The sequence below is a fragment of the Alosa sapidissima genome, chromosome 20 (assembly GCF_018492685.1).
Source record: "Alosa sapidissima isolate fAloSap1 chromosome 20, fAloSap1.pri, whole genome shotgun sequence".
NCBI classification, from domain to species: domain Eukaryota; kingdom Metazoa; phylum Chordata; class Actinopteri; order Clupeiformes; family Clupeidae; genus Alosa; species Alosa sapidissima.
The window spans coordinates 4,942,333-5,048,731 of record NC_055976.1 but is presented as its reverse complement, the minus strand read 5'-3'; the positions used below and the strand labels follow the sequence as shown (position 1 = coordinate 5,048,731).

Sequence of the window (106,399 nt, the reverse complement as noted above, 5' to 3'; positions counted from 1 at the left end):
TGTAGTAGGCCTATGTAGACTAGCCCACAATCAACCACCATGTCTGCTACCCATCAAATTGTTTTACAATTGAAAATGAATGATAAATTGTGATAATGTCATATTTTATTTCATTGTGTATTTTAGCGTAGCCTACATCGGCAGTGAAAAGGGTTTTAAGTTTTTTCTTTTATTAAACTAGGCTAGCTTAGGCCTAGGCTACTCTAGTGATGACAAAAATGAAACTGTTTTACAGGCCTACCACGGTAGCCTAGCCTATAATTTAGGCTAAAGAAGCTGGGCTACCACATTAATTGAAAGTAGGGAAAGCCGCCTGGGTCATAAAATGACTCAGACATAGGTGCACGAGACTGCGCTAACATTTTTCGCAGCAGTCTTATAGGCTAGTCTATCCTCTTTTTTAAGACTATCTGAATGTTCCGTTATATGAGCTATTAGCTTACAGGTTCAAAGTTCTTCATGTACTTGTTTTCTTTCTTCAGGAACAATGGGTTCCAGCTGATTATGACAGCTGACAGCTGTCACATCAGGACATTGTTGAAGCACGTTCAAAGCTGGAAACACGTCCACTTCCGTTTAACCATGCCTACATTCTTACCTTCTTAGGCCTGCTCGGTGTTATTTCAAAATATGTTTTATAACCTAGGCTACTAGGCCTATAGCCTAGAGTGTAGACTATGGGCCTGGTTATATTTATACGTCGATGGCAATATCAAGAAAAATATGGCTAATGTCATTTAATTGAAAGATTATGGATTGGTGGATTTGTTTAGTTTAGCCTAACTTTTATTTCGGCTAGACTATAAGCTAATTATTTGCACAATTACAAATAATAATAATAATAATAATAATAATAATAATAATAATAATAATGTGTAGCCTAGCACTTTTCAAAATCAAGTTACAAAGTGTTTTACCAAATCTTTTACAGACGTTGAAATTCTAGCCATTAGATTCCTGCTTTATTTCAGTGTCTACTTTTTCTCATTCTGAAACTTTGTCTCAGCTTAAGGGGAAATCGCTGGGTCACGGTAGCTCTCTAGTATCAACAATCCGAAAGAGAGGGAAACTGAGGACCATGACTCATGCTTATGGAATGCCGAGATGCCACACCCTTTTCGCTCTCTGAGACATGTAGTGACCTGCAGAAATGATTGCGTAGGACTTTCTTTTAATATGGGCTGGGCACGAACATATATCTTGACGTCTCATAGCCTATGTGCAGGTGCAGAACACAGTGGACAGGCACACCTCACCTACTGACACATAAATCACACATCTTCATTACTTCAAGGCCATTTGATTTGAATATTTTAATCATACCACTTCCATTTAACTCGACAAAACCAGTTGTATAATTTGTTGAGTTTGTCAAACCACCCAGTTGGCCTAAGCTATAATCATCGCTGATGATTAAAGTTGTAGACTAAAATAGGCTACCCTAGCCTACTACATGACACATCAAACGTGAACTGTAGGCTATATAGGTCTAGGGCATACCTATAGGTTATGCAAACGAGAATAGGCTTTAGGCCTATAACCTAAATCATCTTGGCTGGAGGAAGTTTGGCTTGTATGGATGTTGCATAATATCGTAGCAGTTCGTTTATATGGGCAATATCCTACCTCACATCCACTAGGCTATACAACTTACTGGTCAAACAAGTTCTTTTTGACCATAGCCTATTGTGTTCGTGGTCAAATTTGTCCGATTGACAATAATTTTCTATCAAAAAAGTTGTCAATTTACTCTGACTATCATGAGGCTCATTGATCATGATGATCATTGTGATCATTTTCATAACAATTTGGGTGTTTTAGCCTATTTAACTTTAGAACACCCATTGTGTTCTCGGTCAAAAATGACCGGCCATGAATGGGTGAGAAAATGGTCAGTGTATAAAATTGAGTCCAGGACTTTTGATCAGATGGACTCTTCTTGGTGCTTCTGTACATTCACACAAACCCATATTGTTTCATCATTTGTGCACACAGATTAGAGTGATTAATACCCATACATCTTTACTTCTAGAGACCCTGCCTCTTTGTGATGCTCTTTTTTCATACCTTTTTTGAAACATGTTGCTGATATCAAATTCAAAATAAACATATATTTGCATTAAATAGTCAAATTTGTCATTTTCAAATTTGATATACTGTGTCCTTTTTGCAACTAATTATGAGTTTAAGAGATTTGCAGATTAATACATTCTGTTTTTATTCACATTTTACACAACGTCCCAACCTTTTCTGTTTTGGAGTTGTATGTGAGTGCTGTCAGAGTCCTTATTAGACATTCTCTGGTGCTCTGTTTGTATACTATGGCTGCTGGAACACTGTTGTTACCTTTTATGGCTCTAGCCTATCTATCTATCTATCTATCTATCTATGAATGTACAATTAATGAATGCTTACAATAGAGCATCACAGTCCCGCCCACAGGAGTTTCCGGAAGTAAGAATTCAATGCAATTTCTCCATTGACAATTCGGGTATAAGCCATAAAAACTTAACTGCACATGGTAGACTCAAAACCAGCTACGGCTGTACTAACCGAATGTATATATAGAGGGCGAAAATTCAAGGGGCACTAACCTTTGAAATAAATCTCTTTTAATCGCGATGTCTTGGATAAGTACTTCATTACCCACAATCCTGAACAATCCCACAATCCCACAGTGATGCCTCTGATTGGTGGAAAGGCCGTTATGATCATAGTTTGAAACTTTATCAGCGAAAATTATTGACAAAGATGGCGGAGTCTTTTACTGCCTATGGCGAAAATCTTAATGTGAAAAAAAACTTTCTAGACAAACATTGGTACTTGTATCAACAAGGATTGTGGTTTATATATCACACGAACTTAGTCAGGGCCAATACACCATCAAATAGAACACTGTAAATGCTAGTTTAAACACTTAACTTTTCAGGTAGCCGATAGGCTAATCATTAGAATTGTCATTATAATGCTGCTAGCATTAGCCTACATGCTGCAACACAGGTATGAAATATAATGTTTTAGTGACCTTGTTGTTTTTATGAACATGAATTGTTGTTTATAGGAAACATCAACTTAGTCGAGGCATAAAAAGCCTTGTATATCCTCATTAAGTACTTAAACTTTTGAACTAGCTAGCTAGCTGATAGCACATGCAAGCTGGATGCTACCACCGGCTAGCAGCTAGACACTGCAGTAAAATGGTTAGCAAACCGTCTTTGCCCCAAATATTTCACTGTTTCAAGGACGAAATCAAGAGTGTCCAAAGGGGTGAAAACCACTTTAAATCGGGTCACATTATTGACTGTTGTGTGTCTGAGGGTTAGCTTGTGGGTTTTGTAAGGGCCAGCATGAGGGACAAGACCTACAAAGTTGTGTGGTGAGTTTTGCAGGGAGGTTGGTAATGCTAGTTAACATTAGCTAGGCTACTGTAGCATTCATACTGTACAAGTCATATCATCAATCATTAACCTAGAAATACTTCTTCGTACATTTAATGAACATTTTGTGTAATAATTCACAGCAAACTGAATATGGTGGTCCAAGAGCAGACCATGTACCAGTCCATGCATCAGGATGGCAGTCAGATACGAAGCACTGCACAATGTTGCTAACGTTAACCGCTTTCACACACACACGATATAAAATACACGATGGTAAATATAACATTCAATACCAAAACACTATTATTTGCACGATTACTCCTGAAATAACTGCTATCAACCGCACATTCACTATATAAAAATCACTGTTTGGAGGAAAAGGTTCACGTGCTGTCGCCGGTTGGAAATGATTTCGCGCTGGTTCGTGCATTGCTTATATATTATTCAGTGAGGCGCGGTGGTTTATGGGATGAGTAGTTCCTTCGCTCGGAAATGAAAATATGTACACAGCCTTGTACCTTTGACTTTTTGTGGACTTTCTCTTCGTTTTTTCACTCGAAATGATATGTTGTATGCTTATGAGTTACTCCGTAGCTGATTAGCCTAAGACATGCTCTAAAACTCTTTAGATACAGATTTTTCCAAAACGTCAATAGGATAAATCAGAGAGGGTTAAAGCGGAGCTAGTAATCAAGGATCTTTGGATAAATGAATGGGAAATTTACTTCCGGAAACTAAGCTCTCTCGGAGGAGGGGCGGGACTGTGATGCTCTATAGACCCTTTCAACAATAACAACAAAAATAATGCTTGAACGTTCTATTTGGGCCCCAATCTACTTCCTCTGCATTAAAATAACATATGGAATGTTAAAAAGGAAGTCTTGTGGGGCCAACTATGATGCTGAGAATGGAACCAGAGAGGGTTAAAGCGGAGCTAGTAATCAAGGATCTTTGATGGAACTCTCTTGAAAGGGGACCCTTATTTTAAATGCAGAGGAAGTAGATTGGGGCCCAAATAGAACGTTCAAGCATTGTTTTTGTTTTTATTGTTGAAAGGGTCTATAATTAGTAAACTTTTGTCTATTGACTGACATTCTGTTTCACCAATTGCTTTGTAGAATTTATCAAAACAAAAAAAATGCTCATTGACCAATAAAGTCATCGGGATTGCAACGCTTGCCACGCAGGCAAAGATTCATGGACCAATGACTGAAAGCTGGAAGGCGGGTCAGTGGAGGCACTGGTAGACACGTAGCTAGTAAGTGTCAGCTAATCGATGTTAGCTTAGAAATGATAAAACTTGTATTCAATTTGTGGTTATAAGTACTATGTCATTGCTTTGAATGACTGATACCGTTTCGCTGAATCAATTTGAGAGAGTTAAAGGCTGCTGTTTGTAAAGTTACAGGGAGCTCTTTGATGTAGATTAGGTAGTTAGTCTAGCTAACATTAGCTATCTAGCTAGCAATTGACGTGGATGCCCAGCTGACGAAGTAACATCTGCTGCCAGCAGTAGGGAGAACACGTTAACCAAACGGTTTGGCAAACACACAAGATATCTAACAAGTAGATTACTTGTCTTTTTTCATTTATTTTTAGGGTCATCCTACGATAGAAAATGGACCTTCCTCACCATGGACATAGAGCGAGTAAGTAACATCATATTACTACCAGTCAACGATAACCGCTAACAGTTTACTACGGCCAACCTGTCCTATATATCGCTAACTTATCTAAACTTTGTAAACTTGCTCAACTTACAGTAAGGCTTGTTATTTTGGACGATAATTGGATGACATTCTTTTGGACAAACTTTTCTAAGTTTGGTGATAGCTGGCTCAGCTTCTGCCATTGTAACCTGGGCAGACCAATTCCTGCAGAGAGAAAAATCCGGTAGTGTTTGTCATAACGTTATTGTGCATGATTCTCAATGTAGTTCTAACATGCAAAATAACATTCTAACTTAAATATGCAGTCATAGTAGAAATTCCACAGTTATAGTTCCTTCAGTTGTGCAATTTTGTGTCTGTAATGAATATCATTTACTTCAAGTAGGACGGGCTAATTGTAGGTTAACGCTTTAGCTGTGCAGGATATATCTGGGGTTTTCCCCCTGATTTTGTATGTTGGATCGACTGTGTTGGGCTGCATGGAATAGTGCTCCCCAGCACAGCCTCATAAACTGACACAAATATATTTTGCTTGGTATTTATACAGCTAAACCAAGAGCTCGCACAGGTCCACCAGCTGGAGACCCCTTGCTTTTTGATGATACCAGCTCCGGAGGGCCTCCAATGTCCAGTCAGGGCTACTACAATTCAGGGTACAACATGAGTGGACCCCCTGGTGGTGGTGGGGGTGGCGCTGGCGTGAACAATTTATTTGCTGATCCGATGGCCAATGCTGCCATGATGTATGGTTCCTCAATTGCCAACCAGGGGAAGGATATTGTCAATAAAGAGGTAAGACTTGGTCTTGAGACATGATGTGGAGTTTCATCTGGAAGGCTGGAGTCGCCGCGGTTAGAACTGTGTGAATATTCTCTTTTCCCCCAAATCACAGATAGGCCGGTTTGTTTCCATGAACAAGTTGAAGCACTTCTTCGCCGTTGACACCAAATATGTAATGAAGAAACTGATGCTCCTCATGTTCCCCTATACGCATCAGGTAAATTACATTCTGATCTAATTATGGTGTTGTGTTAGCTGACCATATTCATACTTTGCAGGCTCCTTCTCAGTTATTCTATTGCCCCCATACTGTGCCTTACGATAGGGATTCTTAAACTAGGGGGCGCAAAATATATGAGGGGTCAAAAAATGATTTTCTGTCTGAATTTAAAAAAAGTTATTTTTAAAAAGTCCAACAGGTTTAGAAATTGGGATACTCATCAGCCCTAGATGTAGACCCACAATTCACAGTGTTTCCATATTGTTTCTCTTTGAGAATGGGTGCTTACATACTGCTTATGTAAGATCTGGATGACTGACAGATACATATACTGTTGCTTATTTGCATTGCACTTCTTGTTGTGGACAATCCAGTGACTCCTTCAAAGAAATTCCATAATCGGGGGCGCTGTGGCGCAACAGGCTACAGTGCCCGTACCATGTACGGGTCCAAGTGCTCACAGGGACCCAGGTTCGAATCCAACCTGCGGTCATGTCCCGATCCCACCCCATCTCTCTCTCTCCCATTCACTTCCTTTCTATCTTGACTGTCCTGTCGGAATAAAAGCAAAAAACCCCAAAAATATACTTAAAAAAAAAAAAGAAAAAAGATATTCCATAATCATAGTTTGTATGAAAAAAGGTTTTGTCCTGTGCCTTATCTGTCCATCGTAAGATGTAGTACACAAACTACTCCATGTCTCGATGAAGACGAGGCAGTGTGTCTAATTTTTGTTTTATTATATTGTGATTTCATAAGGACTGGGAAGTGCGATACCACAGAGATACTCCCCTGCCTCCCCGACATGATGTGAATGCTCCTGACCTCTACATACCCTGTGAGTCAAGGCTAATACTACCAGTGCTGATGACATGGGTGACGAGATGAAAATAACTTTGGTTGTGATCATGTGCAATAATATTCCCTCTTCCAGTAATGTGGAATGCTTGATGTACGCCTACAGTAGTTACAGTCTGAAAACTTCTTCATTATTTGTCTTAAACAGTCACTGTCCTGATCCTGATTCTAATTGAGGTTTCTTTTTGTCATAGCAATGGCTTTCATCACCTACATTTTGCTAGCTGGGATGGCCCTTGGAATCCAGAAAAGGTTAAATATGTGTTTACCTGCGTATCCCCTCCCAGCTTTGTACTTTTAAATAAAGGAGATATGTGGAGTAGTCCTGAATACAGTCACACTGCACTCTTCCATCAACTCACATTTTATAGAATACAGCACCACACATTGTACCTGGGACATAAGACCCGGGCCCAGGCTAGCTGTTTTGTGTGCTAATTTCAGTGGAAATCTGGACAGGCATTTTTGTTTCTTTGCATTCTTTTGGTATTTCTAGGTCATTAAAAAACCCTCCACATAGCACCTTGTGTTGTTTTTATTACATGCTCATAGTGAAAGATTGCCTGGCCCATACAGTGTATTGTCGTATTCGACATGCTTACCCGTTGTTCCCTCTCTTGTTTATGTCTCCTGTGGAACAGGTTCAGTCCAGAGGTGTTGGGGCTGTGTGCCAGCACTGCCCTGGTGTGGATGGTCATTGAGGTGTTGGCCATGTTGTTGAGCTTGTACTTGCTTACCGTGCACTCCGATCTTTCTACCTTTGATCTCATTGCTTACAGTGGATACAAATATGTGGGGTAAGGCTTTTTCTTTTTTTTTCTCCCTCTTTTTCGCATGTCCAAATTTCCGTCAAGGATTCCCGGAACACTGAAAGACCGGGGTACACGAAACTTGGTGGGCATGTAACCCCACATGGATAGCATGGAACCATCGTTTTTCGTTTTGATCTGTAGCCCCCCCGCTGGACTGGACCCCCCGAAAGGAGGGAAGGGCAGACACAGTTTTCTGTGAATATCTCGAGAACCGTAGGGTTTAGAAGGACAATTTTTTTTTTTGTATGTTGCTCTCAAGGGGCCATGTCAACCCATTCCATAACCACTCAGTTCATGTATAGCGCCACCTAGTTAAACACAAAAAAGTAAAAATGAGGTGTTGTAATCGCAGGTATCTGTGACCTAACATGCACGAAATTGGAAGTGTAGGATCATTATGACACCCTCTGAATGCACGCCAAGTTTTGTGGAATTCCGTTCATGGGGGGCCACACAATAAATTAATTTATGTTACTATACACCAACTGGCCTGTAGGTGGCTGGAGACAGTTTTCTGTGAATATCTCGAGAACTGTAGGGCCTAGGAGGTCCACCTTTTTTTTGTATGTTTGCCTCCAGGGGTCATGTTAACCCATTCCATGTGCATAAACAGATACACACGCACACACAAACATTCACAGTAATCATACGTATGACACATACTCACACAGTAGACATATGTACGCATGCATGCACATGCACAAACACACATACGCAGGCAAACACACAAGCACGCACGCACACACACACACACACACACATAAACATAAACGTGTGCATGCACACAATTCAAGAATTTCTCAGAATTATGAACAGGCAAGATGGGGGTGGGGTTGTATAAAATGAATTTTACATGTGAAATCTATGAACTAATCATGTTTTGGTACTTGTTGTCTAGCAGATACCAGTGAGAATTGAGTGTGGATAATGCAATTTAGTGAGACAGTTAGAATCATATAGGCCTTTCAGCGTGATTTATTTTTGTGGAAAAAATGTGCTGGACTGGGCGGCGGTCATATTTTGTACCGCTCTGCGGTACATCTAGTTTTAATGCACATTAACATGTTGCTGTTATGTAAAGGAGCATGGAGACCATTCCTGACCTTAAATGAGTTCAATGAAATAAATCAATGGAGCTAAACTGTTGCCTCTCTCTGGTTTAGGATGATCTTCACTGTCCTGTGTGGACTCCTCTTTGGCAGTGATGGCTACTATGTTGCTTTGGCCTGGAGTTCCTGTGCCCTCATGTTTTTCATAGTGAGTTCACAGTTTTACATAACTCAGTTTATTAATGACCATTGTGATGATGTGAGCAAGGGATAATCACCCTGACGCGCAGCAGAGTCAAAACACAAAACCTGTTGCCATTGACAGCGGTCATTATATACTTTGCAATGGTAATTACATAGATTTAACAGACTTCCGAACGTTGGGAAGGCCCACTCATGTGAATGGAACTTTCTGCAGCACTCTGAAGAGCCGTGTAAAAAAATTTAATAATGTGGTGTACATGTTGTGATCTACAAAATATTGAAGATGTAAATTAATAGTTCAGCTTAGTTCACTTACATGTCCCTTTTACATACACATTTAAATTATATGCTTCATTGTTATGACCCCTTATTTGTAGTTTATGATCATGATAATTTCAGAAACGCCCCAAGCAAATATCCTAACATCTGTCAAATAGTGAAGAAAATAACCAAGCACAAGCAAACAGAATGTCCAAAGAGTCCAAAGGAGTTCTCAAGTAATCCAAAAGTGACTTACTTAATTACCAGAAACTGCCAGGTGTTCAACCATAAACTGTCTTAGGTGCAGGGCATCCTCATGAGTTCTAACACTGGTATAACAGTTTTAGTTTTTGGAAAATGGTTTATTAGCATGTAACATGCTGTACCATGTTATTTTTAGCATGATGATGATGATCGTAATGTAAGACTGCATTTCTTTGCAGAGAGATTAATGATTAAGATGAATGGTTAAATGATTAATGATTAAGATTATTGTGTTTGTTATTAAATTGAAACATGAGATACATTATGAACACTACCAAGTCAGTATGATGGTATATGGTAATATGAGATGAACACATCTATCCTTTCCAGTATATATTCAGTTACATCTCTCTTCTCAGGTCCGCTCACTCAAGATGAAGATTCTTTCCTCGCTGTCCTCCGACTCCATGGGTGCTGGAGCAAGCGTCAAGCCCCGCTTCCGCCTTTACATCACCATGGCAACTGCTGTTTTTCAGCCAATCATCATTTACTGGCTCACCTCTCACCTGGTCAGGTGACCTGGTAGTGCCCATCCATCAGGGTCTGCTAGCATGGAACTTTCAATGACCTTTAACAAACTTCATGGAGTGTCATTACTACACTTGCCTTTGGCCATTGTACCAAAATGGCCTGTAGATATTTGCTTGTTGTAGGTTGTTTGTTTTGGGGACTAAAGTGTTGATAAACTCCTTAAACAAACTCAGACTGAATATGGCATGTAAGGCTATGGATGAATGGATAGCTCATTGAAAAATATCTTCAGAGTTATGGGTTTTCACTTCAACAAAAATGGACCTCTAAGAACCTTTTAAACTCTTTGTCCCTTGGCTGTCTAATAGTCTAAACAGGCAGACAACCAAAATGACCAATGAACGAATATTAGGAGAATGCAAACAGTTTTGGCTTTATAAAATACGTATCTATATTGCAACTCCCTGGATTAACATTCTGTGCTGAAATATTGTGTATGTCGTGAAGCACACACTTGTATAACTCCTTTTGTATTTATCTGTGCTATTGGAAGCATGAACAGCAGTGTTTTTATTTTTGTAGTAAAACAAAAACAAAATGAGTGAATTTTAAACGAAAGCAGTTTATACATGTATGTTTTCATTTCAGTTGATGTGTGTGATGAAGTGAACCTATTGAGTAATCCGATGTTTTGGATGTAAAGTAAAGAAAAACATACAAAAAAACTGGATCATTGTTATGTGTTCCTTGTTATAGCTGTAATTTAATACATTATTATATGCATAACCTGTAAGAATGGAAAGCTTTCAAAACTGATAGTTTGCCATCTGATACAGATTTAATATGGGGCTAATATTTGTGAGTATTTCAGTAAAGCAGAATAGCCCCTTGTTTGGCCTCAATTTGCTAAAAGAAAATGAGTGTCTACTGCTTTAATGCAGACTCGGTCATGAATCAGATGGGCATGTCACTTTAAGGTCGAGCAAGAGGCGCGCCTGCTGCAAAGCGTCCTTTTGGTTACTAAGGAAACCAGGGAAAAGTAAGAACGCGCACACCAGTGATAATTCGTGCGTTCTCTGGTGTTCTAGCCGCTGGATTGTTCAAACGAAATAATTTCTACTGTTAAATGCATCCCCGTTGATGCAAATTTACATCTTATCAACTTTGTATTAGTTTGGCATAAAAGGTAAGTTACTCTTTTTTGCACCCGTCCCTATCTCAGCACCTAGATATGTCCACAAAAGAATGGTTAGCTTGCTAATTGTTGAAAATGTAACTTAATATTCTAGCGCCATTTTCTCAGGTGGAACACCATGCGGCTTCATTTTAGTTTTGTTTGCTAACTGGACGGAAATTTAGGAATTTTGACTGACTTAACAACAATTAACGTAATGTTAACCACCTATCTCTTCTGTGCACCTGTCTGTCCCCGTCGTCCAGAGCTGTAGATTCGCTTGATGGCTTGCTAAATCATTTACACATGAATAGTGGCGCAAAAATAATTTGTTAGGACTTTGAACTGGACGACTCTTTTGTCCACTCTACCTCTGGATCTGTCTTTAACTATGCATTTTAATTTCTTACTTTGATTACAACCTCTTTAATTATAATGTTAGTATAGTTTGATTATTGCATATTTTGTTTATCACTGTACAGACCTTGTTTCAAATGATATCAAACAAATGATTGCTTACTGGTTCTTTGTTGATATTTTACCAGGTTCATGTGAATATCACCTGCACCTGTTTGTAGCAGGGAGAGCGATGGAGAAAGATCATTCACTGCCACCCCTCTCTCCCATCCAGTCCCCCGGCACTCCCTGCAAAAACCTCTCACTGTCCCCCTCTCTGCCTCATTCTTCTGCCACTGTACCCTCCTCTCCTCCTCTCTCCCCCTCCTTTCTCTCCCTCCCTTGCTCACACTCGTCCCCCGCCTGTCCCACACCTTCTCAGCCATTTGATGAGCTCACCTCACACTGCCTCGGGTCACCTCTCCTATCTGACCAAGACGACCTGACCTGTTTAAGCTGGCTTCACCAGAGACGGAACCTTCTGCCCATGCAACCTCTGCTCAAGACCTCCTCACTGGCCTACGTAGAACCTCGGGACCTCGTCCCTCCCCCGCCGGGCCCCCGTGCCCTCGGGAAGCCCCCATACTCATTCAGCAGCCTTATATTCATGGCAATAGAGGATTCACCGGAGAAACAGCTGCCGGTGAAGGATATCTATGAGTGGATCGTCAACTCTTTTCACTACTACAGGGCTGCCCCAGGTGGGTGGAGGAATTCAGTTCGGCACAACCTGTCTCTAAATAAGAGCTTTCGCCGCATCAGCAGAGAGAAGTGTAAGGTAAGGACTCCAGCAAATTTGCCACCAATATCTGTTTACTCCGTCATATATGGTGTCTACTTGGATATTTGTGTGTTATTAGGTATTAGTTATTTTGTGTGATGTCCTTACAGTCTGGTGGAAAAGGCTCACTCTGGTGTGTGTGCCCGGAGTATCGACCTGCTCTTTTAGAGGTGCTGAAGAAAACACACTATTGTCACAGTACCAATGTCAATCTACTTAACAATCCTGTATTGTAAGTATAAACACATGGGAATAAATCATGCATCATAGTGGGCTTCACATTTTCCATATTTTTGATGTTCCTAAAAAAATGAATGCCAGTTGAATGCCTTCCCTAATATGACAGAGTAATTAACATCCACATGTTGTCTTTAATGCTGTGCATTTATAGGCAGGAGGCAGCTGATTATGGGCCACCACTCATATGTGAAACAGTCGAAATGTCAGGTAGGTAGATATTGAAAAATCACAATCAAAACCCATGTGCTATGCTTGTATAGATCTCAAATACCAAATGCACCCTCTCAGGAATAAAGTAAATGGGGGGGAAAAATGGGGAGTTTCCCCATTATTCTACATGACTAGTTAACTTTGTGAAAGTGACTCCCTAAGTCTTCAACTTGTCTAGTCTGACTTTCTCTCAGGATTGCAAAACTGGTGTGTTTGGGTGGCATTGTCATGGGAACAACCTGGCATTGCCCTGGCAACCTATAGCCACAGCAACACCAGGACTGCCCTCTTTATGTGTCTCTTTTAGTGTGTGGTTCTTATGCAAAGTGATTTTTAGCTTGTGTCAATGAGTGGTTGTATTTCTTACACACAGAGCTGAACATCTCTGTGGCAACAGCTGAATTATGTAACTGTGAACTGCTAAGGATACACTAATTGTTCTTAATTCATTGTAGTAGGTGTGTGTCAGTTGTGTAATCACACAAATACATTTTCCAGTCTAGACCTACTACTACAATACATATGACATATCCGTTCCTTGTTTCATGGCTCTTACCCCCCCTCCCCAGATGACCTTTCCTCCAGTGCGCCCTGCTCTATGACCCCTGACCATGAGGAGCTGGTTGCTATAGAGTCTGTGACACTTCATGAGGAGGCAGAAAAAGAGGGAGAGAAAGACCCGCTTGCTGACAGTGGCTACATTGAGCTCCATTATTACCAGTTTAACCAGTATGAGTACCTAGTGCTTCCTGGAAACGCAGAGCTGGATCTGGAGACGGTAGAGATACTACAGCTGGATGCAGAGGCCCAGGAAGCTGCCGGTTCACTCCTTGACCTTGCAGGGGGTGGACACTCTGGGTAATTAGCACACGAGGTCAAGCAACTACAGTTACTTAACACACTCAACAGAGACTGATGCAAACTGGTGTGACTTGACATGTTACATGCTGACATGATGTTGCTACATGCTGACTATTTATGGAATGGTTGTTCAATGTTGACACCATAAAACTGCCTGAGAATTGTTCCTGTCACTAAGTGATGTAGGTGCTGTACCTCACATGGAAATCAGCCAATGCACTTGAACTCTCTGAAATGTTAACAATAACTGAAAGCAACGTTCCTCTAAGATTTTGCTGTTAGAATTCCTTGAATAAAAATGGCTATTTTTGTGTTTTTCACACTGTGGTCATTAAGAATCAATTTATTGTTGTTGTCATTTATAAATTGTGGAATGCTTTAAACACTTGTAAGACTGCCAGTGGTTCCACTTTGTTTCAGGGCACAAATAATGTTTAGTAACTAATCTTGTGCACTTAGTGGATGATTAATATGTTACTTTTGAGACATTTCAGACTTTGTAGACCTCTCTGTTTAACATTATGTGAACTTTTGATTCCTTTCTTTTGTAAATGACTGACTTTTATCTTGCTTCATGGAATAAGACAGTTGGTCGCAATTTCTGATTTCTGTATAATTTGCATGGCAATAAAGAGTTCTTGAAATGCTTATATATGGAGAACGTTTTCTTTTTTATTTAAAACATACTCCAAGGCCGAATGTAACATACTGTATTTGAACGTTGTATTGCAGTGGATGTGGACAGAATGCATTGTACACAACAGTGAAGTGTTACAGTGATATATGAAAATATGTTGTTCTTCAGGTTAAGCATTCTTATTCTTTGTAATGTTCTGGTGTCTTGATGGGTAAATATGGTTGTAATTATGGCCGCATTCATGCTATTTGGTCTACTGACACACCCTCTGTATATGGCAGAAATCATGGAAAAACTGATGGTGCCCACAAAAATACTATTAAAGGAACATGCCATATATTAAATTATTTAAGATTAACTGCAGGTTGAGTATAGCCTAGGCTACATGACGTAGCCTACTGTCAGGTAATCGGTTATAATTTTGTAATGTTTGAAAAGCGGTTCATGGTTTATGGCAGTGTTTAGCTGATTCCGCAATCGTAACCCGTTAAAAGAACTTCATGTCCCATGAGCATAACATTTACTCAACCTAGAAACCGCATTCCAGACTTTGTAGTTCAATTATGTGCCATCATAACTACAAGTCGTTGTGAGTCACTCCCAAAACAAACTACATATCCTGTCTGGCAGTTGGATGTGGGAAGTGTCATATGGATTCGTACTAGTTGGTAAAAGTTTAGCTGGAGCTAGAGTTGAGGCACAGCTACTGCAAAGAAAAAGCTTGGACAAACTAAAAGATACCAAAGGTAAAGAAAGCTGAATTGATTACAAAGTGTTATTACCTGAGCGTGTGCGTGTTATGTGTCTTAGTTGGGTGCGTGTGTGAACACAAATTGTGTTCCGCATCTCTTTCGTTGAACTGCCTCATCAACGTTAAATCACATGTGTTACAACATGAATTACCTGTTTGTTTTAGCAGCAGCATCGAGAGTGTTTGTCTTATTCGGAGAATTAAGCTATGTTGACAATTTGTTTCAGATTATCCTATACTTCGTTACGCTGCCATCAACACGGAGCAAGCCAATTATCCCTAGCTGTTGCTAGTTTAGCTTGCTTGCTAACGTTACCTAGCCCATGGTCTTTTACAAAGTGCGTTCATAGCAGCATAGCTAGCTACCGTTTCGCGTTTCACTAATTAAGCAAAGCCAATGAAACGTCTATTTAGCTACATGTTTATCCAGGTCACTCTGTCAAACAGTTTATGGAGTTTCAAGACGTTATGACGAGCGAAGCCAGCGTTAATGGTCTTATGTTTACAGTGACTAATTTAATTCGGCAGGTTACAACTTAATTTGACATTTGGGAAATTTTCCTTTCGAAATTTGTTGTCTGACATGCTTGAGGTTAGCGACATAAAAAAAACTACATACCAGGTGACGTTATCCCCTTTGTCACAGTTCTACACACTTAGTTACCTGTATGTCTACAGGTGTCGATGACCCGTTGGGTGGAACCACATATTTGACATTCTCTCCTTTCTAGCTAATTTTCGGCACTAGTCTCAATACTCATGTTGGTCTTTTGTGGTAAATTCACCAAGCGTCCTGCGAAAACCTGAAATTTATTTTGCCTACCTATAATATTGATCACTGTTGGGGCCCTTCCTCAACTCTGACATCCTATCTAAAATGTCACATTATTTTCTATCAAGTAACGTTACTGAAGATAACATGTTAGGGCATGGAATTATCCTAGAGTAGATAGATACTTTATTGATCCCCAAGGGGAAATTCAAGAGTAATGGACCCCAACGTCTGTGTGCTTGAACTGTTGCATATCCAAATAGATTAGCAGTAGTTAATTCCTCAGCAATGTTGGTTGTGTTTTCGTGCCGGCGGGTGTGGGTAGTCGCGGCAGTGCAACAAAGCAACTCATTCAAAAGCGGTGGAATCCATGAGTGGTTCTGTTGCACGCGGTTGGCGTTTCGCTGTTACCATTGGCCCATTTTCTGCTTGCGCATCTAGGCGCAGTTTCGTTTCCACAGTGGCTACTAGACATCATAACCAGGAATCTGGTTGCATAGATGTTGAAACTGCCATTTATCATCAGACAAGAAGCAAGTAATGTGTTACATCTTGAATATATAGTTGATGTCATGTTTTAATACTCTGATGAGCGTCTGTTGTGTCGACCATCCATTATCGATAAGAGGTCACATAATAGACTCACGGCCTCTGTGACTCCTCGTTGGTGGTATGGGTTAATGTCCTACGTACCGATAGTTTTGTGACTTTCAAGAAATGTTTTGAAGAATAATTTGTTCACCTTGAACTTAATTAATGCATTGTCTTAGAGTTATGGTTTGTATGTTTGTTTTTTGTTAATATAAAAACTCAGCATTTTAATTGTTTTGGTGTTATTGTTGCTATCTTTATGTAGGCTTTTTGTATATTTACTTGGAACTATTGTAGCGTTTTTATACTGTAAATCGCTTTGGCTAAAGTTACTGCCAAATACCATAAACATATTAAGGCCTTTTCTAGGAGTTGCAAATTGCAACGGCAAACCCTTGTTTGTTACACTTTTTATGACTTTACTTTTTGTCAGGCCTCTGCATCAGGGAAGCAAAATGGGGAGTGAGCCTGGCGCAGTTCAGATAGTCCGGGTAAATAAGAAGGACCACTCCTTTGAGCTGGACACTAAGGCCTTGGAGGAGATTCTTCTTGCCCCAGAGGTGCGAGATAAGCATGTAGTGGTCCTGTCTGTGGCTGGGGCCTTCCGTAAGGGCAAGAGCTTTCTTCTAGACTTCATGCTTCGGTATATGCACAGGAGGGTGAGTGACCACACACACAGAAGCTGTACAAATGAAAACACTTGTGTATGTTTAAGCAAGATGAACTAACATTGAGTAACTGTAAAACCTCATTAATGCTGTCAGTTAGTGGTCCTCTTCCTGTTATGCCACCTACTTGTAGTGTTACTGTTTTGTGTCATTCTCCTGTTCCACAATTTCCACCATTGCTTTTCCACTGGCTTTACTCTTCCTTTTGTTTCTGAACACACTAGAGGCGCCACATAGAGCTGGCCAGGGGGCCTAGAACATGCTAGTGATTATCCATCAGGGAGGCAGGGAGGGGTCAGGGGGACTCGGTGGAACCCCTGGTTATTATATGTATTGTTATTGTATTGGTGTATTAGTTCTGTCGGACAGGAATTTCTGTCTTTGTCAGCTCTTCACTCACTCCACTCTCTCTCTCTCACACTCTCTCTCTCTCACACTCTCTCTCTCTCACACTCTCTCTCTCTCTCTCACACTCTCTCCCCCCTGCTGACATCTCTCCATAGGATGAAGAGGACTGGTTGGGAGTGGAAGATGAGCCCCTTACGGGGTTCTCCTGGAGGGGCGGTTCAGAACCTGAGACCACAGGCATCCAGCTGTGGAACCAGGTGTTCTTGGTGGACAAAAGTGATGGCTCTCAGGTACTGAAGTGAGGTGTTTATGGGAAAACTCTCTATTGACCTCATTGTTTTATGGCCACAGAAGTTTGTACATTAGGCCTGTAGTTCCTTGTGCACCATCTGGGATGTAGAGATGGATGATGCCCTACGGAGACCCATACAATTCTGAATTTCTGATCACAGATAATCTCCTTTGCTTCTAAGACACAATACTGTAAATGTTAGCTGTAATAGTAATAACTTTGCAAGTGCCCTGGGCAGAATATATTTAATTGATTAGGAATAGAAAGTGTCCAAACTACACTAATTCAGATGAGCTGTTTAAGTCTACAGATAAGGGCATTGATATAAGCTTGGAACTGAATTTGCTCTGCTGAGAGATGTCTCATTCATCCCAAAGTATTGTGTATTTACTCTATATTAAGCCACTTATACGTGGTTATAAGCTAATAAGAGCTTTTTCATCTCTAAATTTTAGTTTACACCAATGTAAATGGTTTGTGTTGCATTACTGTCTTTTCCAGGTTGCCGTACTTCTAATGGACACTCAGGGTGCCTTCGATAACCAGTCCACAGTGAAAGACTGTGCTACAATCTTTGCCCTCAGCACAATGACCAGCTCAATGCAGGTATGCCAAAGGCTTCAGCCCTATGTGTCTGCATGCCTGACAGGGGCTCGACCACCTAGGTGTGGCCATGAAGTGTGGGAGATTCCATTTCCAAGACAGTCACAGAAGCTAGTTTGGAATCCCATGTGGTTATATAAAGGGGTCAGTTACCAGTATATGGTAATGCAGCAATCACAGCTTCACAATATTCACAATGATCTGAGAAGAAATGTTCTCCTTTGGGCAAGTTATATGGTTCTCAGCCTATAACAACTAGGATTTGTGCCACAAAGGAAGCATCAACATCAAGCTGCACACATAAGTTAAGAGTCTTGATCGGGTGAATTAAAATCATCCCAGAAAATAAATGCTACTTGATTGTTGGTCGAAACCTGAATCTTCTAGCTACTGAGTGCCTTACTGATGTCACTTGTCTTCTCTCCAGATCTATAACCTCTCACAGAACATCCAGGAAGACGACCTCCAGCAGCTCCAGGTTAGCAGCCTTACCATACTGCCACTGAACCAGCACTTTTTCTCCAAAGTGCTAGCAATGAGCTGCAACTTTAAGTCGCTCTGTGTGTTTTGCAACACTCATTCCTTCTTCAAATAGGTCTCCTTTGGCCTGGTTTTCTCTCTTAGGGAATGAAATGGTCTACTGTTGGATACAGTGGATTCTTGAAGCTGTGGGGGATGGCTTAATGCATTGGGTTTTATGGGTGAAGGCTTTGGTTGTCATTAGCAACTTGAAGTAAAAACCTGGCAGTTCTGTGCAAATGAGTCATGTGATGACTAACATGTGTCCAAAGGCTGAGGCAAAGCCATTAAATGGGATTTATCATTTTAAATGAGTAAATGTCTAGTTTAAGAGTCTCGCATCAACAAAGAAGAAGAGTTAGCATGGCAGTAATAGGGAAAGAAAGAGAGTTGCATCTTGATTGTGTTTTACTATCCTCACAGCTCTTCACAGAGTATGGTCGTCTTGCGATGGATGAAATCTTCCTGAAGCCCTTTCAGGTATGTACCACGGCTGTTTACTTTAGTGCTGACCTGGCCTGGTCACTTAAATAAATACAGTCAAATGCACATAGCGCTCAACTGTGTCACAAGTCTCCTCTTTGGTCAGTAGTGGTCCTATGGTTTCATTTGACGTAAAAAACTGCATCCAGTTAGGTACTAATTTATGAGTGAGTGCTCAAGCATGACTCACAGATATTTGATTTTACATTATTCCTGCATGTGGCCTCTCTTCAATTTCAGTAGCTGAATGATGTCTATTGTATCATACAGTCAATTGATATGGTTATTGTTTGGAACCAGAGCCAGAGTTATGCAAAGCTTTGGATCTTTATAGAACATTGTTTTCTATTCATTAAAAGAACAGGAGTTAAAAGGTCTACCAGTGAAAATGTAGTTGGGAAGAGTTAAGAATTTGTGATGAGACAATGCCATTTAGTCTTAATTAGATCCAGAAATGTCTGGCTTGCTGCCATTTTCATTTAATGTTGCATTTGAGCTGGGGAACTATTTAATATGCATTTCCTGTGTGAAATGAGTGAGTGCTGATGCACTTCTGTAAAAGCACTCCCATACCCGACATCTTTATTAATCAAATTCTGGAGCACTACAGCTCTCTGTGGAGTTTGTTCATGGGTGATTTTCAGAGGTGGTCTAAATGAACTATAAGATTGCAGTAAGATTGTGGTGAGAACACAGTAGGGTCCTGATCAAAACCCAGTTCCAGGAAGAGAAACCATGCTGTTAATGTATTATGGGTTGCTGACCGTCATTTGTTGTTACGTGGACTAACACAATTAGGACCAGGGACAAAGAGTGAGTACTGACTGCTGAGTTGCAGTAATAGAATGTATCTTGGCTGAAGAGCATAGCATGATAAAGTATACAAAACACTGAAAAGTAGTTACAATTACGGTCGTAATGATTATCATCTAAATGAGCTTCAGCACCATGGCACAGTCATGGCATAAGCAGATTTAGCAAGATCTCCATGTTCTCTGTGTTCAGAGAAGGGTTCCGGTCGAATAGTCCATCCTGTCTTCTGTTCCTAACCCCTTTTCCTCTTGAACGGCTGTGTTGAAGCACCTCTCCAAACTATTTAGACAATTTGACCAGTTATCATGGCTGCCACTTTCACACTCAGTTTTTAATTTATTACTTTTTAAAAAGTAATAAAAAGACAACCCAGTCTCCAATGTCTATTTTTGGGCCAATGTGCTATAATAATACATTTATAAATGTGCAATTAGGAACCAAATTGGACCAATTCATTATAAGTATATATTGTTCTAAGTACTACTTTGACCAGGCAAATGTGAGAAAGCAAATGGGTGATTTAGCACTTTATGTAATGCATAGCAATATTTTTTATTTTTGTGAAGCAAAGCTTGGATGACTATTAATGGATGAATTATGTCAAAGCAGTTTGGAAGCACTGGTGTCTCTATTTATTACGTTTGGTATTTGTATTTTCTAACTCGTTTGTTGGCCTCTCCTTGCAGTCTCTCATGTTCTTGATCCGAGACTGGAGCTTCCCCTATGAGTACAAGTATGGCGTAAGGGGAGGGAGGGAGTTTCTGGACAAACGATTGCAGGTATCAGAACTTGTCTTTTTGTACCTACTGCTGTGTTTAATATTTTCATCATTCCCATGCCAAGTATACCAGAATGATAACAAATATGTTAGGAATGCTACCTGTTATGGAGTTTAAGATAAATAAGGCGTGTGTGTGTGTGTGTGTGTGTGTGTGTGTGTGTGTGTGTGTGTGTCACACACAGGTGAAGGAGACTCAGCATGAGGAATTACAGACAGTGAGGGAGCATATTCATTCCTGTTTCACCTCAATTTCCTGCTTCCTCTTACCACATCCTGGGCTAAAAGTGGCCACCAGTCCTGCCTTTAAAGGCCAGCTCAGTGGTATGGAACTCCTTGTTTGTCTATATAAAGTGTCTTAACAGTTGACTCGCAATCTGATAGCAAACTTTCGAGAGCTGCTAGACAGGCCATCTGGGGAAACTTTCCTTAGTTACACAATCATATCATATTGTGGGCTAATATTATGTTACAATTGTGATAAACATATATTGAATATTAACCCTTAAAGGAGTACTGTTGAGAAATGAACATTCTAAAGAATATCTGGGTTCATTGAATTCAACATAGAATTTTAGAACCTTCAATTGTTGCGGAACTTAGAATGTACAAAAACCTACACCTTTAAGGGTTAAATTAAAATATAATATGTTATTGATATAAAACATTGTTAAATATAAGAAAAGAACAACCCCAAGCATGTCCTCGCTCCATCATTGTATACATTGAAGAACCTTTCCATCCATTAATGGACCCTTCACGTAAACTGTAGATGTGGCACCTGAGTTTAAAGAGGAGCTGCGCAACCTAATCTCCACACTGCTGAAGCCTGATGCCCTGGCTGAGAAAGAGATCAATGGCAACAAGGTGACCTGTCGGGGCCTGGTGGAGTTCTTTAAGGTGAGCCTGCCAGTCCTGGCCCATGTCCAATCAACTCTGCTGGCACCTTCCCCTTGCTGGCTGCCTGTCTGTCTGTCTGCCTGCCTGCCTGCCCAGGATGTTTGACTGTATGGCTCAGTGGCCACCCCATGACTCACACCATTTGTAGTGTTCTCTAGTGTTCACAGTGCCATCTCCTTTTGTTTGTTTTCAGGCATACATCAAGATCTACCAGGGCGAAGACCTGCCACACCCAAAATCCATGCTAATGGTAACCTCCCTGTTCTCTGTGTTCTCAGACAAGTGCTCTTGGATTTGAGCCAAGCATGAAAGTATGTGAGGAAAAATCATGTTGTAAGATACTGAGGCAGTAACTTTCCTCTACTCTTCTCCAGGCCACAGCAGAGGCCAATAACCTTGCAGCTGTCGCTGCGGCCAAAGACCAGTATTACAAGAACATGGAGAAGGTGAGTGATGTGGCATTATGACTCTCTAAACACATGGTTTTGAAATGTGTCTCAAGTGATCAGATCACAGTGGATGGCGCTAAATTCAAATGTGAAGGAACACTTGAGTGATTGGCACGCAAGACACATCCACATATCTGATCTATATCTAAAAAATGTAATAATAAAAGTCTTCTAAAACTATTTTTGCGCTCTGTGAACAGAACACTTTAGTTACTCGCCTGGTGTAGCCTGTCTGTGAGTGTAAAAGCATCCCCAACAAGGAGAACTCTAGTGCAGTGTTTCTCAAATTGTGGTCCGGGAACCACAAGCTATCCCAAATGGTCCACGAGCAGACGAGGTAAAATATAATATAGATTACATTTTTAGAGATTATACAGTTGTTTGCAATATTGAACCAACTTGTATGTAAATCCAAACAGTTCTGCAACATTGCCTATGTAAACTACGGCAGATTAAAATAAAATGAATCCTCTGACACAGTAAGCAAGGTGCAAAGACAATAAGCAAGGTGGTTCAGTAAGGTAGACCTATTTTGTAATATACTGTTGAAGTAGGTTTGTCTTGTCATGTAAAATATGTGTAGTGTAGTGCCTTTGGTGCTTCCCTACCTTCTAGCTGCAGTGTATATCCTTAGCGATATGCTAGATATGGCATATTGAGTCTTGAAATATTCACAAGAATCCATAGAAATTGAATATTCATGTAATTTTATCCAATATTAGTTATGCAGATGTATAGTCCACCAATTGAAATAGAAATTGTAAAGATTTATGATGTTTGTAATTATTTCATATTTAGTGTAGTCATTCCATATCAGAACCTCTGAAGTATGATCCAAATGCAAGCATGAAACTTCAGTGTTATCTTTCATTTGAGACCAAGATTATGCTTCTACACAAAGGGGTTCATATGCAGTAGGCATTTGATTGTAAGTATGCCTTTTGGATAACCAAAAGTCCTATTGGGAGTTTCCATAGGGCATTATACAAAACGCATGAGCATACCTTGGCAAATAATGGTCTAAAGTAAGTAGTTTTATATTCATTCTATATTGATCTACCGGTACTTTTGCACAGAACTTCACAAGACCTGATGCTAGGGCTCAGTTGTGTTTCTAAGTCATATCAAGTAACCTAGAGGGCTTAAATGCGGTCAGTTCAGAGATGCTTGTTATCCGGTACATCACACAGTTTTTCTGATTGTTTTCCAAGAAACTACAGTGTCACAGTTTTCCAAACAAGTCAGGCATTTGATTATAGGTGCAATGGAGCAATGACCTCCTAAGTAGATGATGTGCAATGTTGGGCAAAAAACTCAAAATGGGGCATAAGTATAAGAATTTCAGTGGTCCTTGGTCTGAAAAAGTTTGAGAAACACTGCTCTAGTGGAAGTGACTTCAGCAGTAACAAAATCTGGACACTAGTGGTCAGTAGTGGTCTCTCTGGCAGTGTAGTGTGGACACGGGTGTAAACGGCAATGTCTCAGCTGTCAGATCGTGTAGTCAGGGCTAAAAAGCCTTCATTTTTGATCAATGATTGAGATATCCAAAAAAAGAAATTGTGAATATTCATAAATGCAGCTGTTGTGGTCAAATATAAAGGCGGAGCTCTGTGTCTAACCTGTGTCTCCAACCTCTTCTTCTCTTCCTCTGTGTGTCAGGTTTGCGGAGGAGACCTGCCTTATGTCGCCCCCGACTCTCTGGAAGAAAAGCACAAGTTCTGTCTCAGTGATGCACTACATAACTTCACCTCCACTAAGAAGATGGGAGGCCAGGAGTTCTGCGACCGCTACCAGGGCCAGCTGCAGGCCGAACTGGAGGAGCTCTGGACTTCATTCAGCAAACACAATGAGGCAAGTGCCAGAGCCAGGACTACATACAGCTACAGTGTCTACAATCAAACCTCACATTCATATGCATGTGATCTAAACGACCTTCACAAGCATACAAAGCTGGATGTTTGTTAATACTTAGTTTTGTTTCAGTTTTTGTTCATACTTTGAATAGCCTGACTCAGGTTATATGTAGCAAAACCACATTCCATAGCTTTCCCGATGCTGGCTCAAGAAGTTTTCATTCCAGGCATTCCAGGAGAACCTGAAAATGTCAAATTGCGAACATTGTTACATTATTACACTCTTAAAACGAATGTGTTGAAAACAACACAACTTGTGTTGTTTTTAACACACATCTATGTCCAGATAGGGACAACACAGTTTGTGTCCAATACATTGCTTTTGTTATTCGTTTCAAGAGTGTACACAGTATGTGTACACAATGTGTCTTGTTTTTAACACATCTCTATGTCCAGATAGGGACAGCACAGTTTGTGTTGTTTCCAACACATTCGTTTTAAGAGTGGAGTAATGTTAAAAGCCCTTCATATTAGTTGTGTGTGTTTTGTGTTCATTCGCCTATATTAATAATGTATTTTACTTTTTCCAGTCAAAGAATGTCTTCAGTGCATTCCGAACGCCTGCCGTGCTTTTTGTCCTTGTGTGCCTCCTGTACGTGCTGTCTGGTATCCTGCTCTTCATCGGCCTGGCTTCTGTGTCGTTTGCTTGTGACTGTGCCCTGGGTGTGTCCATGCTCGCCATGCTCACCTGGGCATTTATCCGCTACTCGGGTCAATACCACGGAGTGGGCACTGCCATAGACCAAGCAGCAGGAGTCTTACTAGAACAGGTAAGGTCTTAAAAATAACAATGCCACAGTTCCTCAAACTCATGACTAGCTCACCAACGTGTAGTGTGGTTGGTTTAAAATAAATGTGACGATGAAATGTAAATGCACCTTTTATTCATGCTGTTTAATATCTGGAATAGTATTTTTTTGTGCTAAAGGTGGGCTATTTTAGTGTTTTTCATTTAGTGACTACCAAAGGATCATCCACCTTTCTTTCTTAGGCCACAGTTGTGCTGAACAAGTCGAGAGGTACTACCCCTGTCCTTCAGGAAAAGAAGTCAAGCTAGGAGCACCATGCCTGTCAAGAAATCACAAAGTATGACGTATTCTGAACGCAGCCAAGAGGAGTCCCTCATGTGTGCTTCTTGTGTACAAACAAAAACAATGTCGACACTCCATTAAAAGCACATCAGCCTGTATCTACCAAAAAAACAGAACTATGACATCACCAGCCTGCATCTCATTTCAGGTGCTCTGAACTTGCTGGTCTTAATATATGCACAACCTTTTTAAGCTGACTGCATTCCATCACTGCCAATAAACAGCTTAGTATAAATGTTTGATCAAGTCAAATGGCTTGAAGCTAAGAAATAAGCCAATTAGTGAATTTGCACTTTTCTTAAATTTGGTTGACATCATTATAGCTTTTTTCCCTCAGAAGTGGTTGAAATCTTTATGGATCACTGTGATGGTGTATTTGCTGACATATAAACTTTAACCAAATTTCTGTTCTGCTGCCTATTGTTCAAGCTTCTCTCTCATTGTAACCGATGCCTCTTGTGCATTCCAGCTTTGTCCCCTTTAAACTCCTGTTGCTCATATCAGAAGCATGTAAATTGTTTCGCAGGAGAATTCCGATGCAATTCCAGGTCTCGCCTGATCTGCATTCCTGTTTGAACTGACAGCACTGGCTGTGTCGTTTTTGCTCGTAAGGTCCTCCTCACCTGCTCTATGTTGTCAAATCTGATGCTTTTTAGGGGGCAGACAGGCATGTCACATTCCAGACCCAGTGCTCTAGAGCTGAGAACTGTTTACAGTAACGATAAACATCTTATAGATGATGTGGTGCTCCCTTGTTGTCATTTTTACCACAGATCTCTGATGGACCTACGTCTCCAAAGATGTTTTTCATATCCATGTTCTGTGTCCAGTCAAAAGAAAATAACGCAACAACTAACTTTTTTTAGTGCATACCTTCATTTTTGTTTATCATCAGTCATGAGTGAGTTGGTGTCCTTGGTTGGTTGAGGTTTGCCCCCTTTTCATGCTTTAAGAAAAGTAACACTACCAAATACGAAAAGGGACTCCCTGGATTCACAGGCAGCCTGATTATGCTCTTCTATCAGCTGAGGTTACCCATAACCATCTCTGTTTGATATTTCCTCTCATCACATTCCATGTCTGTCAGTCATTCCATGACAGAGTAGTCAGTGTGAAGAGTGTATTAAATGATCCTGCCCTCATTTCCATTGTGATGTTTTTTTTTTGTTTTTTATTCATTCCAGAAATAAAATGTATGCATGGAATTCATTTTCTTGTCAGCTTTTAAAGCTGTTACAGGTCATATTTTTGAACAGATTTAAGCGACAATAACCAAATAAAGAGTATTTTATGCATTATTTTTATGCACTGACTTCTTTTTGTTGTCTATTCCCACTATGATTGATGGGAATTATGACTTTTGCATGAAATATTGTATTTGCATTTCTTCAGCAAGTACTCTCAAAAACTAGTTAAAACTAGCAAGCAATTTTCACACCTAAATTAATTATTAAGTAGGCAACTTTCTAAATACTTAAAATAAATTAAAGTAGGCTACTTTGACAAATAATTATTTCTATGCAGAATAATTTTGCTAGTAGTAGCCCATTCATTAATGACATGCGGATACTATTGTGATATGGTTTCACAGTAAGATATAAGAGGACACCAGGCCTTGACACTTACTATCTTGTCTTCGCACAATGGGAGCAGTGCTGGAGTAGCCCTGAGAGGGCACTGAGGGACAAGCAGCATGATGCTCTTTGTCCCTTGTGTTGCTGCTGCCTAAGTGGAGTCAGCAGGTCTGAGTTAACTGAGATAGGCCTATACGTCTATACTGGTTAGCACTTCGGACCTGTAACTGGAGGGTTGCCGGCTGAACCCTGACCAGTAGGCACGGCTGAAGTGCCCTTGAGCAAGGCACCTAACCTCATTGCTCCCCGAGCGCCGCTGTTGTTGCAGGCAGCTCACTGCGCCAGGATAAGTGTGTGCCTCACCTCACTGTGTGTTCACTGTGTGCTGAGTGTGTTTCACTAATTCACGGATTGGGATAAATGCAGAGACCAAATTTCCCTCACGGGATCAAAAGAGTATATATACTAATACTATATACGTGTTGACAACGGCTGAGGTCTGGTCCATCCATAATTTCTCCTTACCATCCTGTGTGGATCATTGTTAAATCTACCTACTTCATATACTACTTAATTGTTAAATCTACCTACTTCATATACTTCATATGCAGAAATAAATTAACCCTGTTTATCCTTCTTAACTGAGTCCTGTATGATCACATTTTTTTAGCATGAGTGCTTGTACTCACATTTTACCAACCCTCGTTGTACTTTAGGCCCTACAAGGATACAGAATGCATTTTTAACGGTAATGTAGTGGCCACTAGGTGTCAGCAGTCAACAAGAGAAGCGATTTTGTGTTGGTGTTTCTACAATTGTGACCATTTATGAAGTGGGTGTAAAATAATTACTTAGATGCTCTAATCTTTATTGTTCTGTTGTCATTTCCAACACTGCATACTGACATCCTCCCTTCGCCGAATTAAGCGGACAAAGGTCGTAGAATAGAGGAAGCTACAGAGCGCATTGATTGTTATATTTTTTTGTTATTTATTTTATAGGCCTAACCTTTATTTTTTAATGTCTCGGTGTGATAATTTTCAATAGGAATATGCCAGTCTTCCATGAAAATGGTAACCTGCTTTTTCCTCTTACCCGCATTGGCTCATTTTCTCTTTCCTTTTTCACTGTATGATGCACACTGCCTCGTTGTGTGAATTTCGCTGTTGAATAGAAATGCCCTTGTTTCCATATATGGCGATCAGAGTCGCGAGCTGCGTCGTGTGCACGGGATTGGGTGATGCGCGTTCATGGCCGTCACCATTTGCTTCCTTATTTGGAAGTGAGTTAAGCGAACCTTAAAGGGGGCTGAGACAGACAAAGGGTGAGGCACAGCAAATTGTGATGGAAATAGTGTGGGTCCATTGCGACACTTGTTACAAGGATTCTGTAGTGGATTGTATAAGTAGGCTACTGTCAATGTTTACAAAAAAGTGAAAATGATGAAATAGTTGAAGCGGGGCAAATATATGTTACACCTAAACCGAATTTCTGAGGCGGGTAGGGTATGTGATGGGACTCACATTAAATCGCTCTCTCTCTCTTTCATTAAATCGCCTTGATGTTGAACGAAAGGGCACATCAAATTATAGACTTTCGTAGGCTATAGCTTAATGGTAGACCCTCTAATTTTATACAAACAGCATTCGCCTTCAATTCGACAAATTGGCAAGATCAATTGCCATTTTTGTCTTTTTGACAGGATGCTGTCAGTTTCACAGTTGTCTAGCCTGTTATGCAGAAGCACTCACATGTAAGTTAGACTGTAGTAGCCTATACAGTTCTATTCAGCAATTAGCAAATTAAATGACTATCCCATCACAGTGCCACTCATCACACCTAGCATAAATGTTTTCATTAAAATTATATGAAAACATAGAAGCATCCAACTCCAACTCCCATCATACTCCTTGCTTTAACTCGTGATCACTCTCTTCCTGAGATGCTCGCGCCCAACTCAGCATCACCAAGCACGCGTAGGAAGGCGCGCCCGTGAATTGTATAAAGTGTGTGCGAAACCAAAGAACGCGTCACAGCTCATTCAATTCCCAGTCAGACGCCGACTAGCACAGAGACAACCATGGTACGTCTACATTTAACAATTATGCGACCTTTGGTTAATAGCTCTTGAAGCTTCCTTTTTATATTGTGTGATCAGTTTAACGTATTCAGCTATCTTGTTGTATGGCCATGCAGTCACCAGGTTAGCACTTTGACGCCTTTATCAGTTGCGCCGACTGGGTTGAGCAGTGTTTGGTGTAGAATCTGCTTGATTCAAATTGTTTGCATCATGGTTGTTGCAGTCCCATTGTTCTTGGCCATAAGTGATCTAGAGATGTATTTGCCCCCCTTTGACGAACGCTAAGAATTTGGCCTGAAATTTTAAGATGGAGTAGAAGCGACCCAAAAACAACTGGCGCCATTTCCTCTCACGCATTATTTCCGCAAATTAAGGCCGTAGGCCGTTTTTTTCTGCCCAAGCTGCATTACCATCTCAGCAGTCCTCTGCAGACAACATATCTGCTTAGTGTTTTTGTATTTCATTTTGAGTAGGCCTATTGTTTGGGCATTGTTAAACGAGACCCCATCATCGCATTCCAGTGTAGGCATCCTTCTTGCTAGTTAACCCGCAGGCTACAAATGGTGCCGAGCCTGCTAGCTAGTCATTTCGACTCCATCCTTTGTCTCCGAATGGTCGCCTCAAGCATTTTCTACGTACAAATGAATGTTTGAATGCCGGGCACTATAAATCAGGTGGAGGCCTACCGGTGTTTGCTGATCATATTGGTGCAGATTTTGACTCGTCGGTGTGTCTAATCGGAACACTAACGTTTTGCGGCTTAAATTTAGCAGATGTACGAAGACTGCATTTATGACCCCACCCTAATTCCCGGTGCAGTTTCAACTCACTAACTGTTTTGCACGTCTCTCCACCGGCCTTGGAATAGGTCGATATTGTTAATGTAGTAAGTAAAGGCCGTTAACAGCTCCGTTCCCTCGGAGTACATGTAAGGTAGTTTGCTTTTTGGTATTTGCTTTACTGACGGGAAAATGGCCTGTCTGCGTGTCAAGCTGAGTGCACGATGCAAGGCGCTTCCTGGTTTGTAAAATGTTGCGGTGACTCGGAAGCAGCCAAGTTCAATCGAATGATTGGATACATTGTACACTTTTCCAAGTGCGTCTCCGAATTTTATAATTACATTTTGTGGAATAGGCCTACGTTCGTTTTCCCAGACCAAACTGGCCGGACAGTGGACGACTTGGCCCAGTCAGAAAAAAATGCTCCATTCAATCATGAGTGTCTATTTCTCGGTACAGACATCGAATGCAAGCGGAATGTTGACCAGTTATGTCAATCTAGTTTCACATTGAGTCATCCCTCAAATTAGACTGACAGTTAGCGCCAAATTCACTGGCTTACTTTTTGTGTGCAAATTATCCTTCGTGTTAAGCATTTTATAGTAGTTACATCTGACAAATTCCTTCATTTGAATATTAATGAGAACGTCATGGTTTACTATTAAATCTCTTCCAGTGTTGGATCGTGGCTTTCTCTTAAGGGTAGGAGCGCTGTCTTGTACGAAGGAAACGCCGGTTCCGGTTCAACGGCATCCAGCTTTCTTTGCCTTTCTAGGTCGCCTGTTTTCTTGAACTTGTCTTGAAACACAAGGGCCCATAGTTTTCGTGGTTATCTGTATTGTTTCCTGCTCCAGTGCACACGTTGAGTGACACGCTGTCATCGCACTTTCTGGTGTTCAGCGGCATGAGTAGGCTATCCGGTGTAGCCTATTATGTTGGGGTGTTACCTGAACCTTCAGAATTTGCTAACGTCACTTACCCTGAACCTTCAGAATTTGCTAACGTCACTTGGTACTTTATGACTAGAGGTAAGATGGTGGTAGCCCTGAGACCGCATAGCCCATCAGATGGGGTTAGCATTCGCTTTGCTTTCTGAATCTAAGTACATTTCCTGTTTGTCTGATTTTTAGGGGCTGTCCATTTTCATTCATTTTCTGTTAAAGTCCCTGATGGATTACAGCACACCTAACCACCTATGTTGGTCATGGTCAAGGCTGTCAGACAATACTACTTTTAAAATATGAATGTGATTGTGTCATGTGGCTTTTGGTCTGTCTGAGTCAGGCATCAACTGCTGGCATTGCCCATGTATATTGCAGTGAGGTGCCTGAACATGCTCACTTCTACCAGTCCTTGTGCTCACACCCTTTGCAAAGCTTTCCACACCCCTTCACCACACGCACATTCCTTTCAAAGTGGGTCACCCTGCTGCTGATGCCTGGGCCCTATGTAACCTTAGGCCTGTCTGCAGACAAGGAAGTGCTCTTTGAACATTATTTTGAAGCACCAACACACAATGAAGATCAGGTTAAGGCTAGATGTGAGCTGTCTCAACGGCTCTTCCTTTGCACTTCCTCAGTGCTACTGTTTTTTCTTCCCATGATGCCTTGTGGTGTTGGTTGGCCCCCCTCATTCCTTGCTATGGGCAGAACACGGCATTGTGCTGGATTGCGCCCTGTTGGCTGCTAACTTGCCGTTTAATTCCCCGCCTTTGGACTTTGTCACCTGTTGCGTAAACTAATGAAAATCTGAAGACCTGTGTAGATTTTATGGTCTTGTTGATATGACAGACTGTTTCTTAATTGCCACATAAGCTGTATTGTCTGTCTGTATGGCTAGGTGGTTTCTGTCTGAACTTGTTTCTGTCTCTTCCCATCTCTTTCCCTGTATGGTCACAGTGTATGTCTTAGCGTAGTATTTGGTACTTGTAAGCAGACGTGTTTATTTTAACACAAGATGGTCCGCAACTGTAAATCTTTCACTTTGCCATTGGTTGTTTTCATTGCGCTCCCTCTTGCTCAGAGGCAGCCATTTATGCTCAGCTGACGCACACGCTTTCCCTCTATTCTCTAAATCAAGGTTTGGTTGCGTGTTGCAAAACATTTGAGGAAGTGCTTCTCTTCCCGGCTCTAGTCGGTTTCTTATGCCACGCCACCCTGTCGGTGACTGTGTGGGCGTCACGTGATCTCGGATGAATGGTGAGCTTTGTGCTGCACCCAAACCCATCCTTTGGTGTCTGAAAAAAGAATGCTGCTCCGAATCTTGCCCAGGGTCTGTAGGAGATGGTGCCGATGTGTCCTATAGGCTCAAGGAACAAAATGTTTCTCTTACCTTAATACCATTCTCTTCAGAGACATGTGCGGAGTTCCATTTCACTTGTCTGCCTCACACTACCTGCCCTGTAGTTTGACATCCATTGTCAGGGATTTAACCATTCAACTGTCTGCTGCCACCATGTGGTTCTTGTTTGCAAGTGCAGCCTCTAGATAGATGACATTTCCACATTTCCATTGGCCCAACCATATTGGGCAGTCTCCTTTTTAAGTAGTGCATCATATTTGAAAAATGGCATTTGCAAACTGACTGGGCCCCAAAATAACCTGTGATGTATACCCCTGTTGCCACAGCAGACAGCCAAAGCATTCACTTTAAGGCTGCATTTCAGCACTGGAATATTGTTGCCATTCTGAGTCACAGGCGACCTGACTAACCTTGATCTCTGTATTTATGCACCAGGCTTCTGGGGTTAAAGTAGACGAGAATGTGCTCCACCTCTTCAATGACATGAAGGTGCGCAAGGCCAACCTCAGCGAGGACGAGAAGAAGAAGAGGAAGAAGGTGGTTCTCTTCTGTCTGAGCAGCGACGAGAAGAAGATTGTCGTGGAGGAAGGCCGCGAGATCCTGCAGGGCGACGAAGGCGACCCCTACACCAAGCTCATCAACATGCTGCCCAGTGACGACTGCCGCTACGCACTCTATGATGCCACATTTGAGACGAAGGAGACCAAGAAAGAGGACCTGGTCTTTATCTTCTGGTGAGTCATGGTAGCCCTCAGCCAGATGGGATCGGTTGTTGAGAAGTTTATTTCAGGCCACTGGGGTTCCAGAATTAGTGATTGTACTTTCCCAATTACTTTTGTGTGTTCACTGTGTGTTGCACAGCAGGTGCATAGCTCAAGCTAAAGCTTAATTCTGTTTTCAGGGCTCCTGACTCGGCTCCCTTGAAAAGCAAGATGATCTACGCTAGCTCCAAGGATGCCATTAAGAAAAAGTTCACAGGTGAGTCACTGACTTTTTGCATGTACACCATATTCCTGTTTTAACTGGAATAATGGCAATATTCCAATTGCCTATGTAATGTGCATGCATACGTCATGTAAACACATTAAGCCAATTGTTAGGACCAATTATGATCACATTCTGACTCCTTAAAACCCAATCAAGACCTTTGGCATATGTCTGTATTAGCCAGAATATTGAGGCAAGTAAACAGATGAGTTGGAAAATGCCACACTTTATGTGCTCAAACCTGAGCGTTTGAATGTCATGGAATTCATCGATGGGCAAAAGCATCACGATAGTGACTTCTTTAAAAGGGTGTGCAACAAACTCAGAGGCAGGTTTTGCACATGTGGTGGACAGATCTAACCTGATTCCGCCAGATGGAGAACAGTTCTTCTAATGCCTTCGTTTAACATACAATTAAGTTAGGGAACGTGACTAACGTTAAGATGTTAACTTACCATTTGTATGTGACATGAACCTGACATCAACGTCAATTCCCATCAAGTTTTCATGGTAGGCCCTACACTTCTGAAAGTATATTCCTCCATTATGAACTGCAATCAGCCGTAGAGGATGTCTGTGTCGTTCATTCCTCCCAGCTGCATGGCTGAGACTCATAGCTTCACAGCTTACCCAGGAATACTTTCTAATTTGAATAAAACTTGCGCGATAGCTATGCTCATCTCTGTGGATGCCGTCATGTTTTTCGTTGCGTCACACCTCAACCCGCCTCAAAGCCAACGCTGATTGGACGTTCGTTTGGTGAACTGCTCCAAATTCTCTTTAACGGAAAGTATCCAGACTGCTCTGTGAGTGAAACCCTGAAGCTCGCGAGATCGGGATGGTCTCACGAGGCTAGGACGGATCAAAAACCAGTGGAGAACCCTCAAAGCGAATTATTAGAAGGCTAAAAGGCAAAACGGTAGCTGCTGTAATCCAGCCGATTTCACCTAGATCATGGCCATGGATGAAATTCAGGAACTGACACTATTAAGCTGTCCTGACGCAGCCACTACTGCTGTATGTTACATATGCCAATTAGGGCTGTGTATTGGCAAGAATCTGGCGATACGATACCCATCACGATACATGGGTTACGATTCGATACATTGCAATATATTTCAATACTGTGCGAAAGGCGATATATTGCGATTTTCTAGTTCTAACTTTAGAAAAACTTATTATAAGACCCCATCATGCATATAAAATGTAAGTAAATAAGTTTACTTTAGACAAACAATTCAGTACACTGTACAGTACAGTTCTGCCATGTCAATAACAAAATAAAGTGCTTGCATGTAAACTATTAAAAAAAAAAAATCAATATGTAAATCAATTGCTGAATAAAATATTGTGCTTTTTTTGATTTTATTGATATTTTATTACACCCCCTAATGCCAATTAACATAAATGTTCCTGTTGCTCAATATTCTGCCACACATCTAAAATTTCCCTTGGAATAAAGTATCTATCTCTAAATGTCTTATTCTGAATATTGCCTTAACCAGAATATGGACCCTACCCTAATCGAAATATGATGTACATGTTACCATAGTCATTGTAATGGTCATTGTAACAGGTTTCATTGGCGCCATTTTTGATGTCACTTGCTGTTATTTTCCTCTGTGTACTTACATTTGGTTCACTTTGCAGGCATCAAACACGAGTGGCAGTTGAACGGTTTGGACGACATCAAGGACCGGAGGAGTCTGGCTGAGAAGCTAGGTGGCACATCGGTGGTCTCCTTGGAAGGGAAACCCCTCAACGAATGAGGACAACCTCCCTGTGGGGCTTAGCTGTTCATTCCAACAGGGTGGGGCAGCAGGAGAGGCAGGATCATTGGTGGGACTGTAAAGGGGCAATATTTGCGGGTGGGGTGGGTGAGAGGGACTGTTTCCAAACACCACACAATTTTAGGCTGTCATTCCGGTTCATATTCAAGGGACGAAAACACAAAAAAAGGAAAAGGACATTGAAAAGATTTTTAAAAAATGAAGGAGAATGATTATAACTTGAGAAATTAATGTGCTGACAGGTTGGGTTATTTTTTTTGTTTCTCATTTCCATTAGTGCTGGAGAGTCGGACAGGGCAGCAACCGTTGCAATTTACAACAATTGATTCCTGCAAAATTCAGTTCCTTGCCGTTTTTGTTACTTTCCTTTTTTTGCCAAACCTCTTGGTATGTTTTTGTATGTGTGTGCACTTGAGACTATAGGAAGAGTAGAGACGGAAACATTTCACTCCAAAAGAATGATTGCACGTGAACAAAAAGCATTCTGGGATTTTTCTTTTTTTTTTTCTTTTTTTTTTTATCCCCCACCCTGCCCCTTATTTTGTTGGGTTTTTTTTTTTATTTCACAACCATTTCCAAGTTTCAAACCAGGGCATCATTGTGATATTGAACACACTCTTCACTTGTGTTAAAAAAAAAAAAATAAAAAAAAAGGGGGGAAGAAATGGGGGAGGGGGGGGAATGTAGGAACTGGTAGAGTAGGTGACGTCTGTTTGAAATGAGCTGAAGGTTGCTGGGGAGTGATTGTTTGAACAGCCTGTGTACAGATCTTACGAGGGTTATTGGCTTGTGGATGTTTTGTATTGTCTCCTTATCTCTAATAAAAAGGCACTAAATTAGTTCTCGTCTTGGCTTGATTTTCAAATGAATGACCTTCTGTTGGGTAGCATGGTGTGAGGATGTGCTGTGTCATCCATGATGTAATAATTAGTATGATCCTGGGATATTTCAATGCAAGTTTAGTAATGAGTTGTCCGATTGTTGTATTAATCTGAATAATTTAGCCTTTTGTAGTTTTTCGTTGGGTTTGTTTTGCCTCTGAACACTGTATTGGATTATTGTGGCAAAAAGTGAGGTAATGCAAAAAATACCATAAAATATTGTCTACATTGCCCTTCCATGGTCACTAGTTGATTTTGTCCAAGGTCTTGGATTCTAAAGGGCTTTCTAGTCTTGTCCATATCTGCATTATGATCTTCAAGCGGACTACAGTGACCAGTTAGTGGTGGATGTGGATGGTTTCAAAGTCAAATGGGATCATGCTTTTGAACTCATGTGTTCCCATTCCCATTGTAATGCAAATTCATTGGATGCTGTGGTGGTAATGACCTGAATGAAAAATGGATGTAATCTTTGGATAAGTTTGTAGTTACAAATATTTATTTTGTTTCAAGAAAAGTTTTTCTTTTAGTGGCTACAACTGGTAATGAAGCACCATTCCGCCTGCTAATGGGCAGCCGTAGCCTACTGGTTAGCACTTCGGACCTGTAACCGGAGGGTTGCCGGCTGAACCCTGACCAGTAGGCACGGCTGAAGTGCCCTTGAGCAAGGCACCTAACCCCTCACTGCTCCCCGAGCGCCGCTGTTGTTGCAGGCAGCTCACTGCGCCAGGATTAGTGTGTGCTTCACCTCACTGTGTGTACACTGTGTGCTGAGTGTGTTTCACTAATTCACGGATTGTGATAAAGGCCGAGACCAAATTTCCCTCACGGGATCAAAACAGTATATATACTTATACTTAATGAATTAACCATAGGCTTATGATTCTATCAACATGGCTGATATGGATGGGCATTTGATTTTCTGACCAGATCAATGAGTGCATATCACAGTTTTAAATTGGACCTTGATGTCCAAGTAGACCAAGTCCAGTCTTCAACACATTTGGTGGCCTACTTGTGTCATTCTATAAAGTGTGTTTGGCACTCTCAAGCCTTATTGTGAAAATATACAGCATCAACATTTGACCACAAGAGGGCGCCACACACCCATTTGTATGCTGCGCTGTCTATTCACAGTGGGATTTTATTTCCAGGGATGGAACTTACCAAGTGAAACATGCCCTTAGTTTTACAGACTGATATTTTAACAATTGTCATGTGGATAATGATTGCATAATTACATACAAGACAGATATTTCAGATAGACATCTTTAATTAAAATAGAAGCATTTTAAATAATTTTTACCCAACATCAAGTGTCCCCAAAACCAGGCCCTTTGAAGCTATCCATTTTAAGCAGTCACACGTAATATCTCTGCAACTACATTTGCTGAGTTGAATATGAACCATTATAATTTGGAGTAAGAAGTGTCAATGAGTCAGAGTCAGATACAAGAAACAGAATACCACAATTACAGGTGTAGCTCAAAACACAGAATGAGTCAAATCTACATCAAAACGTCATAGATTCTGATTTGTCAGTGGTTTCAGAACGATTTTGTGGGCATATTTAATTAAAATATCAAAATGAGTTTGTTCCATTATGAAATGTAAACAAACCCTTTAGACATTAATCTTATGAATTGCAGCAAAGGCACCTAAAGAGTATAAAGTCCTGATCAGGCACAAGGGTATCGTGGGTCAAATTCTCAGATCCAATTTGGATTAAATAAAGTGTAGAAAAATAGTTTAGGGGATAATAGTGTTCTTCAAAGACTAACATGGACTCCACATTAAACCACATTAAACCTTAAAACTCACTGCAGATGGGCTGAAAATACAAATCACAACAGACACTGCTATTTTTGTCCTTTGTTGTCACCAATCCTGTCTGCCATCAGTCTTTGCTGCAATCCACCTGGTTCCCGTGAACCCAGTAGCAGATCTGCGCAAACTTGAGGGGGGTGAAGCGCACCGCCACGTTATAGTCCCGGTTCTCCCCGTCGATCTCCAGCCACTGGTGTCCAGAGAAGATGCCGATGACCTTCCTCTCCCAGCGCTCCAGGCCGTTGTCCCACACGCGCCCGTACACCCCAGAGCCGCTGGCCCCTGGCCGTGCGTCACAGTGCTGGTAGATCAGGTCGTTGGACTCATCCTCCACCGGGCAGAAGCGATACACCAGCTCGCCCGGCCGGTCGCTGTCGAAGCCCGAGAAGTGGATTCGCTTGCCGGCCAGGTCTTGGGCCGAGGGGGCCACGGCCATGCGCATGAAGGGCCGGCGGTGGGGCCAGCGCAGCTCCAGCAGAGCGTAGTCGTAGTCCATGCTGACCTCAAGGGGCCCCTGGATCCAACCTTTGGGGACGCGCGTTCGCTTCACGCGCACCCAGCGCACCAAGGGCTTCTTTGAAGGAGTGCTGGGCAGGGTGACGTTGACCAGGGAGGAGGGCGGGATCAGGAAACCCACCCGGAGCTTGCGCGCCCCCTTCACGTAATCCTTCCCGTCGTGCACGCAATGGGCGGCGGTGAGCACGTGTCGCTGGGACACCAGGACCCCCGTGCACCCGGTGGAGATGCGCACGGCCGTGGAGAAGGGGTAATCCAACAGGAAGTGGTCGCCGCGGATGTTGAAGCGCCCGTCCGCCCCGTAGATCTGCCGCTTCTGCCGCCGCCGGCGCCCGGTGGAACCCCGGCGCCTCCCAGTGGCCAAGAAGGGGACCGCGGGTTCGGGCCTCCACTCGGCCTCCTCGTCCTCGTCCAGGTCCACGGCGGTGAGGGTGCGCGAGCCGTTGGAGTAGAGCGTCTCGAAGGCCAGCTGCTCGGCCAGCTCCTCCGGCCTGGCCTGCTCGCCCCGGTGGAAGCAGCTGGCGTTGCAGTGTGTGGTGAAGTCCAGCTGGGCCTGGGCACTGAAGCGGGAGCGCACAAGGGGCAGAGGGGTGTGCGCCACCAGGGAGGGGATGTGGAGGGGCGCAGGCTGGTGGGGCAGGACGCAGGACACCCAGGACAGGGGCAGCAGCAGACAGACGAGCAGGAAGGAGCAGCAGGGATGGGAAGACATCGGCGTGTGATCAAGAGCCATGGCTGTTCGCAGGCTGTCCTGAAAGGAGACATTGATCTCTCAAAATTCAAAAACATCACAGCAGTACAAAAGGCCCCTAAAAAGTGTACCCACGCTGCTTCAGGCGCCAGTGAAAGAGCCACCATTCAAGCTTGGCGATCAGCAGACTGCTAAGCTGATTTATGATGCCTTGCGGGCCAATTCAACACATTCAGCAGTCCAACACATACCATGGCAGTCTTTTTCATATCGTCTCCAATTCATACATCTGCCATATTTCAACTACATAGCTGCAGGCCATAACACCTTCATCAACACACACCAGGCCAAACCCCACCTTCTGTCAGTCTGGCTGTCAGCTTTTCAACCACTCCTCAACTAATGTTGAATTATTCAAGCTTTGCTGTGTTTCTTCTGGCAAATACAATGTAATACTTAAGTCAGCCATATTGTAACTTTTATAATGATACTGGCTGGATCTGAGGTGGTGTGTTTGTATGTGTGTCCATGCCTCTGTCCACGGTCGATGCTGTTATGACAACCTAGTATAAACTCTCTAGTTGGTCAATAAAACACCACTGACTGAATGAAAGTGGTTCCTATCTATTTTCTTTACATTTGTAAATTCGATTATGGAAGAGCAACCACAAATGTGATGGGTTTATCAAGTTAACAAGCTTCAAAGCATAAAGGGCCAAAATATGTAGAACTTACCATAAACCCAGTATCCATTAAAGCATAATGCATTATAGTGACATATATGAGCATGTACATACGCCAGATACACAAGCATTATTAATGAAGCTTCTATTGAGTATCATATGGCTCCATAAAGCATAGTTGGTGAATAAACATTTAACATAAATAAATATGTTCATGATTATTGTTATTATTCTGTTCATTCTGTTTAGTCTAATAATAATGTGTATTTATTTTATTTATACCATATGACTAAACTGTTATTTTAATGTTAATGTAATGTTTATTGATGTTATTGTAAGTCGCTTTGGACAAAAGTGTCTGCTAACATAAACATGTCAACAGTTCCATTACCAAGTATTAAGCTTTACTGAGCATGTTGTTTCTTCAGGATGTAAGGGCTTATATTATACATTGTAACACTTAAGTGCAGTCATTACTATGTGTAAATGTACATGTAAAGCATGTAACGCATATGTAATGCATTAGATGCGTGTTTACTACTCTTTGTAAGTATTGGGTTTAAGTAGCCTACAGTGTTACTGGAGAATGCATACAAAGCCTTTGTGGTACCTTTAGTAATTAGTCATGCTCTTAGCAATAAAATCTAATTTGCAGGGAATCCTTTTTTCTATTCATTCAAAGATGGCAAGTGTCACTACATCATGGCAAGTGCAGCTAGTTATATGTGCAAGAGGGAAAGAAACTAGCACTGACAAATATATGATGTAAGAATATGGGCCCTGAGGGTCTTGTGGCGAAAGTGGGCGCAGGTGTCTGAGAGTGAATCACCACAGGTCGAGACACGACTCTGATGAGCTCAACACCAGCAGAGCAGGAGAGGGGTCACCCAGGGCACACACCATAACCCCACAGTACATGGATCTTCCCTTTTTACTGACTTTCTGACATAACTCTTGTCTTCCTGTAGAGTAATAGTAAAACGCTATGATACATGGCATGGATGACAATGGTCCAGGACACACCAATTAGGTCTTCTCTAAAGTGTTTGCCTAGCTACTTACATTTTAACTACTAGAATTTAGACAAAGGTCATTCTCCACTGTTAAAAGATATAGGTACATTGTCACCCCTGAACAATAAATAGCCCATGGGCCTACCTAAAGCTGTAATGACACAGAATCAGGAGTATTCCCAGTTCCCATTTCCAGGCAATAGGACCTTTATCACTAATGATAACAAAGGAATTCTTAATTGTGTGCAACTTTTGCCCTTGCTCTTCACTCCCCTAACAATTTCCACCCACCATGACTAGATACTAAACGTATCTTTGACCCCTTGCGATGCCTCTGGAATTCCCTGAGAGGAACCTGTTTCCCAGACCACTGCTTTGTTCAGAAACCCACCCACCTCGTTGTCTTTTGTTATCTCATAGATCTTGATTGAATACTCAGCAAGCCCGTGTCCACTCCTTGAGTTGTTGGTAAACTCACGGACAACGCGCTCTGTTTGCCCAGTCCTCAATTTCACGCGTCGACAACTCGTTTTGCCGTAAAACCGTGGCTACCGTGGCTACAAACTCGTCAAACTTTGTTCATTGTTCCCATGCATTCCATACAATGCAAAGTTTGCAGACTTTGACACTGCATAAGGTTGACAGAACAGCTAAAAGAACCCTCGGTGTGGGCAAAATTTCATTCCACGCATAGTCATTTCAACAGACTACCGAATTAAATATTTGTGGAAGAGAATTATGAGAAGAGCCATTGTGCATTTGGGCTACTGTTGAATGTAAGGGTGGTACTCTACCTGATAAGAAAATCGACATACGTTCACATTTCAGTCATGCTCCTCTTCCTCGTGAACACCGGGTATGTTAATTCTCAAGTGAAGTCTCATCTCGCCAGAGATTTTGACAGGTCCAGCTGATCTCCCCAAGATTCGACTGAAATGATATTTGGATCGACGACGGTTCGATCACTCTTCAGAGTTATCTGTCCTAGTTCCTCGAGTGGTAGAAAAGTCAAAGGAGCATATTTTCCGAGTATGGGATAGCCTACAGTTCCTCCGTCCCATGAGAGACAGGCAACTAAAAGTATTGTGGGACCGCTGCTGCTGGAGCGGATAGGCAAGACGCTGCGCTTGCTCACACGGTCCTAGTGCCGTTTCTGCTACACCAGCTTCTCTTCTCATAACTTAAGGGATGGGTGGTGGGAGGGTTTTGATTTCTATAAGACTCACCAGCAACTGTAGGTCAAGTTCATTGTGCTTCTTGCATATTCAGGGAATAAAATAACCAATCATTGAAGAGGTTGGGGGGGGGGGGGGGGCATAGGCTATAGCGTCTGTTAGTAATTCCAGTCACTCCCATAAAATAGTGATGTAGGTCTATACAGGATTACCAAATGTCATACGGTATAAACCTTTCAGACAACACAATTAATGTATTTCATGTAATGGTGGAGAAACAATAATTTCTATCACAGGTAAGGAAACTTATTTCACTTGAGTTGAACAGTGGCTTTAAGGGGCAACAGCAGTCCACTGGCTGGCTAAATTCCAGGGATGTCTGGGCATGTTGTGGCCAAGTTGACAGATCCACCAACCCACATAACCTTCTGACCTTGATCTCATTGAAGTCCTCTTCTTCTCACACCTCAAGCAGATATGTGGAATTTGAGACTCTCCTCTTGTCCAGTGGAAAGCCTGACCCTGTGCTCACCACGCCTCTGGAACAGATGTGTTACACAGGAAGTGCTTCAGATAGACCCAAAGCCACAGTGTCCAAAAACCTAATGAACATATCAAATGCTAAAACGTGCATGACTACTCTGTCCTGGTGTCCAAATTACTTTGGAGAGTCACACTACAGGATGCTTATGTTTCACACAGACAGAGATCACACTACGTCTGGGCTGTCCACATATAGGCCATTTCAGGTCAGTCATCTCAGTGATATGAACACTTTGTTGTGGAGACATCGGGAGAGACAATCAAGCTATGAGTCATCAGGAAGTTGTGGGCTCAGTCTTGTGGGGGCAGTAAGAGCACGGGCCCCAAGTCTGGGAAAGGTCCTCTTTGAGCATGTGTGAATTGGTGAGGAACCACAAGAAAGCAAAGCCCCGCGATGCTATCACACTCCGAAGGGGGTGGGTTTCATGGCACGCGAGAGAGAATCCCCTCTGCGCGTGTATGTATTGGCCTGCAACCATCTGCTCCCTTCGTCTGGTGCACTCGCTCTCTTTCATGCTCCCTGAGTCCCGCATCGGCCACCTCCAGTCGCAATGGAAAAGAGTCATAAAAGAGCCAAAAGCAGTCACATGTGGGTACTGCTCTCCTGCTCAGGCTGTCATTAGAACCAAGACCGACGCAGCCTTAAAAAAAAAAAAAAACACGCTGCCATGCAGTCTCCAACCCGACTGGAATCCAGTGTGCTGGACAGTTCCCAGCTCCTTTTACAGTAGGCTTGTTGTTCTTGACCTGTGCTGGCTTCAGGCCTCAGACATAGTGGGGATGGGGGGGGGGGTAGGGGCAGGGGGGCTGTAAATGGTGCACTTGGGAGGGGGCCCTCATGCAACAAGTCCAATCGTCCAGAGTTCCCTTTCTGTCACCTCGGACATCAGAGTCCTGCACTGTGGTCATTCCGGTCTTTATGATTCACTTGCACAAACACAGCAGACGTTCAATTAAATAGGCTCCACGTGACGGGCTATGTTTGGAGCGGCACTCTGCACTCCCAACACCTCACCCCTTAGAAATGTGCAGAGGGCAGCCTAACCAAAACAATCACAGCATCAAATCCAGTCGCACCGCCAGTGCATGAGGCTTTCACTCAACTACAGAAGCTGTCTTAGGAGCTTTACAGAAGCTGAGACAACGCACATCCTCAGGGCGTCTTAAAGTTGGTTTAGGGGAGCTGCTTGGGTGAATCCAATTACTGCCGAGGGTGTTTGGGGTAGGATTGATTCAGCTGAGAGGAAACTGTAAAGATTCCATATGTGTGAGTTTAGCGCAGGGTATGTGTGAACAGGCATACCGACAATATCCATGGAAACGACCGACTTAGAGAGCACAAGTCAATGCCTGTGTGAGAGCAAGCTTCTGTGGCATTCTATTCAATCCCCCGTGTGCAACATTGTGGCCTATTAGAATTGCTAAGGTGCTCAGCCGGAGTGCCACCAAAATGGAGGATTTGTTTGTCGCTGTAAAATGAGAAGGCTATAATGGGATATAGAGTTCTTTTAGGAGTCTATATCTTCCCTCAGGGGAGGACTCCTGCCTCAAGTCTATTCAACAGAGCTCCACTGAGACAGTCCACACAATCAGACATTTCATCCTGGCCATTTCCACACATAAAGAAACCCTCTCATCCACATATACACAAAACAGACATACACACACAAGCATAGACAAACAGCAGGCAAACCTTTTCCAGAGCCATTCTTTTATATTCAATACCACAGTTATACAATACCACAGTAGGCCATATTGCATGCTCCACTCCCACTGCCCTAACACCTTCCCTGGGCCATACCTACACACCTACACACACACACACACACACACACACACACACACACACACACACACACACACACACACACACACACACACACACACACAGCCCGCTACTGGTGGCAAAGCGCATAGCATAGGGCCTTTGCATCGGCAGGCCGTCTGGAGTCCAGTGCATCGCTGGAGTGCAGGTGTGCGGCTCGCACCACTGGTGGGCTGGCAATCTGGGGTAATCTGGCCCTGTTGTGATTGCTCAGCTGACACGGCGGCTGTCTTACAACAGCTCTCAATGTGAGCGGGGATTATTAACGAGATCACAGGGCTTTCTCTGTGTGCTCCTTTAATCCCATAATTGGCCCACAGAAACAAGGCAGTGGTCAGATCTCGCAGCGGCCGACTGAACCTTTCATAACACCGGCCCCCTCGCTCTTGACCCTCCCAGCTTGAGATTGCTGTCCTTCTGAGTTTTAATGTGCTCCTCGGAATGCCGCGGCTCCCAGTGACTCTTCAGCAGGCCCTGGGCGGTGAACACAAACAATGTCCCCTTTCTGCACTCGGCCGCTCGCTCAGTGCTTCTTCACGTCCCGCCCGGCCCTCTTTTATGATCGCCCGGGTGTTTTATTTCTCCCTCCCCGCCGCCGCACCAAAGGCCTCTCTGCGTGAGCAGCAGCCCGAGCGGTCAGGCCCACTTCATCTCCCCCTGTTCCCCTCCTCTCGTGGAGCGTCCCCGCTCTCAACATGTGCTATCAGCCTTTCCAATAACATGCCTGCATGAGAGATTTGGTCTGCGTTCTTTTTCCATTTCAAAACGTTCCTCTTTTGTCTGAAAACAACCAACTGATATGGTCTCTCTGATATAAACAACTCTCTCTCTCTCTCACACATTTTTTTTACCCAGTGGTGCAAGGACTCTGTTCATCTTGTTCATCAGTCCACCAGGCAGTTGCTCTGTCTGCCTTTCCTGAGCTCCCCAGTACTCCTGCCGGGCCAGGAGGGTATGCACAGCGCTACACTTCCCTCGCACGATGAGGTCATCTTCAGTTTGGCAGCGTGGAGACGTGAGTGGAAAACAGGGGAAAACACTGTTAGTGAAAACAAGGGCAGGAATGCTCGATGAATCATTCTTATCACTTTGACGGCGAGAGCGAAGGCTGCCTGAGACAGAGCTGGCATGCTGGCTTGGCTTCAGGGTTGGAGGGGTAGATGGAGACTGTTTCAAGAATCTTCAGCTGAGTTGTTATCACGCCAGTGGGCAGGCAACTTCAAACAGTATCTGCTACAACTCACGACATGCTGTATAACAGAGTCTGCCCTGTGCTTTGGTTGATCTTGTTGTTTGTCCTCTATTTTCGGGCACCTCATATGTCCTGATGTTCTCAAATTGGCAAAGCAAAACTCTTCTGCCCAAATACTTCATCATACCATGAGCTGCTCTTGGACGAGATGGGTGTGAATTTGAATCTGACACCTAGAAAAGCATACCAACTCCACAAGTGGCAACATAGATAAGGTATGGGATTGTACATGCCAGAGACAGTTTGGGAATTTATATCTAATTACAATGTCAGAAAATCATTATGTGTCTGCATTGCACCCGCGGGCAGGAGCAGTAGGCTGACGTGCACATGGGCTCGCGCCGACTTGCACTGAGGGGCGTATACAGTAACACACAGTAAATGTTTATTATTTTTCCTGCACCAGAAGCCAGCTGATAAAACACACATTGCCATGTTCAGGGTATCTGACGCCTGGTATTTTTCACAGGTTCGGTGCTCCGCATACATTGTCACACAAGCTGCAGCCTGCACCTCTGATCATATCCCACCCGCACTTATTCAGCTCTGATTTACAGGACGACCTGAGGAGCGAGCTGCTCTGTAGAAACCAATTCCAGATATGCACAGTCTTGCTGCTGTTCCCTGGCTTTCTAATGTGCATGGGCAAATGCTGCTGATGCCCTCCTAGTGCTAAAGAGACTCTTTAGTATCCAGCGGCTTACAGGAATTGCATTGGTTTGCCAATGAGTGTAGTATCCCAGAAAATGCCTCTTAAATAGTTTTGTGAATAGGATGTCATACTCTCATACAACTCTGAGGAAAATATATGTGATTGGATGTGATGTGCGACACTCTTGGTTCTCACAATAGCTCGGCTCTGTTGACTGTTGCTCTTGCCAAACAATTCATCACGATGCACAACTAAACAAAGCCAAGGTCCTTCATGTCCCCTGAACACAGAACAAACATTCACATAAATTGAAACCAGAGAGGCGGAGAGGTCTGCGTCTCCCAGATTGTCATCGCTGTCGACGACTCGCCCTCTGTTCTCTCTCCGAGAGCTTGTGACATACAGTATCATCCGTCGGCGTGATGGATCCACAGGGGAAGCCAGCTGCGGAGGGGGGGGGGGTTGCTGCGGTCCAGGGCTCCACAACAACAGATGTTCGTCTACTGGGAGCCAGCATGAACTCCAGACACACCAGCACTAATCAATAACTTTGACCCTTGGAGAAGCCGGCAAGTCCTAGTCACACAGCATGAAGCCTTTGCATTTTTTGGACGACTCGGCCTAATGCTTCTGACTCAGTGAGGCCTGTACACCCTGCATGAGAACATTCCACTGAGTTAGGCAGTGGAACTGTACTCCTCTCTCTCTCCCTCCCCTCTTTCTCTCTCATTCTCTTTCCCCCTTATTCTCTCTGTCTCTCAACTGTCTCTTATTCTTTCTCACATCAAACAGAGATGATCTGTGTCCCCAGCGACTCTTGCCTTGACGAATAAGGATGAAAAGTGGATGGGAGTAGAGGTCATTCAGCCTTGCAGCTGAGCACACATAAATTACAGGAAGTTGCAATAGCAGATTAATGAACACCATTTTGGATAATGGCCGATCGGTTAGCAAGTCTTCCGCTGCACCCGACCCTCAGCACCGAGGGGAGCGGGAAAGTCCACGAGCCAGACGTCCGCAGAAGACAAAACGATCCAACTTTCTCGTCAAAAAGAGGTGTCCAATTACTAAGGAACAACATGCCAAAATCCCCGTCTGTCCAGTGCAAGCGTGCAAGAGCACATGAAAACAGAGTCTCTGTTATGTAGCAACATATTGTTTACATCTGAGTCAGGCTTTTCAAAGAAGAAAGTGTACTCACCCAGACTTAGCGTTACATGCCTGTGTGTGCCTGCATGCGATTCACGCTGGTGGGTGATGGTGTAGGTGAGGGGGCCATGCCTGGCCTCGGCTGTGCCACTCAGGCTCACTGACTCAGAACCAGTCAAGAGCAAGATCCTAGATGGGACACATGCCCCTGTTAGTTCCCTCTTATGCATTTGTGTCATGTTAGGGACCACTTCCCATGCAGATTGGGTTTCAAATTTTTAGTGTGTCAACCCACACGTGGGACTTAATTTAGACGGACTCCAGTTATTTCCCGTCATCGACTAGTGGCACTCTCCCAGCCTCCACCCTCTTCTTCAAGCCTCATGCACTGAGTAACAATCAAATACAAAATGATTTAAACACAACAGCGTGTGCAGGGAGGGAGAGAACATTCTCAATTCAGAGGGGAATCAAAGGCCAGGAAAACAACTTCAAGTCATCAGGCGGAGTGGAACAGCTCTCCTATGAGCCCCTGATTAAATGGTCCAAGCTATTTACAGCTGACCTCTGGCTGAACCGTTCCAGAGAGTTGCATTAGATGCAGGTGAGAGTTAAAGCCAGAAGGCCTCTTTTTGCCAACAATAGCCTGATCCCCTGGTAAAGCCCACCATTAAGACTCCACCTGGAGTTCCTTTGGTGATATGATCGGCCTGTGTTTGGCCAGCAGTCCGTGCAAGCAGGCGAGCCGTGCGTGTACAGAGCCGTGTCAGTCGCCCTTGCTTGGACACTCATCTGTCAGTGCAGGCATGCCGGGGGCAGCGGAGCACGACGAGGGCCACCTGAGTCCTCCACGGAATGTTCTGGAATTTTATCAGTCCTGCTGGAGCCACTCCCTGCTGAACAAAGAGCCCTGCCATGGAAACGCAAGGGTGTATGAGCGAAGCATAAACTATAGCAGTAACTGAGACCTCAGTTCTGCCAACAGTGCTTCACAGCTATGTCCAAGCCGCCGCCGCCGCCGCCACCCCCCCCCCCCCCCATGAAAATGTGAGCTCTGTAGGTATCCTCATGCAGAACTAATTAGCAGATGCTGATCAGGAGCAACCCAATCAGCAGACTATGCTCAGTGCCTGCTCCTCTATAATGAGATATTTCCCCACTGGGGCACTGAACTGTGTGAGTGCATCACAAAGAACACAAGCAAACACAGGCCTCCGCCTGTAATAAATCATGCTGCTCCACATGCTAAGTCTTAGCAGATTGCAGCACAGCACCAGACAGCTGCTAGCCAAGGCTAATCTGTGTAGCCAAGGCTAATCTGTGTGGTCCATGCTGGAAGCTGGAAAAATGGAGGATAACATGTATGAAAGGATAAAAGGATAGCACTGTTTTATTATTTTAGTTTTACATTCTTTTATCTCTCCTCATGTGTGTTGCTTTGATAAAGGTAGTTATTTGTCCTAAAGTGTAGGTTTCTTGAGTGTGATCTTTAATCTGATTCTGATTATCAATCAATTCCTAGACTGAAAAATAATGCGGATATGATTATTTTCCAAAAGTAGAAACTATTACAATGTTTTTTCTATTATCACATCTTGACTGGTTCACACAAATTATTTTTACATCAACAAAATGCCATGTGGCATTGTAACTAGGGTCATTGTATTTAACACAACATTTCTGTGTACAACCAATAAAACCATTGCTAAATAGAAAGCAACACTGATTGCACAGATCACCCCCTTAAGGATTCATATGTGGGTTGGGGAGTGTGGGTAAGCCAAAATGAGCACTCCCTAAAGTACAGCAATTAGGTAATCTGAGATGGCAAAGGGCCTTATTCACTCCTCGAGACCGTATTCCCTTAACAGGGCAAAGCAGATGAGTACGAGTAGTGAGCTCGGGGTCAGGGAAATTTTCATGTTTACCGAAAAAAGTACAGAGTGGAGGGAGGGAGGACGTGGCTTCTCTTCCTGCTGCATTCTTTCCCTCATCAGGAATTCAGAGGTTTGGCAGGCATCTTTTATTATTGGATTTCTTCCCTCCTCACTTGGGAAGGACAAGTCGGCCTGTTCTGGTCTCAGTGGATTGTGGAACACTGAATCCATGGCTTGAGCCTAAAACCAGTCTTGTGGTGTCCAGGAAATCTAGGCCCCGGACAAGCCCCTGTAAGCTTTTAAACACCACAAATCTAACTAAAGCAAATGATTCCCTGAGTTTCACTGACAATGCAAGAAAAGTAAGAAATATGAGTCGAAAGGTAGGCTACAGAGTAAAAGAAGCCTACAAGGAATACAAAAAGAGATGGCTTAGATGTAATCCAATTGACATATGGCACAAAAAGTGTATTATCTAATACACATGGACCCTGTTAGAGCTTTGTGTTTTTCAATCACAACAGATGAAAAGATGGGCCTTTGCGTCATGACAATGCTGGAATGTGGCCGTGCAGTTCCCACTGGGCCGCTATTCCCTATTGTTCCCCAGCTGATTCCATTGAAGCTATTGTTTTTTCGCTAGCGCTCTAATCCACAGATGATTGAAGTAATTATATAAATCCATTAACACCAAGCAGACCAAACTCAGTCGGACGTTTGGGGCATGACAAAACAAACTCGCATGACAACTGCTTAATTGAAACCTTGTCTCTGGACATTCCTGGCCAGGCAAGACCTTTTCTGAGGGCATTAGCACCAGCTAGACCAGGCCCAGTGCTAAAGACCCGTTTATGGGTCTCCCTCTCTGGAAAGATCTGTGCGCAATTTGAAATACGCTGTGTCGAGCCAAAGAAAACATGACATGGAAAAGCATCAGCCTCGTCCCTGACAGCAAGAATCTATTTGAGAGCCCCTTAAAACAACAAAAAGCAATAACCATGTTTTTAAAAGAGGGCTTTGACAAAGGCGCCTGTACCAGCAACAAAAAACAACACTCCATACATGTTTTAATCTGTTCCCACATCCCACATGTGACGTGAGCCGTGTGCGGCACTCAGAGAGCTGAGGAGGGAGACACGGGGCCAAATGGAGACGCAGCTGAGGAGAGATGGGGCCGAGGAAGGATGATCTCCATACCTCAGCTACACTGCAGCCAAGGCCTCCCTCAGAGACAGAGGGAGTGAGGGAGAGAGAGAGAGAGAGAGAAGATTTGTGTATGACAGGAAGAGAAAGAGAGAAGAAAGATTTGTGTATGGCATGGAGAGAGAGTGAGAGAGAAAGGAGGGAGAGAGAAGATTTGTGTGTGAGAAGGAGAGAGTGAGCGAGCGAGAAAAACAAGGAGCCTGGAAGTGTCAGCCTGTCCTCAAACAAATGTCGTCACGATTGGAACCCTTCACATGCAATTCTAGTCAGTTTCCTCTCTAGTGAACTTCCCTAGAACATGCCCTTGTTCTTTAGTCCAACATGGCCCCTTTCTTAGCATGTTTGACCCTGCACATTCCATACAACAAACAAGCACTGAGAGTGTAATTAGTGTCTGATGACGACCGGAACACTGCCAAGATGTCCTCAGCAAAGGAGGTCTTGAAGCAATAGAATCATCATGGCCGTTTTAAAGCCAAGTTCTCTGTTGTATCTACTCACTGCTGGACCGACGGGTAAGACTGGTGGGGATATCTTTGACATTTTATGTGAGTTTAAAGTCTCCCAAAACAAATCATATTTTTGACACAGCTCAAAATGATCCCCTGTTTGTTTTCACACTGTAAAGAGTGACAAAAGTGTCAAAGGTCAGTGTTTGAACTTTAACTCAACAGACAGCTGTCCGCGTGAATTAGCTCAACTGGCACGACCAACCAGAGAGGACTGGGTGGGCCAAACCAGACAGCAGGGATCAGAAGCAAAGGCAACACACAGAGGATACTGAGGACATGTTGAGGCCCAGAACAGGGCTCAGAGCGTGAGCAGACAGCGGGGCTGATTTACGGCCCGGGCGCCGCCACACCTTTATGGCTTCCGAACAAAGGTTTGGCGAGACTTAATGAGCACTTTTAAAAGAGGGCTTCACCTGTCTCGGGTTGCAGAGGTGTGCAGATGTGGCCTATACTGACAGGAGCTGCGCCGGAACAACAAAGATGCCAGCTGAACGTTATATGCTTGATCTGCCACCACGCCTGGGCACACATGCCCTCTGTGGCCTGCACCAAACACTCTGGCCCGTGGTGCAAAGGGCCCCTCTCAGTGCTTAAATAAATTCCAACACACTGTGACCGCTAAAACGTCCACCACATGGTTAAAAACAGTTGTCAAAGCTGCTGAAGTTAGAGCAGATTTCTCTCTTTTACGGACCAATTATTTACAAGCCCTAGTAAATCATTCTCAAAATCTCTTCAAATCTCTTCAAAATATGCTATTCTATGCTATGCGCTTTACATGTGTATAAACATCTACTTGGTTACCATTGTGTTACACTGGAAGCTGTAAAGTTTTAACATCATCCCCCTTGTCTTATGAGTAGAGGAAAAGGATGTGAATGTCAGAATGCTTCCTTGAGATGCCTATTCAGAACTACAGTTCCGACACTTTGTAGGAAGTCTAATAAACCCAAGGGGAAATTAAACGCGTTTTTTAGAGAGCCTCAGTCTTTGCCTGCCTTTCCCACCCTTCATTATTCCTCCATCTTAAGATTCTGACATATGCTCTGAGACACACACATGTGCCTCACATTGAGCCAGGCGCAGGGAGTATCCACCTCCTTGTCATCCAGTCGTCCGGGCCAAATAGGTCTCCTCGACTCCTCGGCCGATTCTGAAACAGTCCTTGTTCTGTTCCTCCCTTTTCTTCTCTCCCACTTGCAGTTTTATGATCTTAGTTCCTTCTGCTCGCTTGCCAAATTGCACTTTTTTTCCACAAAACTCCTTTTAGAAACAGTGCAGACCACCTCAGTGGAAACATAAAGTCTTTTTGTGTGCACAAACCCATCGGATCCTTTGGCACCTTTTAATGGAAACCCGAGGCATCAGGTATACGTTAAACAAGCAGACCTCAGGGTGACATTACTCTCCCTGACGCCGCACCAGCATCATGAAGCCAAAAGAGGTCATTTGTTATTTAGCGCAGGGAGTGATGATGGCCCTGACACAGTAGCTGCTGACATACAGATCCTTTGTAGCCCTACAGCTCAGCTCTGCTGAGGTGCATTCTGGGTCCCCTGGTGCTGTCGGCCGTGTTTAACACACAGCAAAACAAAACATAAAGACTTGGAAGGAAGGAAGGAACCATATCTTCAACTGTATTCTGAACATGATAAAGGAAGCATTGTTTAGAGAGAAGACTTCTTTATGGCGGGGCAGAGAGGCGAGACTGATTAAGTAACACGGAGAATCACGCTGGACCGATTCTGTCCACTGGAGCACAGCTAACTGCTCTGATGTGGTTTGGACGACAGGACGTGGCACACTCCAGAATCAAGCCTCCAGCTGCCTGCACTGGCCTGGAATGCCTTACTGTGTTTCACTTACTGGAAAAGCAGCTTAAAGAAAACCCTTAAATGCCTTCTTTTCGACTTAAGGGGTGTGTGTGTGTGTCCCACAAAACCTAATAAGCAAATAAGATGTACAGCAACGTCCAAAACAAGCAGCACACAAAACTCTCTTTGGTTATGAATTAGACAAGTCGTCGCTTGTTTCGAGAACAACTTCATCACACTCTTTCTGAAAAAGATTTCATGACAAGGATGTGATCAGGTGCATTGAGGGTCGCACAGGATCTCAAGGGTGCTGGAGTGGGAGTATAGCAGGGGTGCTCTTCCTGTGTGAGCTCACTCAGCCCGGCACTCGTCACACTCACAAGTGGAGCCACCTGAGAGACAAACAATCAGACTACAGGACAGCCCAATCCCAGCAGTCAGTCCCTGAGTGGTGTGGAAGGGGAAGTTAGCTGACTCATGTGTCGTCATGGAGATTGTGGTCATCTCTGACAGGGGAGGGAGGACAACGGGCGGCATTCAAACCAGATGGCAGCCAGTGATGCTGAGCCCCTCAAGTGATGCAGAATCCCTCTGGATCTGGCAACCTGGGTTCTCAGGTGTTTGAGTTAGGGTGGCTACAAACAGTGGGGATGAGGGAGACAGTACGCCAACAATCTTGATAATAGGACTTGTGTGGCTAATGCTCTTTTATAATGCACTCAAGTGCAGGAAGCCGTCGCATCGTCATTACAGTACAGTATGGGAACGAGTTCTCACCCTCCCTCTGACAGAGACATCAGAGTCGTTGTGTGAAACGTGAGCTTAGAGAGCTCCATTTTTTGCAATATACTGTGCAGTGTGAGTTTGTGGCCTGTCAGATTGTTGCCGGTCATTGTTGACACTGAACAATACTGAGAGCCATTCATGGGGTTTTGGCACGGACTGCACCTCCCTTCTGTGGGCTGTTTTCTCGTTGTATAGTTTCAGACAAGCCCAAGCCACAGGTCCAGCCTCTTTGAGCCCATTCCCCAAAGTGATCGCTTGAACTGTTTTAACAAAATGCGCAATGCCAATCCAAACAACATCTTGCAAAATCTACAGCAATTGGCCCAAAGTTCACACATCATCTGTTAGCTATTTGCATTGAATTGAGAATAGGACACTGGAGCTGTGATCTAAGGTTGCTGCATTTGACCGAAATGCCAGAACGGACCCTCATTGATCTCCTCACATCCTCTTAATATACTCTCTCATTTGGTTTGGAGTTCTCAAACGGATTTGTAGAGACAATTTGCTGTAATGCACTGCTGGGGTCTCCCAAAACCACCCCCAAGGGCCTTACCAAGAGTTTTTATTAAAAATAATGATGTCTTTTACTCATGCAGTTCATGGATCGGGCATATCATATAAACAAAAGTTGAGTGCCCATGTTTAGATGACTGGTTCCACTTTGCCCACAAAAGTAAACTGACTTAACAGAGGCTGTCCAAAGCTACATGATGCAACAACAAGGCTTGTTTGCCAACTGTCATCCTTTTTTAACGAGTGTGATACAATCTGTTACGAAATCAGCAGATTCCACATTTCTGCTGCAAACACCCAGCATTTGAACTTCACCTGATGTGCATAGCATTCCCACCTACCTCACTTGTGCCTGCCTCTCCAGCGGCTACACTACAGGTGCTGGATCCTCCCTTCAGTGGCATGAAGACGACGCGCAGAAGTCTTGCTTTTACATGCTGTGAGCAAACAGGCTGTGGAAAAATCCCCAGGGGTAGTAATAAAGACAAATTTGACCAGTGGCACAGCCTGAACCAAGCGCTTCTTTGTTGATCCAGCTAATCTGGTATTCACTGGAATGGGAGGAGAATTGTTGTCTGAAGACTTAAATTAGATTTTCTTTCAGAATCTTCATCTAACAGGGAAAGATGCTTCTAGAAGTGTAACTTGGGTCAAATCAAAGCTGGAGTTATACATATTCGCATGGCTACAATCAATGCATTTTACAATGTTTTAAATCAGCCAGGGCTGATTTACACATAACACAATAAGTATATGAAGCTGAACGCTTCTACTGATAAAATCCAGACGTTTCATGCCAATAAAAGCAAAGTGACGTCAGTTTTTAAGAGTCATAATAATAACACAGTCAACAGCATCAATACAACATTGTTTATGTGACCTTGGTGAATGGTGAACCAAGCTGCTTTTCCATATCACTTCAAAACATAATGGTAGCTGGGTAGCTGAAGGCTCAGTAATTTGGAAGTAGCAATGAAAAAATTCCTTTGTGTAAAGTAAAATAATTGCACACAATTATAATGTAATACAAATAGTATAACTTGAGGGGCTGTGTGAACCTCTCTGGATTTAATTCCTCAGACTCAAGTTTAAATCATGGCATGATCATTCTTAATTATGACACCTTCCTAAAGTCAACTCACAGCCAAACAAAACACTAAAAACATGGACTTGTACTATGAGGGGATAGTAGTTAAACAGTGTAATAGAGCCAATAATCATATAAATGGCATTCATGTCAAAGTCTTTAGAAGAAATAGGGTGTTTTCAGGAGAGGAAAAGTTAAGACAAGATTGGACATAATGAGGTGACAGAAGGTAAACATTCACCACACTGTCACATATTTCCCTCTCTAAACTGAAAAATTATTCCTTTAATGTTATGCAGAAGGACAGATTCTTTCCAACTGCTCTCCTTTCTCTCTCTGTTTCAGAGGTACAGAGCTCACATTGTTAGGTTGCCTGCTCCTGCCTCCTGGGTCCCTATAGTGCAGTGACAAGTTATTCAACTTCTGGGCCCAACAGCTCACATAAACAGCCCAATAGATATGAAGATGGAGATGTAACTCAATGTTTTCGCCCGCCTGGGATGGCTCCAGTCATATCTCCTCACCACCTCCACACACAGCGACCAGAATAGAGGGACTGTGTTGACTTCGCACATCCCGCCCACAGCTACCGAAACGCAACACCCACCCAACTACTGATACCCCATCTCTCTCCCTCTCTCTCTCCCTCTCCCTCACTCTCTCAGGGCCTCTGACATGGAAACTGGATAGTCATTTTTTCCCCCATTGGGTGGTGAGGGACTGAATGGGAATGGGAAGCTCGCTGAAGCCGACTCTCCCGGTTGTCCTCTGCTCTGAAGCCGTGCTCAGATGAGGCAGCCTGGCGCTCTCACACTCTGCTGGGAGGTGACCTTTGGGAAGTGTGCGGTGAAGCGGAGCGGGGATTCACACGTTCAAGCCATGCGTGCACATTGGCCCACTGAACTCTCTCGTGAGCTCCTGTGGCGCCTGCCCAGACTGCCCGAGAGACCGGAGAGGGTGGACGTAAGTTAGGTGAGCAACAAGATAAGGAATCCTGGCACCCACTGAAAAAAAAAAACACCAATCCGTTTTATTTTACTCACAAATAGGCAGGATTTCTTGAGATGCAATGGGAGACGGCCTTATCAGTGATGTGCCCTCAGTTCCTCCACTCTGGAAGTGCGTATCAGACACACAGCTGGTTTTAATATCAGTGCAACTGACAGAATAAGAGAAGTTGGCCTGAGCTGCGGCAGGAAGGGGAAAAGGCATGGATCTGGCAATTATTCTGTCCAATCCAGAATAGCTAAAGGTTGGGGGAAAAACTTCTGTCATGAGACAGAAAGCCATACCAGCAGTAAGCACCACACTATCCATAACTTTTATTATGTTTACATAGATAGAACATTATATTTTTTCCACTGTCATGTGCGCAGATGACCCCTTCTCTGTAAGGTCTAGGCCGAGGGCTACGGGAGAGAGCAAATGGTAGAGGAGGGGGAGTGCAGCTCCCACAACACAGCTAGATGTATGGGTCTCAGAGGATTTGAGAAATCTGCCCGTGACGGGGTTTCCACATTGCAAAGACCCCCCAAAAAACTTTTGTCTCTCTCCTGGGCTCAGGACAAGAGTCTCCCTCCCCCTCCCCACTTCCATGAAAGGCAAAAATGAAGAAAGACAGGGACATGAAGAAAGATGAGGAAATGGCCTCAAAGCTGAGAGTGTGGGGTCACTACGCTAATGCAGCTAACTCAGCTCATTCTCTGCATTTTAGCAGCTTTCACTCCCCACAGAGAGCCCCAACACACTCAGCACATTTCTACAGCAGTAGAACAGTCAGCCAGACTACCTGCAGGAGAGCCGCTTGACAGGTCGGGTCATCTCCCCAGGTCTGCAGTTTCAACTTTTCACACTCAGGAGTGGCTTGTACTTTGCATGGACACACACTAAATCAAACAAATTGCATAAACACCATCAGGACTCCAGCAATAGAAAAGGTCACATTTTACAGAGAGTTCAACAACACGTAACATTTCTGTCACAAACACCACTTGTTTCTTTCCACTCAAATGTTTTTAGTGTCTGCGGGCGCGAGGACGCTGCCAGAACCGGGGGAGCAGAACAAGTTGAGAGTCGGGAACAGATGCACTAGAGCACAGTGGCTTAAATATGAAATGATTAGGAACAGGAGTCCAGCGCTGGAATAAAAGTGTCTGGACCAGTCGAGTTTTCCTGAAGTCTGCTGCCAGAATCTAGTGGAAAGCTGGACTGTCCTGCATGTCCAGCCCTGCGTCATTAAGCGACCTTTTCAAAAAAACGCTTGAGGAAAAATATATTGAATCAGGAAGGCTCTAGTAAAAATTAAACACTCATTGCAACTCATGAAAGACCAACTTTATAAGGGTACCCCATAGACTTGCTGCAACTGCCACTGCGGAAGCGGAATGGAAAAACTGTGCTTCACTCATCTGGGGGCACGCAGCCTGGCGGAGTATTCCCTGGGCCAACGTAAATATGACGAATATCTGTAACACAGATGTGCTGTGAAGCCTATTTGAGCCATTACTGCATTAGAAATTCCTACCAAAAGATGCTGTGCATTCCTATTATAAGCATCACTGCTGTAGACTCTAACTCTATTTCAAATGACGAGTTTAACAACTCTTTGCTCTTGGGCTCAGTGTGAGTTCAGAGATACGGGAGGTGGACACTGATTCCAGAACAGCCAGTGTACACAGGAAAACACATCACTCACTTAAACAGAGTTAGAAGCAACACTGCCATCTAGAGGCAACCATCCATACCTAGGATAGAAGGCAGCTATTATAATGACTTGGCAAGACCTAAGGGAGATAATATGGAAATATCCATCTACTCCATTCTGTACTCAGAGATTTAGCATTTCATGGGTTTAGCCAGTGGTATTTAAAAGTATTAAACTGATTCAGCAATGCAGAATCTTTCAAACAATGGAGGAGTTGTGTGGTTTTAGAAATCCTTGAACAGGAATAACAGAAAAAGAAAAACAGCCCACATGGCAACTTCTGCTCCAATCTCCACACGGTTATGAATAGGAAGGAGAAAGTTCTGTTTTCCATTTCAGCAATAACAAAGGGGAACTTTTGCAAGAAAAAAGAAATGAAATCAGTGGTGGTCTCAATGCGGCAAAAAAAACACACATACAAAAATAATTATTATCTGGAAAGATGTTTTATTAAATTATAATACAAGCTTTAAGCAGAACTTTAGTTTAATCATTTGAAGCTAAATGCCAGAGTGGTGACTGAGGTTAAGAGACGATCACTGAGGAAGGGTCGCTCAGAGGAGGAACTCAAGCTGTTTCCAAGGAAACCACAGTCACCCATGACTGATTCGCTCTCCTGCTTCATCTGCACCATTCCTACCAAAACATTCAGACACACGCACACGCACGCACACGCACACACACACAAACACACACACACGCACACGCGCACACGCACACGCACACACATACATATATCCCTTGGGACCATGATCTCATTCAAATCAACATCAATAAGCCATTTTTTTGAAAGTGTAGCCATACAATGCAATACCAATATGTATTAAAAGATTTCCTTTTTTTAAAGACCTTCAATCATTAATATTTATTTCAACAATCACAAAAAAGGATAATAATAATAATAATAATAATAATAATAATAATAATAATATAAAGTGAAATCCAACCATCCAGAGCTCCCGTATCCCCTTGGCACATTGGGGTTGAGAGGATGTTAAGTGGGGCTAACCCTTTTCAACAAAAAAGGGGAAAGAAAAATACAGTGGGTACACAAAGCCTGATCATCACTGCCCCCCAAGCCACCCCACCCCCCACGTCCCCTCAGGCTGTCTCCTAATGATGCCCCCGTGCCTGTCTGACTCTCTGACTCCTCATAAGGCTGCCACCGCCCCAAGGGGCCTCTGCTAGCAGACAGACGTCTCGTCTGGGCGCACGAGTCGTAGGCAAGCATCAGACAAAAACCAAGTCTGAGGGTGGATGAGGCCTTTTCCTTTTTTTTTGTCTCTTTTTTTTTTGTTGTCGTTTGTTTTGCACCATGGCCATCCCGGCAGTTGATTCATGCAATCACACATCTTCACTGCACTTCACGAAAGGATATCCTGGGGTTCAAGGCCAGAAATTGCATACAACCACACCCGCGCACACACACACACACACACACCAAAGTGATAAAACACTTATACGACCAGGCCATGCATCGGTGTCGACACTGTCGTATACACCAACACCACCTCTTGATTCACTTAATTCATTTACTAATCTTTTTTTTTTTTTTTTTAAACAAGACCCTCAGAACCTTTTCCTTCTGCACTTGGTCCAGATCCAAGGAAACCACCCCTCACAGATCAGGCATTCAATAATCTTCACTGCAAACAAGTGTCCTTCAGAAGGTTTTAAGTTACACCTAAAGGCAGAGTCCTATTTGGAGGGGGTGCTGTGACACATGGCACTCTCTAACAGGCAAGTCTAGAACGACATACTGGTGTGAGGGGGGGAAAGGGTTATGTTGTGAGATTAAGACCATGAAACACACACACAATAAGTTCAGATGAAGTTCCAAGATAAGTGCAGTCCAAGGTCTCCCACTACAGACCCCACACACACACACACACACACACAAACAAACACATGCTTCTTTACGACCGTTAGAAGCATGATTTGTAGTCCCTATGTGTGTGGGCCATCACAACAGAGAAAGAAAGAAAGAAATTCCTCCATATGGGGGAGGCGCACTCTTGTCCTGAGCAGGGAACGTTTGCATGGCAGACTTCCTGTCGGCGCAGAGCAGCTCCTGCTTGGTCATCTCCTCCTCTCCCCCATCACCTCGTCATGGTTGGGGCTTCTGTTGGCAGCATTCTGTGCATTTTTTTTTCCTCTTCCTCCACACAGTTCAGAGTAAAATCCCAATGCAAATTTTGGCAACGCCACAAAATATCTGATATTAATACTTGGCACAAAAAGAACAAAAAAAAAAAAAGTGTGTAAGAAATATGCAGGATCCAGTCCATTCCACTGAAAGTTCTCAGACAAAAATCACCTCAAAAACACACTATGGTGAACAGACTGACAGACCTACGTGGGGTGAAGGCTGAAATGGACAGGGAAGGGAGTATGGATGTGGTTACAGCTGGGTCCTTTTTGGATAATTTCTTTAATTTTCTTCTGTTTTTTCACAACAATAGACAGCAGCTGCTCTCTGTGGTCTTCTCCCGGTTCCTCTGGCCTGGGGAGAGTGAAGTGAAGAAAGACAGAATCAGTCATGGGCCAGAAAGAACACCATAAAACACACTCAGTAAAGGTTCACACTGTGAGTATACACATAAGCTTTACCCAGCTATTCAAACATTCGTTGAGAAAAGAGTGCATATTTGACTAAGATCCTGTACATGCTGTGTACTAAGCGGCAGGGCTGGAGTGTGTACCCTGTATGGACCCTGTGTAATGTTTTAATCTTGAGCTGGCCGCACAATCAGCTGTGAGCCTCAGATAGCAGAGAGAGTGACGTGCCCCAACACTCTCATTGTATAACAGCCGATGGGGCAACGCTGGTAGTCCACATCCAATCTTGTGTGCATTATCAGAGCAACATAGGATAGATAACAAGGCGTCAAAAAGGAAGCATGCCAATGGCAGTTTACTGCTGACAGTTGACCATTAAGAGAAGAGTTAAAACGTTGAAAGGGATAGAGAGACACGGCACATGCCATGATCTCGGAGCTCATCCAACATCCAGTCAGTAGTGAAGTTCCAAGTAAAGGCTGAGCCATTCCTTAGCAGCAGCCATCCAAGTCCAAGTGCACACACAAGGCACAGTCAAATGAAAGTCTGCTTTAATGAGAACTTGGCCCCCATTTTCAGCCTCGTTTTGCTAACCCATTTCTAACAAAACCTGATCGGGCTCATTACAAAGACAATATGGGGCATACGAAACCATTTACAAGGTGAAAGGGCTGTCAAAGTTTTTTTTAAGGACCGGACATTTAAGACTAACCATCTGAATAGTCATACGCTGCATATTCTTTTGCAGCATATTCTTTTGCGGCATCTAATGTGTTTTGTTAACAGTGCTCTGTGTGAGTATCAAAATGGTGTGGAGTAGGGATCGACCAATTATCGGCCTGGCCGATTATTAGGGCCGATATTTAGCATATTTATAATAATCGGTATCGGTCATTTTTTCCACCGATATTGAAATGGATAAAGAATGAAACGCGCTACTTTGTCTGTAAAGCGTCTCTCACTCCCTGCATTTGCTACTCTGTGGTCAAGAGCATTGTCCCGCCCACTACACCGTCTGATTTGTTAGTTAACACGAATGCAGCCAATCAGGATCGAAGACTGAACACAGACAAAGTTTAGGATTCTTCTCACTGAGGCAGACTGTAGACTGGGCTTCAGCTGTACGGAGCTATTTTTCGAAGGTGAGGAAGGTAGCCTACATTGCTGAAGTTGCAATGAATCACAATCATCTACACTGAAGTTACAAAAACACCACTTTGTAAGCTATTGTCTCTTTGATCCGGATCATTAAGTAAAGCACCCACTTCCTTCATTTATCGAATTCCCGATTGATGCACGTTACTGATGCTTTTTACTAGTTAGCCTACAAACTCGGGTGCTGCGTGTCGGGAGTTCTCTGCCTCCGCCTCGTTCGTTAATTGTGAATAACGGGACACCTCGGCGGACATAGTACAGACAAGTCCTAAATTATGCGATAGCGAACGTCAAAAAGTCTAATTGCTCCTTTTTGAAACGGACTGTCAGAAAAGACAACATGCCCCCAGGGCCAGCCGTAGTTTAATCCGACCTGAACTAAATCGCGTCCTGAGCTTTAGGCTCTCAAAAGTGTAGCTTGTAGCCTACACATGGACACAAGTTGCAGCCTAAAAACTATTTTAAAACTGTTTTGATAAACTATTCAACCGTAACACTTGCTATCACGCATGCACCTCTCCCTCTCTCGTGCACTCACACACACGATGGCAAAGCATCCTCTTTGTGACAGGTCAGGGCTGCCAACTTTTCAAAGAACCTTGGAGTGAGATTTGGTGGGGCCAACCCAAATTTTGCTGCGGAAATTTTTGTTTGGCTCATTCAGCATCATACCGTACAGTAAAAAAAAAAACATACATCAGTGGTTCTCAGGTGTAGGGACCAGGCATGGACGGATTATGAACTTTCGGGCCCCTGGGCCCACATGTATTAAGGGCTCCTCACTAATTGTCGCATATTTGGAAGGGGGGGTTGGGGGTCCTTCCCCAGAATTTTTTTAATTTTTTTGATGTGATTTCCTGTATTCTGGTGCATTTTGGGGATGGCCAAGACTAAATTCAATCAGATTCATAGCCTACATCCTGATGTGTTGATATTGAGGCAATGATTCCATGCAAAGGCTTGGGCTTCAGGGCCCCCTGACACCTTGGGCCCCTGGGTCTGGGCCCGGAAGGCCCATGCAGTAATCCATCCCTGGGTCCCAGAGTTAAATTAATATTGCTATCTAAGGGATCTAGCCTACTACTAGGACCATGGGCGTCGGAGGCATTGTGAAAGTGGGTGGGACATTTTAGCAGGGGGTATGGCGGTCCTGCCCCAGAAAATTTTTTTTGGACTAGATGCAATTTCCTGAATTCTGGTACATTTTAACAGGTTATTTAGATACTTAAATAAAGCCAGCCTACGAAATTAATAAAAAGTAAATCATGCATAATTTAAAAATAACTCAATATATAGGCTACTTGGCTACGCAATAAGGTTTCCATTATAGCACCGCGGACCTTCAATGAACGCATGGAAAGTATGCCGCTCCAAGAAACGCATGTCTCAAAATAAAACTCGCATAAGAAATAAAGGGCTGTCTCGAATACAATCCTGCCCCTAAAGGCCTGTACTTTGTCTTAAGACCTCGGCCGTAAACCTATAGGTTATTATTTATTTGGCATACCTATAAGGCTTTTTACCTTATCAAAAGTGAGGGGGATGACTGATCTCTTCAACATTGCGGGGGATTTGGCGCTTGTCACTGTGTGTGTGACAGAAGAGGAATGGGAGAATGCGTGTAAAAAAAAAAAAAAAAGTTTATGCGCGATTTACGCGCAAATGGGAGAATCCAATGAAAATGACGATGAAGCACTAAACAGATGCTGAAAACAGCACTGGTATTTCGCACGGCAAAAGTGGGGGGGTCCAAACTAACAATTTTAAAAAGTGGGTGGGTGTTTTGTAAGAATTTAAGAAATGTTATCCCATATTTTAACTTTTAAATGCATCAATCAGGTGCACTTTCAAAATAAATTCAGAGGTCAGACTTGCTTATTTTTATGGAAATATTTGTGATGTAGCTATTTTGCACTTCAGAATTATAACCATGCACACACAGTTGGAATAGTTATGGTGATATTGCAATAAGTTCACAACCACAAAAACATATGCTACATTTCACAGTTCAAAAATGTTCAAAAATGTGTGTACATTTCAGCACTCCATAAAATTATGCAGAAGTGGTCACCTGTGTTATTCAGCTAGTTTATTTAAGATAATATATTGGTCATTGTAATGGCCATAGCCTATTCCTTTTTCAGGATGTACCCATATCTGCATGATGTGAATGTTTGCATATGGCTTATGTCAGGCTTTATATCAATATTTGTGTCTCGTTATTTGGTTTTCTTCATATTTTTGCATTAATGTCACTAGGAAGCATGCCAATATAAATATATTCATTTATCTGTAATGGGATTGGCTGGAACCTGACAATATAAGAACCATGATAGTGGGATAATCTATGGCTGAGCAATTTACAAAAATGTATGTAGGCCTACTGACAAATAGTTTATATTAGAATACATTATAATTTCGCCCCAATGAGGCTATGTAGAAATGTATTGCAATTTCAAAACCGGATTACTCAGGAACCACTTATTGCACAGAGGCATGCTTTGTTTATTGTGATATTGGGTTTGCCACGTGTTGTGTGAAGGGTTAGTGAAATATTAAACCGAGAGTAATGGGTGTGCACTGTGTGCAAAATGCAAATATGATTAGCCTGAATTGCACGTTGGTTCAATGTTAATTTTCTCGCGAACCATTTATCACAGAAACTTGGCGCTAATATCATTGGAAAGCTTAGATTCCGCATGTTCACCTGATGTGTGATATCATATGTATAGGTTTAGTTTAGTTGAACCTCATCTGCCAGGTATTTGACCTACCAGGTTGACACTTCAGCGTGAAAAATACTCAATAAATAGTATATAGCAAATAGCATAACTGAAGCTGGGGAAATGCGGGGGGAATGCGCCTGGGATGGCTTCTGAAGTATCATCGCAAATGAGAGAAAATTTAGAAAATTCCACAGACAGGGGGTGCTCTTGAACCCTCTCACCGTCTCTGAAAGCATAACCGTGGCTCAACAGGTAGATCTATAGATAGGCTCATTTTTCAGGCATCTGACCAACCGGATTGACACTTCAGCGTGAGAAATCGGGTGTGTGGCGTGTGAGTGTGTGAAACTAATCAAATGCGTGTCTCACGGCCAATGCGTGACAGTTGGCAGCTATGCAGGTCCCTTAACAAGTGTAGGCCTAGTCTATGAAAATAATTGCTATCACTTAGCTCTTGGATTAACATGATACACAGGATTTACACTTGCAAGTGATGCAAGTTGATAGACAATTGTGTATCAAAAGAAGAAAGAAAAGTTTGCATAATTAAATGCTTTTGAATTAATTTTTTGCAGCATATCGCCTTTACTACCTACTCTCCTTTTTGACAACTGACATATCGGTTTTACATATCGGTTATCGGCCTCCTGTTTTGGTAATAAATAATATCGGTATCAGCCCTGAAAAAAACATATCGGTCGATCCCTAGTGTGGAGAGACTTAAGTCTTATTCAAATGCAAAACACATTTCCCAAATACTGCTGGCCCCATTACTTTTAACTGAGACTACTGGCCTCAGGATTCTTGAAGACACATCTTGACATTACTTGAAGCGTCTCCACGTAAACAGGGTCTTGGAATATTTCAATAAAAGTCTGCTGGTATCCATGAGATAAAGTCCAAGTGCTCCAACTATTCCCAGCACTTGAAGAGAAGGGACTACAAAGAGGGGAATTCAGTGAACTGGCTGTTCTTGCGCTGGAGAAAAGTTGGAACTAATCAGAGTCTGGCAGCCAGCGGACACATCCAAGCTGCTGTGAGAGGAGAGGTGCAGGGAGAGGAAGATGGATGGATGTGAACCCGGCTGAGGGGAGAGCGAGGCGGCTGCCTGGGGGAGCTGCTGGCGGCTTACCATGGGAGTTGGGCTCCGGCAGGGTCTCTCTGGCAACCAAGTGCATGACAGTTGTTCTGCCAGGGGGCAACTTGAGAGCTGTCCAACAGAAATGGGGAACATTTTAATTAGTCATTTTACAGACAACACTTGGATAATTGTGAAAATTTTTACCACAAAGCACAGCTGGACACAAGTCAGTTTGCTTGTCCATTACATTTCTGAGACAAACAAGAATGACAGTATCAGCTTGACTGCACTGGCCAAGTCATGACCTGTTTCTCATTTCGGCACTGACCCTTGGAGATACTAAAGAGTATAACTCATGCTGCGGCCTTTAAGAGGCGCCATCTATAAGCCATGAGAGCACGTGCGAGAGGGTGAATTTACAACGTGCTGAGGAACACAAGTCAGGCGCTGACACTGCAGTTTGTGTAACTGGGATGAGTGGTGTTGTGATGTGATGTCCGCTAAACAGACACTCACCTCCAAGCGTGACGTTCCCATGCAGGAAGCGACCCTGGAAGATGAGGCGCAGGATGTTGGGGCTGCTCACCTGCTCCTCCTCCCAACCTGCGTAGGGACACAGTGGCAATCAGATGGGGAGAGGGGGGGGGGGTTTGCACACTCCTCACACTTAGACATTTAAACAGACACAGAGGGACTCGGACCCGACAGTGGGCCGTGGGAATTGTTAGTACCACCATGTCAAAATACAATGTAATCTTTGATTCTTTGATTGTCTACTTTCAGTTTCACTGGTGTTTAAAATAACTATGCAGGTGTTCAATAGAATCGGTCTCACTGTGTGAGAAATTAAACTCGTCACTTTCACCGTGCGGCCTGTTCTCATGACTCATTCATTTCGCTAGCCATCTGTGCGCTCCTGCCACACCACTGAATGTCCTGTGAATTTATACCATTTATATCACCAGCTTTCTGATACATCTGCCATTTCAGCACATGCATGGATAATAAACACAGATTTGTGTACTTCAGTCACTTGTTTATGCCAGTGCAATCAATATTTGAGCTGTTTGGTTCCTTCAAACTGGCTTTGTGGCCAATGCCGCCAGATGTCCAGAAAAAGAGACAAAGAACTGGAACTCTACAGCACACCAAGCACATAAATCACATGCAAGCACGTCAGTTTTAACTCATCAGCACTGACCGCTACTGAACAAGAGAAGAAAAGTGGAGGGTCAAGCATCAGTAATACGCAACGTCGTCACTCTGTGGTGAGAAACTCAGCACTCACCTGCAGGCCAGTTCTCAAAGACATGGCGGGCGATGTCTGTGGCAGAGTCGTTGGGGGAGAAGGTGAAGTCCTGTGTTTTACCACTGACCAGGATGAGCCGGAGGTTCACCTGCACAGACCAGAGGACACTCGTCAGCCAGACGTGGATAAGCAGGAGCCCAGCCTCTCTCCCATGAACCACGAGGAAAAGGAGCCACAGCACACACAATGCTCCCCCTCTCCTTGCAGGATACTCAATGACCTTTAGATGCTCTGCCTGAATACCACATGCCTTCCTAATTGGATCTCTTTTTCCCCCATTCATGGTCCTGTAACTGGGCTTTCCTCATTCATGGAAGGGTTCTGGTCAAAAGGATCTCCTCAGAGGGGAAAGGAGAGAGGTGGCCAAGGGCTGCCAAACTTAAAACAGGGCTGTTGGTCTAATGCGATAACCCCAGGTGTCCCAGACAGTTCTGGGGCATGTTATTAAATTTGCATGGCCTGTACGTAACCCAGGCAAACAGGGGGCAGGAGCTTCTCTGGGAGGGGGGCTTCTTCAGGGGGATTCTCATCCCGGCTGTACTCAGGGTGTGGTAATCTTTCTGTGAGTTCATTAATAGCAGTATCTATTAGCGATAGCTTGTAAAGCCAGTGTTCTTTGTAGATGCTTTATTATAAGCTGAACACATCACTGCTTCGGTCACAAGATGGAAGATGTGCTAAAGTACTGGCCATCTACGCAGTGCAGACATACATAAACAGAAGTTTTGCTCGGGTCAGTTTATTGAATGCTAGTAACCAGCCCCTAGTCCTACATGTTAACTTTACAGTGCTCACCCCTTTAGCTGCAGGAATTAATAAATGTGTCAAATACATTTTTACCCCTTGTTGTTCCACATAAAAATCATTGGGGGCTAAATTTCTCTCCTTCTAATGAGGTTTAAGTATAAAGTCATATAGAACCTGGGCACGATTGGCATTTGGCTGAGAATAAATGCAAGTCTTCAAAGTCAGATGGAAAGAGCTTGGCAGCTGCTTCTGGCATTACTCAAAGCCCAACACATGCAGGATGAAAAGGGAAATTCGCAGAGGTTGAGCAATCACATGAAACCAGAGAGAACTGCAACATTGCAAGTTAGTGGTTATCCAAATCAATTCTCATCATTCATGAGTAGCAGGTTCTGTTTGATAGAGAATACTATTTTTAAACCATCTATGCTTTGAAGATGTATACAACAATGTGGAAGAATATACATAATAGACTTAACGTTTACATTCCCACACACACATCTTTGTGATGCACTTCCTGTTGGTGGAGCCAGACGCATGCCTGACCAGCAGGGAGTGCAGGCTTGTTCTGCATCCAGCTGGGTTTGGCAGATGAGGTCGCGACCCCCGCACCCCACCCCCGGTGAAAGGGAAAGGGGCTCCCCTGCACGGCCAGCCTGCTCAGAAGCTCCAGAGTGACACCACTCCTGACATTCCCCGACACCATCTTGGCATGGGCCCTCTCCCTCCATGTGGCCTACATTCACAACCTCTTAATACCACTAACAGAGGTTACATAAATATAGCTTTCGCCTGGAGAAGTGTGTCTGTGGGGGGGGGGGGGGGGGGTGGGGGGGGGAGATGCGCGTTCCAGACACATGTCTGTGATGTTCAGAGATGGGACTCCCACAAAAAGAATGGAGAACAAAGAGGCTGCAGCGAGAACTGTGACATCAGGGCAACAGCCTGTTTACAAACACTAAGCCGTTCATCCGCAGCGTTGAGGAGACATGCGTCCCCAGACCATTCCCCTCCCCACCCCACCCTACAACACTCTAAGGCTTGTGTTCGCGCCACTGTGGAGTAATGATCTGTTCTGATCTGTGGATCTGACATCATGACGGTCATCACCCTTTGTTGCCCCCTCCCAACCCACACACTGATAAACAAATTCACAACAACAAAATCTGCCATGTTGCCCCTAGTGACAGGACAATAACAACCCCTCCCCATTTGACTATCCTCTTAACTTCTTAAATTCAGGGCTAAATACATTCTAAGCTCATCAAAAACAAATACACTTTCATAATGAACAGATAGTGATAAATACAATGCACATATTTTGGGCTGTAAATTCGGCTACTGCTTTACCAACGCTGCCTAGTGTCTACATTAATATCAAGTCATTACATTGTGCAAACACCACATTATGCAGAATCTGTACAAAGCAGTCAACACTGAGCTTGAAATAGTACATAAATAATAAACACGTTCAAGTAAACATTTCTTTGTTGTACCCAACTGACAGTGGCCAGCAATGTAACAAGACATTCCAACGGACATTGATTCTCAGATTCCCTGTCATATGTTGCTATTGCTCTTGAAAGAACCCTACATTGTTGCAATATGATGTATTATCTATGAGTGATGCTTACTTCTAAACAAGAGACATGGCCTGTATAATGTTTACTTAGACCCTCCTACCGCTCAGCATATTCACACACACACGCCCCTCACCTCCCTTCTGAAGGCGACCATGAGTCCAATAAAGACAACACACACAGCCTTATCTAGAACATCGGTGTCAAACACATAGAATTCGCAATAATTAACACTGGTTTAAATCAAAAGAGCAGCATACTCACCGTGTCGGGGTCTCTTTGAGTTGTCATGGCTGTGAGCAGAGGTGGAAAGCAGACAGGATGTGGTGATGCGTCGGTGGTGAAGGGGGGCAAACCCTTGGCACAAAGAGCCTGTGTGCGCTTCAATGCTCTTTACCCCCCAACCCTTCTCTCCTGCCCACTGCCTGGCACCAATTCAAGGCTACTACCTCAACACACCAGCCAGTATATCAGGCAAACGCACACAACTTTGATCATATAGAATTTGCTACTGACACTGAGGTGCAACAGCTGACGATTGTGATTTTAAGGCCAGACACACACACACAGAGACATCTTAAGGAATAATATTCGGCAATGTGCTCGTCAGTTAAGGTTAATTTAATTATCAGGTTATAAGAATGTTTACTATTATGTTTATTGTCGCGAGATGAACTATTAGTAAATCAAACCTTTTCAGTTTTAAACAAGTAACCAGGCGGTATGCTAACGTTACTGCTTGTTAGCTATTTGCTTGAAATTGTTGACAGAAGTTCTACGGCTGTTTAGATGCGTGCAAGTTAAGTTAACATTAAGTTAGACAGTGGTTTAACTATTTCAACCGAACGTTAGCATAACACAGTCAGTGAAAACCTATAAGTGCCAGCTCTTGACAACTAACTGTAAAAGCACGCTTACCTGACAGCAAAATTCACGCTCCGGTGCTGATTAGCAAGCTAGCAAAAGCTGAAGGAACAGCTAACTTTAACTACGATAAGCTCGCTAACCAAACAGCTAACGTCATTACCATCAGTGGATCTTAGAGCAACACAGCGCTAATTCATCCCGACACAGGGCATGGTAAAGAAAACACGTCCCTTAACATTAACAAGGATCAGATGCGAAATTAAGGTCAACCTTCAAACCTGCGAATAGGGATAACGTTAGAAAAAATGGCTAAGACCAGCAATCACTAGGCTAGCCAGCTAACGTTGGTTTCGCTGAGACTGCGGCACAAAAAGAGGAACCGAAACGGATAGCTAAATACACACACGACCAATTCATGCAATTGGCGCCTTTCCCCTCAATTAAATAAACAATAGCACATTACCATAACAATCTATCTATTACGATAACACGCTATCGTAAAACTGGGGGTCTACCCATCGTTTGGGTTGATCTTTTCTACTTGAAAAACATCAGACTGATGGCAGCGAATTTAAAGACACCGGAAATCAGCTGGCCATGTACACAGGAAACGCTGCCGTAAGGACTTTGGGAGTTGAAGTTTTCACACAAGACCCCCATTTTGTTAGAATGATGGAAAGTATCAATTTCTTGACAATTTACATTAAGTACACATGCCTAAGTAAGGCAGTTTGACAAGTCTTATAGTTGACTACGTTTATCATTAATTGTTAAAGTGAATTCAACCCAGAAAATACTCAGAAGACAGATGGAATTTGTCAAAACAGCTTTACTAAAGAAAATTACATCTATATACAGCTCATGTTCTAATACTTACACATATTTACAAATAACAGTTGATAGATTTGTACCCAAATGTAACGGTGGTGTATTCTAGCCTAACAACATTGTTAGTGATTCCAGATCAGGAACAAAACTAAAGATTAATAGGCTATTAGATGCTATATACATTTAAAGATATACTGGTTTTAACACTTGAAGTGAAAAGATCTTTGCAAATTGCTTGTGTTCAACACAAAATGACAGCATTGGATGAGGGGTAAAACTAAATAAACTAAACTAATTTAGTAAGAAAAAAACAGACAAAAAAGAAAACGTGTAAACAATTACTGTACAATCAACAAGTATACGGACACTTGCGTATGCAAAAACTGAGACAAATGTAAAACATTGTCAGTTCACAAGTCAGACCTCAAGTATAAGGGTTTAAACATGTATGTTGTAATACTATGGTCCGTAATAATGTTCAAAACTGGACAACCGTAATAGCTACAGTATCTCTATGTAATTGTGCCCAGAGTATCTGATTTCTTAAATATCTTTTAAACAAAGATTATGTGAGAAACAAAACAGTTACAGACCATTCAATACTCAAAACCATACCACAAGGTTTTTACCGATATTTGAAATAATCCCATATATGGTCAACATCGTTGTAACAGACTAAGCTCTGCATTCAAGGTAAAACCATACAAGATATCAGCTGTAAACCAATAAGAAACAGGCACAGTGTGACAAGGCTTGCGGTTACATCTTGGGCAAATGCTGACAAAGCTAAAGCTTTCATTTCATTAGAAAACAAAAGAAAATGCCCAACATAAGGAATGAACAATTAGTAAAAAAGAAGACATACATAACATTTTAAAATTCACAAATACCTTAAAGCTATAGTGTTATACGTTTTAAACACAGGTAGTTCTGTACATACACAAACATATATACAACTATAAAATAGATGAATGATTTTGGATTACAGACAAAAAGCATAGATTTAAAAATATTTCTCTCAATTTTAAATTCACATAGCAAATTAACAAGTTAAAACAGACCAAGGGGCAATTTGAAAAAATAAAAATAAAATGAAATCCTTAATAACCAATTATACCATACATAAATATCAATGCATTTAACAAAAATATACATGCATGTATTGTTATAAATAGTAATAAATTGATTGTTTTGAAACCTTGCCAGAAATAAATATATTCCTCTGTAAGAGAAATTATGACCCATCTGTGGACAGGAAAGTCAAGTTTGTAACTTGCTGGGTTGGTTTCATGAACTGGGATCGCAGATCAAATGTTAAAATCAGATTCAGTCCTTGTCTATGAAATCAGCCTACTATGTTCAAGTATCTTTTGGTGCAGATACTGGGATAATCCCTTCTCCTCTCATTAAGCACAGATCAAATGGAAAAGGTAGATTTCTATTCATGACAATGAGGCTAAAAACATGTATGTAATAGAGATAGCAGTCCTGGGAAAGCAGCATTATTCGTTAACGGGCTATAACAAATCAGCACTGCATAATTCATCAATATAATATAATCCCTAATTAATCAGTGACTAATCATAGATAACTGCAAACCAACAAAATGCTGTGCATTTTGAAACATACTCTAAAACATACCCTGTCACCCCTTAACAATTTGTGCCAATATGTGTGAGATAAGCATGGGATCAAATGGGCTCCACAATTGCTTGAGAAGGCAGAAAAGCAAAAGCTTTGCTGTGGCTGATTACTGGCTAATGGTTTTTGGCTAGTTACAAGCCATTATCATGTAACTTTAGATAACAGATACATATCTTGTCACATGTTCAACAACCCATGCTATGTAGACTCCCATCTTTACAATCATGTGTACCATCTTCAACGTATACTGCAAGTTGTAAAGGCTCCAAATATCTCATATTGAACTGTAAACCAAGGTAACAGACCTCCATACAACAGAACTGATATCTTCAAAAGAATTTTCTCAAACATGGTCAGAAAAAATAGGTTTGATTGGGCCTTTGATTTTTCAGAAACTATCAGACAAATTGACAAATAAAACAAAGATAAAAGGCATAACACAAATATGTATCTAAAGAGACTTGGTAATTGTGTACAGCTATAAAATTTGCTCCTCCAGACACAACAAAATGTAATGTGTACGTTATATGCAACTCCACCAACACTCCTGTCTAAGGAGTCATGCCCTCTACTTCACTCTCCTCATCTACGGAGAAAATGGGGGTCTTCTTCTTAAGGGAGTCATTTGCGCCCTCTGAACTGTTCTTTAAACCATAGCAAAAATAAATTGCGAAACCTGAAACAGAGCAAGTGAATGGTAAAGGGTTATACCATTTCATTCACATCTCCTACATAGTCTTCAACATTGACAAATATCCTTATATAGTATGGTTATGTGGAGAAAAGTGAAGAGCATTACTTACCGATTGCCATCCACACTGTAAAACGAATCCAGGTAGGTCCATCCAACTGCATCATGAGGTAGACATTAACAAAAATACTGATCAGAGGCAAAATGGGGAGAAGGGGTACCTGCAATTCAAAAAGAGAACAACGGGTTAATCACAAAGTCCATTCAAAGAGTTCCTCAAAAAGTCTATTAACAACAGACTATATTGTTATAAAATGAGGTTCAGTTAAATTAAATTAAATGGAAACATGCTCTGACCTTGAAGCTGATGGATTCGATGCTTTGGGGCTGTCTCCAGATGATAACCACACAGACGATAGAGAGGATGGCCAAGATCACTGCTGGGATCATGAACACCAGCTCACCCGCTATAACTTCTTCACCCTTCAGAGCCAACACTGCACACAGTGCCGTGAACAGAGCAGCTGCAGCACAAGAGTGAGAGGGATACAAAAACCATGACCATCTAGGAATCATGCAGCTGAACTGACTGCACCGGACATTTTTTTGTTTTTGTTTTACGTTTACATGCATAACACAAGGGCAACAGGGTCATGGCAAACTCACAGATGGTTGCAGTGGTGCCGTAGACGATCATGCCAGAGGTGTTGGTGGGCTGGTCACACCTAGGGAAGATCAAGAGCCTCATGCTGAAGCGCTCCTTCAGAGGTTTGGTCTCCGTGTCCTGGTTGTACTCATCCCCGCTGTCCCCCTCCGTCGTGTCGGACTTCTCCAGCCGCTCCAGCTCCACCAGTTTCAGGTCACCAGGGTTTGCGCTGAGACTCCCTGGCTGGTAGCTGCAGTCACAACAGTCCCAACATGAGCACACACATCAAAGCACACGCAGTCAAAACACCGCCACGGAAACACAGAACAATGGCACAAGCGTATGTCCACACAAATAACAATGCATAAAAGCCTTCCCCTCATTCACACGAAAACACAGCGGTCATCTTCCGCTCCTACTTTAGCTTGTACTCACCGGAGGATGAGGACACATACAGCCACCAGCGTGTAAGCAAGCAAAGTTCCGATCGACATCAAGTCCACCAGCGCCGCCAAGTCAAAGAGAAAGGCCATCAGAGCTGTGGGGGGGAACCGTTTGATGAGTCAACTTTGTTCAGAACATTCTACAAATGAGAAAATTGTTCCACATCAGGTTGCCTGATTCCTTCCACTTGCGGGTTTACCTGCCACAATCCCAGACACTATGGTGGCGATCATGGGTGTCTTGGTCTTCTCGTGCATGCGCGAGAGGAAGCGGAACAGCAGGCCATCCTCAGCCATGGCGTAGATCACACGGGGCATAGGGAACATGGAGCCCAGCAAACTAGACAGAGGAACACCACAGCCATTCAGTCTAAACGGCTTCAACATCAGTCTCAATATTACGACTCCATATAGGACATTTTGTAATGAGACTTGCACAGAGTGTTAAGATATGGAAACAAACGTTTTGTAATGAGACTTGCACAGAGTGTTAAGATATGGAAACAAACGTTTGGTCCTGACCTTGTGGAGAGTGCACAGAGAGAACCTACGGCTACAATGTAGCGTGCAGGGTCCCAATGCACATATTGGAAGGCCTCGGGCAGAGGACTGTTGGTGTCAAGAAGAAAATATGGCATCATAAGGGTGAGGGCAGCAGACACACCAAAGTAGGCAATGAAGCAGATTAGGAGAGAGGCCACGATTCCGATGGGAATGGAACGCATGGGATTTTTAGCCTCCTCGCCTGAATGGGGCACAAAAAAAACAGAGGGATTAGTTTCAACACACAAACGCGACGCGACACATATTTCTCTTCCCCTTGGAAACCTGGCGATGACCTACTTGTGGTGGCGATGCAGTCGAAGCCCACAAAGGCATAAAAGCAGGTCGCAGCTCCAGAAAGAATTCCTTTGAAGCCAAAAGGAGCGAAACCTCCCGTACCAAATGCCTTTTCAATTTCCCCCCTGAAACAAAAACACCAAAATGCTGATAGTTTCATTTCTGATCTGCAAGAAACTGACAAGAATCAAATATTGACTATGCATTAACTTGTAATAAAGATGTTATATTGATAGGCATCAAGTGCTGCAACTACAAAGATCTACTCCCATTATCAACTATTTTCTAATATTACATTACTACCCCCACTTTGAAGGGTTATGTGAATTCACAGTGCAATTATAGTTACACAGACCAGAAGAACATGGTCTGGCACGGAAACAAGCATTTCCTCCTAATCCACCAAATGAACCACTAATGACAACCATTCTCCTGTAACCCTGGAGACGGGGGTCCCTAGCAAACTCAAGAACTCACTCGGTCATGGTCTTGTTCATGTGGAACAGGTAGTCCTCCTGCGTGAGGTTCCAGTTCTTGATATCCCCCTTGGCCAAGCCAGAGATTATGACGAAGCCAAGCACCACCAGGTTGATCCCGGTGAAGATTTTGTTGACCAGAGCCGACTCATTCACACCAAATGTCAGGAGGCCTGTTCCAGAGAGAACGTTGGAAAATGACAAGTAGCTCATTATCCTCACTGCACTCAGAGGTGAGAAAACATTCTGTGCTGCTGCGTGATTAAGGGTGGTTCTATGCTTTGGATTACTTTACATTAGCCTTCACAGAAACCATAACAAACATCCTAGAGCCAGGCTCGGTTGGAACCACAATCAGACATGTAATACCAATAAAGCTGAAACTAAGCCGTAGTTGTTGTGTAATTGGATTCTGTGTTGATGGCGTACAGGACCAATAACAAGTGGGCCTCACCAGTGAGAAGCATGATTAGGATGAGGGCAAATACATCTGGGTACTTCGCCAGTGCAGGCACGTTCATAGACATTGCCGACTTGAAATACGTAGAGATCTTCTGCTCCACCAAATTATCAAAAGTGGAGCTCCAAGCACGAGCCACACTTGCTGTCCCTGTGAGAGGAGGCAGAGAGTGCAGGGTTGGTCAGACATGAGGGGCTGTCAATAAGACTGTAGAGTTGATGTTTAAGGGTTTACTGGGGATACTCAAGTACTAAGGTGTCAAGTGTAATCATGTCATTATTTTTTTTAAATATCGCTTGAACTTCACTCCAGTATCTACAGCAGTCTCTGCCAAATGCATGCAACACTTCAAACCAGGCACTAGCAAATAATGTGGTTTCAGATGGCAGGTTTACTTCGGATTACACAGATGAATTTATTTTAATATGAAAAGCCATCAGCTGAAGCTGCTGTCATAGTCAGACTTACCGATCACATAGGACAGAATAAGGTTCCATCCGGTGATGAAAGCCCAGATCTCTCCCACGGTCACATAACTGTAGAGGTAGGCAGAGCCGGTCTTGGGCACACGAGCACCGAATTCAGCATAGCACAGACCAGCCAGAACAGAGGACAGAGCAGCAATCAGAAAGCAGAGGACAATAGCAGGTCCAGCCTTCTCCCTGGCAACCTCGCCAGCCAGTACGTACACACCAGCTCCCAACGTGGCTCCTACACCCAGGGCTATGAGGTCCAGAGTGGACAAGCAGCGAGCAAAGCGGGTCTCCTCTTGGTTAAAGTCCATCACCCGCCGACGGACCAATTTCCTTCCAAAAGACACCAACTGCTTCATGGTGATAAGTGCCAACGATGATTTCACAGCAAAAAAAAAAAAAACCTCTGGAATTGAAAGCTGAAAAGAGAAACAAGGGTTAGAACATATGTCCAGGGGTCAAGTCTGATACAAACTGCTACTTTGAAATGTTTTGTTTGTTAAATAACCGGACTAACACACTCAACACGTAAACATCAACATGTAAACTCAACTGGGTGTGTCAAAATATATGTGAATAAACAATAGCACTTTCATTTTCTGCTTTCTACCCGAAATGTCCATGGGGCGATTAAAATGTTTGTTTTTTTTAATAACTGAGTAATATCCTTTATTCACAAACTTTATTTAAAAGGATTTCACTTGCCACCTTTAACCAACAAAGATCACTCCTGTTCCAAACAAATGTCATTCACAAAGTAAACAGAGGCAGCTTTCCATCTTTGCCTCAAGCATACAACACCTACAATGAAATGTAACCCAACAAGATTCTGCTTTTGACATCTGTACATGACCTACAAGGTCATGATCAACACTAATCTACAGTGGAGAGTGATAGTGAGAGTGAAAAAAAAAGCAGTTCTCCTATTAGCAAACATCAGCTTATAATTACAACTTAAGAAGTAATTATGGTCCGAACTCTTTTTATTATTTATAGTTTTGTGAGGATTTTTTTTTTAAAGATAAAATCAGAAATAAATCTGGTTACTTTCAGGACTGCATTTTTTGCACAGAAAGAAAAGAAATCATGGCCTTACTGTACAAAATATGTGAGGTGTATAAATAGTTCACAAGAACAAATGAGAAGTATCAGAAAGCACAGATGAAGGCTACCTGACAATAAGACTTAAACTGATTAAAGATTAATAAAGGGGATAAACGATCCATTTGTGAATACGAAGGAGGAACCTACTTACAGGGTACAAAGAAACCCCTCACCTGATCAAAAGGGTTAACCAGAAACCAGTGAGAGCCAAACTCACAAAAAGAAGTTACTATATGTGGCAATTAACCAACTGTTGACACTTTCCTCCATATGGAGAAACTCGAGCAGTCATGCAAGTTTTATCAGGCACAGTCTGAACTGCCAGCCACCACCCAGAGTTCAAGAACACACAGTCATCCTGACTTTCACAAGAGCGGACATCAATGCAGCGACACTGACTCACAGGACACACAAGAAAGTTTGCAATCCAACATTCTGTTGTCAGAGGAGTGTCCCATAGTGTTTTTAAAAAAGATAGTAAAGTAAATTAGCATAAATCCGTGTTACAACCTTTGAGTCAAGTCAGGCAGCAGTGCCAAATGGGTGATGGCTAAAGGCCATTTCTCTGGCACAAATCCAAACCTCACGCAGCCTTGGACCAAAAATGCACATACGCACTAAGAATCAGCAGGTTTAGATAAGCATAATTCAGTTGATACAGGAATGCCTCACACTCTTATATGACTCCGATAGATATTTTAGCATGGCATGATACACCAACACTGTTGCAATATGTCTCATCATCATCAATCACCTTGATCCAATGCCATTTCCATTTCAGTTCACAATGATATTATTGTTCTCCCACTAAAGTATCAATCTACTCAGCTGACATGGTATGCAAAAGCCAAGCTGGATGTAGCAGAGGGAAGTTGGTTTGGCCCCTCTAAAGCAGTAAGAGGATAATGTGTTGAACATAAACCAAAATCATTCAAGCACTTGGTTTCCACAATGTTATAATATACAACTTCACTTTCTGGTACGAAAACCAGCACCTTCCAATTTTCCTCTTTCTGATGCTGGCTTGAGACTGGAATATTCTTTAATAGAAATATGCTGTGGTTTCGATGAAAAAACTGAGCCAAGGGAATTTTAAACCCCACAAAACCCACAGAGATAACAGTTAACAAGGAACAACAATCAACCCATTTTCTACACTATTTAGGCTTAGACAGATTTTAAACTAGCAGCGCAGTGGAGTACAAGACATCACATTTAAATGGTGGGTTCTCAAAACTTAGAGAATCAATTTAACTTGCCATGACTGCCATTGCTGACTTTCAGCTTACAGAAGCCAGGATGCTGGAATTCTGTACATCAAGCCCCTGGTATGAAATGGGAATTTTCTGCGTTTGCATCCATATCAACCTTGATATTCACAGTTTGGTTATAAGAAAAGTAATGCATTTTGAAATGCATGTTTGGTCATGAGCGTTCAGAAAATGTGTAAAGGGTTTTTTGTGTGTTTGTTTATGCGAGTGTGAGGAGTCACACTGGAGGATGCCATCTGTGACCTCGGGGACAACAAAACATATTGAGACCCTCAGCAGAAACCCATACCTAGCTGTTTCTAGTAAGACCTGGAGTTAAAGGCTTAAGACCTTTCAGAGCAAGGGTATCAATTACTGTCTATATAGCGATGCACCATAAAGTGGGCTCTATGTTGTACATAATCCTCACAATAATGATGCACGTTACCTACAGCGCACACACGCCTAATAGTACGAAGTGATTTACATGGTCAGAACCACCAGCGCTAAGTCGGCTATCAATGGCAATATGAACAGCACTTGCATCATTCACGCCAGGTGCTGTACATTAGGACGGTGTATAAACGTTATTCTAGTAAGACGACCTAACATGTATTCATCCACTGGGTGAATACTGGTTATTTGGCCCTCTTCCGCCAATCATCTTCGCTAGCTACTCTTATTCACTGCTAACCGCCGTCGTTTAGAAGTCTCATCCGCCTGCTAAATCCTGGGTTTTATCGTTATAACATAGTGGCATTGCATCACTCTCACCGGGTAGCATGGGTAGCGAGTTAGCCAGCTAAGTAAATTCTATGAAACCTTCTATAGACGTACTTTACTATTGTGAATTTATCGAAGTAGTGAGTCATTATATTAGGATATCTTACGTGTGCGTCGTGACATTTAGTACTTACCAGCGTTTATTAATCTAGCTAATCAAAGTTCCATAACATTATCTCACTGCGAGACAAAGCACGTGAAAGGCGGATAACATTAAGTGTTTTCAAATTCCCGCGTAAATGTTAAATTGAAAAAACAAATTGCAATCACTGGATTAAACTGATATCGTTAACTACTTAAGGTTACGTGATTTCTCAAGTAATCAGTGGACCATAGGATGTCTTGGCTGGCAACACGCGCTCAAATTGCATCAGAAATGTTCTGATTAGCTGATGTTACCCATCACACCATGCAGACCAATAGCATCAGTTTCGTAGTCAGTTTAATATCACGATTTGTATCTATACCGGGTTTACAACAACATAAATGTAACTTAAACACAAACATTATTTCATAGTATTCTATCTCCACTTGAAAAGAAGAGTGAGGTATGGCTATTTCTGACTAGGTCCATATGGCGCGATGTCATCATCTCACATGAAATGAATTAACATTAACAGTTAAGATCATAAATGTCCACATGATGAGCACACTTTACCTGTTTTGAGGATGACAATCAGATCCCGGACAATATTTCGACGATCGGCTTAGTGTGCGAACTACACATCGACTTTAGGTAGCGTTACACTAATTGTCAGAGTTGGGAGCGGCGAGGTTGACTAGTGGCTACAAATGCGGAAAGACACTTGATACGCTAGGCGGAAGTAAAGACCATTTATGGGGCGACAAGAGGCATGGCCGTTTGTTTTGTTGACGTCTCACCCACGCAAGTTCCCTGCACGGAGAGTCAAGGAAACTCCCACTTCGTGTGTATTTTCTCTCCTCTTTTCTTAACACCCTGACCAATGAGCTTGAAGGTTAGGTGAACTCCCAGATAATTAGTTTAAGCTTATCTGACTGACTTGTGCTGTAATGCGTGTTGAGATGCTATAGACTAGAGGCTTTTGACAGTAGGCTACAGTTGGCCTAGTGAGTGTGCTATTCATTTGTGTATGTAGGCTAACAAGTCATAGGCCCCTAACCCTGTAGTCTATATGGCCATACCACATTCAACAATTTTTGAAGGTTGCTTCAACGGTCTCAAGCTGATGATACACAAGGCAACTTTTTGAGTTATGCTGCTGAGCCATGTTCGAGTATTGTTGTTCTGACACAATCCCAGTGATATTGGGCCACATCAGTAGCCTACCTTAGGCAAATTATCATCATCCAATCAGAACATAGTCATGTGGTTGCTCAGCAGCATTGCTCAAAAAGTTGCCCCATGTATATGTGGCCTGATTGAATGGATGAGAAGGACACAAATAAATTATTTTACTGCAGGTCTTTTATTCCCTGACTGCTTCCGGTGAGAGCAGCTTTAACTGTATGGATTTAGGTAAAGTAGATCAACAAAATAAAAAAAACTCTAACTTCCAGTGCAGATTGACAAACAGTAATCGAATATGTTCTAATGACAATAGGCAACAGTAGTGGCTCTGGGTGATCGTTTACAGAGGTGGAAAGTAACGAAATACATTTACTCACGTTACTGTATTGAGTAGTTTTTCTGTGTATTTTGTATTTTTTAAGTAGTTTATAAAATCGGTATTTTAAATTTTACTTGATTACATTTTGAGTGTATTGTACTTCGCTACATAAAAAGTCCCATCCGTTACTTGAGTAAAAAAAAGTTAAGACTAACGAAAACAGAAAGGGAGAGAAAAGAAATCGCGCCCTAAACCACTAGCCTAGTGATAATGATCAGCATGTAGCCTACAACAGGACATGAATCAAGCTGGCGCCATGCAGTCTTTCTGAAAGGGATGGAGATGGAGCTGGATCACGAGATGCATCAGATTACATGTGTAACCTAACCTATGAAAGTGTATTTTCCGCTATTTCAATGGGTTGTCTCAGTTCGTTTTAGCACTAATGATAGCTGAGATATTCAAGTAAACACCATGGGATTTCGTGTTTTGACGTTTGTGCTCACCTTTCTTTGGAAAGAAGTTTATTAGCAGTTGTTTCCCCTCATTTTGATGTCTCTCTTTTTAGTAACCTGACTTGGCTTTCTTGGAGAAAACATTGCACCAGCAGCACAACAATTAGCGGTCCACTACTAGCGATGCTCAACTGGACTAAACCATTTAGCTCTTTAGCAAGGGAGAGTGACCTTAGACAGTTTTCACTATGTTTTGTATACAAAATCCAGTCAGTCAAACTTTAAATTTCGTCTGACATTCATTTTGACATTTAATTTGGAAGTTAAAATGTTCAGGTAAAATAAATATATGGTGGACATATATATTTTTTTTTCAGTAATTAGCTTAAATTTCCAATGAGTCTATTCGAAATTTTCACCACACATTATATTAACACATGTATAAAAAATCCAAACATAAGAGTTATGTGTATTAAAGTGGAATGACACCGGAAAAAAGTATTGAACGTGCCTACTGAAATTTCTTCAATACTTTGTGGAAAAGCCTTTGTTTGTAAAGACAGCTTCAAGACATTTCCTGTATGACAAAACGTATTGTCACAGTATCAGGTGTGATTTTGGCCCATTGTTCTAAACAGATTCCAGGGGTCCCTCTTGTGAATCCTGATCTTTAGTTACTTCCAGAACTGTTTAATTGAATTTAATTGAATTGGCTGCCTTCAAGTCTTTCTGGAGCTTACTCCGAGTGGTCCTTGGCTTTTGGAATTGACTATCCTTCTGACTCCCTGGTCAGAAATATTGCGAGGAGATCCTGCATGGCAGTGATGTTTCTTCCACTTGCAGATAATGGCTCCCATGCTGCTTACTGAAGATTCTGAAGTTTTGAAATGCATCTGTAACCAGTTTCATTGATATGTTTTGCAACAATAAGGTTGCAAAGGTCTTGGGAGAGCTTTTTGCTTTTATCCATCATGAAATGTTTCTTGTGTGACACCTTGGTAATGAAAAACCTTTTTATAGCCCATCAATATACTAACCAAGCTTATATTAATTTGCACAGATAGAAAGGATAACTACTCTAACTACTTACAGATTCCAGCTCGTTCCTTCCCTTTCCTTGCCTTAGTGCTTTTTCTTAGCTTGTTCAATACTTTTTCCCTGTGTTATTCCACTTCATTACACATGACTCTACTTATGGAGTTGTTTGGATTTTTTATGTGTTGATTACCTGAGTTATTACTAATGCCTGGTGAAAATGTTGTACCCCCCGTATTCCACTTTTCATGGGCCCTCTCCTCCATTGGGGCCCTATACTTCCCACTCTCCCCCCCAGTTCGACGCCCTTTAATCTGCTGAACCTTCTGCTTGTTTCCAAATATAAAAAAACAATTCAACATTGGCCTGCCTGCCTCAGCTGCCTGTGAGGGGCTTTTCAGTTGGATTACTGTTCACTGCAAAGCGACGCAAGGATGAGTGCAACTAACTTTGAAAATCAACTACTGCTCAAACTTAAAGGAGAACTCCGGTGATTTTTCACATAGATCTCCATTTCTCAACGTCACCGAGTACTGTCGGTATGAACAAAACAATCGGTTTTACCTAGCTCGAGTTGCTGCAGCTACAGCGCTACACACTGGGAGCATGAACATGGCTGCCTTAGCTGCTGGCTGCAGCAACTCGAGCTAGGACCAAAGTCCTTTTCAGGCAAGTACCTCCACTCGGCGGCCATATTGCAACACTTTTTGGGCACTTATCGTGCATCTATTTCGGCAGAAATGCGTGTGCGTAAGGCTTCACGACACCAATCTTGCTCCAGCAGCGAGATCACAACAGATGATTGGCACGATGTCTTCACAGCACACCACATGATTGGCTCAATGTATTTTGCAACACACCACATGATTGGCTCAATGTATTCACATGTCAACGTTTTGCCGCGGAAGGGTTGTGATATTTGTAGACAACTGACTAACCCCATGCAATACTATGGAGGATTTTTTGAGTGCTGTATCTCCTCATTAGAAAGTCTCCCCCCCCCCCCCCCCAAAAAAAAAAAAAGTAACTAAGTAACTTTTACTTAAAGTACATTTTAAATGAACTACTTTTTACTTTTACTTAAGTACATTTTCAGATCTGTATTTTAACTTGTACTTGAGTAATGTTTCATCAAGGTATTGGTACTTTTACTTGAGTACAATATTTTCGTACTTTTTCCACCTCTGATCGTTTAAACCCCTGGATGTGACCGTTGGCTGTCACCAGCTAATGTAGCTTCAAACTCCTCTGCTGCTACGCTGCTTCGTCCCGCTCTCAGCTTAGTTCTAGTGGGAGATGTAGCTCCGGTCTGATGCACTATCGGCTTGAGAATCTGACTCGTTGCCTTCAACGACACTTTTGCTTCAACTGACGTCATTGTGCGCGAGCTGTTTTATTTACTGTTTAAAAGTTCTCCCGCGGCTCGCCTCTTAAAGCTACAACGTGAAATTCCCCTGCCCTCTGTTCACCCGGTTACATTCTCCCCTGCTTTAAGTCATCGTCCCTGGTGACTTATTGTTAATCTACCAAGCAGTTCAATTTAGAGCTGTAGAACATCATGCCTGCTAACACCTGGGATAATACATCTGGGCTTAGCGTCACTGCATTGCAGGCAGACTGAGGCAAGTTATGTGGGTCTACCCGTGGTAGTTCTTTGACTTTTGCACAGAGGAAGATTGGATACATTAACCCCCCCTTTTACTTCTTCCTGCTGAGCAGGCACAGAGCTCTCCTCTGGTTTTTCCACCTCCGAGTAGCAGTCAACTGGAATGGAGTCAGGGCATGGCCTTGATCTAGTCACCTGTCCATCCACAGGTAGGTCAATCTCTTCACCAGCGGAGAGTGAGGGGCCCCCACTCTCTGGATTCTCGATTGTCTCCTCCAGGTGGTCATCTGCCTCACTCTGTGCAGGCTCTGCTTCTGCCCCCCGCTCGACTGCTGGATACCCGTTTACCTCCAGTAGGACAAACTCTTCCCCCAGGGACTCGAGGTCTGACTCCTGGTCCCAGGTCTGCTTATCCACCGGGGAAACTGTGGGATGTCGTCTCTCTGTCGTCTGTATAAGCTCAGGACATAGTCATAAATTCGACCTGTGCACCCGTTTCACTGGCCCCCCTTCTATTGGCTCCACAGTGTGGGTGGTCCCTTGAACCCCAATGACTTTGTAGACTGTAGGTCCCCAGGCATCTTGTATCTTATTCCTTCCTGGGGGACGATGGCGGAGGTAGACCAGGTTCTCTACTTCCACAGGAGGGCAATACACCTTGCTTTGTTGTAAAGTGGCTCTCTCGGCAGCTTTCCGTTCAGCATACTCCCGTGCTCTGGAGTGGGCATCTTGGAGACGCTCCTGATGTACAACTAACCAGTCTAGCCCGTCTACTTGTTCCTGTTCTTGGCCCAGCAGCGCATCAATTGGAAGGTGTGGATGGACCCCAAACAGCAGGTAGTAGGGTGAATACCTCGTCGTTGAGTGTGGTGTGACATTATAAGCATACACCAACTCTGCCAGGTGGTCAGGCCAGCGGCGCTTCTTCTCCGGGGGAAGTGTGCGCAAAAGGTCATGTAAAGTTCTGTTGAACCTCTCGCACTGTGGGTTCCCTTGGGGATGATGGGGTGTTGTGCGGGTTTTCTTTACTCCATACAACCTGCATAGCTCCGCGATCACTGCACTTTCAAAATTTCGGCCCTGGTCCGAGTGTAGGCGTTCTGGTACCCCATACTTGATGAAGTACTCTTTCAGGATGACTTTAGCAGTGGTATCTGCTTTCTGGTCTCTTGTGGCAAATGCTTGACTGAACTTTGTGAACATGTCTGTGATGACAAGCACATTCTCTCGGCCATCGGTGGGCGTTCCAGTGTGGTGTAGTCTACAGCGACCACCTCCAACGGCTGAGTAGCCAAGAATGGGGTTTGGGGTGCCTGGATCTTGGGCTGTGGGAGCTTAGTCAGTGCACATCGCTGACACTTCTTGACCCACTATTCCACATCCCTATACCACCCCAAAAAGATCTCTGCCTCAACAACCCTAAGGTACGCTCTATGCCCTGATGCCCCATTCGATCATGCACACTCTCAAGCCCCTGTCTTTGAGGCAGGCAGGCAACAAGAACTGATAGCATTTCCCCAGGTGTGAATCTTCTATCACACGATACAGGAGCCCATCTTTGTCTTGGATCCGCGACGACTGCTTCAACAATGAGCGTGCTGGTTTAGACAGCCCCAGCTTTTCCCGGTGGGTGGGTTTTCTCTGCAGGTCCCAGAACCTCCTTAGCACCCCGAGAGCTGGGTCTGCCTCCTGGAAGCTCTGGAGTTCCGCCTTGGTGTATGCAGGGAGTGTGGGTGTGTTACTGAGAGCTCCGTTGCTGGCCCTAGTTTCGCCTACCTCTGATGCACAGAGCTGCCTGACCCGGCAACACTCAACACCCGCTGCTATTAGATTGGGGTCTAGGGTGGTGCTTGCTCAGATTGTGTCACATACCTCGACACGCCCATCAAACTCAGCATCCTCGCTCTCAGGCTCTGGTTCATTGGCAGTGGGTTGGCGGGAGAGGGCATCGGCTGCAGAGTTACATCGGCCTGGACGATATTTGACCTCGAAATCAAACACAGCTAACTGTGCAACCCAACGCTGTTGAATGGCCCCTAATTTGGCAGTTGAGAGGTGACAGAGGGGGTTATTATCGGTGATAATGGTGAACTTGGACCCCAGAAGGTAACTCCTGAACTTCTCGGCAACCGCCCACTTTAGTGCAAGGAGCTCTAGCTTCATGCTGCTATAGTTTTGATCGTTTCTCTCAGCCCCCCGCAGCCTTCGACTAGCATAAGCTATAACCTTTTTTCTCCCCTCTTGGACCTGGTAGAGCACCGCGCCTAAACCCAACATGCTGGCATCTGTTTCTAGCAAAAAGGGAAGGGTGAAGTCAGCATAACCTAATGTGGGCGCTGTGGTTAGCTTCTCCTTGAGTAATTCAAAGGCTTGCAGGCACTGTGGTGTCCAATTTTGGCTGAACAGCAGGTTAGCCTGAGCTTGCCTGTTTTCCTTGTTACATGCATTGACCACATCGTGAAGGGGCCCTGCGATCTTGGCAAAACCTTCTATAAACCTCCTATGGTAGCTATAGAACCCCAAAAAGGATCTAAGTTCTTTTACACTACTAGGGAGGGGCCATGTCTTTACAGTGCTTACTTTATCAGGATCTGTGCTTATGCCCTCAGCTGAGACCTGGTGGCCGAGGAACCTGACTTCGGGCTGGAGAAAATGACACTTCTCCACTTTTACTTTTAGCCCGTTTTCCCTCAACCTTTTAAGAACTGTCTCTAACCTCATCAGGTGGTCTTGGAAGGTAGACGAAAAAATTAGCAAGTCGTCCAGATAAATCAATACAATTTGGAAAGCTAGATCACTCATGGTGGCCTGCATGAGTCGTTGAAAGGTTGCGGGCGCATTACACAACCCAAACGGCATTCTCAGGTACTCATATAAGCCAAAAGGTGTGGTGAATGCTGTCTTGGGTCTATCTCCCTCCTGGACAGCCACTTGATGGTATCCACTCGCAAGGTCGATCACTGAGAAGAATTTTGCGCCACTCAATGCATCTAGACTCTCGTCAATGCGAGGGAGGGAGAATGCATCACGCCAGGTCTTTGAGTTTAGCTTTCTGTAGTCAACACATAGCCATATATTAGGCTACCATCAGACTTGAGCACCAGAACAATAGGTGAGGCATATGAACTTGAGCTTTCTTTAATCACCCCTTTCTTAAGCAGTTCCGTAATGTGGTCGCGGACCTCTTTGTACTGATTGGGTGGTACACGCCGGTAAGGTTGGCAAGCAGGTGTTTCATCCACTAGAGGTATCTCATGCTTCACCCTAGGTCTTCGTCACTCACTGCGAAAACATCTGTATACTGCATCAGAAGTGCCTCTAGCTCGGCCTGTTGCTCTGGTGTACCTCCTACGTGTAGTTGGCTCAGTAAGCTTGACTTATCACTTTCACACCCCTAATCACTCTTACGGCTTATGGTCACTTCCTCATGCTGGGCGGAAATCCGCTGGAATTTCACTTCATATGGGATATTCTCGATACTCTGGCATGTACTAATAACCCCCAGCCTGGTCTTGGAGGGTAACCAGACAGCCTCAGGGGAAAAGTTTATTATGTGCACTGGAAACACATGACTGTTGGGTGCTATTGCAGTCGGGACCACTATTAGCCCACCGGGCAGTGAGGTATTGCCTGGCTCCACCAGCATGCTGGCATTTTGATTCGGCTGTCTCTTCGGGCCCCTTGCATAGATGGTGGCGGTGGACAGAGCTGGTACATGCACTTTGCACCTGCTTGCCACTCGTGCTGTGGACACTCTTTTTACAAGTTCTGCCTCCTGCACATGTTGGAAAGCCTCCCTCCAGTCAGAGCCCAACTGTCTCTCTCGTGTTGTTTCGAATTCCGAGATCACAAGCTGTCTGCATCTTTTAGCAATGTTCATCCCAATTATGCCAGGTGGAGAATAGTCCGGTTCTTTCTCGTCTAGTCCCCTTTCATTATCATCTTTGATTATCAGAAACCCACAATCCGGGATGGTGACCCCCATAACGTCTATATCTAATTCCACATAACCTAAGTAGGGTAGCGGTAGCTTGTTAGCTGCCGTTATCTTTAGCCATGTGGCAGTACAGTACATATCTTTGTCCTCTCCATTGAGGTGGTTTCTAAAGAAGTTTTCTGTCAGTGTGCTTACATTACTTCCTGTATCTATTAGACATCTAAGAGGAACACCACCTATTTCTATGTGCACTTCGGGACACTGACCTACTGCCTTTTCCAGGAAACGCTCTTTAGTCAGGGGGTTATTTGAGCCTTCTGACTTACCCCGCATTGCCCGGCTCATAGCAATGGAGGGATCCCGTTTCCCGGTGCTGCATGAGTGTGCGTGGGGACAGACTGACTTCCTGGCCTGCGTGGTGTGGTGCACTGCCTCGCCATATGCCCAACACCGGTGTACTTGGGTTTGGCTTTAGGTTTGCCCCCCCCACCAGCCCCTTCAGCGCCTGCAGACTGCATGGAGAGCTCGCGAACAGCATTTGTAAGTTCACCAATAGCTTTGCCCTGCTGTGAGATTAGCTTCACTACCTCATTCAGCGTCACTGTCAAGTCTGGCTGTGGGTTAGTCAGGTTTGCTAAATTCCCCTCTGGGCCCCAACTAACAAGGTGTCTGTTTCTTGCCACATTCGCACTGCGCGGGCGGTCTTCTAGGGTCTACATCATTGCCTCCTCCCATACATCAAAAAGGCTGGATGTGGGCTTTTCTCTAATGAATCTACGCAGTTTGCGACGGAGTGTGGAGTCTCGCACTCCTTCAATGAACTGGTCTCTGAGAGCTAGGTGTGCATCGGCTACTACATTCGGGGATTGTTGGAGAGCAGAATTTAGCAGCTGAGAAAGTGCATGTGAATAATCCCTCAAGTCCTCCCTATCTAGCTGCCTACGACTATAGAAAGCGTTTAACAGTTGAATGGTACGCTTTTCTCTAAATGCTTCCCGTAAGTAATAAAACATATCACTGGGTTGTGTGGCATGTCCCCCCATACGTAGTTTAACTTCTTCTAAGGCTGAACCCTTGAGGTGTGAGAGAATAAATCTACCTGTTCCTCCTGTGGACCCCGGGCTCTCAATCCCCGCTCCAGTTCCTCTATGAACTCATCTACAGTGTGGACATCTTTCCCCATTTCCCCACAAAAAGGAGTAATGTGTTTTTCTCTAGGGATATATACATCAGGCCTTGTTTGGGCCATACTTGACATTGCAGTATCATGTTTTCGATTCAGTTCTGAGATCTGTGATTGCAACTACCTCAAAGGGTTACCTTCACCATCACCCCAGTCAGTGGCAGTGGCCTCCCCATCTCGACAGGTTCTTTGCTTCAGCACGGCTGCGCCCCCATCCGCCTCCCACATGCTGGAAGGCCCGGCAGAGTGTCTTTACTGCAGTGTGAAACAGTCACAGCGTTTGCACAACGATCTCTGTCTTTCTCTGTCCAAGTCTCTAGGAGGTCGTTGTCAGGCGGCCCCTCCTCAGAGCGTCCACGACGAAGATGCTGACACCACTCCTGTCTTGGCCCACTGACCACACGTTGCACGTAGTCACCTCCGGAGCACCACACAGCGGTCGTCACACCCTCCTCGTCTGGACTGGAATCTCTTCTTTGCCACTACTGTTGCCTAATCCTCACTAAAATCTAAATTAAACCCAATTAAGGGGGATCCCACTTCTGACACCAAATTATGTGGCCTGATTGAATGGATGAGAAGGACACAAATAAATTATTTTACTGCAGGTCTTTTATTCCCCGACTGCTTCCGGTGAGAGCAGCTTTAACTGTATGGATTTAGGTAAAGTAGATCAACAAAATAAAAAAAAACTCTAACTTCCAGTGCAGATTGACAAACAGTAATCGAATATGTTCTAATGACAATAGGCAACAGTAGTGGCTCTGGGTGATCGTTTAAACCCCTGGATGTGACCAGCTAATGTAGCTTCAAACTCCCCTGCTGCTACGCTGCTTCGTCCCGCTCTCAGCTTAGTTCTAGTGAGAGATGTAGCTCCGGTCTGATGCACTATCGGCTTGAGAATCTGACTCGTAGCCTTCATCGACACTTTTGCTTCAACTGACGTCATTGTGCGCGAGCTGTTTTATTTACTGTTTAAAAGTTCTCCGCGGCTCGCCTCTTAAAGCTACAACGTGAAATTCCCCTGCCCTCTGTTCACCCGGTTACATATATAAGTATATATACTCTTTTGATCCTGTGAGGGAAATTTGGTCTCTGCATTTATCCCAATCTGTGAATTAGTGAAACACACTCAGCACACATATGGGCGGATTATGAACTTTCTATGAACCCAGATGGGGGGGGGGGGGGGGTTGGGGGTCCTCCCCCAGAATTTTTTTAAATTGTTGATGTGATTTTCTGTATTCTGGTGCATGTTGGGGATGGCCAGTACTAAATTCAATCAGATTCATAGCCTACATCCTGATTTGTTGATATTGAGGCAATGATTCCATGCAAAGGCTTGGGCTTCAGGGCCCCCTGACCCCTTACGTGCAGTAATCCATCCCTGAGCACACAGTGAACACACAGTGAGGTGAAGCACACACTAACTGAGCTGCCTGCAACAACAGCGCTCGGGGAGCAGTGAGGGGTTAGGTGCCTTGCTCAAGCTGTGCCTATTGGTCGGGGTTCGAACCGGCAACCCTCCGGCTACAAGTCCGAAGCGCTAACCAGCAGGCCACGGCTGCCCCCAAATGTATCATCACCTTCATGAGTCTAACTCTCAAGGTGAGTTATGAGCTAGTCTGATCCTATCAATTCAGAAATTGTGCTCCACTGATATTCCCCTAAACCTTATGCCTTATGGGTTTTATGGAAGTTGTCCACCACAATCAACACTGAGAGTAACCTACAGAATCTGGAAATCTGGAATCAGTCTGTCATACACCTGGAACTCCAGCAGCTGTTTGGAGGGCAGTGCAGAAGTACATGATAAAATGTATCTGCATTTCCCCGATTGGTCAAAATTAAACATGCACTAAGTGACAGGCAGACACACACACACACACACACACACACACACACACACACACACACACACACACACACACACACATTGTCAGCATGAGTATGGGCCACTTTAAAGAAACCGGACTTTGAATAACCTAAATGAAGGTTGTGGGGGACATGACATTTGAGAGGGACATGTCCTCCAATATTCATTCCTGCTCAAAATGTCCCCCAAGACACAATGTAAATGATTATGCCACTAGTATCACTCACTGTTGTCCAAAACAATCACTTGTAATCACACTGGAAAATATGCCAAAGCAAGGCCTTAGCCATGGTTTCATGGCTATGATGATGCCAATTGGGCAGGGATAGACGGTGGCATGGGGTGAGCAAAGGAGCAAAAACTGACTTACCTAGTTAAAAATAGCTTAGTCTAGGATGCAATTGTTTTAGTTTCCATATTGTTTACATCACACAAGATAGAAAATGTCATGGCCTTGTATATGTTTTCTAGTTAACAACAGTTTGTAGTAGCTAGTAGTTAAAGTGTAATAGTTAATGTCTTAATGTGTTTATGTGTTATAGTTAATGTGTTTTAATGCAGAAAAACAGTCAGTTTGCTCAGTCATCCTCTCTTGAGCCATGGCTTACTGTATCTGGAAGTCGTAGAATGCCATGGAAGCATGAACTACCAATTGGAAAAAAAATTACAACAATTGCTAAATTATCTCACTGCACTGCAATGCACTTGTTACTACAAGTGACATAAGAGAATGTTTAAGAGACTCCAGTCACTCACACGCAATGCACGCTTGAGGTGATCGCGTGTACAGTCTGATTAGTTATCAATTATTTGTCACATGCCATGCAAAATTAATTGATGAGTAATTAACTTGTTGCTATCGGGATGTAAATAGGATTTCAGGTAATATAGCAAAAAATGTTTCAGAAATGATCTCCTACCCTACCTTTAATCCAGCAGTAGGAAAACATTTCTCTGGTATATTATGATGATAATGAAATGTATTTTAATGAAAATGGTGCATTTCAAGGTCAAGGTCAAGGTAAACTTTATTATCCACGAGTAGGAAATTGATGTGGTTACCATTACACGCTCCCCCCTTGGGGATTAATAAAGTGCAATCTAATGTAATGTAATCTAAAACATTTAGCAATAAAAACATAAAAGATAAAAGAACAAGGACAAGACAGACAAAGCAGTAAACACTGAAGAAACATGACAAGCATGTGTGAATAGTGTTGAAAAACAGTATGCTCATAGTTTAAAATGCCTAAGAGTTTTTAAGTTTATTGTTGTACAGTCTTTGCTGTAGTCACAAAAGACTTGCTGTACTTTGTGGTCCTAATTTTCCTTTGAGTCTGCCACCTGAAATTCTGATAAAGAGGGTGGGTTGAATCATTTAGAATTAGTTTTGCCTTTTTTAGGCTAAGGTCATTGTACAATTGAGCTACAGATACCTGATCAGCTCCAATGATCTTACCGGCTGTTTTGACAATCGTTTATTATCAGTTTATTCTGGTCCTTAATGTTACTAAAGGCACAAATAAGGCCAAATGATAAGATACTCTGCAAGAGAGCTTTGTAAAACATCTGAAGAATACAGTTGTCTATTCTAAAACTATTAAGTTTCCTGTAGGCTATAGCTGTAGGTATATATATATATATATATATATATATATATATATATATATATATATATATATATATATATATATATATAAATATATATAATATATATATATAAGCTAGAGCAGGACAAAAACACAACTACTGTGAAGGGATACTTTCGAAAACCGAGAGCTCTGGAGAAGCAAATAAGGAGTAGGGGATACTTGAAGTGGACTGAACACAATGACGGGAAGAAAACACAAAGTAGCCCCTCAGTGTTCTATTCTAGTTTTTATAAACACACTGATGAATGTGACTCCTCCAGCAAGTAAACCCCCAAGCGCCTGGGGAAGAGTACCGAAGAATGCACCACCACCCTACCTTTCTTTACCCAGCATTTCCAGATGTTCCAGCGTCAGTTTTGTCCCCTATGCTAGAAATGGCAACCCATGCCTAAAACAATACTGCAAAATCGCCTCACAAACATCTAATGAACTGTACTTTGTCTGTTGAGCCGGCCATGGTGTGGAGGATGCCACTCTTACTCTTCTGGACAAAGTATATTATGGCCATCAAGCCATTTTCAAAAAAAGTTTTGTCCCAACCGCCATCACATTGCTGAACAAGCTGTAATACTGTCACCACCACCTCAGTTGCTTGTAGTTTTCACACTGGGTGTGTCTATGTTGGTATCTTAATGTGATGTGTCTTTGTGCTGAATGGGGATGGGTAATGCTGGGTGGATGAGATATATGTCACATAGGTGGATGGGATATATGTGTTACATGTTTTTTTTATATGCTGTGTGGATGAGATATGTCACAGGGGTGGATGGGATATATGTGTTACATGTTATATGTGTTTTATATATGTTGTTGTGCTATTGAACATGAAAGAAGATGTGTGGAAATGATTATCCCCATGGGACTCTATCTATATCTGTAGACCAGAGGTTCTCAATCTTTTTTGAGGGTAAGGCATACCAAAGATCAAACCAAAACGTCAAGGCAGACTAACTTATGATTACACTGTGAATGTCACAAACGTTATTACAGGCCAGAGGTGCTCAACCTTTTTGGGGCTAAGGCACACCAAAGGTCAAACCAAAACACCAAGGCACAACAATTTATGGTTACACTGTGAATGTCACAGTCATCATTATAGGCTATAACAGCATATTAAGGTCTTCATTGTCATATGCCCATATTTTGGGGGGCCAAGCAGAGAAGCTGCGAAGCTGTTTCTATGTTTTCTTATTATTACGCTTCCGCCATTGAAGTCAATGGCAGCCCATAGAACTGTCTGGTAAAAAGTTGTGAAATTTGGCACACTGATTGGGGACAGTCCCATGATTAATTTGACCAAGTTTCATGTTAGCACCTCATACACTGTAGCGGCACCAACAGGTGAAAGTTAGACGTGCATTCACGAACGTAACTTTTGACCCATTGTTCCGATTTTCAAAAATGAGGTATCGTTGGAATCCTTGGACCAAGCCGAGTTCAACGCATTCTATGAAGTCAATTTCCGCCTTGATGAATTGTCCGCCATATTGGATTTTAGCGAAAGTGAAACTAAATCTTCACAGGTCACACCAAACTTGACACACATCTTCAGACCATGCCTTACACATGCATTACTTTTTCGTCTTCATAGCTAAAACCGTTCGCCCGTAACAGCCAATCGAATTTGCCCGTAACAGCCAATCGCAACCTTTGCATGTCAAAACCAAACTTAGTACAAAGGCTCATGACCCAATCAGGAGGACGCTCAAAAAGTTTGGTGACCTTTGACATCTGGGGGCGCTGTAATTAGCAAAAATGCATTTTGGCCTGTACTGTAGCTGTTGATGTGTTTGGAATTAAAACATACTAGTGGTGTCTGGTAATACTGTGGGAGGTCTTTAGGCCGAAACATACAAACGTCTGACATCAACATAATTGATTCGGTCGGCATGACAAAAGCGTTCGCCTGTAACAGCCAATCGAAATTGGCGGCAACCCTTTTATGAATCTTAACCAAACTTAGTACATAGTCTCATGACCCCATCAGGAGGACAATCAAAACATTTAGTGATCTCTGACCTCTAGGGGTCGCTGCAATTAGCAAAACTGCATTTTGGCCCTTGTCAACTTGTGATGTCCCTGTAATCAATCTGGCTGCCATCTTGGATTTTCTCTGAACCACAAAAACATTTTCACAGGTCACACATTTGATCCGATCTTCATCAAAATTGGCACAGACCATCTTCAGACAATGACGTTTCAGTGCATTATTTTCTGGAGCAATTGACAAAATTGTTTGCCCATCACAGCCAATTGAAATAGGTGGCAATGCCGCCAAACAGGAAGTGACCTCATATCTCAACAAATCTTAGGTTGTTTGACACAAAACTTGCTGTGACTGCTTATTATAGCTAGGTTGCCATGGCAGCTTGTCTGCTTGGCCCCCTCATTTCTGCTTGCAGCTATATTTTCCATAGTGTTTATGAGCTGAGCAAAAAAGAGGCAGTAGAAGTAGAGAAGACGTTATGAGATTATTCACAGACTGAGAATATTATATATTATTTTATTGCTAAATAACGCAAAGGGTGGTGTCAAAGTTGTGAGAGTCCTCATTCTGCTAAATCTAACAATTGCAACATATTCTAATGACTGTATGTAGTTAGCTATTACGGCAAGCTTGTCTAGTATGGGGGGTTTTTCCTGCCATTAATAAAATTAAAATGAAAACAGTGAAATTAAAATGAAAAACTCGTTTTGCCATTTAATTTTCAAAGTGTCAGTGCAATTATCCTGCCAAATGTAAAAATAAAATGAAATATATACATTTGGCTTTTAATTTTCCTGATAAACACGATACATTTGTGACAAAAATAAAAATAAATTGAAAACGTCTATTTGTCATTTCATTTTCATTACCATCCTGGTATATTACTGCCAAAAATGAAAATGAAAATGTTAGTTGGAAAATGAAAATGTAAACTTCACTTTGACTTTGCCTTTTCCTGACAATGATAAATACAATGAAAACTGACACCTGCTTGCGATTTATTTTCATTTTCAAGTTCACAACATGCAAATGAGCTGCATTGTTAATGAGATGTATGTGGGTGGTGCTCTGGTGACGACAAATTAAATGCGCCTACCATGATCATGATTTAGCTTTAGATCAATAAACGCGGTTGGTTGACGGCAAGATGGCAGCCAGATCGGTCCAAGACGAGGCCGTAGCGGCCCTAGAGTCCCCTTGTATCACACGAGGCCGGCCCAGGCAGGATATCCCTGCCGAGACGATTACAGCCTATGTGCAGTTAGGAATGACAGCAACAAAAATCGCGAGCCTGCTCAATTCGTCGGAGAGGACAATACCTACATTTTCAATTTTTTTATTTTTGTCACAAATGTATCGTGTTTATCAGGAAAATTAAAAGCCAAATGTATATATTTCATTTTATTTTTAAATTTGGCAGGATAATTGCACCGACACTTTGAAAATTAAATGGCAAAACGAGTTTTTCATTTTAATTTCACTGTTTTCATTTTAATTTTATTAATGGCAGGAAAAAACCCCCATAGTCTAGAAGCAGTCATGAAATCAAAAAGAAGTTATAATTTTCTTATGCCTTTGTATACTTCCAATGTGTTTATGAATATGTACATAATAAAATGGCATGACTGATTTCCCCCAATGTGAAAATCTGTTTTAATGCAGTGCCATCTGAAGCCCTGGAGATCACAATCATCCAATATTGTTTTTCAGGCATTTCCCTTGCTTTTCTCTGGATTATCTGAATATTTTAATTATATATGTGCTATAGATATTGAAATCTCCAAATACTTCATTAAGGAGCATTAGTCTTACGTCATTGTATGATGATACTGTGATGAAAACCTAAAGATGCATCTTTACTTCTGAGAGACCCTGTCTGGATGCTCTTTTACCTAATGCAGTTAATTTAGTTGTGAAATGTTCCTCATGTATTATTTAGAATTATACAACTTTTACAGCCTTTTGGTGCCCCGTCCCAACTTTTTTGAGACATGTTGTGGCATGAAATTCAAAATGAACATAATATTTTTCATCAATTACCATAATTTGTCAACTTCAACATTTGATCTTTTTGCAACTAAGTATGAGCGTGATGTGTGATTCGCAGATCAGCGCATTCTGCTTTTATTTACATTTTATACATCTACCCTGCTTTTCTGGAGATGGGGTCATATTGTTGGCTAATTTTCCTTTAGGTCAACATGTCATGAACTGTCTCAACTGAATTGGGTTAAGTCTGACTTCTGAATGAGCGGTCATCAGCATTACAGGCAGGCCAACCCCATCACACATGATGCTTTAACGTCACAGCACCTGCCAAATGTCATGGAATGTGCCCTGCCAAATAACTTCCCACCAACGTAATAAAAATCTGCCAATTAATAACCCAATTTCCCACCAACGTTTGCAGGAAGTTATTGCATTGGTGGGAATGTTAAATGATTATATTAACTTCCCACCAATGTAATACCATTCTAACCATTCTATCACCATCTAAACCTCAACCCCTTTACTTATATCTCTACTTATTATTCATCACCTTTACTTGCCAAGCAAAGCTACATGGACACCCCTTGTATTCTTTTGTTATTATTTCACTTAAATAAATGCCATAATTGCAGTCTGTGGCAGCCCTAGAACCGTATAGTAAATAGTTTTTAAGTGTAGTATATAGGGACAGATCCCAGACTCTTTATGCAAAGTTGATTTGGCATCCATTGTTTTTTTTGCCTTACACAACAGACCTTACACCTTAGTGGGGGCCAAGCAGATTACCGGTACTGCATAGAATATCATTGTCTTTCTACCTTTAGTTATTTGCATTCCTTTTTTACTGGGGACCAAGCAGTGTGAATGCACCCATTGTGTTTCTGCCTTCTCTTACTGAGGGCCAAGCAGTAAAGCTGTTCCTACTCTTCTGACTTATGTTTTCTTAATAAATCGAGGTGTCCCAATATACAGAATTAATGGACAAGGTGGAGGCAGAGCTCCACAACGCCCAGCGGGATTGATATCAGAAAAATCAGAATCAGAAGCAGGTTTATTACCAAGTATGTTTTCACATGAGGAATGTGTTTTGGTCTTAAGGTGCATGACATACAATAGTTAATACATAAAATAAAATAGCACAATAAATATGCATATTAGGACGAGACAGACAACCATAAGTCACAGCAAAGTGGAAGAGATATGTAATCACATATCTGTTAGTAGTGCAGCGTGACTGTATCGTGTCAGTGGGGGTCAAGGTAGGAGATTTAGTGTTAGTACCAGTGGGGTACCCTGGCTTTGTTTGTGAGGCCAACTGCAGTCGGGAAGAAACTAAGTTTGTGCCGTGAGGTTTTGGTTCTGATGGACCGCCGCCTCCTGCCGGAGGGGAGTGGCTCAAAGAGATTGTGTCCAGGGTGGGAGGGGTCAGTCACAATACCTGCCCGCCCCAGGCCCCTGGAGGCATGCAGGTCATGGAGGGATGGCAGACAGCTGCTTGTCACCCTCTCAGCAGAGCGAATGATACGCTGCAGTCTGCGCTTGTCCTTAGCAGAGGCCGCTGCCTACCAGATGGTGATGGAGGAAGTGAGGATGGACTGAATGATGGATGTGGAGCACCATCACTGGCTTTAGCAGGTTGTATTTCTTCAACTGTCGCAGGAAGTACATCCTCTGCTGTGCCTTTATGGTAAGACCACTGGTGTTCAGCTCCCACTTGAGGTCGTGGGTAATGATGATGCCCAAGAAGCAGAAAGACTTCTCAGAGTCTACAGGGGAGCCACACAGGGTGATGGGGGCTGGTGGGGCTGGGTTCCTCCTGAAGTCCACAACCATCTCTACTGTCTTTAGAGCATTTAGCTCCAAGCTGTTTTGTCTGCACCAGGACACCTGATTGTCAATCTCCCACATCGCCACCAGGGATGAGCCCAATAAGGGTGGTGTCGTGGGCAAGAGCCTGACTGACTGGTGACTGGAGGTGCAACTGTTTGCGTACAGGGAGAAGAGTAAAGGGGGAAAGGACACAGCCTTGAGGGGAACCGGTGCTGATGGTCCGGGAGTCAGAGATGTGTTTCCCCAGCTTCACATACTGCTTCCTGTCAGACAGGAAATTTGTGATCCACCTGCAGGTGGAGTCAGGTACATGCAGCTGAGAGAGCCTGTCCTGCAGCAGAGCTGGGATGATGGTATTGAAGGCGGAGCTGAAATCAATCTGAAATCCTGGCGTAGGTTCCTGCTGAGTCCAGGTGTCGGAGGATGAAGTGAAGGGCCATGTTTTCTGCATTATCTACAGATCTGTTGGCTCTGTAGGCAAACTGCAGGAGTCAGGAGTGGGTCTGTGATGGTTTTAAGGTGGGACAAAACAAAGCGCTCAAAAGACTTCATCGCCACAGTGACAGGGCAACTGGTCTTTAGTCATTTAGTCTTGTGATCTTTGTTTTTTTGGGGACAGGGATGATGGTGGAGGTCTTGAAACAGGCTGGTATGTGGCATATCTCCAGTGGGATGTTAAAAATGTCTGTGAACACTGGAGACAGCTGGCACAGTGATTCAGGATGGAGGGAGAGAAAATCATATGGAATGGTGATTAACTTTTTTTACCAGATCTACTTAACCACCCTACCAGACAATCAGAAAATATTGTTTCTTCTCTTCTCTATTACTTCTCAAAGATATTTTGCTTTAGTGTCCAGCAGAATCAAGAAGGCATCTATCATAATAATATTCATGTTGTAACGGAAGCAAGATTTTTTTTGTATGAGCACAAGTAAGCAATTGTAGCCTACAAGTTGAATTAAAGTTAATGTGCTAAATTATTGCATATGCACATACATGAACCAGGCCTGCTGTATGTAATCTAATAGACTCAACCAGCACCGAATGAATGGTGCACATTATTTTTGTGGACAATACGGTAAACTAATCTACCAATATAGTTAATTGGGTATGCGCTCATTGGCTAAGAAGGTGTCTTACATTTACATAAAGGGCAGATACCTGGCTGTGATTGGCCATGTTACGTAAGGAAAGAGGTGGTGTTCAAACACCAACTCGAGAGAATAAAAGCTCACTCCCAATAGGATAAACTTCAGAATTTGTGCATCTTCTCACCAAAGGCCTGGTTCTTGGATTCATTGCTGCAGAGGACATCCATCTATTCACATTCCCTGCCTGGCTGTACTTAGACTCTGCTTGATCAGAGCTGTAAAATGGAGGTTTTGTGAATAAAGGCCATCATCGGCTTCTTCTCATTTTAGACTTTTCTCCACGGGTCAGAGTGCTAAATTGGTGATAACAGGTTTGTGGCATTTTTCCACCATATAAACTAAGCAACTGAAGTAAAGATAAGCAACTGAAAAGATGGAACATTGTCAAAATTGGCATCATTTGTGCATCTAGGACAAAGGCCAAAAATTGTTTGTTTAAGTTTTACTGAACTTATTGTACATGTGATGCTAATTAAGTCCGTTTTTTTCCATAAAAGGATGAAACTTGGTACACTTGCACAGTTTGGAGCTCTGAACATTTTCAGATATAAATCCATTCTCAAAAACCCTAATGGTCGCCGAGGCAACCAGGGCGCATACAGTTTTGAAAATACCGAGGTCCAAAAACCGAGGACCCCCCATAAGTTACAATTGCACTAATGGACACATAACTTTCAGTGTCCCGCCGGCGGGACGGTTACCCCCCTCCGCCACCTCCCCCCAACATTCTAAATCAATTGTATGCACCATAGCATAGTAATGTTATACACCATTTCAAAGCTTTGACTCTTGGGAATCCAAAAATGACAACTTTTTTCATGTACAATCTGTATAGTGCTTTACATTCTTAGATTAATCTTATTATGTCTCAATTAAATTTGATCCAAAATGCCCCCCTCCCCCCCTTCCGCTTTTGGTGCTACCCAGGGCTTGAAAACAAAATTATTTTTCAAACGTTCCATTCCAAACGGTTCAGGTAGGCCTATGTTTAACGCTTTCGTTCTTGCATGCGTTCCGCCACCAACATATCGGTCCTGAACCGGTTCGGAACGCAAAATATCGTTCGTTCTTAAAGTTCCGGCAGTGTTTGGCGGGTCTATCAAGTCTATTTTTGTGGACTTTACCTTAGAATAGACGTACTCATTATTTCCCCTTGATTTAGCCTATACCGTAGCTATGCCCAAAAATAATAAATCACAGGCGGCATCCAAAAATATTCAGATGTGCTATCCATCCCATAGCCTACAGACTTACTGTAGGCCTAACCTATGCCTATAAATCATTTCTTATCAAAAATATTTCTGGATACGTGCTAAACGTGCTATCAATATGGAGATCTTCAAAGGCTTGCGCTATAATTCCAACCATGTTTATAAACAAACCTGTCTGTTGCTGACAAGGCCTATCTCAAATTTCCCCTTTAACTCTTCTACATAGAATAGGCTATAATTGCGCAAACATTTCAAATCCCGACTTTAAAACGACAAGGCGTGGACAGGCAAAATAGGCTATTACGCATAGGCTACAAACAATTTCCAAATCAGTTTCAGTAGCCTATGCTACGAGCTGGCCTAAGATACGAAGTGGCAGACGGATAGGTTATATTACAACAGCAAGACAAAATATAGACATTTGGACCAAAGGTCCATTTATTCGTTTTTTTTTTTTTTTTTCAAACTGCAGAAATCAAATTATTAGGCTGTTCGCCTACAATCAAACGAGTAGAACACTTAGGATATGCCTTTGTGAAATTTTATAAAATATATAGAGAGCGAAAAAAAACCCGTTATTTACCGGTTTTGTGGATTTCAGAATAACGTTTCTGTTCCGGAACAGTTGAAGACCATTTTGTTTTCGTTTCCGTTTCCGCTCCTCGTAAAATTCCGTAAAATTCCGTTCCCTTTCGGTTTTCGTTCCTTGAACCGGTTCAGAGCCCTGGTGCTACCCTGACTTCTGGCTGCAGTGTAGCTGCAGCCCAATAAGTAGATGCAACATATTGGGTACTGAAATATTCACAAGAATCCATAGAAATTGAATCTTCATGTTGTGTTATCCAATATTAGTTGTACAGATGTATAGTCTATCTTATACACACTCATTGAACCAACAAAGTAAATGCAAAAATAGAGACATTTTTGTAATCATTCCATATTTAGTGTACTCATTCCATATCAGAACCCCTGAAGAGTATAATCCAAATAGAAGCATGAAACCTCAAAGTGTTACCTTTCATTTGAGACCAGGATTATGCTTCTACACAAAGGGGTTCATGTGCAGTAAGCATTTGATTGTCAGTATGCATTTTGGATAACAAAAAGTCCTATGGGGAGTATCCATAGGCATTTTACAAAACGCATGGGCATACCTTGGCAAATAATAGTCTAAAGCACTCATATTTTCATTCTATATTGATCTACTTTTGCACACAACTTCACAAGACCTGGTGCTAGGGCTCAGTTGTGTTTCTAAGGGATATCAAGAGACCTAGAGGGCTGAAATGTGGTCTGTTCAGAGATGCTTGTAATCCGGCAGAAAGAAAAAACTATATTCTAGCCTCTGTAACTCTTTGTGAGTACATCACACATTTATTTTGACTGTTTCCTACGAAAACTAGAGGTTCTCAGCTTTCTATAGAGGTCCAACATTTGATGGTTGGCCCCAGAAGAGGTGGGAACAATGCCCTTGTAAATAGGCACAGTGCAATTTCAGGCAAAAACTTGAAATTCTTTTTGAAAGTTATGCTGTTTAAGTAGATAAATAGAAATATTTGTTTATTTATTTATTTTTCTTATAAATTTCAGTCAATGATTCCCGGGACACTTTGATCCATCGCCCACCCGCCACACCGGGCCCCCCAAAAGGAGGTATCTTTGGCTGACATGCTCAAAACTACACGAAATTTGAAGAGCAGGATAATTATGACACCCTCTGAATGCATGCCAAGTTTTGTGGAATTCCATTCATAGGGGGCCATATCAGCACACACACACACACACACACACACACACACACACACACACACACACACACACACACACACACACACACTAATGCATGCACACTCATGCACACATACATACACACCCACACATATTTATTAATTTGACAGCCAGCTACTGCATGGCAACGGATTAAATGCAACTGAAAGACGCTGTACACGCAACTGTAACTGTGTGTGACAAATGAATCCCTGTTGATAATTACAAGCACTGATAATTACAAGCACCGTGTAATGTTCTATAATGTCCATCATTAGGTAGGCTAGGCTATTTTATTCCTATTCCTATATTGCCTATGTCAGGGACCTGTCCCTATAAATACACTACATTTAAAAACTATTTATACGGTTCTAAGGGCTGCCACAGACTACAATTATGGCATTTATTTAAGTGAAATAATAACAAGAGAACACAAGGGGTGTCCTTGTAGCTTTAACAACTTGACAACCAGGACAACTTAACTCTTACAACTGATAAAACAGTATCACTAAATCAGTGATTTATTACATTGGTGGGAAGTTAATGTAATAATTTTTTAACCTTCACGTTATAACTTCCTGCAAATGAGAAATTGGGTTATTATGTTGGCAGTAGGCAACAGTTATTACATTGGTGAGAAATGATTGCGTTGGCAGGATTATTACGTTTAAAACGTGCTGATTTTGTGCAGATTTTTATTACGTTGGTGGATCATTACATGTTACAGTGCCCAAACAACAGTTCATTTGCAATCTTATCAAAATTAACTTAACTTAAATTAAATTAAAAATAGTCCATCGACCTCAGCAACACAGATCACCTGACAGCCTGAGATTTGTTGGAACTTTAAAGTGAACTTGAACTTGATCATTCCCACTGTCAGACAGCTGGAATCTGGGTCACTCCACTTGCCCTGCATACTGACTTTTACATAAGTGTTTTTTTCTTTCCTTATAAAAAAGGAATGATGAAGGCTACCTGAAGACTAAAATCAAAATGAAATGAAAAGGAATTGTTAATAATTCTGGTAATCAGGGATGGGCAAAGATACATCAAAATGTATTTTAAAATAAAATATGAAATACCCTAATTTTAAGTGTCAAAATAAACTACGAAATGCAGTAGCCACACTTTATCAAAATAAAATACTGTATTTTTGTAATCGACAATACTAAAAATACTCTTTAAACCTTCAATATATGTCTATTTAATCTATCCCTTCATGAGTGCACTGCCTCTATTGCTTTAACCATCTAATGTCCCCCTCAAATTATATTATGATTACGGCCTTGTTTCTGTAGTAAAAACTATTGGATGGGCTCAAGAAAGCATCCAGTAACATTGTCTATGAATAGTTTAACACTCCATAAATGAATGATTAAAACTATACCATGCAAAAAAAGAAACTGTATTTAAACATGATCCAGAAATGCCATCTTATCTGGGCTCAAGCTCATGTTAGATGAACCAGGCCAAAAGTAAAACTGTCCCGTTGTTAAACCAGCAGAGCCGGACAGTAACGGAGTACATTTACTTGAGTACAATTTTGAGGGATCTGTACTTTACTCGAGTATCATTTTTGGGGAGTGCTCATGACTTTACTCAAGTACATTTGAGAGGCAAATATGTACTCTTTACTTCACTACATTTCTATCCATAATAGTGAGTACCCGTTGCTACTTCTAAAAAAAAGGAAAAAAGAAAAATCTCAGAAACCCTCAATTTGTTGTTTCCCCTCTCAAACGTTATTGGATTGTGCAGGCGCCACTGATTGGGAACGCCTATCAGCAATTACCTTCAGCTTTCCGCCAAAGTCAACTCCATGGTCAGATTTAGATAAGAGACGAAACCATGGACGAAGAAGCAGCAGGTCCATCCCGGGAATGTGCCAACCTGTGGCCCCACCTCGCCAGACTATTTCAATTTCCTGAACAAGTTAATGATAGTTTTCGCTTTTCGTAGTTTTTGTAATTTCGAAGTGTTTCAATTACAAAATAGTATTTTGTATTTGAAATACGTATTTTAAATACATGTATTAGAAATACTGCCCATCCCTGGCAACATGGTAAAAAGATGAAAATGACTTGATTTTACTTCCAATTCATTTTACATTCTCCAAGGTATTAACATTAACATTTTTCATAACTCCATGTAGGACGTTTTTGTACATAAATGTAAGCACTGTGGCAGTATTAATGCAATATTTAGAAAATGTAAGCTACTCTTGTACTCTTGATACTCAAGTACTTTTAAAAACAAGTACTTCAGTACTTTTACTTAAATAGAAATCTGACTGTTGTACTTTTACTTGAGTAAAATTTAGCAAAGGGTATCTGTACTTTTACTCAAGTAATGAAGCTGTGTACTCTGTCCGCCTCTGTAAACCAGTAAAACCAATATAATTCTTTTTTAAAAAATTAAGGACTTTACATCCTCCGGGCTATAGAGGAGAGGGTCCATCCAATTTTTTCTTAGATCAGTTCAAACGCAGAATGATAGTATGGGGTGCATTAGTAGTTGTGGCTTAAGAAGCATAATTAATGCTGAAGGATTATTACAGGTTTTGAGCAACATGTTGCCATCCAGGCTACATATTTTTGAGGGAAGGCCTTGAATATTTCAGGAAAACAATACAAAACTGCATTATACACATGTCTCCTGTAGTACAAGAGTCTGGGTGCTAAAATGGCCTGTGTGCAGTCCAAATCTCTCACATAAGTGAATTATGGAATGAAAAACACTATTAAGACCACAGACTGTTGAGCAGCTAATTTTCAAAACTCCAGCAACTGACGTCAAATTCAAAATTAAGTTATACTTCCCAAAAACAATGGAATTAATTTGTTTTCTTTGCACTGTTAAATATGGTTTGCATGTTTTTCAAATCTTCATTTTGTTTTATTTACATTTTACACAATCTGTCTCAACTTGGAAAAAGAGTAGTAGCCTATGAACTTACTCCATCCTATGTATGTGGCTATGAGGAATGTAAACAAATTCTTAATATTTAAATATTTCGTTATAGACTTTTATTTTATAAGTGATGTCTAAAGATACTACACGTTGCTCTAATCAACATTTTGGCAACTTGAACAGCACAAGATATCAAATACCATCAGGGCCATTTTGCTCACCTCATCTGACTAATATTGTTACTTAATATGTACTTTAAACCAGAAGTTAAACTACTCTTCACAACCCACAGTTGGAATGAAAATAAACATTTTTGACTCTACTTTCAAATGCGTGCTAACGTTAGTTGTTAAGTTAGTTGATCTCAGTAATCCATTGATCAATTAAAAGCTTCTACTTTGTGTTTGTGACATACAAAGATTAAATGATTGAAATCAAGACAAATCAGAATACTGCTAGACTATTAAAAACCTTTAATAGTGAATAACTGCATCTTGGTGACATGTTTTTCAACACAATTATTCTCAAGCTAAATGTAAAAATACAAAAAGATCACAGGCTTGATCATGTATTGGCCAGGTTTGAATCAGACATTCTAATTGAGGTAGCATTAACAATCTGTCTAGAAAAGAAATAACATCAATGTAATACTTTTGTTATGATTCCTGTTGTTATTTTCATGGGCTATAATATATGTGCATTTCACCATCAATAGAAATAGTAAGCACATGAAATCCAACACATTACGTCTTATGCATTTTTGTCCAATAACTGCACATTGTATTTGTGCAACATGCGCAATGAATTCTTTGGGAAGTCAGGACTTTAATAAATTATTGACTTCAGCAGTGTCCTCAGACTTGGGTATATATTTACATATTTACAGATGAAGAAAGGGAGCAGGGTCTGTGGTGGAGTGGGGTGCTGTTGAAACACAGCTTTGTGCATCACTGTGACTCAAGGCTGGACGATGTTTCTTCATTTCCCCACATCAACATGGCTGATTAAAAACTAAAGAAAGGGGTACATGATTTATCATTTGTTATCTATGTGGCATCTTGGGTAGTCTTCCATTCATCTTATCCATTATATTATAT

The 106,399-nt window shown here is 42.6% G+C and overlaps 8 protein-coding genes across 14 annotated transcripts in view; 4 read left to right on the top strand and 4 right to left on the bottom strand.

Moving 5' to 3' along the window:
• The first annotated feature begins 4,502 nt into the window (after positions 1 to 4,502).
• On the top strand, positions 4,503 to 10,701 carry yif1a (Yip1 interacting factor homolog A (S. cerevisiae)). 2 transcript variants are annotated; one of them, XM_042073652.1, is made up of 9 exons: positions 4,503 to 4,638; positions 4,980 to 5,029; positions 5,598 to 5,842; positions 5,943 to 6,047; positions 6,810 to 6,888; positions 7,103 to 7,160; positions 7,550 to 7,705; positions 8,884 to 8,977; positions 9,858 to 10,700. In XM_042073652.1, the coding sequence occupies exons 2-9, from the start codon at positions 4,999 to 5,001 to the stop codon at positions 10,014 to 10,016; spliced, it is 927 nt and encodes a 308-aa protein (XP_041929586.1). In that variant the 5' UTR covers positions 4,503 to 4,638; positions 4,980 to 4,998; the 3' UTR covers positions 10,017 to 10,700. The 2 variants fall into 2 exon arrangements, with proteins under 2 accessions (XP_041929586.1, XP_041929588.1); XM_042073654.1 differs by lacking the exon at positions 4,503 to 4,638 and having other exon boundaries at positions 4,645 to 5,029; positions 9,858 to 10,701.
• A 291-nt stretch (positions 10,702 to 10,992) lies between these two features.
• Positions 10,993 to 14,281, top strand: si:ch211-145o7.3 (forkhead box protein N2). The gene is made up of 5 exons (XM_042073651.1): positions 10,993 to 11,155; positions 11,689 to 12,317; positions 12,431 to 12,552; positions 12,712 to 12,767; positions 13,340 to 14,281. Exons 2-5 carry the CDS (start codon positions 11,733 to 11,735, stop codon positions 13,630 to 13,632), a joined length of 1,056 nt encoding a protein of 351 aa, XP_041929585.1. The 5' UTR covers positions 10,993 to 11,155; positions 11,689 to 11,732; the 3' UTR covers positions 13,633 to 14,281.
• Positions 14,282 to 14,889: 608 nt separating this feature from the next.
• atl3 (atlastin 3) lies at positions 14,890 to 26,537 on the top strand. The gene is made up of 14 exons (XM_042073648.1): positions 14,890 to 15,014; positions 16,816 to 17,041; positions 17,554 to 17,688; positions 18,192 to 18,296; positions 18,721 to 18,771; positions 19,236 to 19,292; positions 20,795 to 20,887; positions 21,072 to 21,210; positions 21,659 to 21,786; positions 21,980 to 22,036; positions 22,161 to 22,232; positions 23,895 to 24,086; positions 24,679 to 24,918; positions 25,140 to 26,537. Exons 2-14 carry the CDS (start codon positions 16,838 to 16,840, stop codon positions 25,203 to 25,205), a joined length of 1,539 nt encoding a protein of 512 aa, XP_041929582.1. The 5' UTR covers positions 14,890 to 15,014; positions 16,816 to 16,837; the 3' UTR covers positions 25,206 to 26,537.
• Positions 26,538 to 28,764: 2,227 nt separating this feature from the next.
• On the top strand, positions 28,765 to 35,589 carry cfl1 (cofilin 1). The gene is made up of 4 exons (XM_042074214.1): positions 28,765 to 28,896; positions 32,409 to 32,707; positions 32,875 to 32,951; positions 34,611 to 35,589. The coding sequence occupies exons 1-4, from the start codon at positions 28,894 to 28,896 to the stop codon at positions 34,727 to 34,729; spliced, it is 498 nt and encodes a 165-aa protein (XP_041930148.1). The 5' UTR covers positions 28,765 to 28,893; the 3' UTR covers positions 34,730 to 35,589.
• A 1,297-nt stretch (positions 35,590 to 36,886) lies between these two features.
• Positions 36,887 to 47,327, bottom strand: LOC121694206 (serine protease 23). 5 transcript variants are annotated; one of them, XM_042074213.1, is made up of 2 exons: positions 47,010 to 47,327; positions 36,887 to 38,720 (listed from the first exon to the last, which is right to left on the bottom strand). In XM_042074213.1, the coding sequence occupies exon 2, from the start codon at positions 38,705 to 38,707 to the stop codon at positions 37,529 to 37,531; it is 1,179 nt and encodes a 392-aa protein (XP_041930147.1). In that variant the 5' UTR covers positions 38,708 to 38,720; positions 47,010 to 47,327; the 3' UTR covers positions 36,887 to 37,528. The 5 variants fall into 5 exon arrangements, with proteins under 5 accessions (XP_041930147.1, XP_041930144.1, XP_041930145.1 ...); XM_042074210.1 differs by having other exon boundaries at positions 36,887 to 38,725; positions 47,010 to 47,326; XM_042074211.1 differs by lacking the exon at positions 47,010 to 47,327 and adding an exon at positions 41,156 to 41,570.
• A 10,556-nt stretch (positions 47,328 to 57,883) lies between these two features.
• On the bottom strand, positions 57,884 to 70,058 carry ubl3b (ubiquitin-like 3b). Its single transcript, XM_042074528.1, has 6 exons — positions 69,532 to 70,058; positions 68,878 to 69,058; positions 66,266 to 66,374; positions 65,494 to 65,580; positions 65,029 to 65,106; positions 57,884 to 59,959 (listed from the first exon to the last, which is right to left on the bottom strand). Exons 2-6 carry the CDS (start codon positions 68,902 to 68,904, stop codon positions 59,907 to 59,909), a joined length of 354 nt encoding a protein of 117 aa, XP_041930462.1. The 5' UTR covers positions 68,905 to 69,058; positions 69,532 to 70,058; the 3' UTR covers positions 57,884 to 59,906.
• Positions 70,059 to 70,291: 233 nt separating this feature from the next.
• Positions 70,292 to 79,937, bottom strand: slc7a3b (solute carrier family 7 member 3b). Its single transcript, XM_042074649.1, has 12 exons — positions 79,777 to 79,937; positions 75,977 to 76,400; positions 75,503 to 75,658; positions 75,050 to 75,221; positions 74,576 to 74,697; positions 74,255 to 74,477; positions 73,933 to 74,072; positions 73,725 to 73,827; positions 73,310 to 73,539; positions 73,001 to 73,167; positions 72,756 to 72,864; positions 70,292 to 72,628 (listed from the first exon to the last, which is right to left on the bottom strand). Exons 2-12 carry the CDS (start codon positions 76,338 to 76,340, stop codon positions 72,504 to 72,506), a joined length of 1,911 nt encoding a protein of 636 aa, XP_041930583.1. The 5' UTR covers positions 76,341 to 76,400; positions 79,777 to 79,937; the 3' UTR covers positions 70,292 to 72,503.
• Positions 79,938 to 105,760: 25,823 nt separating this feature from the next.
• The window catches only part of LOC121694044 (sorting nexin-12-like), a 3,739-nt gene continuing 3,100 nt past the window's right edge, over positions 105,761 to 106,399 (bottom strand). For both annotated transcript variants that reach the window (XM_042073955.1, XM_042073958.1), the window contains one exon: positions 105,761 to 106,313. In XM_042073955.1, the coding sequence (XP_041929889.1) occupies positions 106,281 to 106,313 (33 nt within the window). In that variant the 3' untranslated portion in view covers positions 105,761 to 106,280. The remainder of the gene's footprint in view (positions 106,314 to 106,399) is intronic.

Bases quoted from the DNA above. Each gene is read 5' to 3' on its own strand.
- atl3 (XM_042073648.1), top strand. From the start codon at position 16,838: ATGGGGAGTGAGCCTGGCGCAGTTCAGATAGTCCGGGTAAATAAGAAG. The intron at 21,211-21,658 runs GTATGGAACTCC...CGTAAACTGTAG, and splicing joins CTTTAAAGGCCAGCTCAGTG to ATGTGGCACCTGAGTTTAAA. The intron at 24,919-25,139 runs GTAAGGTCTTAA...TTTCTTTCTTAG, and splicing joins CAGGAGTCTTACTAGAACAG to GCCACAGTTGTGCTGAACAA.
- si:ch211-145o7.3 (XM_042073651.1), top strand. From the start codon at position 11,733: ATGGAGAAAGATCATTCACTGCCACCCCTCTCTCCCATCCAGTCCCCC. The intron at 12,318-12,430 runs GTAAGGACTCCA...ATGTCCTTACAG, and splicing joins TCAGCAGAGAGAAGTGTAAG to TCTGGTGGAAAAGGCTCACT. The intron at 12,768-13,339 runs GTAGGTAGATAT...CCCCCTCCCCAG, and splicing joins TGAAACAGTCGAAATGTCAG to ATGACCTTTCCTCCAGTGCG.
- cfl1 (XM_042074214.1), top strand. The intron at 32,708-32,874 runs GTGAGTCATGGT...TTCTGTTTTCAG, and splicing joins GACCTGGTCTTTATCTTCTG to GGCTCCTGACTCGGCTCCCT. The intron at 32,952-34,610 runs GTGAGTCACTGA...TTCACTTTGCAG, and splicing joins CATTAAGAAAAAGTTCACAG to GCATCAAACACGAGTGGCAG.
- ubl3b (XM_042074528.1), bottom strand. From the start codon at position 68,904: ATGACAACTCAAAGAGACCCCGACACG. The intron at 65,581-66,265 runs GTGAGTGCTGAG...GTCCCTACGCAG, and splicing joins CTTTGAGAACTGGCCTGCAG to GTTGGGAGGAGGAGCAGGTG. The intron at 59,960-65,028 runs GTAAGCCGCCAG...CACTCTCCCCAG, and splicing joins GCCGGAGCCCAACTCCCATG to GCCAGAGGAACCGGGAGAAG.
- slc7a3b (XM_042074649.1), bottom strand. From the start codon at position 76,340: ATGAAGCAGTTGGTGTCTTTTGGAAGGAAATTGGTCCGTCGGCGGGTG. The intron at 75,222-75,502 runs GTGAGGCCCACT...TCTCTGGAACAG, and splicing joins CCTAATCATGCTTCTCACTG to GCCTCCTGACATTTGGTGTG. The intron at 74,478-74,575 runs GTAGGTCATCGC...TGCCCCATTCAG, and splicing joins CGACTGCATCGCCACCACAA to GCGAGGAGGCTAAAAATCCC.
- LOC121694206 (XM_042074213.1), bottom strand. From the start codon at position 38,707: ATGGCTCTTGATCACACGCCGATGTCTTCCCATCCCTGCTGCTCCTTC.
- yif1a (XM_042073654.1), top strand. From the start codon at position 4,999: ATGGACCTTCCTCACCATGGACATAGAGCGA. The intron at 5,030-5,597 runs GTAAGTAACATC...GTATTTATACAG, and splicing joins TCACCATGGACATAGAGCGA to CTAAACCAAGAGCTCGCACA. The intron at 7,706-8,883 runs GTAAGGCTTTTT...TCTCTGGTTTAG, and splicing joins AGTGGATACAAATATGTGGG to GATGATCTTCACTGTCCTGT.